The sequence below is a fragment of the Podarcis filfolensis genome, assembly GCF_964270895.1.
Source record: "Podarcis filfolensis genome assembly, chromosome: Z".
In the NCBI taxonomy this organism is placed as follows: Eukaryota; Metazoa; Chordata; class Lepidosauria; order Squamata; family Lacertidae; genus Podarcis; species Podarcis filfolensis.
The window spans coordinates 21,123,116-21,267,294 of NC_139617.1; the positions used below are offsets into that span (position 1 = coordinate 21,123,116).

At 41.8% G+C, this 144,179-nt stretch overlaps 3 protein-coding genes and 1 long non-coding RNA gene across 11 annotated transcripts; 1 reads left to right on the forward strand and 3 right to left on the reverse strand.

Moving 5' to 3' along the window:
- Positions 1 to 3,134: 3,134 nt before the first annotated feature.
- LOC310754385 lies at positions 3,135 to 14,338 on the reverse strand. Of its 2 annotated transcripts, none has more exons than XR_014543786.1 (4): positions 13,552 to 14,338; positions 10,698 to 10,778; positions 5,454 to 5,659; positions 3,135 to 4,545 (listed from the first exon to the last, which is right to left on the reverse strand). It is a non-coding gene; the product is annotated as an uncharacterized lncRNA (long non-coding RNA). The 2 variants fall into 2 exon arrangements; XR_014543787.1 differs by lacking the exon at positions 13,552 to 14,338 and adding an exon at positions 13,269 to 13,446.
- RPS6KA6 (ribosomal protein S6 kinase A6) lies at positions 12,368 to 72,232 on the forward strand. Of its 5 annotated transcripts, none has more exons than XM_083595915.1 (22): positions 12,368 to 13,109; positions 24,724 to 24,783; positions 31,894 to 32,010; positions 36,169 to 36,250; positions 37,403 to 37,483; positions 38,175 to 38,254; positions 40,059 to 40,165; positions 41,135 to 41,172; positions 46,213 to 46,355; positions 46,905 to 46,975; positions 48,078 to 48,166; positions 49,667 to 49,731; positions 51,819 to 51,921; positions 52,318 to 52,442; positions 53,976 to 54,101; positions 56,838 to 56,927; positions 59,418 to 59,576; positions 60,157 to 60,318; positions 60,749 to 60,825; positions 61,841 to 61,958; positions 63,118 to 63,258; positions 63,367 to 72,232. In XM_083595915.1, the coding sequence occupies exons 1-22, from the start codon at positions 12,936 to 12,938 to the stop codon at positions 63,490 to 63,492; spliced, it is 2,334 nt and encodes a 777-aa protein (XP_083452041.1). In that variant the 5' UTR covers positions 12,368 to 12,935; the 3' UTR covers positions 63,493 to 72,232. The 5 variants fall into 5 exon arrangements, with proteins under 5 accessions (XP_083452041.1, XP_083452045.1, XP_083452044.1 ...); XM_083595919.1 differs by having other exon boundaries at positions 12,373 to 13,149; positions 31,894 to 35,114; positions 36,028 to 36,250; XM_083595918.1 differs by having other exon boundaries at positions 12,373 to 13,109; positions 31,894 to 35,114; positions 36,028 to 36,250.
- Positions 72,233 to 86,785: 14,553 nt separating this feature from the next.
- LOC310754248 (uncharacterized protein) lies at positions 86,786 to 101,390 on the reverse strand. Of its 3 annotated transcripts, none has more exons than XM_083595982.1 (7): positions 101,263 to 101,390; positions 100,598 to 100,765; positions 97,835 to 97,939; positions 93,403 to 93,443; positions 91,577 to 91,692; positions 88,344 to 89,681; positions 86,786 to 86,952 (listed from the first exon to the last, which is right to left on the reverse strand). In XM_083595982.1, the coding sequence occupies exons 1-7, from the start codon at positions 101,301 to 101,303 to the stop codon at positions 86,920 to 86,922; spliced, it is 1,842 nt and encodes a 613-aa protein (XP_083452108.1). In that variant the 5' UTR covers positions 101,304 to 101,390; the 3' UTR covers positions 86,786 to 86,919. The 3 variants fall into 3 exon arrangements, with proteins under 3 accessions (XP_083452108.1, XP_083452107.1, XP_083452109.1); XM_083595981.1 differs by having other exon boundaries at positions 86,879 to 87,337; XM_083595983.1 differs by lacking the exon at positions 97,835 to 97,939 and having other exon boundaries at positions 86,879 to 87,337.
- Positions 101,391 to 103,902: 2,512 nt separating this feature from the next.
- Positions 103,903 to 111,399, reverse strand: LOC310754318 (uncharacterized protein). Its single transcript, XM_083596164.1, has 4 exons — positions 111,298 to 111,399; positions 106,571 to 106,794; positions 105,139 to 105,257; positions 103,903 to 104,143 (listed from the first exon to the last, which is right to left on the reverse strand). The coding sequence occupies exons 1-4, from the start codon at positions 111,312 to 111,314 to the stop codon at positions 103,982 to 103,984; spliced, it is 522 nt and encodes a 173-aa protein (XP_083452290.1). The 5' UTR covers positions 111,315 to 111,399; the 3' UTR covers positions 103,903 to 103,981.
- Between the last annotated feature and the right edge of the window lie 32,780 nt (positions 111,400 to 144,179).

Genomic DNA, 144,179 nt, shown 5'->3' on the forward strand with positions numbered 1-144,179 from the left:
GAACAGAGCTGAGTATCATCAGCATAATGATGGCACCTTACCCCAGACCTTCTAATGACCCCTCCCAACAGCTTCATTTAAATGTTTAATTCCCATAGAGATAAAAAAGCAACCTGTGGCATGGCTTTCCCCTGCTGATCTTCTCTCTGGTCCCTAATTAGCCAGCTGCCTAATCTTTTCACTTCCTACTAGGACCCTGTCTTCTCTAGGTCTCAGTCTATTCAGAAAATCTTAAGGTTGGCCCTTGCTCTTAAAAGTGGCACCAGAGGCAGAGTGCAGTGACAAATTATTAACTCTGTGGTGCCTATTATCAGTAAGGACTGTTGAATTTTGTTTCTCGTCCCAGTCTCCTCTCATTTAGCTTTCCATGCCCTCCTGTCAACCACCAGTAATAGCATGCAATCAGAACTCATTGTTAAGTTACACAAAGAAAGTCAGTAACAAGTCTAACAATTCATAGCAATATCATGACATTGCAAAGAGAACATTTTCTACCATGTTGTTTTGAGAGAGAGTGGTTCTCATTTAAAACTCAACAAGTACACTGCTAATAAACCAAGGTTGTTGAGAAACAAAGCAATCAATCTAAAATGAGTGGTCTCTCTAAAATGATTTTTCTCTCCACTTTCTCTGATAGGAAACCAGTTAACAGAACAATAACATCTGAGCTGGGGAGTAGTATGGATTAGCTGTTATAATGAAGGTGATATAGCAAAAGTGCACTTACAATTATTTCGCCTCATAATGTAGCATCAAGTGCGAGGGCAAATAGCACTGAAGGCTTGTCTCATAATGGATAATTTAAAAATGGAACGAAAAACGGCACATCTCAAAGCAAATTGGCTGCTGTTCATGCACTCCAGTCCCTGTCTACGTACAGCCCGGATTTGGAACAAGCAAAGGAAAACCAGGATGCATAACTGCATAGCAAAGTCCCTTCCATACGCTATCCTACTTCTCTTCCCTTTGTAGTTTACTGCTGATTTTAATTATTTTAAAAATATTTTTAATTACTTGATTTTACTGTTTTTATTTATAGTCTCAATATATCCTTAATATAACCACTTAGTGGTTTTGTTGCAGTCAAGCAGTATATAAATTTTGTTAAATGGATAAATAAATCTAAGGTAGGGGCTGATCCCTATATTATTTGTAGATGCTTCATCATACCCTCCAACATTTATCCAATGAAAATAGGGGTGTCCTATTCCATAATGGAATAATACTTATTTATTTATATATATATACCCTGCCCACCTGACTGGATTGCCCCAGCCACTCTGGGCAGCTTCAAACATATAGTAATCTATTTATCTACTTGCACTTTGATGTGCTTTCGAACTCCGTGTCCGCTTCTCTGGATCAGCAGAAAACAACCTTTCTCCCTCCTCTATGTGACATCCTTTTATATATTTGAACATGGCTATCATATCACCCCTTAACCTCCTCTTCTCCAGGCTAAACATGCCCAGCTCCCTTAGCCGTTCCTCATAAGGCATCGTTTCCAGGCCTTTGACCATTTTGGTTGCCCTCCTCTGGACACGTTCCAGTTTGTCAGTGTCCTTCTTGAACTGTGGTGCCCAGAACTGGACACAGTACTCCAGGTGAGGTCTGACCAGAGCAGAATACAGTGGCACTATTACTTCCCTTGATCTAGATGCTATACTCCTATTGATGCAGCCCAGAATTGCATTGGCTTTTTTAGCTGCCACGTCACACTGTTGGCTCATGTCAAGTTTGTGGTCCACCAAGACTCCTAGATCCTTTTCACATGTACTGCTCTCAAGCCAGGTGTCACCCATCTTGTATTTGTGCCTCTCATTTTTTTTTGCCCAAGTGCAGTACTTTACATTTCTCCCTGTTAAAATTCATCTTGTTTGTTTTGGCCCAGTTCTCTAATCTGTCAAGGTCGTTTTGAAGTGTGATCCTGTCCTCTGGGGTGTTAGCCACCCCTCCCAGTTTGGTGTCATCTGCAAATTTGATCAGGATGCCCTTGAGTCCATCATCCAAGTCGTTGATAAAGATGTTGAATAAGACCGGGCCCAAGACAGAACCCTGTGGCACCCCACTAGTCACTCTTCTCCAGGATGAAGAGGAACCATTGATGAGCACCCTTTGGGTTCGGTCAGTCAGCCAGTTACAAATCCACTGAGTGGTAGCATAGTCAAGACCGCATTTTACCAGCTTCTTTACAAGAATATCATGGGGCACCTTGTCAAATGCCTTGCTGAAATCAAGGTAGGCTACATCCACTGTGTTCCCTTCATCTACCAGGCTTGTAATTCTGTCAAAAAATGAGATCAGGTTAGTCTGACATGACTTATTTTTCAGAAATCCATGCTGACTATTGGTGATCACAGCAATCCTTTCTAGGTGCTCACAGACTGTTTGCTTAATGATCTGCTCCAGAATCTTCCCTGGTATTGATGTCAGACTGACTGGGCGGTAATTATTTGGGTCCTCTCTTTTCCCCTTTTTGAAAATAGGGACAACATTTGCCCTCTTCCAGTCTGTCGGGACTTCGCCTGTTCTCCAGGAATTCTCAAAGATGACTGCCAGTGGTTCTGAGATCACATCTGCCAGTTCTTTTAATACTCTTGGATGCAGTTCATCTGGCCCTGGAGACTTGAATATATCTAGACTAGCCAAGTATTCTTGTACTATCTCCTTAGTTATTCTGGGCTGTGTTTCCTCTGCTGAATCATTTGCTCCAAATTCTTCAGGTCGGGCATTGTTTTCTTTATTGGAGAAGACTGAGGCAAAGAAGGCATTGAGGAGTTCAGCCCTTTCTGTGTCCCCTGTTTGCATTTCACCATCTTCTCCTCTGAGTGCCCCCACTGTTTCTTTGTTCTTCCTTTTGCTACGAACATACCCATAAAAGCCTTTTTTGTTGCTTTTAACCTCTCTAGCAAGCCTGAGTTCATTCTGTGCTTTAGCTTTTCTGACTTTGTGTCTACACATGCTGGCTATTTGTTTGAATTCCTCTTTGGTGGTTTCCCCCCTTTTCCATTTTTTGTACACATCCTTTTTTAATCTTAACTCAGTTAAAAGTTCTTTAGATAGCCACCCTGGCTTTTTTAGGTTGTATAGTTACTTATTTCCTTTGCTCGGGGTGTGTGTGTGTGTGTCACATGACTCCATACCCTCCAACATTTCTCCAATGAAAATAGGGACATCCTTAAAAAAGCAGGACATTCCGAGATCAAATCAGAAACCAAGACGGCTTTTGTAAATCTAGGACTGTCCCTGGAAAATAGGGACACTTGGAGGATATGTTTCATTGTTTGCTTTTATTTTTTTCATACAACAGCTGTTCTGTGACTGGGTTGGGCCGGGAAGAAGTGGAAAGGGAATTACTGGCAGACAGTCTGAATGGATTGACCCTCTTGATCATATCTCTGGAGACCTTTGATTAGCAATTTGTATGATAGAAGGAGTTAGCTCCTTCCAGTCTATGCCAGGAGTGGGAAGCAGAGGAAGAAAGGACCTTTTGCAGAACTGCCAGTAGATTTAAGGATACCCATGATCTGGACATATTGAAATTTGCCAGCAGGACAAGGCAGGAGAGTCTGATAAAGGACAACATCCAGATGGACAACAATTTAACCTTTAATGTGATTGTAGATGAATTAACAGTGGTGAAAAAATTAGTGGGAAAGTGCTTTGTTTGGCCACAAGAGAGATTAGTTACTTGAATACAGGCCAATATATGTGCCAATGGACAGTAATTCATCATGGAAAATATGGGAAATGTTGTTGCTTTAGGATTAACTGCTTTTGAGGTCTTCCCTGTAGCATAAAGCTGGGAAATATTTAGAGAATGAGTAGTGGGGGGGTGTGCACCGCTTATGACTAGTGCCAGGTTCACTTCCTCTCAGGGGTGCCAACTTGAATAAAATATTGTGGGGGCCCAGATAAGCCCCGCCCTGCATAATTGATCACATGGCACAGTGCACACACACCATTTGAATGGGAATGCCCATCAACTGTGTGGGGGCCCAGCCTCAGATATTTTATTGTGGGGGCCAAAGTCCCCACGGCCTCTAGGAGCTGACTCCTATGCTCCCCAGATTCTGACACAATGAAAGCTAGTGTGGTGTAGTGGTTAGAATGCTAGACTATGGCTTGGGAGACCAGGGTTAAAATCCCTACTCAGCCATAAAGCTCATTGGGTGACCTTGTGCCAGTCACTGCCTCTCAGCCTAATAGGGCTGTTGTGAAGCTTAAATGAGGAGAAGGAGAACCATGTATGCCCCCTTGAGCTCCTTGGAGGAAAAGGTAGGACATAAATGTGGTAAACAAACAAGCAAGCAACTCATAGGCTTGCTTACAATTATATCTGAACCAGTGCTTATGGTTTGTTTCTCACCAAACAATGAGCAGAAACCAAGGTTTATTTTTGGCTTGCTGCTCATGGTTTACTTTGCTTGCTGGTTATATCCACCTGTGATACTTGTGTCCCAAAGTCCCATGACCTACACCCATGATTGTTTTGAGTTCTAGGTTGAGTTTTCTTGCAACCTGCCAAACGCTGCTGCAAATGGCCTTCAAAAACAAACAGACAATATTCAGTCCAAATTTCTAAACTTCAGAATAAGTCACAATATATATTTTGCTAAAACAACTCATATTGCCATTTGTGATATGACTACATGAAGGCAGATATATCAGCACCCATGAACTGCAATTCTCTTTTAGAATCACGTAGCTGTGTTACAGTGTATTATTATGGTTAGTTGAATAAAACATGTAGTTCTTCCCAACATTTTCAGATAAACAACGCTACAACAGCCTGGAGCCTGTACCCAGATTTACAAATGTGAACACTGCCTTTGAACAAGAGAGAGAGAATCTTCTCCTGAACCATGTGGTGGACCAGATTGTTCCATCATTCTTGCCAATGTTACAAAAAAGTAGGGAGGGGGGAATGACAGACCCAAGTGCCTTGTTTTCTCTTCACTTGCTAGCTTCTTCTGTGATGCTCTAAAGTCGCAAGTGATGCCATATGAAAGCAAAACTATCAAGACACCCTCGAATGTGCGTTGGTAGAGCCAATCTTAAAGGGCAACATTTCCATGAAATTTTGACGTCTGTTTGTAAGCAGGTGTTGCCAGGTATTGCCCTGCTACCTTGGCTCACACAGTTTTGTTTTGCTTGTTTTGCTATTTTGTTTTGCTTGTAAACAAGCATAGCAGTTATGCAGCAACTTGACTTCAGAGGACAAAATCCAATGGGAGAACATTACCCACCACAATCTCTTCATTGTCATGAACAAGGGAGTGGCTCACCACACCTGCTGTTCAGAAACCTGGGACCTCTGGAATGTGCAAATGTTTTGCCTTCACCTATTTCTATTATATATATATTTATATATATATATAGAGAGAGAGAGAGTCTTACAGAAGATCTTTTGATTGGCTTCCCAAAAACCACACACAAGGAAAGCTACTCACCTTCAAACCCCTCCTCTCTTGTTGAAATCAACTAAGTTTCTTGTTTTTTGCTTGGAAAACCTCCCAGGATCATCTGTGTGTCGCCGCCCCTTTTGTCCTCCAGCACTCATTTGCACCTCCAGTTCCCTTTCCAACTCAGCAGCAGTGACCCTCCTGGCAGCAGCTAGGTAGAATGAGATCCCCCAGAAGCTGGTGATGCCTCTCCACTGAAAGTAGAGTACACAGGTAAGGACAGCACAATGGCAGCAAAATATACGGTAAATACAACAGGTAGAGAACATTAAAGACATTTAATCATTTGATTGTATGAGCTGTAGTCAATTCAACTTGCATAAGGAAACAAAAGCGAAAGGCTAGGCTGGATGAATCCCAAGCCAGAATTAAGATTGCTGGAAGAAATATCAACAACCTCAGATATGCAGATGACACAACCTTGGTGGCAGAAAGTGAGGAGGAATTAAAGAACCTTTTAATGAGGGTGAAAGAGGAGAGCACAAAATATGGTCTGAAGCTCAACATCAAAAAAACGAAGATCATGGCCACTGGTCCCATCACCTCCTGGCAAATAGAAGGTGAAGAAATGGAGGCAGCGAGAGATTTTACTTTCTTGGGCTCCATGATCACTGCAGATGGTGACAGCAGCCACGAAATTAAAGGATGCCTGCTTCTTGGGAGAAAAGCAATGACAAACCTAGACAGCATCTTAAAAAGCAGAGACATCACCTTACCAACAAAGGTCCGTATAGTTAAAGCTATGGTTTTCCCAGTAGTGATGTATGGAAATGAAAGCTGGACCATAAAGAAAGCTGATCACCGAAGAATTGATGCTTTTGAATTATGGTGCTGGAGGAGACTCTTGAGAGTCCCATGGACTGCAAGAAGATCAAACGTATCCATTCTTAAGGAAATCAGCCCTGAGTGCTCACTGGAAGGACAGATCGTGAAGCTGAGGCTCCAATACTTTGGCCACCTCATGAGAAGAGAAGACTCCCTGGAAAAGACCCTGATGTTGGGAAAGATGGAGGGCACAAGGAGAAGGGGACGACATAAGACGAGATGGTTGGACAGTGTTTTTGAAGCTACGAGCATGAGTTTGACCAAACTGCGGGAGGCAGTGGAAGACAGGAGTGCCTGGCGTGCTCTGGTCCATGGGGGTCACGAAGAGTTGGACACGACTAAACGACCAAGCAACAACAACAAGAAACAAATATATGTATGATGCCAAAAACATGCATTCTTTGTTTTAAAATGATGCATGTGTGAGTTATAGCAGGCATAATCTCAGAAGGCACATTCCTTCCTATATAAGACAAAAGAGAAAGATGATGCTTATTATCTTCAGTTTTCCTAGTTAGCTAGCTTATATCCAATGTTAGTCCTCCTCAGAATTTACCCATTGAAATTAATGAACACGAGTAATTTAGTTCCACTAATTTCAGTGGATCTAGTTTGAGTAACATTTAGTTGGCTAAAACTCTCTCTCTCTCTCTCTCTCTCTCTCTCTCTCTCTCTCTCTGTGTGTGTGTGTGTGTGTGTGTGTGTGTGTGATGATTTGAAAACCTTGATTCATAATATATTTAATTCTGGATTGTTGGTAATCCTCTGGAATTTCTGTGGTAGTTTATTAGGTTTTCATAACACACACACACACACACACACACACACATACGCGCGCGCGCTGAATCAGGGCAATTTTTACTTGATTAATTGAGGAAAGATGCTTTTAGTCTAACAAATTACAGTAATATACTAAGCGCTGTAGCCCTAAAAATAAAGTGCCTTGATGGGGCTGAAGGGGGATAGGGGAAAATATTATGTGTTAGGTAAAGCACAGAAGTGTGTCCCTGTTTGTAGCTGGGAAACAGTGGAGAGCAGAAATAAATGTTTTACATATGACTCTCATTATTATTATTAGATTCAAGTGCATACTGGAAATTTAAGCTTGTACAATTAAACTGGATTCAATGCTCTGCATTCCTAATGCAACAAATCCATTTCTTAATATTCTTATTATTTTTATTAAATTTCTATGCTGCCTTTCATCCAAAGATTTGTTACAATAAAAAACACACAAAATACATACCATAATAACAAACAAAAATAACGTCCCCTCATAGTGTAAAAGGTCATAGATTGTTTAATTAGCCAAAGACCTGGGAGGAGAGGAATGTTTTTGCATGGTGCCTAAAGGTGAACCTCTCTGGGGAGAGCATTCCACAAACAGGGTGCCACTGCAGAAAATGCCCATTCTCTTATTGCCGTCCTCTAGATCTCTCTCAGAGGAGGCACATGAAGGAGGGCCTCAGATGATGACTTTTAATGACTTTTGCTATTAGGAAAATAATGTGCAAATACTGAAAAGTGTGGGGAAAACATAATCAATGGGAACACGTGTAAACACCTGCAAGCAATCGAGGATGAATATTCATTGTCATGTAACTACCACCTACAAAATTAGAATGAATGCTCAATAAAGACTGGACATAGTCTAATCACTGTGCAAGCGAATCAGAATGAATGGTCATCTGGACTGGAGGAGCCCTGTTTGTGTAGTGTGTACCATCACAAATGTGGTACAAACATAGTATTTGTGCAAATCTGCCCAAAACAGTCCCTGCCTTGCATTAGGTATTTCTAGTTAGTCACCCAAGCATGAGTTTTTAAGGTCACTGGGCACAGATTGTTTCAAGGAAATGGCATGGGCAGGAGGAATAAATATTGCTTCTCCTACACCTTTTAGCTCCTACAAAGAAGCCAAGCCAGATGCCCAAACAAGTGGCTGCAGTGACTGTTTCCTCTGCTATGTCACAGGAAATGGTGGGAGAGAGAAGTAATCATAGGAATGGTGCTAAAATTTTTGCTGAAGCCTAGCCATGCCTCAATTGAAAACTGGGGATTTGCATCTTTGGGCCCTTATCATATTACTTTGTGAGGCCATGGTTGGCTGCACACATCTACAGATACAAATGCAAATGTGGGAAGCCTAACAAGAGACCACAATATTCAGAGAAAGGGAATGCACAGTCAGAAGTGTGAAAATCTGCAGAATGCACATCTCTGGAAAACATACACCTCTCTACATTGCTTGCATTTTCACACATCCAAAGGCAAACTTAGCCTTGATTGCAGGGCATCTCAGCTCAGGAAGAGTCATTACAAAGGATTGAGAACAGGCTTTATAAGGTTTATTATAAAGCATCCAGAGTAGTAAACACCAACCTTTTAAAGATTTCATCTTAATGTTGATAAGAACATAAGAAGAGCCTGCTGGATCAGGCCAATGGCCCATCTGTTTTCACAGTGGCTGATCAGATGCCTGTGGAAAACCCACAAGCAGGATTCAAGCACAAGAGCACTCTCCCTTCCTGCTACTCTTAAAAAAACAAACAGAAATCTAGCACAACAGATGAGACCCACCATAAATCAGACCATGTGTGGGTCCTAATCTACTTGTTGGACCAATACTCTAGAGCCAAATAACGTGGGAAATGATGTAGGCATTGAGTAATTATTTATTAATTATTTAAAATATTTATAATAGCCCCTGCATATAAATTATCAATGTGGTGCAAAACATAAAGTCAGCAGAACATGAGACTCTTAATCTCAAGGTCGTAGGTTTGAGCCCCATGTTGAGTAAAAGATTCCTGCATTGCAGAGGGTTGGACTAGATGATCCGTGTGGGCCCTTCGAACTCCACAATTCTATGATTCTCATTTTAGTTTATTGGCTCTCGTCCAGTCCTTCACTGCATTCAGGCATTGGTCCAGGGCTTGCACAGCCTGTCCTGATTAAGATGTTATGGAGAAATAGAGCTGTGTGTCATCAGAGTAGTGATGACACTGTGCTCCAAAACTCTGAATGACTGCTCCTGACTCAATTATTTAGATGCTAAATAGCATTGGGGACAAAATAGTGCGCAGCAGAACCTATAGCACAATGACACCCACCAAGGAGCATTCTGCCAATGCTCTTTGGAATCAGCAGCACAGGCAGGAATTGAAGTAATACAGTGATTCTGATAGCCATCCTGAACAACTGGTCCAGGATACAATGGTTAATGGTATCAAACACAACTTAAAGATTGAGTAACACAGGGTTGCTTTTCATAAAGGAAATCTATCAGGGAGATCAAGGCTGGTTCAGTCCCAAAACGTGGGCTAAACCCAGATAATTAGTACTGCCCAAGAACATTTGCAGTTGCTCTGCCGCAACCACTGCCTTTCACCCAAAAGCAAATATATTATAAGCAAGGGGTGGAGACGAGCAGGATGAACGCGATGGCAAAAGGTTGGAAGGCTGAAGAAAAGAAAAGGGAAAAATGCCAGGGAGAGGTGTGTGGGAAGTTGACAGCCTACAAACATCTCAAAGGATTTCAGAACTGTTGTCTGGATTAGGTAAAGGGCTGGATAAGGGCCAAGAAACTGATGCTGAATCCTGACAAGATTAAGGTGCTATGGGTAGGTGGTTCTCGGGTCTGGGAGCTTGCTGTTTTTCCTGTTCTGAATGTTTTGGCACTCCCTCTGAAAGAGCAGGTGCACAGTCTGGGAATACTCCTTGATCCAGCTCTGTTAATGAAACCTTGAGTGATACTAAGTCCCTTTTACCAGCTTAGGTTAATTTGCCCAGTTGTAGCCATTCCTGGTTAGGGATAGCCTAGCTATGGTGAGTCTTCCAGCCCTGTTAGTCTTCCAGTTGTACTGTTGTGGTAAATTATATGTGGGGCTGCCCTTGAAGATGACTTAGAAACTTCAGAATTCTTTAAGCTGAATTCTGCCTGGTGTGGATAGCAGGATGCATATTACTAGATCAATTCATAAAGAATTACATTGTACGCTTATTCAGTTTCAGGCACAATTCAAGGTACTGGTTCTTAACTTTTAAGTTCTAAATAGCTTTGAATCTACTTTACGAAAGAAGAATGAGTTAGTTGTATGCCTGCTGTCACTAAACCTTTCCCACCCCCAATATGGCAAAGATAATAATAGTAACTCACATTGCAGGGATGTTCTAACAATAACTATCAGAATTCATGTGACACTCTTTGAGCATTTGGGGGTAATTATTATATAAATATTATTCCGCCAACTTTCAGCCAACCAGTGCATATCTTCAACCAGTGCATACAAAATTTGTCTTGTGATACATTTCCCTTCAAGAGCTTATGGAGATAGGGATAATATGGTGTGGCAAAAACTGAACTTTGCATGTGGTGCTAAGCCCAATGTCTTACTGGTTACCCACCTTGCAATCAGCAGTAAAGTACACAGGCCTTAGTGTTGGAGAAAGGCACTCTGAACATTCTTAGAAGCAGGTCCTTGAAACCTGGTGTGGAAGAAAGGTCCCAGTTTGCATATATCTTTTCACCCATCACTTTTTACTTCAGAGAGGTAGTTGTCTTAAGACTACAAAATCGTCAAAGACTCTTGTTGCAACTTAATTTTACAGGATCTGCTTCCTGTGTTCATTGGGACTTGGTAAGCACATTCTCTAGTAAGTGCATTCATTCAATATAATTTAGGCCACTTTTTGGAGCATAGTGAGCATCTGAACAGGGAGAAGCCATGCAGTACCTAGACCAGTGCTTGGAGACAGTGATGAGATGGATGAGGAAAAACAAGCTGAACTTGAATCCTGGCAAGACAGAGGCACTGTGGGTGAGTGGTTCCCATGTCTGAGAAATTGGTCAATTGCCTTTTCTGGATAGGATTGCACTTCCCTTGAAGGAGCAGGTTGACAGTCTGGGGGTTTGCCTGGATCGAGTTTTGTCACTGGAGACCAAGGCAGCCTCAGAGGCTAGAAGCACCTTGGACTGGGAAAGCTTGGCCACAGCAGTTCATGCATTGCTTACATCCAATATTGGATTACAACAATGTGCTCCATATGGGGCTTCCTTTGCACTTGATCCAGAAGGCTGTGGCACAACTGCTGGCAGGAGTGAGACCTTGTCAGCATATAATGCCTGTGCTCAGAGACCTGTACTGGTTGTTGACTTGCTACTGGGCCAAGTTCAAGTATGTAAAACCTTTAACAACTTGGGAGCAGTTTACGTGTGAGATTGCCTTACGCCATATACCGGACTTGCTTTGATCTGTGGAACTGGCACTGCTACAGGTGCCACATAATACCCATTCTGCACTTGTAAGAAATCCACCTTACGTGTGGCACTTATTGACGTCAGACAGGTGCCTTCACTGTACTCTTTTTGAAGCCTGCGTTTTTTAAAAAAACAACAACACAAAACCCAACATTCTTGTTTAGGCAAGCCTGCCCAAATATGTAGCACGTTGGTGTGTTTTAACTTGGTTGGTCCTTAGCTTATAGCTATTTTTTAATCACTCTTTTAATATGTCGCAGCTGTTTTATTGATGTTATTGTTTTATTCTTTTTGTAAACCGCTTTGAGGTTTCTTCTTCTTAGTCAAGAGGTATGCAAATTCCACGAAATAACTAAATGGAACATTGAAGGGGGTGGTAGTGGGAAGCAAACGTTTGGAGCTGCAGCCCTAACCGGTTTACTGTGCGGCACCAGACTTTCAGGGTGCTTCAGTTGCAACAGCAGCACGACTGTCTCAATAGCATCTGGATTTATTTATTTAACTTTTTTTAAAAGGAAATTAGTTCTTCCACTGCTTGCCTGTCGCCCCCCCCCCCCGCTACCCCTTTCACCCAACCCAAAACTCATTTCGAGTATAAAATAGCCTTTATTATTTAAAACAGCCAAATCTCCCTCCTCCTCTGATCCGAGCAGCGTTGCACATTTCGGTGGTGGTGCGGTGGGGGGGTGGGGTGGGGAGAGAGGAAGACGAGATGGGTGGCGGTGGAAAAGCGGCGGGTGCCGACGTCATCGCCACCGACGTCACCTTTCCCCGAGCCCACGCAATCGCTGACGCCACACCTCCCCCTCCCTCCCCAACTCTACCTTCTCACCCCCTCCCACCACCCTACGCGTGATGCTTGCAACTCCCCCCTCCCGCAGGGGGAATTCTCCTCTATCCGGGCCTGACATCACTCCTCCCTCACCCAACAGCCCACCAAAGCAGAGACGCCGGTTTAGCGACGGCCTTCTCCTCCCGCCATGTTAGGAGGAGGAGGAGGAGGGGAGGTCGGCGTAACACGGAGCCGCCCCCGCCTGCCCGGGTAGCAGCAGCAGCAGCTCCTCCTCCTCGACGGGCCACTGCATGGAAAGGCTGGGAGCGATGAGCGAAACCGCAGCAGCCTTGGAGGCTTCGGCTGACTAGGGGAAAGGCGAGCGAGCGAGGGAGGGCGAAGCTCCCTCCTTTCTCCCTCCCCCTCCTCCTCCTTCCCGTCCCCTCAGCACGAGGGGAGGGGAAGAGCATGAACGGCTGCCCCGTCCCTGCCCGCCGCGGCGCCGCTTGGGCGAGAGCGAGGAGGAGAGGCGGAGGAGGCGGAGGTGGAGGAGGAGCGCGGCGGCCGCCACCAGGACGACGACGACGACAGCCGCCGCCGCCGCCACACAGTCATGGTGCCCTTCGCGCCGCCGGAGGGCGCGGAGGAGCCTCAGCCTGAGCCCGAAGCGGAGCCCTCCTCCTGCCCTCCTCCGCCCCCGCCTCCTGCCGCCGCCGCCGCCGGCCTCATGGAGATCTCCGGCGGAGGAGGAGGAGGCGGCGGCAGCAGCAGCAGCCCAGGCGGAGAGGTGAGGGAGTCCCGGGCTGGGTTTTCTGAGGGAACTTGAGGTAAAAGGTTCTGAGGGGGGATCGGGCGGGCGGCAGGCAGAGGCAGCGCCGGCTTAAGAGGAGGGGGCGTGCGTGGCGCTGCCGGTGGTGGGCAGTGAGGGAGGCGGAGGGGAAAGTACCGGCTTGCCGCTGTTCTCCCATCCCTCGGTGCTTCGTCTCCTCCTCTCCCCGCAGGGATGCGGGAACCGGTTCCGGAGGGGTCTGAGGGAGAAGGGGCTGGCGGGGGGCGGCCGGGGTCGTGAGAGGAGTTTCGTGACACCAAGTCGACACCCCCACCCCGTTTTCATGCGTTCCCTACGGTATCTTTCATGCCACCCCCCCATCTCCCTTGACTCCACCTGATCCTTCAACTTGTCTTTTGCTTGCTTACCTGCCGCCTCCTTATTTATTTATTTTCAATACCCTCGTTATTCTGACCTGTCCCTCTCCGTCATGCCTCCCTGTCAATCCTCTATAGATTCCTCCATCCATCAACAGCTGAACTTGCGCTGTCATTCTCTTATCTCTTCTTTGCGCGCATCCTCCGCTCGCCCGTTTTCCTGCCGTCTTGGCTGGCACCTTCTCTTTCTCTTTCACTAACTCCGGCCTTGCTAATTGCCCTTGCCCCCCTGAGAGGACTGAGAACCCCGACTTATTCAAAAGTCGATTTAGCAGCCCCATCAGAGAACGGGAATTTTAGAGCTAACTCACTTTTTGTAGTGGAATGCAAGGGAATCCTGAAACGGAAAGCTGTTCCCTTTTGTTTCTCTTTTCGATCTTCTCTAGCTCCGAATTCCAGGTCTCTGTTCTTTTACTGCACAGGATCCAGTGACACCCAAAAGTCTCTGAAAACTGTCCCCCCCTTTCTACAACCACTTGGTTTTTAAAAAAGTATTGCCTTATCATTTTCTTCTTGTCCATCTACCTATTGCTGCCTCAGGTTTCACTTTTTTTTCACTGAAGTACTTTTACCAGATAGATTCCTCTCCAAGGCAGATCCTGTCCACATCTGTTTGTCTTTCATCCTTACCTTGACAAATTAACCTCTGCGTCCTAAAGATGCTCGGTTCTAAACAGTTGCCAGATGCCTCCATTCTACACTTCTATATCCATCTCCATCTATTTTTATTGACAACCACTTCCTACTTTGTTCACCCTAGTTCTCCTGGTAGTTAATACCAGACATCAAGGTCTGATGCATCCTTCCTCTACCCTGCTAGCTGTCTCCCCTTCACAACAAGGCACTGACTCTTGAGTTCGTTCTTACTTAACTAATACTTTACTCTCACAAAAATTACCTCTTTTACTTCAGCATTAAAACATATTTGGCACCATGGTGCAGTAGTGAGTTACTCCTCTTTGCTTCAGTGTTTGTTGACTTAAGAAGATGAACTATTTTGAATTTGTTGCTGAAATATCTTGCTATGGTTTGCATCTAATATCCTAATTCTGAAAGGCTCCAAATTGTCCTTTCCATTCCACAAATTTTGTTTGAACTTCTCAAAAGAGCCTGCTGCTCTTTGCCCTTGAGGTGTCTCCTCTAAGTAGCCCTAATGACCTATAGATTCCTGCCATATTTCCTGTATCAGTCCTACTGGAGTGATGCTAACATTCCAGTTTAAAAACAAGAGGTGTGGTGACATCTGTCAACTACATAAATTGGGAACAGACATAAGGAATGTTCTGCAAAACTTAGCAATAAAAATAAGGAATTACTAATGACCCTTTCTGGATGCATCTGCTTTGGAAGATGTCATGCTGTTTTTGGCTTAGCTGATTTTGCTTTACTACTTTCAAGCACCTCAAATAAAATTCACTATATTTATTACTGTGTTAATAGAGCTCTGGGGGTCCCAGATGGCCTCGCAATGAGGCAGTGCATTAGACTTAGACCTGCATAGCTTCAGCAAGGGTGCTGCATCATGTGTTCTTAAACATAGTCTTGACCCCCCACCCCAAGCTTCACTCAAAACAAGCCCCCACTCCTTAAACATCTCTTTAAGACTGGTTCAGCTTAAAAGTCATTCAATTGTCCCATCTTTCAGATTCTTCTTTATCCTTATAAACCACCTGCACGTTGAGCCTTATTTGTCCTTAGAGGATCTAAGAACCTATGTAGTAACTGTTTCTAAGCCAAGGAGAAGCTGGTAAACCTTTTATTCTCTCAAGAGCTCATTTATTATGGAAAACAGCTTGTACAGTGGTACCTTGGGTTACAGACGCTTCAGGTTACAGAAGCTTCAGGTTACAGACTCCGCTAACCCAGAAATAGTACCTCGAGTTAAGAACTTTGCTTCAGGATGAGAACAGAAATTGTGGTGTGGTGGCAGTGGGAGGCCCCATTAGCTAAAGTGCTTCAGGTTTCAAGAACAGTTTCAGGTTAAGAACGGACCTCCAGAATGAATTAAGTTCTTAACCCGTGGTACCACTGTACAAGGTTAGAGTCTTCAAAGTATTGTTCAGATGAATAAAATCTTCTCTGTAAAGTGGTATGCAAAACTATCATATACTACCATTGCCAGGGTGTTATCAAATACTGTTTGATGTCAGGATCTTTTACATTCTACCAGTTGTAACAGCTTTTGTCAGAATGGCTTTTGTTTGGCTTTCAGTGGCTTAATTTTAGCAGTCTCACTGACTTTTCCCTTTGTCCCAGGCACCATCAGAAATGTCATTAAACAAACATTCTAGATGCATTAAAATTGATAGTTTCAACAATGTCAGAACACTTTTTTTGAAGAAAAAAAAAAGATACTCAGCAGTTTCATGGTAAAAAAATAAGCAGCAACTTTTGGAATCTCCTTAGTCCTAATGTAGCTATTGCTGGAAATTGATTCCATAGTGTGAGTTTAAAAAAATTCACATTGTGCAAGTAATAATATTCTAGTACAGAATACCACTGAATATAGAAACTTTGTGCTAGACCCCATGTTCCTGAGATTGGTAGAAGAGAGTTGAATATATGTGTTTGTAGGGGGGGGGGGTTAATGTTTTGTTTTTGTTTTAACTATTTATTTTGTTCTTTTATCCTGTATTTTTATCTTGTGAACAGCCCTGAGATCGGATGCAGAGCAATATATAAATTTAATAAATAAAAAATAGGCCTTAAATGCAAATTTATATGCTATGTTAATGAACATTCTTATCTAAATACTGTTTCAAAAACTGGTGGGACTAGTCTCTGGTTGTTCTTCAAGTGTTTTTATTGGTCCACTTCTATTAGAAGAACTCATTCATTGCTCAAGATGATATTTTTTTATGTTGTAAATGTATGAGACTATAAATTGAAAGTTTATTTCTCTGTGAGGTAGGAAGTTTTAAATAACACCAGATTCTATACATGGAAGTAAGTCATACAGATTATGGGGCTGAACTCTAGAGTAAGTGTGCATAGGATTGAAATCAGTGGGATTTAAGCAGCATGACAGTGCAGGATTGTATCCTTAGTGTTTTATACCTTCGCTGTTTATGTGTTCATAGTGCTGTTCCTGAGAACTGAATTACTGTGCAATTCTCTATTATAGCAGTATACACTTTGAAATATTTTTGTGATTGAATCCTTAATCATGGTCTGTAAAAAAAGGTAAAGATCAAGGACCCCAGGATGGTCAAGTCCAGCCAAAGGCAACTATGGGGTTGTGCCACTCATCTCACTTTTTAGGCCGAGGGAGCTGGCATTTGTCCACAGACAGCTTTCCGAGTCATGTGGCCACCATAACTAAACCACTTCTCGCACAACAAGACACCATGACGAGTGCCAGAGCATGTGGAAACACCGTTTACCTTCCAGCCTCAGCGATACCTATTTATCTGCTTGCACTGGTGTGCTTTCGAGCTGCTAGGTTAGCAGAAGCTAGGACAAAGCAACAGGAGATCACCCCATCATGCGGATTCAAACCACAGACCTTCCGATCAGCAGTCCCAAGAGGCTCAGTGGTTTAGATCACTGCGCCACCCACTCCCCTCATGGTGTATGTTCCTTAGTAATTTAGGAAAATACTATAATAAAATTCATTATTGAGTATCTAAATAAAAACAAGATTAGTGTTTACACTCAAAATTATTAAAATACAACATAGCAGCATTTGTTTAAAAACAACTTTAGCCTTCTTTTAAAGAACCTGTGTGCAAAGTAGCATATTGTTAGGTGCCAGTGTGGTGTAGTGGTTAAGAGCAGTAGACTCGTAATCTAGTGAACTGGGTTTGCGTCCCTGCTCCTCCACATGCAGCTGCTGGGTGACCTTGGGCTAGTCACACTTCTCTGAAGTCTCTCAGCCTCACTCACCTCGCAGAGTGTTTGTTGTGGGGGTGGAAGGGAAAGGAGATTGTTAGCCACTTTGAGACTCCTTAGGGTAGTGGGATATCAAATCCAAACTCTTCTTCTAAAGTAACTCATTAAGTTACTTATTTGAACAAAAAACTAATATGCATGTCACACCTCCGGTAGTCATTACTGTCTTCTAACACTACAATCCTATGCATATGTGGAAGTAAATGCCACTGAACTTTGTCAGGTGTAGGGCCAAATTACACATTACACTAATGTGCAAAGGATCCAGTTGCCAAGCAGGGCTGTTTGCCAGTCCCACTGCTTCTAAGCAGTGGCAACAACGCCTAGAAGCAAAAGCATGAAACTTCTGTGGGCAAGTGTTGTGCCCTTCTAGCTCTTGCTCCCCCTCCCCCATAATTTTTTCTGGTACACTATGATCTACTCTGAAAGCTGTAACAGTGGGGGGTATAGCTGATGACAAAACTTTGCAGTAGGAAAAGCAGGTCAAGCTTGCCTCTATCCTAAGCATGCCTTAAATACTGTGTCTTACTGGTGAAATCTGTCTTTGGAAAACCATGGTTTTAATTTACAGTGGTACCTCGGTTTAAGAACAGTCCGGTTTAAGAATGATTCAGTTTACAAACTCCACAAAACGAGAAATAGTGTCCCATTTTGAGAACTTTACCTCGGTCTAAGAACGGAATCCAAACAGTGGAAGGGTACCGGTAGCGGGAGGCCTCATTAGGGAAAGTGTGCCTCGGTTTAAGAATGGTTTCGGTTTAAGAACGGACTTCCGGAATGGATCAAGTTTGTAAACCGAGGTACCACTGTATTCCCCTACCCAGAAATCTAGTAGAATGTTCATGCATAAGCAGGTGCTGTTTCCGCAGTACCTCCTGTTCCCCCCCACTCCAACTTCACTATCCTTCTTACTATTTGAAAGGTACCAACTGGTACCTGCTAGAAGATCGCTTATAATGGATCATTTTTCAGTGAAGTACTAGGAGTATGGGGCTACTACTATGTACAAATCTGGGAGTTTTAGATTAAATGTTAAAAAATACTTGTAAATATTCCACAAATTGTTAGTTGCTTTAAAATCAAGGATTTAAATGTAAATCAAATTAATCTTATGGATCTTTAGCTATTGTTGTACAGGTTCTGCATACTATCAAAACAACCAGAAATGTTTTGAAATTAACATTGGTTTAAAGTCGTAACTCTAGAAATAATTTATTAGTCTGATTCCTAATTTTATGTTGAGCAGATACATGTATGATACAGAAAGAAACAGATGACATCTCTGTTGAATCTGTGCTAAAATTGTGAAATGTCTGAAATCAGTTACAGTATATTTGTTAACAGAGCACAGATTAAGATTCACTTGGAACATTTTCAGTATCCATTCTCAGATGCTATCACACAAGTAATGGAGTTTTGCAGGTAGCATCACTGTAGATAGTTATGGAAAATTTGTAAACTTGGTACACATGCAACATTTTCAGTGTCCATTCTCAGACATCATTGTTGGACAATTAATGGAGCTTTACAAGTAGTTGCACATTTGGTATGTGGGTGCTGTTACAGGAACTGCTCCTCCTGTAATATTCTGGAGGTGTATGTGTGTGTGTGGGGGGGGGGTTTAGACAGGATTATGCATTTAAAATGTAAAATTGATGTGTGTGTGCATGAGAGAGAGGGAGCGCTTTTTGGTTTAGTTTGGTTTAGTAGATTATTAAGGCAAAACTTAAATTTCAGTTTATTTTATTTTATTCTTTCTAAAAATTAGAATTGTACGTGGGAAATGTTTTCTTCACTCTTTGAAGTTTATGAGGAAGTCAAATGCCAGATTAACATTGTAGCCTGAAATGAAATTATTCGGCCATAACAAAAAGGATGTTTACTTAGGACAATGCTGTTGGGTTTGGAGACAGCAAATATTGTCATGAATATGAATTGAACCTTGCATTTTCTGTTGCTTTGCCAGCTCAATGCCTCTTTTGTGTGTGTTCTTATTGTTGAATTGGTGAGAAAGAAGAGTGCATCTTTGGATTATCAACTTTGTCCCTATATTCATTATGTGATAGAAATAAATTCTTCTAGTAGCCTTTTTACAATGGTCTTTGCTTAGATTAATTTTATGAAACTGTTCTCATTTATCTTGGTTCACAGTTCACCAAAACAGAACACAGTTATGGTGAACATCCCTGGCAAAGTTGTACGTTCCAAAAAGTACTATGTGTGTGCAAGAGAACTTTTAGGAATTTATATCTCTTACAATCATAGGTAGTGTCAAATGGTGTCAAATGTCTAATAGTAATACTATATTTGGAAATTTACTTAGGTGCTGTAATTTTAGAGTTCATTTGCCCTCTTTTGAAATTAAGGACTGAATTAAAAATAAGGGCTGAATTAAAGAATTCTGGATAAATGAAGAAATATTTTTAAAGGGAAATAAATCTTTTTTCATATTTATTTACCTTCTGCTTTTAAACAGTGACAGTAAGGACACTGGTAAGGTACTGTGCATCTTTTACACTTCTATTATGGTTATAGGCTGATGTCTCACATGTGCATGAACATTTACTTGATAGCTCAAGATGAGGACTTGCACCTGAATGTGTGAAATAAATCCACTGAAAAGCATAGTGTTTAAAGGGATTTGAAAGGTGGTATTTGATCTTTGAAACCTATCATTTCACGGTTCAGACTTCTATATATCTTATTTACTAGATTTGTAATTTGTTATTTACAGATCGTTTTCCAAAATATTATGACATTTATATTTACAATAAGTTCCAGAGGAAGAAGGGGGGAAAGGGCAGCCACTTCTTCTATTGCCAACTTTTAAATTCATTAAATGCTGAAAAAATTAATTTGACTAAAGTTAGACTAGATTGGAAAATAGTTGCAGCAGCATTATAGGTGAATATTAGAGCAAGCATTAGTTGCCCCTATACAAGCAGCAAGAGGCAAACTACCTCACTTATTCTCTCTGGCTGGGAGCCACAGTGCTATCCCAGGTATTGGTCTATTAAAGCTAGAGGATGCACCTTTAAAAACCTCAATGATCCAACCAGGGAAGGGGTACAATACTTGCATTACTTATTCTCTTCTCCCCCGGTCCAAAATATTGGTGGACAATATTTGGTGGTTATGCTTTGCCCCTTCCAATAAAATTCTAGAGTGGTGGGAATTTTGTGGAGCTAGGTTAAAAAGTGCAACAACCATAGTTTTCTAAAGCTTTTGAAGAAAGGTTTTCTCAAGCTTTTGAAAAAAACTTTGATGAAGCCATAGTGACACTCAAACTCACACTGAAGTCCATGTGTTATACCTATTTTCAGGCAGTGTAGTTCTGAGCTTTGGGTCTTGTCTAAATCTTACCTGTTGTTACTTACCCCATTGATTCCCACTTTGTGTTAGCAACAACACAATCCGGTCCAGTGCAGGATTTGTAAAAGAAAGTATACAGAGTGTCAGCAGGCATATAGATATAGGTCATCCTGTTGACATTGTGTACCTAGAACAGGTGTGGGGAAACTTAGTTGCTGAACTACAGCTCCCATCATCCTAGTCCATTGACCATGCTTGCTGGGGCTGTTGGGAGTTGTAGTTAAGCAACATCTGGAGAGTCAAACATTCTCCATACCTCACTTAAACTTTAAAAAATCTATTATCTTCTTCAGTGGGGTTGTTCTATGATAGATCACAACTCCTTCAAAACATCTGTGCTATTGACTCTCAAACCTTGAGATTGTTGAAATATATACATTAAAAAAATCAATCTGAGTCGTGCAGCAAAAATTGGGTCTACTAGGCCATTTTTTTAAAACAATGTGGACTAAAGTTGTTTCAGGGGCCCTTCTGAGATTAGGGGCCCTGAAGCTTAAGCTTGATTAGTTTCATAGTACGTCCCCCCGTACAGGATATGTATTTTAGAGGCCTAGAAGTGAGGGAGTACCCCCAGACTGTGCACCTGCTTCACCAGAGGGAGTTGAACCAATTCAATACAGGCAACTGACTATTTCTCAGATCGAGGAGCCACTCACCATGCCTCCGTCTTTCCAGAATTCAAACTCAGTTTATGGACCCACATATGAGGAGGGGGGATGTTCAATTAATGTTGCAGAACTATCTCTTCCATATGAGTATTTGTTTTCACTAGCCCCTTGTTTGCCTCTGCATTGAAAAACAATTGCCCTAACTTTTCCGTTTGCTGGAAATGTGTCTTTATTGGGGAGCTAATGTATCAATGGATTTAGGGTTTCAAAACAAGAAATGATTTTTTGTTGTGCCAGAAGAAATTTAATGTATATAAAATAGATTATTTAAAACATATTTAGTAAGAATAATCAAAATTTATATAAGCTGCTACTACTTACAGGGTAGATTGGGCTGGCATCTGCAGAAAGGTATTTTATTTTAGGTAAATGCTTAATTGCTTTATGTGTGAACGTAAACACAAGAGGCTTTTGAGACTTGCTGTTTTATTGATAGCAAGCATTTAATTTGTTCTTTGCGGTGATTGAATGGTGCTTTGAATATTAAGCTTTTGTTGAAAATAGTAATCAAATAGTGGACTTGGTTTACATGATAACTTTGTTATGTCTGTGTTGATAATTAGTTAGTTGTTTGAGATTGAAAAGTCATATTCGAGCAACCAAATCCAGATATTAGAATGCAGTGAATGTATTTAACTTCTTTCAGTAGAAATTAACTGCTGATGATTTTGAAGCCATTCAGATCAGTTGGTGGTGGTGGCAAGACAAATCACACTTGCTGGGCAGACCTCCTAAGGCAGGGGTGAGGAACCTCTGGTCTCTGAACCAATCTTGACCTGAAAGACCATTTCCCTTAACCATGCCCATCCACTGATGTGACTGATGATGTTAGCTGATGGGTGGGAGGTCAGGGTTTAATTTTGCCTTGGCTGCATGCCCTGCTCCCAGCAGGGAACAAGATTGCATGGGCAAGGCAGAAGGATTTACTCTCCACTGATCTGCTGAAGGGTGGGGATTAAAATGCTTTTCAAAAGCACTGTTTGAAGCAGTTCCTACACTTCTCCAGCAGTTGGCTGAGCAGCAGTGGTAACTGTGCTGCTGTCCATGTATGGTCTTGCCGGAGAGGTGCACAAACTGCACTTTTGAGAAGTGTTTTAAGGCAGTCTCTATACTCCTGTTTCATCTGAAGTGGGACTGCAGGAGTTGCCTTAATGTATTTCTCAAAAGCACTGTTTGAAGTATTCTCCCCTTCTTTAAATGAAGTCAAAGTTTAGGGCCAACTAGATGTTACAAGAAAAACGTTTGGTTCTCAACACAGTCTTTCTGTTTTAATGCTGGAATGCATTTGCAAGGAAGACTTTGCAGGTGCAGGAGAAACTAAGTGCCCTTCTTACTCACCAGTATACTTTGGGAAGTCTATATGATTCCTGTATTTGCTTTTACCTTATTGAAAGTGTGGCATGGCCATGTATTTTCCAAGTTTGCCTTTGGGCACTTTTAAAACTAGATCTAAGATTAACAGTGCTACCTGGGAGACAGTGCTCAGTGTGTGAACTGAACAAAGTTATCTTTGCTATAGCATAACACATTCTACACTTTACTAAACTGAAAGTGTGAGAAGGATTCAATGAAGTAAACTTAGAGTCTAAATAGACTTACACCGTTTTTTGAGAAGGAGGCAGGCAAGATCCTTACAAATCCCGCCGAGGATTTGTGCAACAGATTGCAATCTCCTGTTCCCAGCAACACTCAAACTCAATATCTTAGTACAGGAAGCCACACAGAGCTTCAGATATGGTCTGAGCACAGGCGCCAGGAATGCCTTGTAGTGGGAAATTGTCTGTGTATTATTGCTGCTCAACTGGGAATTCAGCCTGGCCACAGCTTCCACAGAGAGCAGTAGCTGACTGACTCAGCAGTGGGCTTCAGCAGGTGCCCTCTGTGTTGACTGCTGATGCTGGGACTGAATCCAGATTGGCTGAATGAGAAGAGTCTCCCCTTTTTTCTTGCAGTGGAAATAATTTTCCAAGTAATATATATCTTCTCTTTTGTAGGTGTATTAAATTCTATAATTTTTCATTGGAAAAACATTTGACTAAAGAGTTCAAATAGCCATTCAGTCCCATAGGCAAATTGCTATCTGTTATCCTATCCTGCCTCTCAGGGTTGTTATGAGGATAAAATGGGGAAGAACTTCTCAGGAAGTTTTGTAGTTTTGTTGTAATGATATATATGCATGCACACCACAGGAGGGTGACTTGTTTGGTAATTAATATAGCAAAATGAATAATTGTCTTTAGCAGGTTTTTCCAGTTTTTAATTATTACTATTCTACATGTCGGAGCAAGTGCATATCCTTGTTTGTATGATTCAACTGTTTAATCAAATTTAGCAACTCGTAACTTAGCACAGTTACGGCTCTTATTAAATGGAGGCAATTGTAATAAAATTAGATTTAGTAGAGAACTGCTGTAGATCTGCTTTGCGTGCAGAAGATCCCTGGTTCAGCTCCTTGTGTCTCCAGGTGAGGCTAGGAGAAGCTCAATCAAAAGCTTTGGAAATCCTCTGCCAGTCAGTGTGGACAATACTGAACTAGATAAACCAATGATCTAACTCTGTATCGGGCAGTTTCCTTCGTAGAGGCAGACCCTCTGAGCCATCTTGCTAATTATCTTGCTTTCAAACAGGCAATTCTGTTACAAAACATGCATACATGATTACTCATTGAAAGCCATATTCTTTCTTAGCTGTTGAACTTTTAAGAATTTTTCTAATGCTTCTTAATAAATTTCCTTCTTCTAGTTTGAACCATAGAAGCCATATGGACAGACAGTTATTTCCCCTTTTTATGACCTTTACCTATTTGAAAACTGTCAATTGGGTGATTTGACTTTTAAATCAAGGCAATTTAAGTAATTGATTAAAAAGAAAAACAAAGCAAAAAACAAATCAGGTTCCAACTATAATTCCAGAACAGGAATCCGTACTAATTGGTGTTTTAATTTTAAAAATACCCATTTGACATTATCTAAAGTATTTATACTACCCAGAGGTATAAATAATCTGAAACTTCTGGTCGTTCAGCTTTATGTCTTTTTCTCTGCAGAAAACATGCATTTTTTAAGAGGAGCGTTAGGCAATTGTACATTATTGAAATTAATGGGGGAAGTTAAGATTTCTGCCCTTCTGAGCAGTGTTCTGGAAAGGTTATTAAATAAGATATTTAATTAGGGATTATGTGATGACCAGTACACTTGTATTGGATATATTCTGCAATTCTATTCAAGTTTTCTGTTTAACCTCATTTTTCATTTATTTCTGCAGCTGAATGGCATTAGAGTGGTGGATGAACCTATGGAGGAAGGAGAACCATATTCCTATGAAGTAAGTTCATGCATAAGTCCTTAAGGGTGGGAACTGCCATCAAAATATTTTGAGTTTCGTATTTTCTTTTGGATGCTTTATTTAGGAACCAAACTAGGAGAAAACTTGGAGGACAAAATGAGAGGCAAAAGAGAAGTAATATAAATTTACCCTGCTTCTTCAGTGGAAAAGTTCAGGATTTTTTTCCTATGTGCCCGAGTGTATGACATAGGTGATGTGTAACCTTGCTTGAAATAGTTTGACTTTCAAGATTTGCAGTATTGATGCAAATCAAGTAGTACTTTTAATGAATTTTTGTTCCATATGTGTTGGATACATATCTGATGCTTGTTTGGGTGAGGAAAGCCGTATACTGGCAGCAGGCAGCCTGAATGACATTTTGTTTCAGAAGGAAGAAGTAACTACAAATTATTATAATTTTTAGAATCTATTTTTATTGTTACTGAAAGCAGTCTTGGAAATAAATGCTTAATACTTAATAGTTCACAGAACTATTTTTTGCCTGCCTGCTTACATGTGCTGGTTAGTCATTTATAGCCTTAACAAATGGAGAGGGCCTGTTATGCAAAGCTCTTCCTGATCACTTGGAATGGAACCATGCTTATTTGCCATAGGCAATTTAGATGGTGCTAGTTACAAGCCTGGTTGAAAGAAAAAAATAGTTCTTAAAATGTTTTATCATAAGACACTATGTTTTTAGTGGCGTTTGTTTTTATCTGTAAGCTGCCTTGAGTCCCGCCAGGGAAAAAGGTGAGGTATAAATAAATGAATCACCACCATCATCATCACCACCACCACTTTGGAATGCTACAACATTTTCTGATGTTTAAATTACTTTTGAGCAGTACCAGCCAGCCTGAAATAGACTCAAGTGTATTTATGGCAAATATGTTAATTTTATAGGCATTCTGTCCAGTAAAGGTATACAGACAGTGTTCTAGATTGTATTTAATTTCCTTAGACTTTCTGTGTGGTGTTACTTTGCTCTGATTTTCATTTGACTGATAATCATATAGTAAAGTTCTGATGCCTTAAATAATTTCCAAATTCTTTCTCAGGGGATCCAGTGAAAGTATTTTATTTTAAATACTGTTTTTTGTTTTCTAATGCTTGACCTGTAAGCAAAACTTCTAGGTCTCTAACATCAGTACTGGCATCTGAGTGATGTGCTATTGGGTGTAATTCTTTTTTATTAGTTGGCTTCTTCTTTGGTTTATATATTAGTGCTATATATAGTGACTACATAAGCAATCTATGGAATGCATAGCCTGGGTGTTATCTTGGATATTAGGCAATGAGTGCTATCTTGGATATTAGGCACACATGATTCTGAGTACTGCATACATTAAGAGCAGGATTCCTCAACCTGGTGTCTTTCCACCAGCTTGGCTAGCTTTTTCAATGGTCAGGGATGATGGTAGTTATAGTCCAGCAACATCTGAAGGGGACCAGGTTAGGGAAGACTGTTGTAGGGGATGTTTCATATTCCCCATTCCTCTAATGTCTGGCAGTATACCTTATTTGCACTTGGTGGCAATACACAGATTGGCTCAGATGATGTGATGGCATGAAATATCATTTACAAACATTATGATTGCTGAGGCAACACAGAATCCTTACAGTGCATATTTTGTGAAGGGAAGGGAAGTTGTTAGTTTGGAAGGCATTGAAACATGGACAAAGGCAGAAAAAGATTTCTGTGTCTGACTGGAGATAGAGAATATTTGAGACATGTCCCCAGTCCAGTTTTCAATATTAATAAAATGTAATTAATACGTTAAAAGCCACACAAGCTTAAAATAAGAGCAGCCCAGCCCTGGAGCTGGTCTTTGCCTGCCTTCCCCTATCTCTGGAATCGTTCCAACAGGGTATTTGGTGGGTGAGGGGCCATTCCAGTAGGTGCCTAGTGTTGTGAAGTGCTTTATAAATAACTGTCAGTACTTCGTTGCTTCTGGAAGCACTCCCCTTATCCTGGCATATGTTATCCATTAGGTTGGCTAGGGCAGTTTCTGTGCCAAGAACAAGCCTAGAACTAGACTGAAATGAAACGAGACAATCAGTTTCATCCTCTTGCTCAAGTAGCTTGCCTAAGAAGGTGATTTGTGGTTATTTTTGAGCAGCTGATGATTGGTTAAAATCTTCAAGGTTTGAAGAGAGTTTCTTCATTAGTGGTTTTACAACAGTCTTAAATATGCTGATGACATCCAGCTCTAAATTTAAGTTACTAAGTTTCCAAATGCTGTTATCTTTGTCCTAAATCAGTGTCCAGAAGCTATGGTCAAGTGGAAGAGGGGTAACAGATTGAAGTTGAATTCAGACAAGTAAGAAGTGATGATAGATCTTCCTATAATTTATGGGGCTGTAATCTCCCCACTGGAACAGCTTTGGAACCTGGGAGTTATTTTTGATTCAGTCCTGCTTTTTGATAAGCAGCTTGCTGTTGTAGCCATGAGTGCTTTGTTACAAAGTGCAAAAGAGACAGCTAAATTTAGGTGAAAGGCAACTTTGAAGAAGTCTAGAATTGAGGAATAGTTCTATGCTGGGGATGGAGAGGAACTGGAGTCAAGAATAGAGTAACTAAAGGAAGTGGAGTCGACTTGGCAGCGGGCTGTATAGGAGCTGATGTAAAGCCTGGGTAATATAAAAGGCTGTATGAACAGGAAAGAAGTGGGAAAATAAGAGCTTTGGAGGACAGGGCCAGGTGCCAAGTAGTCCTAGGATTGTGGACTCTGGATCTGACGGAACTATTGTCTCACCTTTGTTGGAAGGTGGCTTCTGCTAGTTGTGGCTTCTTTTGTTACTGAAGCAGTGTGATAGAGGCAGCAACCATTTTAGGTGTGTCCAATTGATGCGCGACTGCCAATGCACAGGTCCTTTTGGACCTGGAAGAAGGCAAAATGAGGGCTAAATTGGGGCAGGAGGTGCTTATCCATGTTCTGCTGATACGTGTGGGGGCCAGGAATGGAACCTCCATGCAAAATTGTTGCCGCCTTTATTAAGCTGCGGACTCCTGCTTATTAGTAGTGTGCTTCATTTTAAAACGGAAGAAGTCTTAGTTTAGGCAAGGAGAGTATCTGCATTAAAAACACATGCACCATAATATTCATACCTGATACTTTATTTTACAAGCAATAAAATACCACATGCAGTTCTAAATTACATAACAATGAGTATTCAAGGAAACAGTGAGTGAGGTTGGTGTTTATAGATCATAGGGCAGACAGAGCAAGTTCTTCAAATCAGGACCTGAAAAGGATGGATGACTTGTTCATAGCTTGGTTGCTCAACTTTGGCTGTGATGGTGGTTGTGTGATCTGATTTTTTTGGCTTTAAAGTCAGGGTGGGGGAAGAAGAGGAACTAAGAGTACTGTGGGACCAGCTTGAGAACTTGCAGCAGAATTGGTACAATATTCTGGACTACCCCCCTGGACCTTCATTTATGTTGCAGATGTTCTGGATTGTGACATCTTAATTAAGGGGCTGGAGTAGAGAAACTAAAGGAAGTTGGCTTTAGCAGATCAAACTTGTAGGTAGATGAAGATAGGACTACAATAGCAGGAAGAAAGTAGAAGACAACAGAGGTTTAAAGAGCTGTAGTCCAAGGAACAAAATGTGCAGAAGGCTAAATCTGAAACAAAAGTAAAGTGATTGAGAGCACTATACTGTTGATAAAACCTGATTTCTCTCCCTGATACTTATGCTCTGCTTCTTTTGCTGCTGCCCACACTGAACAGCTGTTGAGTGACCAAGTTCTTTTCTTTTGTTACATTACGTGGTTGCTACTCAATTCTTAGGATACACTGAATGTAGTTTTTTCAAATTAATGAATATAACTGAATAGCACATGGGATCTAAAATTACTCAGCCAGGACCTTGGATTTATATTACAGGAGACTATTCCATGGACAATTGTATGATTGCTTTTTCCTGTTGAATTCTTATTTAATGACTGTTGCCAAGTTCCACAGAAACAAATTGTGATGTCATAGGATAGTAACTTAAGGTGGAAGAAGAAAATAGAAACAGATGAATAACTAAAATGGTTTTTCATGCAAATGTTCCAGTTTATTGAAATATGAAAACAGCATTGTTGAATGTCTTGTGTGTGGCATCAGTAGCTGTTAAAGATTTTATTAGAGCTTATTGATATGACTTCTGTTTTTTCTGTCACTAGGCAACATGAATACTAGCATTTTAACTGTTTTTTCCTTAAGAAAAGGAGGGATGAATTTTTAATATGTGTCAGGACAGTACTTAGATGCCTTCTAATCTTATGTGAGGGAAAGATGGAGGCTCTGATGTCAGCATTTATATACATTTGAAGTTCTTAGTGGTGTTTATATCTTCAGTGCATTGTTGGAAGAAACTGAGTTCTTTAAAAACAAAGCAGATTTGTTGTTACACATCTTAAATATTCAGTTTTGAAAATGTAAGCCTTTTATTTTCTATATTTCTCATCACTGTGAGGAACTGGAACAGTTATTCAGATACTGAGGTGTCTAAGGTGTTTTATGCATATTGAGGTACGGTAATAACTTGCTTTGCTGATTAATACCATCTTTTGAAATTCAAGCAGTAAATGTCTGAGAACATTGTATATATTCATTATCTACTATATATTTTGGAAAGTGGTTTGTTTATTCTCCATGCAGATGCCTCTTGAGCTATTATTGCTAAAGCATGAAGGCTTCTGAGGTGAGGGTGGTGGTTTTTGTTGATGTTGGAACACTGGATGCCATTTTGAATCAAGATGGCAGCTTGAAACATGACTTTGGTGTAACTTCACTGGATTTTCAGTGCAGTGGGTGCAAACTGCACCAATTTCATTCTTGGCACAATTGTTCCTGACGTGGGAGCAGCTATTTTTTTTATCAACCTTGGAACACTGGATGCACTTTCAAATTAGGATGATAGTCCAAAACGTGACTTGGGCACGACTTTGTCTGATTTTTTGCATGACTGGTACAAACTGCACTGATTCAAACTTGGCATGAAGGTTCCTGATGTTGGGACAGCAATTTTTGTTAACGTGCAGCTTCTGGCTGTCATTCTGAATCAAGATGCTGGACAGAAACATGACTGGTGTGATTTTGCCCAATTTGGCGTTATGCATCCATTTGTATGCCTCTGAATATATTGTTACCCAGTTTACCATGACTTTGCCAAATTTGAACCAATAGTTCCAACCAGTACTAATTTGGATGGCTCTGAAGATAGCATTGCCAAATTTGGCAGGACAGTTGCAACCTATTCAGTTTTGGATGCCTCTGAAAATATTTTCACTGAACTTGGCATGAGGATTCCCAAGGTGGAAGAGGCAGACTTCCTATGTTTAGACACCAAGTGCCATGTTGAATCAAGATGGCAGACCAAATAAACCATAACTAAATACTAGCATTCTGCACCAGCTGGAGCTGCTGAATCAGACCCAAGGGCAGCCCCATATAGGAACTATTAAAGTAATCTAGCCTTGAAGTTGCCAATGTGTGGACGACAGTGGTTAAGCTATTCTTAACCAGGAACAGCTGTAGTTGGCAAACCAGAGGAAAGTGGTGAAAGGCATTCCTAGCCTTCTCCTTCCCCCATGACTACGAGACTGTCATCTCTGTTTTATTCACCTCGTTTCACACCTAACTTCTAACCACTTAGCCTACTTAAACTGTAAACACTTTGTCAAACATTTTACCCATTTAAGCAACATTTTACCCATAGTCCCAAACTTACACTACCTTGCACAGTGATTTGTAATTTTATGTTGATAAAACAGCAGCATGCTTCATATCCTAAGCATTTATTTTCTGTTTGTAGACAATGAATTAATCTCAAGGTCTGATAATCTCGTTGCTTCCTCACAACCAATATAAGGATCTGCTAGAGACTATGTCTCTGAGAGGACTTGGACAATGTTGTAACTATTGCCTGCAGTATCCTCCCCACTCAGTGGTTCCCTAAAAACAGGAGCTTTTCAATAGAAAATGGAACAGTCTACTATGAAAGGATCATAGAGGCCAGAATTGTCCTTCTCATTATTATTATTCTTTAAATATTATTTATCACTGCTCTTCACCAGCAGGTCTCAGGGTGTGTTACAACACTTTGAAATTCGGAATTAAAAACAATTAAAACATTCTACATTCACCAGAATAGGTGGGTTTCTGTAAACATGAATCTCAGGTGCCAAAGGCCAGGGTAAAGAGGTGTGTCATCAGTATTCCTGAACAGTTGTATAGTGAAGAGGCCAGACATACCTCCATGGGGAGGGAATTCAACCACTAAGTGGATGCCACAGGGAATGAATGCCCTCTCCTAGGCCATTGGCAACCAAACTTTTGCAGGAAGTGTAACTACCAAGGGCCCCCCCTCTGCTGATCTTAACAACCAAGCGGGTTTGTAAGGAAGGAAGCGGTCTTTCAGATATTTGGAGCCCATGTTTTTTTGGGCTTAAATACTAAAATGAGCACCTTGAGCCTGGTAATGAACTGGTGGCCCAGGCAGCTATTTTAAAACAAGCAACCCCAGCCAATAATTTGGGCACTGCATTTTGGACTAGTTGAAGTTTACTTCAGCAGCCTCATGTAGAGCACATTGGAATTTCCCAGAGCATGGAGTACAGTGACCAAATAATCTCTGTCCAAAAGAGGCTGTAGCTGGCAAATCAGCTGTAGCTGAAAATAGGCAAATCCAGCCACCAAGGGCCTCAAGTGACAATGCTGGATCTAGGAATAGTCCTAGGCTACGAACATGCTCCTTCCAGGGGAGTGCAACCTCATCCAGAACAGGCTGTTTTCTCTCCTTCTTGACTTCAGAAATTTGAACATATAACACTTCTGTCTTTTCAGGATTCAGCTTCAGTTTGTTGGCTAACATCCAGCCCATCACCCATCCTCACTTTTTGGATAATTTGTAGTAGCGCTTCTGATAGGTGGTAGTGGTATATTGTTTATGATTATACATCTATGGGCAGAGCAGCTTATTTTTATAGCACTAGCTGTAGATTGTATGAATAATAAATTATAAATAATTTCCCCTTCACAAACAGTAAAGTAGACAGATGGGGGCAGTAAAGATTATTATTTCAGTGGTCGTTATTATTCATTTTTATTTGAATAGGATGAAGGAGTTGTGAAAGAGATACCTATTACTCACCATGTGAAAGAAGGATGTGAAAAAGCAGATCCTGCACAATTTGAATTACTTAAAGTTCTTGGTCAAGGATCATTTGGAAAGGTAAGACAAAACTAGAACTGTTTATTCTAAATAATGCAATTTCATGTCATACTTGATTTCTAGTCCTGTTCATTCATCTAAAGACATACTTGATTTGTATTTAATGACTGTATAGTGAGCTATCTATGTTGGAGAGTTATTATAGTAAATTTACAAAGGATATACACTAATACCTTCTCCACTGCTTTCACAAGACGTTTTACTTTTCGAAAGTATTTTAGTCATTTTTATGATGAAACAGTACATATTGCTTTTGGTGGAAGATGGAAAAGGCATATTTGATTTACTGAGCGTAAATGATTAGCCAACACAATTGATGTTTACTGTGGTTTTATAATTTGTTGGAAGATGCCCAGAGTGGCTGGGCCAGCCCAGTCAGATGGGTGGCATATAACTAATAATTGGAAAGCTATGAAAGTGACCCTTAAATGGATGTGTATTCATCTCCACTACTATTAAAACACTAAAATGTGCGTGTTTGTGGAATGAGTTGCTAGATTCAACACAACTTAAATAATGCATTTTTATTTTTCATTAGCAGTTTCACTTATAGATAAGTTTTACACTGAAAATTCAAAATTGGGTGGTGTGGAAATATTTTTATATGATATGAACATTTTATAACAATTTTAAAATTGATTATATTATTTATAGGCCTAATGCAGAAGTTAACCAATCAATGGTTAGAAGATCAGGAGTGTTCCCTTCCCGCTTTTATCATTTTCTTTTATATCAGGCATAGGGACTCAGCAGATTTTGCTGAACTACAATTCCTATCATCCCTTGAGATTGGCCATGCCTGTTAGGGCTGATGGGACTTGGAAGTTCATCAGTGCCTTATGGGTCAAAGGTTATCCACTGCTATTTTATACTTTCCTTCCCGCTATGTTTCATTGTTAACTATGGTTAAGTGTTACATCTGAATCAGCAGGTTTGTTACCAGCTGTTAGATCCAAATGACAGTTTACAGCTATTATTGAAAGCTGGTTTGCTAACTAGTTTCAGCTAAAACACTTGGACTGAAATAATGTTATAGCATGGCTAGGTTATAAAAATGAAAGTAAAATTGGGGGAAGGGGGCTAAGGGTGGTTCATAATCCTTTTTAAGCATGGTATGACTTGACATAGTTAGCCTCTGCACCAGTATCAGAGTAAATGAATTAAGAGTGGGAGCTTTCATATATCTAGAGTACCTGGAAAGAAGTCAAACTGGCAAATTTTACAGGTTTGCAAATAATTTAAAGTCTAAGTAATATTTCAAAGCAAGTATTTTTATGTGGTTCTCTGTCAGTTCCCTTCCTCTTCCCCCAGAAACACAATAGTTCACCTTTGTACTTAATATTTATAGGTCACATGGAAGAGTAGGTACAAGTTAGCCTCTATTTTACATGAGTACACAGCCTCTTAATTAGTTCATGCTGTGGATATAAAAGCAACCCCCCCATTTGTGCGGTTCAGTATGTGCACGATTGTGCCCATGTGCATTGTGCTGAATCCGGAAGTGACCTGAAAATGTCACAAATGGGCAGAATGGGGTGGGGACAAAACAAAGTTTTCAGGCTTTTTCAATGTTGCTTCAAATATATGCGGTTTCACTTAAATGCGTGGTGCCTTGGAATGTAACCTGTGCATAAATTGGGGTTGCCTGTATTAAGTTTTTATTTCTGTAGTATTCAGTTTGTATAATTGGGACTAGAAAAAACCAGGTCAGCTAGGTAAGGGAAGAATTATTCTAATCTGACATATTATCATATTGGCCACTCAGTGGTCCTGGGATTCTCCTTATCTGCAGACTTACTGCTTGCCTGAAAGCAAGTTTGTATTTTGACTTCAACACTGGAGCATGTACCATGTGCGTACTTCAGTAATCACTCCCCTAAAAATATTTTATCATTTTTACTTCTTAAACACCTCCTGAAGTACCAAATGTATATGCAATAACATTTAAGTTTTTAAACAGGTATCATTCTGCAAGTTGTCATTTGTCCTAGGAGGTCTATAACCATGTTCTATCAATGTTGCATGTGTAATAAAACTGTGCCAGGCTGATTGAAAAGCAGTGGTTTTCTTGTCTATTCAACTCTCTTAGACATGGTTTGTCACTTTGTCCATTAATGTTAAGTCCCGGGGGTGTGAGGTCTCAAAATAGGTCTGCATTTACATCTGCATTTAGTCTTCTAATACCTTGCAATTGTAAGCCATGCTGCATTGATCAGGTGAGTAATAAGATCCTTCTGGGAAAGCTGTTGATCAGTTTGTGAGTAGTATGATAGAAGTGCTCTTTTAGGATCAAAGTGGGTATCTTGTTTTGTGGTAAGGCCTACTTTTTTCCAAAACAAAAAGACTTTGGGGTATTGCCACCGCAGGTGGATAAATGACCGTGTGACATTACAATTTCTCCAATACATAGCTAATGCTTTTTTAGTCATTTTACTCAATAATAAAATTATACAAGTAGTGTATACCTTTAAGTGCATTTTCCTGGTTCTTAGTGGAGCAGATTTAAAAGGGGCTTTTACCTGGATTCTGTTCCATAAGGTATAATCTAATGGATCACCCAAATCTTTTTCCTATCATGCCTTTATAATTGTGAGAGGTGGCAACATTTCAGTTTAGTACTTTATAGATTTGGAAAACAAGACCTTTCCCTAAAGCAGTGGTTTTCAACCAATGTGCTGTGGCACCCCGAGGTGCCTTGAATGATGGTCAGGGGTGCCGCGGGCAACACTGGCCTCTGTCCCACTTTCCTTCCCTCCCTCCTCTGATGCCCTCTTGCATCTCTGCCTCCCAAAGGCTTGCACAGCTGTTTGTTGCAGCAGTCCTGATTACAAGCTCTCCAGGTGAATGGTGCCTCTGGGGCTGGCCAGGGGGTGCTTCCTAGGCCCCTCTGGTGCAGTGTGAGGAGGCACCTCACTTTGGGGCAGGGGGGCAACTCAGAGACCGGGGGGGGGGCAGCTGTAGCTGCCCAGAGGACTGCCAAGGAGAGGAGAAGGAGGCTGAGAGAACCCTCCACAATGGAGGGATGAGGGGCTGCTGGCTCTGTAGGCAAGGGGTGACATAACTGGGCTTTTGAGCCCCACAGCGGTGCTGCAGAAATAATGTAGGTATGAAATTTACGGCATGTAATGCCCTAAGAGAGAATATTATGAAAATGATATACAGGTGGTACATGACACCAGTCAAGCTTGCAGAAATCTATCATTTGCCCGATAATAAATGTTGGAAATGTAAAGAAAATGAAGGTACATTTTTTCACCTCTGGTGGACGTGCCCAAAGATTAAGGCTTTCTGGGAAATGATCTATAATGAAATGAAAAAGGTATTTAAATATACCTTCCTGAAGAAACCAGAGGCCTTTCTCCTGGGCATAGTCGGCCAATTGGTGCCAAAGAAGGATAGAACTTTCTTTATGTATGCTACAACAGCAGCAAGAATACTTATTGCAAAGTACTGGAAGACACAAGATTTACCCACCCTGGAAGAGTGGCAGATGAAGGTGATGGACTATATGGAAGTGGCGGAAATGACTGGCAGAATCCGAGATCAGGGAGAAGAGTTGGTGGAAGAAGATTGGAAGAAATTTAAAGACTATTTGCAGAAACATTGTAAAATTAATGAATGTTAAAATGATGTTGGATTGAAATTAAGCGGCCTTAGTAACAAGGTTAATAAGAATATGTAAAAATGGATTGATAACGGATGAAAATATATAGTTACAATATGTTGAGATATGGAGTTAAGATAAATGAAAGAGGGTAAGGATTTGCTGAACTAACCATGTGAATGGGAACACAAAAAAGGGAGGTGTGAGGAGGTCAGGGAAATAAGCAAACGAAATTTAAGACATGAAAAAATTGATTTGTTTTTAATTTCTTCTATATATCTTTTCTGTATTTTGTATCTTTTTTTCCCCTATGTATTTTTCTCTTTTTTCTCTTTTTTTCTTTTTATTCTGTAATTTTCCTTTGTTTGTAAAACCTCAATAAATATCTTAAAAAAAGAAAAGAAATAATGTAGTTTGACAAGAGAGCCATGGACCCAAAAAGTTTGAAAACATTTGCACTAAAGGATTACAAGTTCACATTAGCTTTTCAAAAGCAATCATTGTGCATAATTCGTAAGCATTTGTAAAATATTTAATCTCTGTTCTCTGGTTAGGTTTTCCTCGTGAGGAAAATTTTTGGTCCTGATGCTGGACAGCTGTATGCAATGAAAGTTCTGAAGAAAGCTTCTTTAAAAGGTTTGCTTGCATTTTTTTAAAAAAATAATAGAGTACATTGGCTAAAGCCCCTTCTTCATGTGCCCCTTACACCAGAGGCCCAGAGGGTGGCAACAGGAGAACGGGCCTTCTCTGCTGTGGCTCCCGTTTGTGGAATGCTCTCTGTAGGGAAGCTTTCCTGACTCCTTCATTACTTATCTTTAGGGGCCAGGTGAATACATTTTTCTATAACCATGCCTTGTTTTATAGTTTAATAATCATTCCTATACTAAAGTTAATTACAAGTTCAATTGAAGGTACTTATATCCTAATTAAATATGTTGTAGGACTGAAGTGTTTGGCTGCAGTCCTCAAGGGCATACATCTGAAATAGTTCAATGGGTTTTGCTTATTGATTATTTCAAAGTGTGTGGCTTAATGATGGCAGACTTCTGTTTAAACCAGTTGTTTCCTTCATCTTAAATCAGTGCTTGATTTCCTGACTAAAAAGTGCCTGGGCTTATCCTGCCTGGCAGTTGCTCATTTTGATGTAAAATATAGTGACAGAATATCCCTGTTAAGTGAAAAGGACTCTGCACATGTTGAGGGGCATTTGTTCCAGTATTTATCCTGAACACTGAAAACAAGGTTGAAGACTATACTCTCTTCAAAAGCATGTCTTTATTCCCTAGCTTTAAATGACATATTTTTAGGGCTTGTCTTAATAAAGGTTTAAACAGATATGGCAGTGATTTATGGATTTTAAAATATGGCCTCTCCATATATATCGTGTTATACCTGTAAATCATACTACTGCAGTGAATTTCTCTTGACTTTTTTGTTGCAGTGTGTGTGAATCTGGTTGGTGACCCAGTGCAATCATAAATTGTAGAGTTGGAACAGACCCCAAGGGTTATCTAGTCCAATTCTCTGAAATGCAGGAATCACAGTTAAAGAATCCCTGACAGATGGCCATCCAACCTTCTCCAGTGAAGGAGAGTCATTTTGTAGAATAAACATTAGTGGTTTGTGTACAGAAACTCCTTGGTGAATTCTGCCTGTTGTATATATTTCCCCTCAAATTCTTAGTCAAAATAGCCATTTAACTAAACTGTGGTTGTTTATAAAGTTTTCTGCATCTGATTTAATTCAGGTAGCTTGCTTAATATAGATAACAGCCATTTCTGTTTGCAGTTCGAGATAGAGTTCGTACAAAGATGGAGAGAGATATATTAGTAGAAGTAAATCATCCGTTTATTGTCAAACTGCACTATGGTGAGTATTTTTGTGTCCATTGAAATGCATATTTAAATGAAAATTCTAATAAGCATTTTCTTACAGATTTTTTGGGGAAATTTGCTGACTGATGGGAAAGCAAAATAGAACTTAATTATGAATGAACGCATGATAAACTGATAGTGAAAATGCATGAAACTAACAATGATCAATCCCTGAACTGAATGAGCTCTTCAATGCACTATTTGTTCTGTCCTAAAATTGTTCTTGGCCAATCTGGAAATAGCCGTAGTTTTATAAGAAGCTATTTTTAAAAGGACCCTTCACACCGCTGATAATGTATGACATCTTGGTAACCTGTGACCACATTGCTAAATATGGAATTTTTGCCTCAACACGACCAAATTGTAGTGCTAATTCTACTCCCTCATGAAGCCTATTTGTTACATGTTTGCTTTCCTGTCTCAATAAAGTTCACTTGAATTTAGATTGATGTTTCTACGTATGCAAATAAGAATGCAAGCATGTGATGAATTTAACTTTCATGGCTTTTGTCTGCTTTCTTTAAAGGTTTAATTGTAAAATTGGATACAAAATTAGATCTTTGCTGTAGAAAAAGTCTTGAGTACTTCTAATGTGTAAATAGTATTAAAATATTTTGAGTTCTAGATAAGCATGCGGGTATTAATTTAGTATTTTGATGAAGTATTCTTATGATTATTCAAATCAGCTTTTCAGACTGAAGGGAAGCTATATTTAATATTGGATTTTCTCAGGGGAGGAGATGTGTTCACAAGATTATCCAAAGAGGTACGTATTTCTATAATTTTGAAAACAAAATTAATATTTACATTAGGCAAAATGGACTATCTTGTAATTTTACATTTTTACCCTGTCCTTCCACATTTGTGCATTGCATGATATATATTGAATATACATTAGTACATATATCATAAAGACATACCAACTTAGAAAACTGTAAGTAGCTGGGCCTATTTAATTAAATGAGCAGAGTTTCCAGTAATGGGTGTGTTTTGGGTAAGGCTCCTGTACCCGCGATTGGGAAGAACATTCACCAGGACCAAACAAAATGTCACAGAAGTGTGGCAAGCTTTTGAGTTATCCAGGACTGTTCACCAAGCAAGATGTTGCACAAAGTAGGGAGTGACAAGAGTGAAGAAAAACAAAAGAGTACAAAAATAAGGCTGATGTAGTAACCGTGAGGTCAGCTTCTGGATTCTGTTCCATGATCTTGAATTCTGGAGAACTCAGAACCGTGCCACCTCTCTGTGACATCTTGATTTGTGCCAATAAAAGTTTTTTTTCCTTCTAAACCTAAATAACTTTCTTTGGTTTTTATGAGCTGAAGGCTATAATCCTATGCACACTCAATCTGTGGGATGTTTCTGAGCAGTACAGGCACCCCACCACTTACATGCATCCTATTAATGCACGACCATGTTTATGTGGATAGCCAATAAACAAACAAACAAACAAACAAATAGATAGACAGACAGACAGACAGACCTTCCCTTGCTCGAGGCTTCTGCCCTGAAGTTGCTCTGGGCTTCTACTGAATAAGGGAAGGCAGCCTTCAATTGACATGGGGTCGGGAGATACCTTCTCCCTGCCACTCGGCTGCGTGTCCGCGTCCCTATTCTTGTGATAGTTCTGCTGGGTGCTCTTATTGGCCGTTGCTCTCTGTGGCCAGCTGCCAGCACTGTTCACACTGGTTCCCCTCGGGCACAAAGACAGACTTGAGAGAGGCTTGGCAGCAGCCTTGGGCAAATTCTGGGGTTAGTCTCTCTCTCTCTCTCCTCCCCACACACTGTCCCTAATAAAGTGGGGCGCTCCTCATTTTACGCAATTTCACTTACGTGTGCGGGGCCCCCAGAACGTAACCCCCGCGTAAGTGGGGGGACGCCTGTATACATAGGATTGTCCTGTAATTCGTTCAGTATACAGTATGGACTGAGAAATATGCCTCCCATTTACAACTGCTCATTCCTAAAACGGGAATGTGTGTTTAAGTATTTACTTTTCCTTGGAACAAGAGAAAATGAAAATCTTGACTCTGCTTTGAATCTCTTCCACCTGTTATAAATATTCTTCTATAAATATTTTTATACTTCATATATACTACTTTGGCATTTACATTTCTACCTACTTCATTCCAAGTTGCAGAATATTTTTATAAAATGGCTGTTTTCTGAAATCAGTTATCAGCATTTTTATACCAAGGAGTATCTGGACTGCATTCAGATCTTTATTTCATGTGGAGGGAGTGGGTGTGCAAGTAGAGCACATGATGATCTGTTAGGGAGTTTAGCATCATTCTACTTCCCTTCTGTCCATCCCAGTCATCTTTTAGCAGGGGTGAGGGGAAGAAGGAGGAATGATCTGAATATCTGTTCCGTTGGGAGCTAGCAGGATTTATGCTAGCCCTCTCTAGCTTGTCTTTTCTGATGGCCTATATACAGCCTGAGCTCCCATCATCCTGGATTATGGGGGATACATGCATCACAGCTTTTTAGATCTTACGGGAGTTTATAGTCATCTTAGATATGCAGAAATTTAACAAGATCAGAATGTAAATCTATATAGTTCTTATTAGGTTATGTTTACAGAGGAAGATGTGAAATTCTACCTCGCAGAACTGGCCCTTGCTTTGGATCATCTGCACAGCTTGGGAATTGTGTACAGGGACCTGAAGCCAGAAAAGTAAAGTAAAATGTATTTTATCCGTTACTACAGTACTCTTGTTCGAAGATTTATTTGCCTTTTTTGTAATCAGAATATAGAATCACATGGAAGTTTAGATATTTTATTCTTCTAATATATATTGAAAATAGAGTATTGCATATTGTTAATATAATACAGGCACCCCCCCACTTACGCGCATTCCACTCACGTGTGACCATGTTTAGACGCATCACCGTGAAATAAATAAATGATTTAAACCAGGAAATGGTGCCAAAACACTGCAAAAAGAGCAAGAGAGACCTGGAGAGTGGGGGAAAGCAGCTTGCACGGCCGCTCCGATTGTCTTGCCGCCTCCACTAACGCACCCTCCTTGTCTTTCTTCTTCCTTGGCAGCAGAGCCATTGTGGGGTGGGGGTGCTCCATGCCTCTGTCCACTACCCATCCCTCGCTCACTCGCTTGTGTCAGTTTTGTTTCTTGGACAGGATCCGAGAGTCCCTCTGCCCTCTGATCGCCCTCTCCCTTGCCACCCAACAAATAGGCAGCAACATTATTTCGTGAGGGGTGGGGGAGAAATTAGATAAAAAATAAACGGTCTACAGCAACTTCTAAGACTACTAGAGAGAGTGCTGAGAAGCCCAGCAGCAGTGTTGGGCACCTGCAACCAAACAGCTACCAACCCACAGCTCAACTTTCTGGTCACTGGAGGCAGGCAGGGCATGCATGTCCAAGGGTACATAGCTGCCCGGGGAAAACTGATGGGATGGATGGGATCTGCTGAGAGAGAGCTGTTTTCCAGCGTCTCTCAATAGCGCCCCCCATTTTTCACATATATGTGCAGAGTCTGGGAACATAACCTCCACATAAGGTTGGGGGGGGAATGCCTGTATATAAATAATATTGGTTTAATTATTATTTCATTTGCTAAATTAAATGTATTATAAATTCTCCTGTTATGTGTATTGGTGAATGTGGATTTTAATTTTCAGCATTTTGCTTGATGAAGCAGGACATATCAAGTTAACAGGTAGGTGAACTTACCAACATAACTTTAAAAAAAATATATAAGTATCTTGAAAAGTTATAGCAGGAGATACTGCATTGAATTTTTCATAGCTGTTGTTATGTGCATTTTTTCTTGTGCATTTTCAAACATTTTAGACTTAGAGGTTATTGTATGCCAGGATCTTGTGCATATAGCCAGAAATGACTTTCTTCTAGCCAGGTTGTAAGCTGTTGTGACTTCCTCCAGTGTCCTAGCCAGCAAGCTCACATATTCTCATGCACCATCCTGTTGACTGTTAAGCACTTCTTGGAGATTTTTAATTAAATCAGGGAAAAAGAAGAAGATGAAGAAGAATTCCATTCATTCATTCGTTCGTTCGTTTGTTCATTCTTGTACCCTGTGCAAGAATATAAAAGAACACAACAAAACATTGAACATTACAAGCTTCCCAATACAGGGCTGCCTTCAGATGTCTACGGAAAGTTATATAATTGTTTATCTCTGGACTCAGCTACACAGTTGCAAATAAAACGTTTTAAATGTGTTGTAAAGTGCAATATACAAATGTGACACTAGATAGTAATACGTAGTGAGCTATGCAAAATTCAATGCCTTTTTCAAAACTTTTTTTAAAAAACATTTTCACAGTGTTTTTATGTGTGTAGATTCCCCCTCTTTAACACCTGATGGGAGGGCTTTCTACAGGGCAGGTGCAACTACTGAGAAGGTAATCTACCTGGTTCCCTTCTCGCAATGTGGGAACTGCTAGAAGGCCCTCTGAGTGATACCTCATTGTTCGGGCTGGATGATGGGGCTGGAGATGGTCATTCAGGTATATAGGGCCAAAGCACTTATTCTGCAACAATATGTTTTAATATATTGGCTTAGCTTCTGAATTGAATATAATTTTTCACCACCAATGCCTTGCTTCTGCGAAATCATCTGATTATTGTAAGGAGTCACTGAAACAGAACGGCATTTGAGCTCGGAGGCTGCATCAAGAAGAGGGGTCTCTGAAATTGAGACCTCAGCTGCCCAAAGGAAATGCCTTCTATTTTTGCAATAGTACCCTTGGATCCTCGTTGAAAGGATTTTCAACAGTGAAGTGGAAGCAGTTCTTGTCTGCATTTTTTGAGTGGGTTAGAACCCCAAAGTATAATTTAATATCCTCATGATTCTTTTAATCTACTTCTGCTTTTCTGCAGAGGATGTCAGCTGTTAGATCCATTTCTTGGTCCAAAATTATGATGGAAGCAGATATTATGTTCCAGTTTGATGGCCCAGTTTGTCAGGCATGGTTTCTATTTGTTGTAGCCCATTTGCTATTGAGATTGCCCTCATATATATTTATTCAGCTTATAAATGTATTAGACACTTTTCTTCACAGTGGTTTAAAAAAAGACACATAAAGTAAAAATAACAAAAAACCCAAGCAGTTAAACATAGTAACTGTAAAGTTTAGGTGAAATTTATAAATCAGGTGGAAATATTTCAAATAGAAGCTCAGCAGTTTGACCATTTAGTTATTTAAGAACTCATTGGTGGATACCTTCTGACATCTTGGTGAAATTTACAGAATAATCCACTGCATGTGTACTCAGAAGTAAGACTCTGTTTAGTGGTGTTTTTCCCCAAGTAAGCACACAAAGGATTGTAGCCTCAAAAGTATTAATGTCTTAGTTTTGTATCAGGATCTGTGTGTCACAGTTGTTTGATGAGAGAGATGAAGGATTATGTCAGAATGATAGCAGACACAGAATATTTGCTTTTAGTATCTCCAAAGTATATAAAGGTTCACCAAAGATAAGCAGGAAGAAGACCTAGTACACTTCTCTCATGTAGATGGAATGTTGTATAAGTGCAGAAATGCACCTTGGATTTAAATGTTGTATACGTCTATAGAAGTACTATTTACGCAGATTCAGCTTTACACACTTGTGGGAGGGACTAAAAAAATTGAAAAGGGACCATAAGTAGGGAGCATAAGTAGAGGTAGAGGTATTATCATTGTAGATTGCCTTAAGTATCTTCATACTAAACAATCTGAGTTTAGTCTTTCAGTCATTCCAAAAGAGAGAAAATTCATCTGAGTCCTTCAAAATTTTCAATTTTTACTCTTGATAAAACAGAAAAAATAGTATGCAGGGAGGAGCTGGTTCGCCCCAAATTTAGGATGAGTGAGGATTGGTAAAATCCCTATTTGGGTTCTATGTGAATGGTTTGCATTTACCTTATTTTAGTCACGTTTTGTAGAAAATGGTTTTCTCCCAAAGTGTCTCACCTCAGTTAAAAAGAAAATAAGAAAAGAGAATGGCTTTAGGAGAAAAGGGACAAGGGGAGGTGACAGATCAGTACTTCTGGTCAGTTGAACAAAGTACCGGTCTCTAAGCATGTCTTTACATCCAGTTTGGGCCTGGTTGATCTTCACTTGCTGGCATTCTTTCTTGAATAGCAGTTAGTGGGTCTTGTTCTTTGGATAGATCTGGAATGTCCCTTTGCCTTGCTTCTGCAGTTGTAGGGGAACTGGAATTTAGAACAGAATGTTCTTTCTGTCATGGAGGGGAATATTGCATTATTTTGCAGGCTGCAATTTTAATAGAAAGAAAAATGCTAAAATATAGTTGAAAATTGCTTGTTAGCAAGCACACTCTAAATTCTCTTCAGCTTTATTATAAGGGACAAAAAAGCAAAGTAGGCATTTATGAGTGAATTTTGGCAGTATTTCACATAGCCACAGCAAAAGAAATGAGAAAACGTTATTTGGGCAAGCTTACTCAGCTTTTGGTGTGGCATTGTTAGCAGTCAATGAATCTTTGTAGAAGACAACATTAAGTTGTGAAATGTATTGTTCTAAAGGGGCACAAGGAGCTAAAACAAATTATTCAATCATAATATAATATCCTGCAATCATAATATCAAACAACCACATCATATAATAGTATATAATCATGATATCGTACTATCATAATAGCAAAATCATACAGGCATAATATTATATGGTCATACAACTATACAATCAATATAACAATATCATACCATCACAATATCACACTATCATATTGTACAATCATCAAATCATATCAAATGATCATTAATGAAGGAAATTAACCTGTATCCAGCTCCGCCAACACATGTTGCTGATGACCAGTGTAAAATGGGAGAGGCTTAATTTCCCTCTCCTTGAAATTCGTTTTGCATTGGCCAGCCGGGGTGGGGTATGTGGGCTGGGGAGGTGAGGGCTATGATATTTGGTGATGGCATTGTTATGATATTGTGATTGGGAAATATTATGATTATATGATATTGATCTGATTGTGTGGTTGTATGGTGTTGTGTGTTTATGATTATGTAATTGTGATATTATAATTGTATTGCATTGTATTGTATTGCAATATTATAATTATGAATGATTCTATGATTGAATGAGATGGCTGATTGATTTAATAATATGATTGTATGATATTATGTTTGAATGCTATTATGATGTGAACTTGTAAATGGGCATTTGCTGCACCTCATAGCAGTTGGCAAGAATATGTTTGCTAAGAGTCTCGTGAACCTGATCAGGAGAGCTTTAAACTAAATCCTGAGGGGGAGGGAGATAGTATTACAGATGACAGTTAAACATGCATGCACATACACATGCACAAATACACACACTCCCCTTACTTTTTCTTGGCTGGATTTGCCTTTGTACCATTGGATTAACTTGCAGACTGCGCTTCTGGACACTGGTGGAAGCCATGTAAAGATTAAAAAAATGGTCTGAAAAAGCTTTACAAAAAATTGGACATGATCGATTCTTGTAACCTGTTCTTTCCTTGAAACTTCAATCACAGCAGCTGGAGGCAAACTGATTTTAAACCAAGCAGCAACTTTGTTAATATGAGCTGCTACTGGCATGTTTCTACATGGCTTTAAAAATACATCCATAATTCCTTATGTTAGATAAAAATGAGACTTTTCAGTAATAGTTTTGCCATTGATGAACATTTTCATGTTATATTGTACGGCAAGAATTTGGCAAGAGGTTTGTACATGCAGATCCCACTTACAGTTCCCAGGGAATCATTTGTTGGGTGAGCATTCACACAATGAGCTAATGATTTCCATTTTTTTCCTATGAGAACATTTATAATCCATGATCTTTTTCTGCCCTGTCCCACCGTGGTTTCTTCCTAAAATGGCTGCAACCAACCAGCAAAAGAATTACAAAGGAAAAACTGATTTGTCCAACTTCTCCTGCTCTCTGAGTTGTCTTATCTCACTCTCCCCTCCCTCTGTCCATGATTTCTGCCCCAAAATGGCTGCCGCTGATGAGCAAAGCACAAACAAATAAGTAAATGAGCAAACTCTGGCTGTTGGGATTTCTGAGTCAGCTGTGCATATAACAAGATTTGGGCATAACTCCTTGTGTTCAGATAAGTGAATTTGCGGGTAACAAGTGGGCAGATAGTGGGACCTGCGTGTATATAGAATGGCTTGTTAGGAGGCCAACTTATTTAATAAACTGTGCTGTCCTTGTATTCACTGTTGAGCAGCACTGAAAGCATACCTGAAAATAAATGTTATATTGTATGTACAGATTATGTTCAGTCTTCCAGCATAGTGCTTTTTTTTTTAGATCCACTTTAAAAAAACTATTTAATTTTGTTTGAAGTATAATAAGCCAAGGGTGACTTATTAATATTCACATGAGTCATTGAAGCTCATATATTGGTGGAACAGTATGGCAACCACTTTGTTTGTATCTTCCATCATTTTGCCTTTAGGCTAATAATATCATATTAATTAACCCTGAGCACATGAAGCCATTATAGTACAAGAAATAACACAGTAAAAGAATACCGTGTTATCATGCAGTTTGCAAATGTTTCAGTCATATTTCTGTTTAATTTGAGAGTTCCTTGATCAGCTGTTTTGCATCCCATTTTTTTCTGTCCTTTGGGCTATAGGATAGTATATGCACTCCTAAAAAATACATAGTTCAAGCTTGTAATGTTTTGCAACCCCTATGGGACAAAGTTTCTTTATGTGAACTATTTTATAATACTATTTTAGACTTCGGCCTTAGCAAAGAATCTGTGGATCAAGAAAAGAAAGCCTATTCTTTCTGTGGTACTGTAGAGTACATGGCTCCTGAAGTTGTAAACAGACGAGGCCACAACCAGAGTGCTGACTGGTGGTCATTTGGTGTTCTTATGGTACTGTATATTTCATTACCTAATTTTACATGACAATCAGATGTGCTGCATGTTGTTGCCATTTTCCACATGTTTAAAATCTGAGAAAGTTTTTGTTTTAAAATATACTTAACTTCTGTGTGAAATTTGTAGTTATTTTCTGTGTTGAATAACTGAAGTATGGCAACTGAAAACATTTCACCACACAATATTTTGACAATGAAAACCTTAATACATTTTAGCATAACCATTTGATTGAAGAATCTTATATTCCTTTGTGCTTTTTTATTGTGGCAATGAACTACTACAACAAACTCATGGACTGAATTTTAGCCAAGGGCATTTTGTTTGTTGTTGTCTGTATGTGCTATGGCTGAACAAACTATCAATTGCCAATAGTATTGCTGCATTTTAACTAATGGCCCTCCAAACTTCATGGGGCAATATATCATAAATTCCACGTCTAGTTATTTTATTATTTTCTTGCTGCTTTCCTACCCCCAGTTCAAAATTCCTCCAAATTAAAATTAGATTTTCTAAAAGTTTGATCTGGGCTTGTTTCTTTCCCAGTTTGAAATGCTTACTGGTACACTACCATTTCAAGGTAAAGATCGAAATGAAACTATGAATATGATACTCAAGTAAGTATTCTTCTGTTCTCTATCTCAAAATATTTCTATTTCTAAGTATTTCCAACTTAGAAAGTATAATACAAATTATATTTGACTAATACCCTATAACAATCTTTAACTTGAATGAAAGAAAATATAGAGTAAAAATACAGTTTTCTTTATGACCTAAATGATTAGAAAATGTATTCTACAAATGAACAAATTACATTTTGGAGATGGCATTTTCTTTAAATTTTAATGTCTTCTATGCTTTAGAGCAGGGGTTGTCAACCTGGTCCCTACGGCCCACTAGTTGGTGTTTCAGGATTCTAGGTGGGCGGTAGGGGTTCTATGGCACAAGCTGAATCCACTTCCATCGAGCACAGGTGGGTGGGAAGAAAATTTTACCAGCAAGAAAGATGCATTAGTGGGCAGTAGGTATAAAAAGGTTGACTACCCCTGCTTTAGAAGGTCTTTGCTTATTAAACTTACAGTCAAACGGTTTAATCTTTAGAATTGGGTTAGTTTGGGGCTTGCCAGCAGCAGAGACACAATGTTGCAAACCCTAGCTTTTAATCTGGCGATGCTGGCAGGTTTTTGTGCAAAGGTTAAGATCACTGTGTTCATTCCCACCCCCTTTTTTAAAAAAAGCTTCCGTATAGTATCAGATATATTTCTTGGAAAAGTGATGAACACTTTTACTTGCCAGATTGTATACTAGATTCTTGCCCCTCTCCAGCCACAGTGAGTGCTTTGGGGACTTCATTCTACATAGGGAATGAGCATCTGTTCTGGTGACTTGCTCAGTGATTTTGGACTATGGAATGGGGAGAAAAGCTTTGCAAAGAACTCTGATTAAATAGTCAGCTCATGAAAGCATAATGGAGTATTGTATTCCCAGAAAATTGTTTGTTTATCTGGAATAGATGAACAAGAATATGCAATTCTGTGTAAGATGCAATATAGAAAGTGGATGACATGAATAGTTAAACCCTTTAAAAATGTGCTCTTTTAGGGTAATTGAATTGAACTGCAAACTTCCTTGTTGCATTGAAGTGTATTGCACAGATCATACTCTATGTTTTATTTAATTAGTGAGTATATTTTGAATATGAATTCTCTCTTTTTCTAGAGCAAAACTAGGCATGCCACAGTTTCTTAGTACTGAAGCTCAAAGTCTTCTCCGGATGTTGTTTAAAAGGAATCCTTCAAATAGGTTAGGTAAGTTTGTATCGCCTAGATTAGTGTTGGTGAACCTATGGCATGCATGCCAGAGGGGTCACTCAGAGCCCTCTCTGTGGGCACGCGCACTGTCGCCCCAGCACAGAGGTTGCAGAAGGAAAGGGCAGCGTGTTGAATCCTCAGCTCAACTTGTGCCCGAGTAGAAGCGCCTCAGATGGGGCATCGGGGTGTGTATATGTGCGCGCAAAACGTAGCCACAACCTCCGGGGGGCACATTTTCCCTTGGGGAACCTCCGCTGTGGGTGGGGAGGGCACAGCGCAATGCACATGCTCAAACGTGTGCTGCTGCGTTGGTGGGCCACCAAGAGTTCCAAGCAGCCACCTTCCTCCTGATGCTGCGAGGTTGAGGCTTCGCATACCCTCTGGCCAGGGCCAATGGGAACGGAGTCAGAAGTGGAGTGGAGGCTTCACGCTCCCCACCTGAGCTGCCCGATCCCACCCCTACTTTCGAGCAAGCAGGAGCAGGATTGGGCAGCTCAGCTGGGGAGCATGAAGCCTCCAACCCACTCCACTCCACTTCTGAGAGATCCCTGCCTCCATTCCTGCTTCATCAAAATGAGCCGTCATTCAAAATAATGTAGTTTGGGTGGCGAACCTGTGGCCCTGGAGATGTTGCTGAACTAAAACGCCTCATCTTTGACCATTGAACTTGCAGGCTCTGGCTGAAGGGAGTTGGTCTGCAATAACTTACAGAGGGATAGAGGTTCCTCACCTTGATGTAGTTTATGCAGCTCCTTTGGGGTGTATTCTGTTGTGAACTTGTTGTATAATGCACTAATAAAATACTGTGTTCCCAAAGATAATCATAGAATCATAGAGTCATAGAATCATAGAATCATAGAGTTGGAAGAGACCACAAGGGCCATCGAGTCCAACCCCCTGCCAAGCAGGAAACACCATCAGAGCACTCCTGACATATGGTTGTCAAGCCTCTGCTTAAAGACCTCCAAAGAAGGAGACTCCACCACACTCCTTGGCAGCAAATTCCACTGTCGAACAGCTCTTACAGATAAAATTATAGTAGTCGGCTAATAACTGTGACAGGGGCTTGTTTGTTTTGGGTAGTGATGTATGTGTGGGTACAGTACCTGATATAAACAATCTTGTTTCTTTTTTCATTTTCATGGTACACCTGAAGGTGAAAAAACTGCATGTGGTCAATCCTGGAATTTTTATTTCACTTCAAATGCTATAAGTTGATGTGTTCCATATCCTCAGACTTTCTCTTAAATCTGGTTACTAAATATAGGCTGGGATTCAAAGAGTGCCCAAGGTTTGAGGCATGTCAACTAAGAGAAAACAGTCTGCTATACAAAACTATCACTCAAAACCCTTAGTTTTGAAACGATATTCCAATATATTTTAGGTAAGGTAGAGAGGTGCTATTTGAGAAACTAAAAGTCAAAGCCTCTTTGGATGCCAAACAATATTTTTCTTTACGCTGTTTGATTTAGTACCTTTCATTTCCTGCAATGACAGGAGCTGGTCCTGATGGGGTTGAAGAAATCAAGAGACATCCTTTCTTTTCAACCATTGATTGGAATGTGAGTACATAAAAGAAGGCTGAAATTTAACACTCCATTTTTGTAATGTTGCCTTTCAAAAAATAAGTAAATGTGGGATATATCAAATTGTTCAAGCAGCCAAACATTGTGTACTTCTAGCATCTATTTAGAAAACCTATTTTCTAAAAAGAAAAGAAGAAAAAAACCATTAAGGGAGACTGAGATGAAATCACATATGAATCAACCCAGACCCTACAGTCATCATCTGAGGCCCTTCTTCATGTATCTCCTCCAGGAAAGTGAGTGTTTTCTGTGGGAACTCCCCAGTTGTGGAATGCTTGAGGAGCCTTTCTTCTGTATCTTTAGGCACCAGGCAAAAACACTCCTCTTCTCACAGGCCTTTGGCTAATTAAACAATCTATGGCCTTTTAAACTGGACAGAGACCCATTTAGTCCCTGTTAATGGGATATCCTTAGATCACACCTGATTGAGGTAGAGGTGATTCACCACTTCATCTCAACTCAATGCCTTTTTGCTATGAGGAAGCCAAAACCTCCAATAGGGCCCAATCTGTTTGGAGGAAAATTCCTTCCTGGCTCCAGATACAGCAATTATTAAACCATAGTGGTCCTGAACTCAGGCACAACCAGTCTAAATATTCAGGTGTCAGACCAGAGTGAAGACATCCACTCTGGTCACTGCCCAATCCCAGCCTCCAGCATGCCCTTGATTTGGCAGTTTGGAGGATGACGTGCTCTCCTGTGGATCCCCAAACAATCAGCCACTATGAGGTGGCGTCTTGTCCCATGGGGAGTAGAGGGGCAGCTGCGACACACCACAACTGCCACTCACCCTGGCACCAGGTAAGCGGCCATTTCCAACCTTCAGTCCTAAATGTCTAAAATTTGTTCATTTTCCCGTTTCATACTCTAATTTTTATCTAATTGTTATTATTAATAAAAGACAGCAATGGCTTTTCTTTGATCAAACATATCAACTTTGCCCCCAATAAGTTCAACAATCATGCCTCCATATTTAACAATAACAATAAAAATTCTGTCATTGTCCACATAAGTCTCCCTGCTGTTATATTGAGATATTATCCATAGTTCTTTTTTTGTTATGTAATTTTTTGTTAATTCATACCCAGTTCAGTGTCTTCAGTTCCAATTTCCTGTTGGGTTTGATGTGGTTTTGCATCCTTATCTAAAAAACATTTCCAAGAAAAGGGCCAGAGGTTTGATATCTTTTTCTTCTGAGTTCACTCAAAATTGTACACTGAGAGAGCATTTCTTTCTCAGCTCTGTTGATTACAGATCCTATCTCTCTCCATCCATGACTTCATTCCATTCCTGCAGAATCGAACTCCACCATTTGGCTGTTTCTTTCCTCCAAACACCCTTGTGAAGGGCTTTTCTATTTCACTATCTGTTCCCTCCAACTCTACCATTTCACCCTCTGGTTCTGCCAATCCTTTACCCATATTCTTCTCCAAAGTCTCTGTATCATCTTTGATTCCACTTTTCATTTCATTTGTCTCTGGCTTGCTTTCATTTACCATTAGATCAACCTTTGATCTAATCAATTTTATTTGCTTACCAAACATTTGCTGATGGATGCCAACAGTCAGTGGAATGTCCAAAATATACTTGCCATACTGAATATTTTTGATCTTATTAACAATTCAGTATCATTACATTTCCTGTCTCTATCTTAAGATCTTCATAGTCTTATATCTTATTAGAATAAAACCATTCTATGTGGAAGTCCTTTTTCCAAATTTGCAGGAAGAGAAGAGGAAGTGAGAGTAGAAAACCAGTGTTTCACTGGGGCTCACTACAACTCATGCATGTACTGTTAAGCCATGGCTTAGCGTTAATGTGCAAATTCAGCCATTATGTGCAAGAAGTGAGTCGGGAGAAAGATATTTTTCTTGTCTTTTCCCCCCACTCAAGCATGCAGAGAATTGTTTTTTGTAGCCTTTTGGAAGTTCTTCAGATTCACACTAGAGAATCAGGTGAACCCAACTTAAAGAGAAGTACCTACTTTACATTTTGATGCTTTAATTTTGCACGTGATGTGTTTGCGTTCATGAGGAAATAATATATTGCAATTCCATTTTCAGAAACTATACAGGAGAGAGATTCTGCCTCCATTTAAACCTGCTTCCGGGAGGCCAGAAGACACATTTTGTTTTGATCCAGAATTTACAGCAAAAACTCCAAAAGGTAATACGGTAAAACAAACAAGCAAAAAACAATATAAACTCTTTTCTCTACCATGCCCATTTACAGTGTAAATTTCAGTTAAAATCCAAGCAGTGTTGGAATGGATCTAATCTGCTTAAAAACAATAAAATGAAATATGCTTTTTGATCTCTTTGGAAATTAAATCGTCAAGTTAATTGTTTGAAAAACAAATCTCAGAAAGAAGACGAAGTAGCTCTTTATTCCTTCTGCCTTTGTCAGTTTCTTCCTCTTATAGATCCGTTAAATTCTTATAAATGTAAATGAGCTTACTATTTATACTTGTCTTTATTTTTCAAAAAGTGAAATAAAAATCCATAACTGCAGTGGAAAAAATGTATTATGGGCTGTCTAACGTATTGTAAATTTAATCATTAGATTCTCCAGGAGTTCCACCTAGTGCTAATGCACACCAGCTCTTCAAAGGCTTTAGCTTTGTCGCAACTACGGCCATAGAAGACCACAAAATCTCCCCTCTCAACAACATATTGCCAATAGTACAGGTAAAAGGTTTCGTTTTCTCACCCTGGGTCCTGTATACACATAACTATTGAAATAGCTTCTTCCAGTGGTGTAGTGATAAGATTTGCAGTAATTGCTTATTAAGCAAATATTGCTTATACAAGATGCATATTTTCTATTTTCTGAATATTAATCCTACAGCATAGCCATGGAAGACCCCTGTCTCACAGATCTAATTGGCCCGCGAGGCAGTTTTATCCAAGCCACACCCATCTGTATTGCACCGAACATCATATGTAGCATCGTATGAGATGTCATATGCATAGCTGTCGTTTCCCCTTTTTTAAGGGAAATTCCCTTATTCCGAATAGGATTCCTCACAAGAAAAGGAAAAAGTTGACAGCTATGGATATGTAACATCAGAAGTGGGGCAGGCAAATACAGGGCTGGAATACATGACTGGAATCAGCTGCACTGGGAACTTGCTAGTAAGCTGGTAGGGCTTTTCTCTGAGCCAATCAGCTAACGTGTGCTGAAATCTAGTGCCTTTTGAAGTTGTGCTGAGTGCAAGCTTTTAAAAGAACTTCTTCTCAATTTTATCCACCGATGGGTGCTGAAAGGGAACTCCTCTGAGGTCCATTTACAAGCATAGTAGGAATTCAAATTCTGCCTGAAAACAGTGTTTTTTCCTCTGCCAATCTGCAGAGCAAAAACGTCTTTTTTTTTTATGTGAAGAGCGGCAGAGGAAAAATGTCCACCTGCTGGCATGGTTTGAATCCATACCATACTTGCAAACAGACTTTAAAGGTGTTTCCTAATTTAGCACTGAGAGAGAACTCACTTGAAGTCATCATCTGATGTCAGGTGATTGACAAGTGGGCAGCTCCACCCGTCTTCCAAAGTTGGCCCACAGGGAAGGTGGAGGGATTTTAGAATCCAGCCTGCCAACTGGATCTGGTTGCCCACCCTTGTTGTAGCAGGTTCACAAATAAACATAGAGGATGAAACTTGTCAGTGTCAAAATTCTAGCTAGTACACACATTTTCCCAGCTGAGGATTGTTTTTTCTGGAGGTTCAGGGGGCGGGGAGCATGTCTTATGTAGAATATCTTATTCACATCTTACATAAGGCAATTAACATATAGGTGCAGATCATCAGGCTTCCAATGCCCAATCCAATCCAAATATCTTTATTGTACTAGCTACTGGCCATGACAAATCTGAATCAAAAATAAATATAAACAAAAGGGATGTCACACCACAAATAATGGTCTCTATTTAGATCTCTGCATCTCCCTTACAGTTCATGGCTACATTTTCTTGTCCTTAGGGTCCTACTTGAGGCAGACAAAACTATCAGTAGTTAAGTTAGGCCAATAAATTGTGATCTTGTTTTGCAGCTCTGTGCCCTTATGGTTCTCATTGATGCCCTATTGTACCACTCTGGGCACACTGCAGAAGCATCTAATAAAAGTATATTTGCCATATGTTTGGGAACTGAATCGTTTACTGAAGTTTATGAAATGATTGTTAAGAATTGTGTATAGCTTTAAACAACAGTTTGTTTGCTTTTAGCAACTTCATGGGAACAGTGCAGTATTCACAGATGCTTATGAACTTAAGGAGGACATTGGTGTTGGCTCATATTCAGTGTGTAAGCGCTGCATCCACATGGCTTCAAGCATGGAGTTTGCTGTGAAGGTATATATGGAGTTCCTTTCTCCATAGTTGGTACTGGCAAATCTATTAATAGATCTTAGATCTCTTTCCTCTAACCATACTTAACTATTTCTGCTGAATACAAAAATGTACGTTTTTAAAACAAAGACCTTTCACTCTAATGTTTATAAAGCAGCCTGGTATTAAAACATTATTCAACTGTAAGCTTTACAATAAATACTCAGTATTCTTGCTTACATATAGTTACCTTCATGTACCCAAGGGAGTATCCTGCAACTTAGGAATATCTTTGTAATGTCCTGTTGCAGTTGCTTAGGACACTTAAATAGATTTAGTCTCTTTGATGCCACAGTACTCTTTATCTTCTATAAATAAATGGTTATACAGCCCTTAACGGCTTGTGACCAGTTTCCTTGGAGGATTGCCTTCCTCCATATGTACTTTCTGGACAGCTTCTGTTTGCAGAACTTGCGCTATTTACAAGTGCTATATAATGTTCCACAGTAGCTATGTGTCAATCTTCTAGTGCGGTCACATCTGTGTTTCGAAACACCTTGCCTATTGATGCTAGGCAAGTGGCCTTACTGTATTGTTTTAGACACCTGCTGAAAATCTTTTTCTTTCAGCATGCCAACCCAGACATATAATTTAGTGTTGTACATTCTGTTTTTATGCTTTGCTGATCTCATCTGTGCTTATTAATACTAAAATAACAATGTACACTGCTTAGATTTTTATGATTAAGCATTCTATACATATTTCAAAATAAAGCAGAAGTCAAATTAAAATATTTTTGAAACTGATAATCAACAGAGCAACTGGGGATAAAGCTGATAATAAACTGAAACAAGTAAATATTTCAGTCATTAGTGGTCCTCCAGTCAGAAGACCTACATTGGCGAAATGGTGATCAGATCCTTACTTCTATTGCTGTCCTTGTTTCTCAGAGCATCATAACATGTAGGCTAAAGAGAAACCTTGAGTGCATGAGTTGTGAACACCAACTGATGCGCAGTGGTACCTCGGCTTACATAAGCTTCAGGTTACAGACGCTTCAGGTTACAGACTCCGCTAACCCAGAAATAGTGCTTCAGGTTAAGAACTTTGCTTCAGGATGAGAACAGAAATCGTGCTCTGGCGGCGCGGCGGCAGCGGGAGGCCCCATTAGCTAAAGTGGTGCTTCAGGTTAAGTACAGTTTCAGGTTAAGAACTGACCTCCGGAATGAATTAAGTACTTAACCCGAGGTACCACTGTATTCAGTTGATGGTCAATAGTAGATAAGGTGGTAGTGTGCAGTGCTACACGCCTCCCCATGCTTATAATTCCTAAGAGGCTAGAAAGTGAACATATCCTCTTCTTTTAAGAAATGACAACACATGAATAATCTCTTCCCATCCTCTTTGATTGAATTTTGGTATACAGTGGTACCTCAGGTTAAAAACTTAATTCGTTCTGGAGGTCCGTTCTTATCCTGAAACTGTTCTTAACCTGAGGTACCACTTTAGCAAATGGGGCCTCCCACTGCTGCCGCACCGCCACCGCACGATTTCTTTTCTCATCCTGAAGTAAAATTCTTAACCCGAGGTACTATTTCTGGGTTAGCGGAGTTTGTAACCTGAAGCGTCTATAACCCGAGGTACCACTGTAAATGGCAGAAGTTGTCATTGTGTCCTTCCCATTTAACACAATTGCTCTGTCAAGAAAAAATAACTTCCTTCAAGGCATTTCAAAGAAAAGGCCTTTATAGATTCATATGTTCTTATATTAATGGTAGCCCATTGTCAGAAAAGCAACTAAAAAACCAACTGCAAGTGCCCTGATGGGCTTGTTAATTCTCCAGCAAGTTCATTACTTTATCTCCAGTTCCTTTATTTTAAAACAGGTGATTCATCCTCTCACATTTTTTTAACATCTTTGAAAGACCTGCTGTCAAAGATTTATGCAATTTTTAAAAATACTACTTACCGTATCTTTCCTTCTTGGGATTGAAAGTTGTGTGGAGAAAAGACCTTGCAGAGTATTTAAAAACAAACCAATTGAATAAAATATGGGCATCCAAGCTTTTAATATATGTTTCAGTTGGCATGGTGCGGGGGGGGGGGGACTCTCAAGCTAGCTCACAGGTCACCTGTGCAATTGGTTCACAATAAAAATGGGGTGGGGAGATACAGTGTGTGCTGGAGGAATTGTCATGGAAGATTCCCATATTGGCACCTCATATGTAACCGCCCAGCAGTGAAAACATTATGCAACATAGTCTTTAAATAAATAATATTATCACTGAACAAAAAATTGAGAGGAATACTTTCCTCTGTGTTTATGTGGTATTATTCTGAAACCCTCTAAAATTGGGATTATTTTATGCTGGTTGCAGAACTCTAAAAACTGGAAAGATGTTACTGATCTTAGTAGCTGTTACATGAGCAGAGAGTAGTACAGAGAACATCCAACCTGGATTCCTTCTCTTTTAGTGTAGCAAGAACTCATTTTGTCATATAAACAAGCCAGTCATTTGTATTCCAACTCAATATCATTTTATTTGAAAAAGCATACTATTTACATGGGCTTAACTGGACTGCACTCCTTGAAATGACCTCTCTTAGAGGTAAAGCACTTGCTCAGATGTATGCCTACAAACACTATGTTTATTGTGGTTTACAGGTTTTTAAAGTTGTTTACATTTTATTGTTACTATAAAACTGTTTTCATTTTAAAAAACTAATGTGTAACTTTTGCATGCCATTTAATATTTCCAGATAATTGACAAAAGTAAAAGAGATCCCTCTGAAGAAATCGAGATTCTGATGCGCTATGGACAGCATCCTAACATTATTACTTTAAAAGATGTATGTATTCTTCTTGGTTTCTGAAAAAGCATACTGTCTGTAAACATGGATTTAGTAAAACATGTTCTTGCTATTCTTCACTAGAATATAGAAAGTTCAACCTCTTTAATAATTTTCAGGAAAATATTTCACTGTGCCTCATTAAAAGCCCATTACCATAATTGAATGTACAGTGGAACCTAGACTTACATATGCCTTGTCTCACGGACGTTCCAAGTTGCATCTGCGGCAAACCCGGAAGTAAACACTGGGTTTGCCGCAATTCACGCATATGTGGAAGCGGCTTCTGCCGTCTGTGTGTGTGCAAAAGCGACTGCCGCCATCTGAGCATGCGTAGAAGCGCACTGCTACCAAATGCGCACACGCACAAGACGCCTCTTCTAGCATCCCATTTTGACCAGCGGGCGGACCTCCGGGATGGATTATGTCTGTAAGTAGAGGTTCCACTGTAATGCTATGCCATGTGTTCAGTTGTCCATGTGACCATTGCTGTAGGGGAGACTGTGCCTTTTTGCTAAACCCCACAGACATACATAGAGGTCCACACATATATCTGTGCACCTTCCTGCATAAGAAATGATGTAATCTCTGCAGGAATTGGTAGTATGCTAGCATTGCCTGGAATTCATTTGCACGTGGTTTCATTTGGTTTATGGACTCACACAGATAATGAAATGAAACACCAATGTGGCCTTAGTAGATGTGCATTTGAATCTGCTAGAACTAGGGATGGATAATATTTTTGGTTCTAGAAGACAGATTCTTACCAGGCCGCTCAGGGCCTTATTTGACAGGTGAGCACCTGCCAATCACCTGGTGTCTTAGAAAATCTGATTTTCTGGATCCATTTCAGTCGGAATTGTGGCACAGAAATTGCTTGGGTCGCCTTGCATGATGACATCTTTCAGGAGAGAGGCAGGGGATATTTGTCCTTGTTAATTCTTCTCAGCCTCTTAGTGGCTTTAGATATCATCGACCATGATACCCTTTTGGAGCTGCTGTCGAAATTACAGCTGGGTAGCACCACTTTGCAGTGGTTTTCATCCTACTTGGATGGTCATTTCCAGAGGAGATGCTTGGGGAGTGCTCTTCACTCCTCTGGAGCCTGGAATGTGGGGTTCCTCCGGGTTCAATCCCCCTCAATGCTTTTTAACATCGACATGAAACTGCTGAGTAGGGTCATTCAGAATTTTGGAGTACATTGTCAGCAATATGCTCACTGGGCAAGGCAGTTTGAGCATATAACATCCATCTTGGACCAACTAAACTGGCTACCAATTAGTTTCCAGGCCCAACTCTAAGTGCTGGTTTTGACCTATAAAGCCTCAGGACTGCAATAACTCAAAGACCATCTCTCTACATAGGAACCAACCCAGACCCTGCAATCATCATATCAGGCCCTACTTCCTGTGCTGCCTCTGAAAGAGGTCCGGGGGGCAGCAACATGAGAAGGGGGCCTTTTGTGCAGTGGCTTCCTGCTTCTGGAGTGCTCTCCCCCGGGAGGCTTGCCTGGTGCCTTCGTTGCATATCTTTAGGTGCCAGGCAAAAATATTTCTCTGTTCCTATGCCTTTGCCTAATTAAACCACCTATGGCCTTTTAAACAGGGTATGAGGAGTTCATTTGTTATTATGTTATGATTTTTAGTGGTTTTTGTAAACCACCTTCTGATCTTCAGATGATATATAAATTGGATAAATAATAATAATGAAAGGTGGACAGAAATACCCACCTGTCAAAATCCCTTGTGCAGCTTTGCACGTTGTCTTTCACTTCTCCTTCAAGCCACTGTTGAAGTTTTAAAAGAGAAATGCACAAAGACTTGCAAAGGTATACACTCTAGCATTCTATCTTAAAGCTGCAAAGCACCCTTTGAAGTAGTGACCACCTCCTTTAAAGGATGGGGTGGGTGCTCCAAAGTGTGCTTTAAGACAGGTACTTTAAGACAGGATCCACTGTCTATGTGCCTTCCCTTTTCTCTTTCACATCAATAAACTGGGAGAGGAGAAAGAAAGGTGCATTTTGCATGCAAATGCAATGGAGAGGAGTTCTCTTGCACCCTGCCTTTGCTTGCAAAATGCTACCTGAAAGTTTGGCACACGATTTGGTATTTGGAAGCAGAGGAGCCTTGCAAAAGTCTCCTCTTTCCCTTTTAAATCCTCTAGTCTTGGGCTGATCTTCTATCTCTGCTCATCTGGTGCTGAGTGGAGATTAAATCCTGCTGCCTGGGCTGCATGATCCTGTTTCCTGCCAGGGAAGGGATGCCCTTCCTATACTGGAATTTGACTTTGTAACTGAGATTTTTTGGGGTCATTTTACTCAGAGTAGATACATTGAAATTAATAAGCATGACTCTGTTAGGGATATGAACTTTAGTAGGTCTATGCTGAGTTAAACTTAGTTGAATATATTATATGACTCTGATTCACTCTTCTCAAGTAATCAGGTGCCTGGGAATATTTACATTACTCATATGCATTTAATTTCCGCAGGTGTATGATGATGGTAAATATATCTACCTTGTCACAGAATTAATGAAGGGAGGTGAACTACTGGATCGTATACTCAGACAAAAGTATTTCTCAGAACGGGAAGCAAGTGCTGTATTGTTTACGATCACTAAAACAGTTGACTACCTTCATTGTCAAGGAGTAAGTTATGTCCATTTTTATTATTGTATAGTAATTACATTCGTATACATTCTAATATGTTGTTAATATTGTGGAGTAACTTTAAACTAGGCAGTACTCTACATAGTAAACAGGACTGTAGGATATTGTGTTCAAGAGTTTGATTAGGTAAGCAATAACGTAAAAGTAAATTTACAATAGTAATTTATTCTGAAATCTGTAGGCAAAAGAAAAATGTCTAGTTTTTCTTTTTTTCACTAGTGACTAAAATCTGGATCTGCTTTCATGATGGAAAAGCAAGCATCAGTTCTTAAAAAAATTAATGAAAGCATGCTTACTCAAAAATAAATTTCATCAATCTCAATAGGGTTTATTCCTTATCCTGTGTTCTTAAGATTGCAGTCTAAATCAGCAGCCTGGTTAAGTTGCATTTATGCTATGAATAGTATCTAATTAGATCACCCATATTGGGCCCACATGCGTGTTGTATTGATTCTGCATCTGAAGTATTTGTCTCTTTCTTTAAAAAAAATTGAAAAATCTCCAAATGATCATTTCCTGCTTTTTTCAGTTTTCAGTTTAACATTTGTGTATTTTTAAGGTGGTGCATCGAGACCTTAAACCCAGTAACATTTTATATATGGATGACTCAAATAATGCTGACTCCATCAGGATCTGTGATTTTGGTTTTGCAAAACAACTTCGGGGGGAGAATGGGCTTCTTTTAACCCCCTGCTACACTGCCAACTTTGTAGCGCCAGAGGTATGCTGAATTGCTTGTATATTATTTGCACATGCTCTTGTGACATCTCAAGAAAGTAGTTACATTATATTATCTATTTGCCTTGTATCTTCTAATTGCAAAAGGTTAATTGTTTTGTTACTTTTTTATCAAATTGTTTACTTATTACATTTATAGAGAGCTGTTCTCATAGCTCAAGGCAGTTAACAAAGCTTTGCAAAATAAATATGTTAAGAATACGTTTTGTTCTTTTAACAGTGTTAAAGCAGATGCATAGAAACCAATTTTCAATATTAACTGTTGTCATCTTTAACCAGAACATTTCTGAAATCATAGCTACTGTAACTAGCATATTTTTGAGATTTTCTTTTAAGCTGTTACTTGGGACTTTCAAATTATAGTCTTTTCATGACAGAAAAATTGAACTGTTTATTCTTCTCTATTTCATTAGGTTCTCATGAGACAGGGATATGATGCTGCTTGTGATATCTGGAGCTTGGGTGTCCTTCTTTATACAATGTTGGCTGGGTAAGAAGTGTTTTTCATTTAATCATTGCACTGAATGTTTTATTATTATTATTTTATTACATTTATATCTCACCTTTTCTCCTAGGAGCTCAAGGTGTTGTACTATCATGGACTGGCTGGATGCAGGAAGAGTGGTGGGAGGCACAAGCTGGGGGTCCCCCAGGGGAAGAAGGCTCAGAGCCATGGGATGGGTGGCGGGACAATGATAAGTAGTAGAAGAGGGAGGAGACTTAGAAGTTGAGGTTTCAGAAGCTGAAGAGCTAATAGGGTTTAGTGAGCAGGAAGAGGCTGTGGCAGAGAGCAGTCCAGAAGCAAAAGCGTAGGCTGGTGAGCAGGGGGTCCATGAGGCAGAGTGGAAACAGGCTGCTGAAGAAGCCAATATGTCTCCTCCTGCTGCGGTGACCAGCTCCCCTCCTCCCTGGTCTCTCAGAACATGAAGAGGGATGAATAGGGCAGAGCAAAGAGAGACAAAATGAAGGAGCTTCAGGTTCCTGGGGAAGAATCCAAGGGAGGAGGAACCTTTAGAGAGCAATGGAAGGTGGGGACCTTCAGTCCTCGTAACGGCCTAATTGGGGCAAGACCTACTGGGAAGAATTGCTGTGATTGCTAGGCCTGCACTGTTTTGTTTCTTTGAATAAAGAATTAACTTCAGAGACACCTTGTAAGTTTTTGTGGACTTGCTTCCAACTCCCGCCTTGAAACCTACACACTTCTCCCTCTCTCTGTTTTACCATCACAACAAGCCTGTGAGGTAGGTTAGGTTGAGAGATAGTGACTGGCCAAGATCATGCAGTGAGCTTTATCTCTGAGTGGTCTCCCTGGTCCTAGTCCAGCACACTAACCACTAAACCACACTGGTTTGTTTATGTGACTGTAGCTAATTCTCTATAGTCTAGCACAGGTGAAGTAAGTGCCATCCTACATGAAATTTGACTCCTCATAGTCAATAGGCTTCAGTGATGTCTGTTAAAATTATTGTATTATTCTAATCTTGTTCTTTTGTATTGGAACCCAGGTATACTCCTTTTGCCAATGGTCCCAATGATACCCCTGAGGAAATCCTGTTACGAATAGGCAGTGGGAATTTTTCTTTAAGTGGAGGCAACTGGGACACTGTTTCAGATGCAGCAAAGGTGTAAATGTATTTTATCTTATAATTTATAAAATACAGGTAACTGTGTGAAACATCAGAATAACATTTTTGGCTAGGGTCAATAATTCAAACTATGACATCAACAGCAAATTTACCTTTAAGGCCTTTCTCTGTAAACATCTGAAAGGTAATTTTGTATTGAAGCAGAACTGAAAGCATCGCTTTGGTCTCTGTCACTTTTGGCTCCTAAGGTATTTATCGGAGGTAGAAAAAGCAACCTGTTTTGTTATTTACGAAACTCAGACCCAAGCTGCTGTTGTAGAATTTGTGTTGCGTGAGCTTTAATTATTTAAAAACTCATTAAATTTCTATATATATGAATAGATGGTATGTAAATTATGAGCCCATTTATTTTGACATTCAATTATCCTGTTTTCCTATGGCATTTGATGTCTGAGACTTTTACTGTACCTCATCTCTGAAATCAGAAGTTCTTGTTTAGCTTAGATTTATAGGTAAGCAGTGGAAATTTAAAACTGTATGAAAGGTCACATTTAAAAGCATAGGGTGACATTAAACTAAATCAAACTTTGAATAGACCTATTAAAATAAATGGACGTAAGTCAATTGACGTCAGTGGTTCCACTCAGTGTATGACTAACATTTGATGTCACCCATAGGATAGAATAAATGCAAACAGTATATATATTCATCACATATAGCACCTTTGATCAATAATTATTTAAAAGTCGATAACATGTATAATTTACTACTTCAGAAACTATTCTACTGAATTTACAAAATGCAGTTGAGACTTTTAATAGTTCACATAGAATGTTCTCTGTAAGAGATGGAAATATTACATCTGCAGCATGCCTAAGTGGGTTATGAGTGTTGGCCAAAAGCAACATAAAGCAACATGAGACTGTTTTATACAAAATTAAAATTTAGAACATGCTCTATTGCTTTTTTGGAATTTACTGTATGTTTAAATCTCTGAGGAAAATTCAGAGACTCATGTGGGCTCTGATGCACACATGGTGCTCTTTTTCATTTGGGCTTCTCTCTTTGTATGAGTGTTAACTGCTTCAAAAGAAAGATCACGTGAATGTCATTATATGATTGATAAGACCAAAAGGGTCCAATCTCTCACTGCTTAGATTTGGTTGTAACAGTTGTATCTGTCCAATTTGCTTTAGGATTTGCTATCTCATATGCTGCATGTAGATCCACATCAGCGATATACTGCAGAGCAAGTTCTTAAGCATTCGTGGATAGCATGTAGGGACCAGTTGCCACATTACCAGCTAAACAGGCAAGATGCACCTCATCTAGTAAAGGTAAAACTGGAACTAGTTAATCTGTTATTACCTGTGGGAGATTGGGGTTTTGGTTTTGTTATTCTTCATGAGGGTATCATGATCTATTTTAATTTCATTATCTTTTAGGGTGCCATGGCTGCCACCTATTCTGCACTGAATAACAAGACATTTCAGCCTGTGTTGGAGCCTGTTGCAGCTTCAAGCTTAGCTCAACGACGGAGCATGAAAAAGCTAACATCAACCGACTTATAGTTCCACCGGGGCACTTAACCAAAGTGGAGCAAGAGAAAAAATTCAATAAGTGGCTCTGTATCTGCCTGGCCTGTGATTTAAAAGGCATATACAAGTTCCTCCTACACTACTTGAATTCTGTTGAAGAAAGAGAAGATATCCACAGGTTCAGTGGGATTCATCACACATTTTGCAGGAAGTGTCAGTGATTCATTGAAACAAAGCATCAGGGTACATCATAATGATCATGAAGAGTTTTCTGTACACGGTCCTTTTCAAAGATCTGTTGCATTATGTTAATACTTTTAAATACTGTATAGTTTTTCCCAGTTTATAAATAAATGGTTTAGGGGACCATCAACACTGCTCAAGTTGTAAATTTAAAATTGAAAGAAAATAGTCAGTGTTTTAGTATTTTTGCTATCTGGCCCTATTGTAAAATAACGAAACAAAATCAAACTTATGTGCTCTAGTTTTGTAAATTGGTCACTTTACCAATGGACTCCATTCACTTAACTCATTGGTACAGCAAGATAAGGATAACTGAAAAGGATGTGCCGGTGCAAAACTCATGTACGCTAAAATGGAAGCCCCAAGTATGCCTGGTAACAGGCAACTGAAGAAAATGTACAAAGGGAATCAGCCATGAACCTGCACTTCATCCTAGTGTGAAAGCCATCACTAGAACTGTAGGATTGGTCAGCCTGGGAGTGCTTTTGTGTAAGACTGCTGTGAGGTGTTGGTGGTTAGAATGATAAAGCCTACTATATTTTTAACATACATGTGACATCTCCATCCTCGGAGGCTTTGAAGAAAAGGGTGAGTAGGCATTTTGGGTATGCTTTAGGTATAGAATAAGACAATTAGGTATAGAATATCTAGGACTGTGAGGTGATCTAGATGAGCCCCCCTCCAACAATATTATCATTCTGTGATAAGGGATTAGGTGTGTTCCATTGTCAGTACTGTATACATTTGCAAAACATGGGCTGTACCCTTTCATTTACTGTAGAAGGGCTGATAATTGTTTCTGCACTGAGGTTTTAAATACAAGCCCTCTAGAGCAAGAACCTATAGAATTATCATTATTACTCTTGACAGGCAATTGAAGCTACCTTGATAGTCCACTGTGTTCTCTTCTTGTTTCCTTCCCTTTCCACCGTTAGATGTTATTTCACCATGAATTATAAGATACTGATTTTTTTTATTAAAAAAAACACATATTCACATTTCATAATGTTTTTAAATTTATTCATACTTTCTGTAGGAAATTAGTACATCGTTTTTTTTCAGACCCTTTATAAACATTTCAAAGATGAATATCCATTTTAAGCCCTTCGAAGTCCTGGATCATATCTAAACTTTGAAATGTGTTCTAATTTTTTTTTTTAATCTGTTCTGGAGAATTTGTCTCAGTGGAAAAAGTAGAGAAAAGTCTGCAGTTTCTTGCTGTTGTGGCCATAACCAATCTTAAGCATAAGGTCAGCAGCTGAACATCTTAGCCCACATTGGATTTACAAACTGGTGTATGTTACCCCAAAGATGTGAATTTTAAAAGAAGCACATTTCAGTAAGCCTTAGCCTAGACTTTATAATGATCTCACAATATTTGGCCACAGAATATGCTTCTGAGATGTTGCAAGATGAGATCAGATGGAACCTTCCCCCAATAAAAACCCTCATATTGATAATATATGATCACCTTTTTTATTGTGAGTTCTTGAAATAACCACTAATGCAGTCAGGGAAAAGAAACTCCATTCCATGTGACTAAATATGAAGAACTTAACTAGTTTTAACTATTTACATATTGTTAAATATGCTGGGAGATCATATCATTTTTGTTGATGCTTCTGTTGGGAATAACAGAGCAGCTGGAGCTGAACACCTGAAATAGAATGCAGTTTCTAAATTCAATAAATCATTACAATAATCTACCCTAGTTTATGAGCATAAAATTATATGAGTAAAGAAGATTATAGATCCCTCATTTATTTCATCAGTGAAAGTGTGACTTAACATTTTACAGTTTAAAGTCCCACTCTTCCAAAGAATTTTGGATAGTGTGTTTGGTGTGTCCTTCCCTTTCCCCAAATCTATATAACTGCCTTACACCTTGTCAGCAAACATAGCCCAGTGTTGTCTATTCTGACTGGATGATTCTCTCCTGGGTCCTGGGCAGGGACCTTTCACAACAGATCCTTTGAACTAGAGTTGAAACATAAAAACCATGTGAGATTAACCAGCTGAGAAATAGTGACTCGCTCATGGTCCATGGTTGAATGGGGATTTGAGCTCCGAACTTCCTTGTTCTGTGCTAGCTGCTATGAACAAATGCTGGTTTGTTGGTAATACCAAATTAGCTAAATCTGTGGGAGACTGTAAGGTAATAGAAGCATCCAGCTATGTTGAAAGAAGAGGGTGGCAGATGGAATTGTTTGTTAGGACAAAATTATTCACGTTTGTAATTATGCTTACGTGGCATAAAGCACAGAATATAATAGAGTAGGAGAAGACAAGAGTGCCTTCTGTGCAATGGAAAACTAGACATTGACAGTGCTGTTTTTCTAGAAAAAGAGATGCTAGAATTCACCATGAATGCCTCCCTTGTTCACTTCTAATGGCAATGGAGCGCACCTGAGAGGTGCCAGAACTGAGTTGCAGTGAGTTCCGGCTAAAAAAAAGCCCTGGTTACTGGCATTCTCCCTCTTAAACCTCCCCGCCCCCTCAAAAGTAATGTGGAGCAGATTTGAAAAGTGATGTTACATCTTATTTTATGGACTGTGATCCATGCAAGTTGCCACAATGCGTTTCTTTTTATGGTGCCACCAGACTTTTGTTTGTTTTCCTGCAAGATGGCTAGAACATGGATAATTCTCTCTAGGGAAAGCAGTAATGGAAGTTAGAAACATCGCTGTCAATTAGGATTGGGGATCAGGGCATCCAGCCAAATGTATTGTTGCCCTTCATCCTCACCACCAAAAGGCAGAAGAGTGGATACCAGGGAATGGAGTATAGGATTTAGTGTGCACTTCCTTATAAAACCAGAATAGGGTTCCATGCTAAATGGACCACTTCTTTGATTCAAGCAAAGCTGTTCTGTTTTCATTTTTTGTTTTTATGCCGAAAGAGTGAAGTGCCTTATTCAGAGACTCATGACAGGCAATTTGAAAGATACTAAATTATTTCTGTGTGTGTGCCATCAGCACATACAGAACATCCACAGTGATAGCCCTACACTGAGTGATCATACCATAGGTTGCCATATGCTAAAGTGGATTAGCATCCTGACTTTTACCTCTCAGAATGAATTTTACTGCACTAAGAGCTGGTTTGCACTAGGTAGTGGCACCTTTACAAGGACCTCTATGCGGAGATGAAATTTGAATGAACTGCCACCTTTGTGTGGCAAACAAAGTGTGGATGTTTCGACATCCACACTTGCAGCACCCCCATTTCTAGAGCTGCTGTCATTGTAGAAATTGCAACACAGCCCCCTGTGTGGAGCTGTCTGTTCATATAAATGACATCTCCTAACCAAAATCCCGAAAGTGGCCCAGTATATTTGCAAGCATTCATGAGGACCACTGGCTAGTGTGAATTGGCTGTTGTGAGGGTAAATATAACCATTCTATGAGTCAACTAATCCCAGTTGGATGGTCTTGATTATGTGCTCTGAGACTCCATTGTGCCTGTGTGATTAGATTCCCACCCACCCCATAGAGTTTTCTATCACCAACTGTGTCCTGGTTGTCATCTAAAGTGTTGCTTTAGAAATATTTCTTCTTAAAAAATCTACCTGTGCTTAATTGGAGCTCCCAATGCGAGGACTACTGCATTCAGAGCACCACTGCTGAGTGATTAACATACTGTCTCCTCCAATTTGATTATATAGGTGGAATCTTGAAATATTATTGCACATTGCTAAAATGCAATACAAATTCAAAAAATTACCTTTGGGGTGCATGCACATAGGCTGCTTTAATTCAATCACCTGAAGAAATCATAGACATGTGACAAAACTATCATGATATCACAGCCCATCGTTTGGGTTCTGTGAGGCTCTCCATGCCCAAATACCTGTTGGAAAATCAGTGTATTGTTTAATCACATTTGCCTTTCTCCAAGCTGTGGCCCACTTTTCTTGCCTCTTGCTTTGGTAAACTGCATGAAAAAAACAGTGACTGACATCTTTATGGCAAAGCTGCTTGCTTAGGACGATCTTCTTTTAGGGCAGTGGTACCCTGAAAGATTGGGTAATGCTGGTGCAACTTGCAGCACATGGCCTCTTTGATTTTCTACCTTGCCTTTGGGGCAGGGAGGAAGCCCTGAAAAAGTAGGAAGCCAGAAACAGTTTCCTGGCAAGTACACAGTAGCGTAGCATGAAAAGTCTACAGGCACAGCTGTGTCAATTGATGGGGCAGCAAAGGATCCACACACTTGTATTCAGATGCTTTATATAAAGAGAAATAACCTGTGTGACTTCAAGACGGCTTCAGTAAACCAAATTATGTGTGTTTCAAAGCCCAGATTTTATATTACAGCACTTGTTGAATCTGCCCTATTAAAAATGGGCACTCTGTCATTTTTTAAAAGCCACTAGTTAATTTTGTTGTAAATACGTCATTTAAATACATCAGCATTAAATACAAGGATTACTTTTAGTATGTGATCCAATAGGAGCTATATTTTTTGGCAAACCAATTTTACCCATATTTTGAATAGTTCTGTTGGTGGAAAGTGGTGGTTGTGCCTGTACAGATATGTATTCATTCTGCACTTGGCAGTATGATCCCAATCTGTGTTAGACAACAAGGGAAGGGTCTTCCAATTACACAGTGGCTAAGTTTATCAACCCGCTAGAAAACTCTACTATGCACACCCTTTGAACTTAATAGCAGTTGTTGTGCAGATGCATTAGAGTCCTTGCAGAGTTGCCTTCATTTTAGCACAACTTAAACAGGGAAAGGTCTCAGTGGTTTTTAGCTCCTTGTCTCCTATGAGGATTGAGGGATGGTTGCTCCCACTCTGCAGTATTGCTAGAGGATAATTATAAAATTAGTTATCTGTGTTAATATAGACTTGCAGTGGAAGTAGAGATACTGAGTAGCTGAAACTAATAGGTGAATTTTTAAAAACAAATTTAGGTAAGTCAAAAGCCATCTTTTTGTGTGGGGGAGGGGTTCATGTAAGTAAATGCAGTTTTAAATTACAAATGGGCAGTTCTTCCAGATATAGTTCCTGAATACCCTCTTCAGAAAAGTTTTATTAAACTGAAAATTTGTGTTGAGTTAAGTTGCTGAAGAAATGAGCAGAAGCGGTATCCCTTTTCTAGGATGGAAATGTTCATATTAAAAGGGGTGTGGGAAAACTGTGGTTGCAATTGACTTTTACTTATGCTGCATTCTTCCACCGTCCCAAGCACTTTGGCATTCTTGCACTGAATGGTTTGATTCAGACATAACACAACTCTGTGTATAAAGCCAAGATATGCATGGGCCTTGTCCTCACTGCCCTTTCTTTGCTTCCTTCCTCTTCATACTTGAGTTAGTCATAGTTTCCTCTTACATCTAAAGTGGTAAACTATAGGTCCTAAAATTGGAACAAGGTTTGAAGCTCTTGGTTTGTCCTGAACTTTGTAACTATAGCTTCCCCCTTTCAGACATAATGGGAACCTATGGTTAATTAACCTAGGTAGTCTTCAATGTTATGTCGGAACCAGACCATTGCCTAGTTTACATTTTTGAACCTGTTTGGGCATGTGCCTGGCTGTGAATTTCAAAACCTGGAAAAAGCATCATGTGACAGCAAATTACGCAGTGTTTAAATACATGCTATTTGAGGGTACAGCATTTTCTTACAGATTTAAAGTCACAAAAAAGTCCTTCCCACTTCAACCCTGTTGTTAACGTTATAACATTCATTTCTCAAAACATTGTGGATTTGTATCATATTGTATTTATTTTGTTCAGGTTGTCTTCCTTTTTTTAAAAAAAGTTTTCTTTTAAGGCTCTGTATATATTGACATTAAAGTTTGTGTTGTATTACATTCTACTTAAGGATGTAGCCGGTATTGTATTACATAGTATGTTGTTCTTTGCATCCATGCTGCTAAAGACAGTGTATGCTTTCTCTCTCTGAATCATGACATATGCCAAAGACAGCATAGAAATCTGTGTTTTTGTTATTGCTTCCGTTGAAATTTTGTGAGGAGCATCTTTAAATTTAAGGGTCCATGGGTACAAGATATATTTTATAATGCACACACTCACTCAGAAGGTTTGCCAAGTGAAACAATTTTGATCATTTTTAGTTTTGAATCTTCTTAGTTTTTCATCAAAGCTCCTACAGTTACTTGAACTTAAATTCCTCTCAATTGTAAGAGGCCCCACTAAGATTGTGCACATGCTGTGAAATAGTGTGTGTGTGTGTGTGTGTGTGTGTTCAGAGGTAAAAGTAAGGTAAAGATTGTGCCAAAGCCTGCATTGCTGACATTTACGTCTTCTCTTTAGCCCTCTTAAATTTTTGTCACACAGGAATAGGTGCCGTATTCTGGGAGCATGTTGCCAGCACCAGTTCTTCCTAACAAAGTTGAATCCAATTCTACACAATCAGAGTTCCACTCACACAATACTTCCCTTTCCTCCTCTTCCCATGCCCCCCCCTCTAATGTGCTCCATAAAGTCCCACAACCCTGGAGCAGATTTCAAAGGTCTATTTCCCCCTCTTTTAGATGTGGTAGATGTTTTGTGTTAGGACATGCCTCTACACCAGCCATTTTGCCTTATGCCACACCCCTGTGGCACCATTGTGCAACTGGTGTCACTGCTGTCCAGAGCATGTTCTCAAAATTTCACATGTGCTCAGTGACGCAAAAATTGTTGGCAACCCCTGCCCTAACTTATAGGGCTTAATCATAGCATATACCTGTACTGGTCCTCTTGGGACCGCAAGCCTTTTCATAAGAAGAGTGTCATTCACACTATTGGCTTCATACGTGCTTCTGAGAGGAGAAGGGAGAGAGAGAGAGATGTCATTTAATCCCCGCCCCCCTAGTTAGCTGGATGCACCAGTGTTGGAATTATACAGTTTCAAAGGACTTATAAGTTTTAAAAAAGCAAACCCTTTAAGCTCATCAGGTAATGGTGGTTCCTCACTAAGGTACAGCAGTATTTGAAAAGTTTCCTGTGACAACACATATTTATAATAAAACTTATACCCTGTCTTTCAAGACACATTCCAACTCAAGATGGTGCCAAAGTATAAAATCAGCAATATAAAATACAAGTAAAAACAGCAGATGTGTATAGTATAGAGATATGGGTACAAACCCTATTAGGACACATTTTTGGAAGCCACACTGACAGCCTTTTTGGCTAAAGATCAGGGTATAAATGCTGTAAACAAAATACACACTGGAAAAAGTCCATCCTCTCGTTCCCCACTATCCAATATCACTCTGGCAACATTGGGAAGGGCCTCAGAGGCTGAGAAATGTCATGAAGCAGGCTCCTACTTTACGCACCTCAAATCACAGTGAATGTCTGTCTATGTAAAGTGTTTCCTTTTCCCCCAGGCACAGAACGCTGGGTTTGAGTGCTACAAAAACAGGGTGACTGCAGGAAGTGTAACTTCATGTTAACAGGTGTGGATGCTTGACATAAAGAGGAACAACTCCATGTTTGACCCTCTTCAGAAGAATTCCACATGCATGCTCCCAACACATGAGAGGGGAACTGGGCCAGAATAAGTAGCTCTTCCCCTACATGCCCACTAAATAGTCCCCCCCCCAACTGTTTTCTATACATACGGTACAAACATCTGCAAGGACAGGGCCTTCATGTATTGTGCAAAGATTTATCCTCTTGATCTGGAGCACGTGGAAGCATTTTTGCGTACAAGAACAGGTGTGAAGACCTGCTGCATGTACATGTTCACACCTGCATGTGTCAGTAGCAGTAGGATGGGCTACTTGACCCTGATCCAATTTTTGGAGAACACCTGTGACAAACGCAGCAAATGCTGAGTGAGTGATAGATGTGAATCTGGAACATGCCTGTGAGATCTGAGTACTCTGACATCTGCATATGTGCATTGGCTTACTGCTCACTTTCACATAGGGATGTACAATGGTATTTTTTTTGCGGGGGGGGGGTTACTCAGTTTATTTTCAGTATTGAATGTTTTATTTGTTTCCTTTTTGTTCTTTTTCATAACTTTGGAACTATTTCATTTTGTTTCCATTAGTGCCGTTTGTATTTGCTATTATTTTCGGGGGGGGGGGGGAGCTAGCCAGTATTCTGCTGCCTGTACCTTTGGTACTGAAGATACATCCAGAGTTCCCCCTATTCCTTGAAAGCATCAAAAAGTCAATACTGCAGATATATTAGAGAAAGATTTCCTGCTTTAGAAGGAGTTTTAAAAGAGGCGTATCCTTTATGTTTCTTATTGCTTTCCATAGGAGATCCAGTTCTTCTTCTGCTTGTAAGTTCTATGTTTTCCATCCTATTGGATGGCATGAAATGGTTATGCATTTTAATACTATCTCCCAAGTCATCCGATTTCAATAATAATAATAATAATAATAATAATAATAATAATAATAATAAGGCATAGCAAGGGGTCACCATTTTATAAGTAATCTAAAAATGACACTGTGTTCTTGCTCTCTTCAATCCTCTTGTAACCCTTCTGTGACTTGTACGGGCTGTTCTAGGAGGGCTTCAATTGAAATGAAATAAAACTTTCCATTTAGAACTCATTTGTTTGAATTCCCACTTCTTTCTATAACAATTAAATGGGGCTCCTTTATTTTTTTCATTTATTTTTTAAGGAATGCACTCAGCCTTCTGGCCCTTCCTCCACAGATGTTGGGGATCATGTGAAGGTCAATGAAATCTTCTGCAGGGTCAGCCCTACTGTAAGGAAGAGTGAAGTAGCTGCCTGAGATGGTGGGTGCTGGGAAGCAGGGAGCAGCTGCAAGGTGTTGGACACAAGTGTGCATAGGAATTTTTCCCCTGGGGAAGGAGTGGGGACACACAAAGTAAAATACTGAAAGTAGGGAGCAGGCTAACCTCACAAAAAATGAGAAGAATACTGTCTACATTTTGTCTCGTATCTTGGGTTTTACAAATGCTAGAAACCTGCTTGAAAAAGAAGGAAGGAAGGAAGGAAGGAAGGAAGGAAGGAAGGAAGGAAGGAAGGAAGGAAGGAAGCTAGTGGTTGCATCTAGTGCAGCTCTAGGTAACTAGTTATGTTAGCATAGTGACATCCCCTTGCACAATGGAACTCCTCCCTCTCCTCTCTCACCCATGTTCCTCTAAATTTGTCATGGGGTTCCCCCTTCCCTGTAGAACAGATCTTGGGGGAGTGCAGGGCACACATGGGGGGGGGAGTTCCATTGCACTAGCATAAGTCCTCTTGGAAATGGAATGCGTGTCTTGGATGCCATGCACAGAATCACTTGTCCTCAGGTCCTGCTTGAGGGTTTCCCATGGACACCTGGTTGACCACTGTGAGATCAGGATGCTGGATTAGACGGGCAACTGGCCTGATCCAGCAGGGCTCTTCTTATGTTCTTAAGTTCCATGGTTCATGGGATGGGTGTGGGGGTTCCTGCAGATGTGCATGGTTGGAAGATAAGAATTTATTTGTCACACAACGTGTTCTGCACACCTTAGTCTGCTGCTCTTGGATATGGCAGAGGAAAGCATATTATTGGCAGTTTTGAAGTAATATTCAATTATTGGCCTTGTGAATTCCTGTATAGAAGTGGGGGTGGGTTGTCTTGTCCTTTCAGATAGAAAAATGTCTTGGACCAGCCTTGACTTGCAGAATTACGTGCACATTGGTTTATACCTAGAACACTGCTCTCTTTCTGTGTGTGTGTTTAAAGTCACTTTTGCAACACTTTGCAAAAACCCAATGTGTGGCATTGGAATAAACCTCACCATCTGCATCAAGCTGGAGCAGTTATTTCCTCTCCCATGAGAATCAAATTTGGATGTCCTTGTTCTGGCAGTTCTGAAGCCTATTAATAGTCCCTTTGACATACATAGAAGGGGATGGAGGGAAGGGGGAGAGCAACACCTGAATAAGCAGAAAGGGGGAAGTAAAGATACATTGGCAGCAATTGGTATTTTTAAACTAAAATGTGAATCATTGCCCCAAGTGAATGCTCTAGAATGCCCTTGATTCGTTTATTGTTCAAGAGCAGTGCCAGTAACAGTTATGCTTCATGGCAAATAATAAGTCAAAATAATATTTCAAAACCATGAAGATTTTCAAAAAAGTAACATCACAACCTCCAGATGTCATTCTGCCACCAACTCACAACATACATTGGTTCTGTTTATAAAAATGTGTACTAAGCAGCTTTTCACTTTGCACAGGTATTGCCATGCTTTTTTCTTTAAAAAGCAATTTTTAAAATTACATTTAGATGCCCCCCTTCCTGCAAGGAACGGTGGCATACATGGTTCTAAAGGTAATAGGACTCCTGACCATTAGGTCCAGTCGTGGCCAACTCTGGGGTTGCGGCGCTCATCTCGCTTTATTGGCCGAGGGAGCTGGCGTACAGCTTCCGGGTCATGTGGCCAGCATGACTAAGCCGCTTCTGGCGAACCAGAGTAGCGCACGGAAATGCTGTTTGCCTTCCCGCCGGAGCGGTACCTATTTATCTACTTGCACTTTGACGTGCTTTTGAACTGCTAGGTTGGCAGGAGCAGGGACGAGCAATGGGAGCTCACCCTGTCGTGGGGATTCGAACCGCCAGCCTTCTGATTGGCAAGCCCTAGGCTCTGTTGTTTAACCCACAGCGCCACCCGCTGTGGTTCTACTCACCATTTTATCCTCAAAACACAGTGTCTGGCCCTAGGTTACCCAGTGAGCTTCATGGCCGAATGGGGATTTGAACCCTGGTTTCTCGGGTCCTAGTACAACACTCTAACCATGCCATATCTCGATATTAAAGGATTGGAGGTAAAAGAGATTCCAAGTCAATTTTCACAGCTATGTTAATGAAAAGAAATGAAAGCTATTGTGTACGGTCCACCTATAGCTCATGGGCCCTATCTTGCTTGCCATGCCAAATTAATTCCTTCCATTGGCACTTCTTCCTGGTCTTCCAAATGGTGCATCTTCTTCATCATCTTAATCATAACTGCAAGCAGATCAGAGCACACCAGAACCAGGAAAATGTGCCACTCCTTGTGCCACCTCCAACCTGCTTGCAATGACAGTATGCAAGATGAAAAACAGACCCTTTTGCAAGGGCTCTTCTTTCTTTGTAAAGTTACTTGTATATGGCAATTTCATTTTTTTAAAATCAGATAAGTGCAGAACCATTATAAATATGCAATAAGACTCACACAATGTTTTTAAAAAGAGAAAGATGACTAGTTTTCATGTCTGGGGTCATCTAATGAAGCTGATTGTTGGAAGGTTCAGGACAGACAAAAATAAATAGTTCCTCACACAGCATGTAGTTAAACTATGGAATGTTCTACTAATGGGGAAATACTGGGTTTCAGTAGCCAGTACCTTGCAGGTTCGGGCCGGAATGGCCAATAAAATCCAGACTCCAGAGGTTAGCAAAGCAAGGTGTTTATTTAGCATTGCAATGGACACCATTTAACCGCCTAGAGCAGAAAGTGCCACCTCATGTAAAAAGCATAGCAATAGTTAAACTTTAAGCATTCCTACACAACAACTGTTCTGGCCAGCTAAGTCACACAGCATAGCTCAACCGCCTTCTGAAATAGCAATGGCCTTCATCCTTATCTCCTTCCTCTTGCTTACGTGCTGCTTTGTTCTTCTCTCATGGTTCTCTTGCAAAAACAACCTTCACATTCCAACCTTCGCTTGCTAAACCCTTCCAACACACGTTTCAATTTTCATGCTATAATTTCAATAAGTTCTCTGACAATACCATGAGATGTAGCAATGACCCCCAACTTGGATTGCTTTAAGAGGGGGGTTGGGCAAATGGTGGATTAGGCTGTCAATGGCTGTGCTCTGCCTCCACTGTTGGAGGAAATATGCCTCTGAATGCCAGTTGCTGGGGAAAACAAGTGGGGAGAATGCTGTTGCTCACAGGTCTTGCTTGTGGGCTTCTCAAAGGCATCTAGTTGGCTACTGGACTTGGTGGGTCTTTGATCTGATCCAGAAGGGCTGTGTTTATGTTCTCGTGGTTTTAGCTGCCTTTACTTACTTTGTTTGCAGGAGGTGCTTCAGAAGGAGTCGTACTCCCCTTATGTTTAGAGCTGGGGGGCATTTTTCTTTTACCACGCTACTTCCTGGACAAGAAATACAATCCGCAGGGTATGAAACTGCTGGATAGGGTTTTTATTCATGATTTGAACATGCTTCATGGAGCCCTCAGAGGGTCAGTTTACATTCTTTCATATAGTTAAAGGTATAGGGACCCCTGACCATTAGGTCCAGTCGTGACCGACTCTGGGGTTGCGGCGCTCATCTCGCTTTATTAGCTGAGGGAGCCGGCGTACAGCTTCTGGGTCATGTGGCCAGCATGGCTAAGCCGCTTCTGGTGAACCAGAGCAGTGCACGGAAACGCAATTTACCTTCCCACCAGAGCGGTACCTATTTATCTACTTGCACTTTGGCGTGCTTTCGAACTGCTAGGTGGGCAGGAGCAGGGACCGAACAATGGGAGCTCACCCCGTCGCGGGGATTCGAACTGCCAACCTTCTGATCAGCAAGTCCTAGGCTCAGTGGTTTAACCCACAGTGCCACCCACGTCCCATTCTTCATATAGTTAGAATCATATAATTGTAGAGTTAAAAGGGACCCCAAGGGCCATCTAGTCCAACTCCCTGCAATGCAGGAATATTTTGTTAAAGGTGAAGCTGGAACCCATAATCCTGAGATTAAGAGACTCATGCTCTACCAACTGATCTATTTTAGCTATCTAAACAGTGGAAGTGTTGTTGATTATATTTAGAGTACCACCCTCATTATTTTCTTATGTGAAAATATTTGAAATGCAAGAAAAAACAGAAAGTGATCACTTGCCTTTATTAGGTCCCCTAATAAAATGTCTTCCTCAGGCAGGAGGTGATTCTGGAGAGCTTTTGGGTGTGAAAAGATTGAAATGGTCACTCAATCTAAGCAATAACGCTTGAAAGTTGTTATCTAGTGATCGTATGATGATTCTGTGCAAGAGCTTTGAAAGTGAATTGTCAGTTCTGGTGGACACCTTCCCACAAATTGCAGCAGACCCAGGTTATTAAATTCAAAAGCTTCAAACAATATACTCAGATGGTTCAATACAGCTGGCTTGATGCACAATGTAAAGATGTTATGAAAGTTCTGGCAAAGTTTAACAGGGCTTTCTAGAAGAAATCTGTAGCGAAATCCATGGAAAAACGGAGTAATGCTAGAGCAGATTATAAGAAACTGCTCAAGAACAAGAAAGCAGATTATGGAAGGAGGCTAAATTAATGAAATGATTTCATTAATTTAAACATACATTGGGGGAAACTACCGTATTTTTCGCCCTATAGGACGCACCGGCCCATAGGACGCACCTAGTTTTCGGGGGGGGGGGGGAATCAAGGAAAAAAATATGATTCTCCCCCCCTGCAGCTCTGGGAGCAGCGGACAGGCTGCACGCAGCCTGTGCGCTACTCCAAGACCTTCTCCCTGCTTTTGCAGGAGGTGGCGGAATTCCCCCACCTTCCACAAAAGCCCACAGGAGCCGGCGTGACTCCTGCGGGCTTTTCGACCAGGAGGGAGAAGGGACTGAAACGGCCAGTCAGTCCCTTCTCCCTCCTTGGGGAAATGCCCCCAAGAGCGGTGCGCTCTTTAAAGAGCGCGCGGCTCCTGCGGGCTTTTCGACCCAGATTGTGCCCCCCCGATCCTCTGGGGCTGGTGATGGGGGAAGCGCTACTTTCCTCCACCGCCAGCCTCAAAGCCGGGTTGGAGAGTAGCAGGAAGGCGTCGCGCGCCTTCCCGCTGCCCCCCATCCTCTGGGGCTGGCGATGGGGGAAGCGCTGCTTTCCCCCACTGCCAGCCTCAAAAAGCAGACTCTCCTGGCTTCAGCGGAAGCAACGCGAAGCCTCCAGAGCGCGGAGGGAGGGTTCCCTCTGCGCTTCGGAGGCTTCGCGTTGCTATCGCTGAAGCCAAGGAGCCTGAATTTGCCCTATAGGACGCACACACATTTCTCCTTCATTTTTGGAGGGGGAAAAGTGCATCTTATGGGGCGAAAAATACGGTAAACATTCAAAGCAGTCTTGGTTACTGTTGCCTGCAAGACCTGAAGGAGGTTCTGAAGATGGATAAGCACTAACCAGGGATTGGCGTCACTGGTTAAACTCCTTAATAATAATAATAATAATAATAATAATAATAATAATAATAATAATTTATTATTTATACTCCGCCCATCTGGCCGAGTTTCCCCAGCCACTCTGGGCAGCTCCCAATCGAGTGTTAAAAACAATACAGCATTAAATATTAAAAACTTCCCTAAACAGGGCGGCCTTTAGATGTCTTTTAAAGATAAAATAGCTGCTTATTTCCTTCACATCTGATGGGAGGGTGTTCCACAGGGTGGGCGCCACTACCGAGAAGGCCCTCTGTCTGGTTCCCTGTAACCTCACTTCTCACAATGAGGGAACCACCAGAAGGCCCTTGGCGCTGGATCTCAGTGCCGGTCTGAACGATGGGGGTGGAGACGCTCCTTCAGGTATACAGAACCGAGGCCGTTTAGGGCTTTAAAGGTCATCACTAACACTTTGAATTGTGCTCAGAAACGTACTGGGAACCAATGCAGATCTCTCAGGACAGGTGTTACATGGTCCCGGCAGCCAATCCCAGTCACCAGTCTAGCTGCTGCTTTCTGGATTAATTGAAGTTTCTGGGTCACCTTCAAGGGTAGCCCCACGTAGAGTGCATTGCAGTAGTCCAAGCGGGAGATAACTAAAGCATGCACCACTCTGGCGAGACAGTCCGCGGGCGGGTAGGGTCTCAGCCTGCGTACCAGGGAACTTAGAAGCAATTAAATCATCTCAATGTTCCCCATGTTCCTCTATACTGAAAATGGAGCATTTTAGAGCCAGTTACTTGTCAAAAGCCCTGCCTGTATCATTAATATCTGCCTTTATTGAGTTGCGCTTTCAAGCAATGCCCTCGGCAGTGCTGGTTGGTTGTTACAAAAAGATTCCATACGCAGATAGATGTTGTATATGCAGGTAATTGGAGGTGGAAGATATTATTCATTATTTGTTATACTGCCCCTTATACACACCCCCAAGCTTTTTTAAACCTTTGTTTGTTCAAGGAAGCAATCATCCCACAATTGAGCGCGTTCTGTGGTTACTGAGTGATTCCAACACATTAGTGACACATAGAGTGACCCTTTTCGCGTTGGTGGCTAAGGAGATTAGGTAGAAGGATTTGGACAAAATAGCTGTGAACTGTAAGGGGTATTCAGAGGTCTAAATCTGAAATACATTTTGTATATAGCAGTGGAGACCCCCTGGTTATAGTCTCACCAGAAGCTGATGATTCTGTTTGTTTCAGCCAATGCCTTGATTTATATTTTGAGTCTAAAACTGTTTGTGCTTTTGCTTGTGTCATGGCCTTTGACTAGCACAATAAACATTGATTGATTGATACGTCATTTATATGTTGCCCCATAACACAGATTCCCCCCCCCCCAATGCAATAGTTAGGCTTTTAAAAAGCCTTTGTGAAAAGCTCAACTGCTGTGTGCAGTGAGGATGGGAGGCAGCTAGGGATGGAAGAGGGGAGGTGTGAGAAAGATGGGGAAGAGTATGAAATGGATGGAAGGAAATATGAATGGATGTTTGTGTCTGCACAAAGAAGAGAGTATGTGCCTATGTGTGTGTGTGTAATTGGTCAAGCCCTGCCTACTTTTGTCTCCAGCTCCACCCACCACTGGTATACTGTCCTTAAAGGGAAATGTGATCCTTGGACGTACAAAGCTCCCCCCCCCGCACTGTATTGTGTTTTTACTGTCTTTTAATTTTTATTCTAAATGTTTGCTGTATAATCTGCCTTCCATTGAGTTCCATTGGCCAGAAGAAGGTGGAAGGTTAAAACATTTATTAAAATAGGCACAGCAGTGATGCAAGCATTTTCTCTCTCTTAAACTTAAGCTGTGTCAGCAATCTTCACTGCTTGTCCTAATTTGCAGATGGGGGGTGCAGAGGTTCAGAGGGACAAGATGCCAGTCAATCAGGGAAATCAGAAACTCTTGATGATTGACTGCAAATCAACCAGATGTCTACCAGGAGATCTGGATCTGTTTTCTTTCTTGCTCTTGATTACCCAGTTCTGAACAGTTACCAGTTTCCCAACACAATGCAGCTTCCCAAAAAGTGGGGCCCTGTTTCCCAACCCCCCACCCCTTAGGCAGCAATCCTTACTTACAAGAGACTGATAACCAGAGAAGGGAAATGATGTAAAACAGCATTACAAGCAGTGTTACACTGATTTTTTAATACTGTAATGGTGATTTTTGTTTTATCTTTAGTTGTTGGTTTTTTAATAGTGTTTTATAGATTGTAATTGTTTAACTCTTGATTTGTTAATTATATTATATTATTTATGATGTATTTGTGATGCTCTGTTCTGGTACTGTTATTTATTCTTTGTAAGTAGCTTTAGCATTCATTTAAATGGAAAGCATCATAGAAATACAATTCTTCAATCAACTAAGCCCCATTGAACTACTGAGATTTACTTTCAAGTAAGCACACGTAGGCTCATTTTGTCAATAGTATGAAGTAATAGAGGCTAACCCTCCCCAGTCAAGGTGGATCTCCAAATCAGATTAACCGTTCCAGAGAGATAATATGAAAACTGTTCCACTATATTTTTGCTCATGCTGAAATTTCCCTCTATTTTCCCTCTTCATACTCTTTTCTTTGGTCAGAAGATGGAGCCATTCTCCATTCTATACAATTCTTGCTCTATTTTAACTAGAGCAGGATTAGTCCCTAGGGCATTATAAAGTAGCATTTGATTATTCACTCTTATTTTCAGTCTGAAACTGGGCCAGCCAACATCTTTCCAAAACCAAACAGATACTTAAAATAATAATAAAAACAATAAATGAATGTTTTAAGTAAAGATTCCATGAAAATAAAAAATAGAACAGTTTACAGTGGCAAATTGCAGCATCACCATCATCATCATCATCATTATTATTATTAATAATAATAAACCAATCCCCCAGAGTGTGTGTGTGTGTATGTGTTATATCCTTTTCACTTTCCTTTTCGAACATACATGGTTATACAAATGAAATAACTGCTTTGAAATAAGTTTACATAAGAGAAAACACTGCTGTTACTGGGTATTAACCATCTTTCTTTTCTTTGTTTTCAAAAATGTAATAAAATTCCATCTTTTTCAATTAAAAATGTAACTTCTTTCCATCAGTTTGAAAGAGTTGGCACACAATGCAATCCTAGGAATGTTTGCTAAAAAGTAAGTCCCACTGTGTTCAGTGTGTTTACACCCAAGTAAGTATGCTTAGGATCACACTTTAGCCATATGAGCTACATTTTCTGGTCAGCCCACTATGGACTGTGTCATAACCTAGTACCTAAAGGTGGTTGGGAGGCTGCACCCACTTCCTCCAAGGGGGGGGGAAGCAGCTTTATTGCAAAGGGGAGACTCTCCTGCCCCCATCCATTGGGCAGAGGACCAGCAGCTTCTCTTAAAGGGGTGTCATAGCTCAGTGGAATAACACACAAAAGGTCCGAGGTTCATTCTCAGGCAGGCAGTGCTTGGAATCTCCCCTGATTGAAACTCTGGTGAAACACTGCTTGTCAGTGTAGATAATAAAGAGTTAGTAAAGGTAAAGGGACCATTAGGTCCAGTCATGACCGACTCTGGGATTGCGGCGCTCATCTCGCTTTATTGGCCAAGGGATCCGGCATACAGCTTCCGGGTCATGTGGCCAGCATGACTTAGCCGCTTCTGGTGAACCAGAGCAGTGCACAGAAACGCCGTTTACCTTCCCGCCGGAGTTGTACCTATTTATCTACTTGCACTTTTATGTGCTTTTGAACTGCTAGGTTGGCAGGAGCAGGGACCGAGCAATGGGAGCTCACCCCATCGCGGGGATTTGAACCACCGACCTTCTGATCAGCAAGTCCTAGGCTCTGTGGTTTAACCCACAGCACCACCCGTGTCCTAATACAGAGTTAGACAAACTGATAAAGTTAGACGAACTGATAAAGCAGATTCCTGTATACAGACAGTTTAGTTTCCCCTCCCCTCCCCTAGCAGACTAGCAGAGTCCAATGGACAGTTGTCCTAGGACTGCAGAGCTGAAGGACAGCATGCTCTGGTCTCAGCCAGGGGACCAAGGGCCACTGGAAAGCTGTTCCCCTGTCTCCCAGACAGGTCATCATGGCATGGGGGTAAATAATCCATTGGCCCATGAAGGAGCGCCAGCAATGGCCTTGTTTCCACCAAATCCTATTGGAAAGAACACTTACAATAACTTAGCTAGTGAGAAGCAGTGTCCAAGTTTGCACTGTTCTTCCTGCCTTCGAAACCCTTTTTCTTTTGTGCCTTGGCTTTTTGGACTGTATGCTTGAGGGCAGGAACTTTTCTGTTACTGATTGCTGCAAGTCACTCCGGTAACCTTATTTTAAGTCCCACTCCTGAGTTTCTATATCCTTTTAATCAGCAGTTCTCAAACAATGGGAAAACACCACTGAGGGAGGGGTGAAAGACACTTACCCCGACCCCACCCCTCCAAAATGAAGGATGAGGAAAGATTCAGATACTTTTTCCTGTTAGAAAATGAGGCTTAGCATTGCAGCTGCTGAAGCTGCTTTGCTGCTAACTGCAGAAGCTGCAAAGAGGCAGTGAACATGGATGATCCGGCCACAGCCCTGCTCCTGCCTCCTTCTCTGGCTAGCTATTTGAGGAGGGAGATTATTCCCTTTCATGTGTTACACAAGTAAAGGTGATTCATGCTTTGCCAGTGGTGGATCTTACTATAAGGCAGAAAGAGGCAACCACCTCAAGAAAAGAAAATTTGCTGTTCCTTACTACAATACAGTCTAAGGCCATATCCCTATCATTTCTTTAAAGTACTATTACAGTCATACCTCATGTTACGTTTGCTTCATGATACGTTTTTTCAGGTTGTGTCCTGCGGCGACCCGGAAGTAATGGAAAGGGTTACTTCCGGGTTTCGCCACTCGCGCATGTGCAGAAGTGCTAAATTGTGCTTCACGCATGCGCACAAGCACACCTGTGCAGGTACAGTCTTCAGGTTGCGGGCTTTTCATGTTGTGAACGCGCCTCCGGAACGGATCCTGTTCTCAACAAGAGGTACCACTGTATACCACTTTGACAGTGATGACTTCCCCGAAATAATCCTGGGAATTATGAAGGTGCTGAGAGTTGTTAGGAGACCCCTGTTGCTCTCCAGAGCTACAACCCCAAGAGGTCCCTTGGAAGAGGGATTAGGAGTCTCCTAACAGCAACTCTCAGTGCCCTTAAAGTTAAAAGGATTCTTTGGAGGAGCCAAAACTGATGGTTTAAATGCATAGTACAGATGTGACATAACTTTTAAAAGTGCTTCTGTGTGAAAAAACCAGAGGTTCAACTGCAGCCTTATATCCATCATTTATTCTCTAAATTACCATATACAAAAATTAGGAATAAGCTCTGTAGTAATTTGTTAAATTTTCATGATTTCCCAGGAAATTACCAAATTTCTCTTTGGAAGTATTTTTTTGTTTTTAATGTGTCAAGTGGGAGGTCATGACTGAACTGAAGTATGCTGTTATAGAACTTCAAACTAGCATCTTTTGAAAGATTCGTAGTGGCTGGAAGTTCCTAGCAAATCCCTTACCGAAACTGATGCAAGCTTTGTCTCAGATTAATTCATGCAAATCGTTCTGTTAAGTGCTGGAGGCCAAATTAATATTTAAGAATTTGTTGTCATTTATTACTTTGCATCACTTCCACAAACACATTCTGAGCCTTGGGCAGTTGGGTATTTAATTCTTTTAAGGTAGCTCAATGAATTATGGAGCAGGGTTTCAGTGGAGGGGGGGATATCATAAAAGCCCCAAAAAGGGGCTTTTCGTAGATTTCATAGTATTGTAGAACTGTAGAATTGGAAGGGACCCTGAGGGTCATCTTGTCCAACCGCCTGCAATGTAGGAATCTTTCCCACAGCTGTCCCTGGGTGGCTCGAAACCCAAGCGTTCTGGTTAACAACCAGATACACAGACCCACTGCACCATGAGGCTTAAATAACAGTAAATCTTCTTCATCATCATCATCGATGTGTAAATGGCCTTTGTTGCACTTACTTCAAAAATACACATTTTTTTTAAAAAATGCTCATGGATTTTCATTTAAATTAACCAAGAGTCAATTCAAGCATTATTTATACAAGCCCTGCTGTATCATTCTAATGGCCCTTCTGGTCCATTATCCTGTTCAACTAGTCCAGCCTCCTAAACAAATGGATGCCTCTGGGAAACCTGCAAAGAGGACATGAGTGCAACAGCACTCTTCCTGCTTGTGATCCCCTGAAATCAGTATTCAGAGACATGCTGGCCCCAACACTGGAAGGTGATCACACCCACTACGGCTAGTAGCCATTTAGGGGATGTGGGTGGCACTGTGGTCTAAACCACTGAGCCTCTTGGACTTGCTGATCAGAAGGTCAGCGGTTTGAATCCCCGGGACAGGGTGAGCTCCTGTTGCTCTGTCCCAGCTCCTGCCAACCTAGCAGTTCAAAAGCATACCAGTGCAAGTAGATAAATAGGTACTGGTAAATGGCGTTTCCATGCACTCTGGTCTCTGTCATGGTGTTCTGTTGCTCCAGAAGCAGTTTAGTCATGCTGGTCACATGACCTAGAAAGCTGTCTGTGGACAATCGCCAGCTCCCTCAGCCTGAAAGTGAGATGAGCGCCGCAACCCAGAGTCGCCTTTGACTGGACTTAAGCATCCATGGGTCCTTAACTTTTTTCCCTTTAGTCATTTATAGCCTAGTTCTCCATGAATGTGTCTAGTTGTATCTTGCAGGAGGGAATTTCATACTTTAACTATGTACTGCATGAAGTATTTCCTTTGGTCTGCCCTGAATCTTCTGAAACTCGTTAAAAAGGATTTGGAAATATGGGGGAAGGTGAAACTATCATTTTTAGGGAGGATTTCAGCCTTAAAGATGAATATCTTACCTTTGTTCTTATTCCAAACAATACCAGTAACAAATAGCACTAGCTGCTTTAGGGAATGGCAAAGAGATATTTCAAGATTTGTCTGGTGGGGGGGGGGAGTGAAGAATAAAGTATAAAATTTTGATAGATACTAAAGACAGAGGTGGCTTTGCACTGCCAGACTTTCGATCGTATTATGAGGCAGCCTGCTGAATCTTCTGAAAGTCTGCTTCATTCGATGCCACAGAGATCTAGTGTTGTTTTTTGGGGGGGAAACCCCTCTATACACTTTCTCCCATCATGGTTACTTTTTTTATTCCTCTATTATGTCTCTCCCCCGCCACACTACTACGCTCACATTTTCTAAATGAAAGAGCTCCAGATGTTATAACTGTTGTTATATAACTGTTGCTCCAACTCCTTGATCAATATGGCTGCCTCCCTTTTAAAAATCTTTTCAGTACAATAATGGTAGAAGGGCCTTGCCATCATGGCTAGTAGCAACCCACAGCCTTTCCCTCCACGAAAATGTCTACCTCTCCCCACTAAAGCTACCCCGGCTGCTGACCATTATGGGAGCCAATTCCATTGATTCACTGTGTGGAAGGTGAGTAGAAAAAACTTTGTCCTATCCACTTATTTCACAACATACATAACTTTACACATGTACTTTGCCTCCCCCCCCCACCCCCAGCCAGTGTGGACAGGTCCATTAGTGTAAATGAGGCTCTGGCCCAGCAAGCTCAGTCTGCCCTCAGCCAGCCAGCCTCCCTCCTTAAACCAACCAGGGGGGTGACTCTGACTATCACTGTTAGTCCCCTTGCCTTATGCCCTACTAGTCCCAAGGGGCACCATCCAGCTCTGTTCCAAATAGTGTGCATTTCAAGAATGTTTGCACTATCTCCTGGTCCGCTGCATTTTGCTCTCTTGCAGGGCTCATTACAAAGTGATTCTATGCCACAGCCACATTGATAAAGAAAAAACCCAAAAACACTTTATATGTGTTATAACACTGTGATACCAGATGGCGCTGTGGATTCCCATCTTTCGCCAACAGGATTTCCCTTTAAGAAGTCTACAACGTGTTTAACTGAATCGCTTTTTTGATGTGTCTGGATCTAGCCTCTGTTTCTTAAGGTGATGGTATCTTTTCCAAACATCATGGAGGGAAATCCTGAGTTTGATTTATAAAGAGGTTTCTGCATTGCTGGAGTTGTTGAAACCAACCACCACCACCTCCCAAGACTAAAAATGTGTTCAATCACATTAACTGCTGAAGCTATATTGTCACATTTGTCCCAAAGCCAGGATGGACACACTGCATTTATTTCCTATATACCTATCTTGACACCACATTTCTGTCAGTCTGTTCTGTTGGTGTACTTGGCCAAATTGGAGTACTGCTCTAGTACACGTTGTAATGACTGGTCTTTGCTAAAAAGCCAGAACTTGCAGAGAAATGTGTTGTTAAGTTGGCAGACTGTATCAGAGTGAGAAAAATATGCCCATGATGTGACACCAGCATTCCGGGGGAAAGGCAGTTCACACAACCATTTCTCCATCTGACACATTGATTCAAAGGATCAACTTCGGGAGCATGAAGTGATTTGCACCATAGTTCCTACAAAGACATGCTGTACACAGGGAATGGTGCAGAAGTGGCTGATTTGGGCAGAAACCTCAAAAGCTACATTCCAATATCTGAAGTTGCAGCTGGCTGCCTTTACCACCACCCTGCCCTGCCCTGGCAAGCTGCAGTGGCAACACCCAACCTCATATGCTATGTCTGCTGGGAAAAGGCAAGGAACCAAACACGTTGTTGTTTTTTTAAAGACTCAGTCTGCTCTCAACCTTTGTGAGAGCAAGCTGTTTACTTGGAGCTGTCCATGGTCCTGCAACTTCTGGGCTGCCTTCCTCTGAGGATTCTGGTATCAGATGCAGAATCTTAGAGTAGGAAGTGATCCCAAGGGTCATCTAGGCCAATGCTTTGCAATGCATATTGCAATCTTTTGCCCAATGTAGGGCTTGAATCCACGACCCTGAAATTAAGAGTCTCATGCTCTACAGACTGAGCATGAACAAGGCAATTACCAAGTTATGCCAATAAACTCACTACTCACAGGTTGTTGGCGGATATGTTTTATTTGTTAGCTTTTAATAAAAGGAAGAGCTATTCATTGATACCAGCTGCTGCATAAAGAATCCCCAGAGAAGTGTTGTGGTAGAACTGAAAAAAATCATTCCTCCTTTCTTTTTATTAAAGGAATTTTTGAACCCATTTTGCTCCAGGCTGGAATGAGGAAGATAGAAGGCATGAGAATGGAATTAATAACAACAAGAAGAATTACAAATTATTCTGCAGAAAGAAACATGCAAGTTTTGCCACCTTATACACATACAAGAATGCATTTCTGCACACAGTTATCTGAGAGTAGTGCCTTCGGAGGGCCACTTTCAGGTAGCAGATGGGGCCAGAAACAAAAGTGGGCAGAGAAAAAAATATATGTAAATGTTACCTTTGTCTACTAATATACACGTACTCACACACCCATCTCTGTTCTCCACCCAGATAAGCAAGAAGCATGCCAGGTGCAGGCAGGAGTCTGAAGGGTGGGCAGAGGAGCCAGGGGAGCAGGAGGATGATCAAAGGGAAGAGGCCGGTGATTTGTGGAGTTCTGTACCACCCATTTGGCAGAGGGAAGAAGAAGAGTCAGAAATGGGAGAAAAGGAGGCAGGGAAGAGTTACAGGAAGGCACAGAGGTGGAAGAGACAGAGGCAGAGACAGCTAGGCCATTAGAATCTCCTCTGCTTCTTCCCTTGCTGTCTCCAAGGACAAGGAGGGGTTTAAAGGGACAGGAGCAGCTGGAGCTGTAGTACAGGAGGTCACCAGCTGCTGGCATCACAAGTGTGGGTATGTGTGCTGAAAGGGGCATGTTTGCATTGTTGCTCCAGATATCTGGGTCAGAGCACAAGCCTGATGAAGGAGATGCCTAGCTAGCTATTTAGCAGGAGCAGTGCACATATTTTTTGCACCTTAGAAGCTGATGTAGTTGAGTGCTTTGACACTAAAGAACCAAACGTCCAATCACATGTCCTCATTGTGAGTTGTGTATGCTTGGGACAAGGCATCATCTGAGTTCAAGGATGTACTCTAGCCAGGCAAAATGACTTAAGGAGGGTACACAGCAGCACAGTTTCGGAGTGTGGCTTAGGGAAAATCCTGAGGGCCAGATAGAGAGGCTGAGGGGGTGTGCACACATTGCCATTTCAGGCTTGAGGTGCTCAATCCCTTCATTGCATCCATAGAAACAAACTCTTGTTTCAGCCATTTCATGCTGGAGTGTCTCTCTGAGGAAACTTTTATATAACTAAGCTATTTCACAAGAATGTCAGATGTAAGAATGAGCAAGATAGGTAGGATTCTACTAGTTTGCTTAGTACAAATACATTTGCTCTTGTTCTCTAATGCTTCGGCCAATGAGCACTTGTATTTTACAAGCAATGTTGCAGCTTTTTAAACTTTAGACTACCTGTATTGAAGTTCTGATTGCGGTGCACCCAATATTACCTCTTCCCTATGGTATAATATTTGACTGCCTTACACCAACTATTTGACCTTATTACACCAACATTTCTGATTTGCGTTTTCATGAGATTTGAAGAAAAAGAGAAACAACTTACTAGGCGTGCAGCTTTCACCTCCTCCAGAGATCCTGTTGGAATTGTGGTGAAGAAAGATTTGTGCACCGCTGTGTGTTTCTCAGTATCTTTGGGAGAAGTGGTGGGTGATTTGAGTGGTGTTTTCCCAGGCGTTGGGCGAGGCAAGCTGCTGTCAGCTGTAGGTGACATTTCCTCACTTCTGAAATGAGTAGTGGCAACATTTGGGGATGGTGTACTTGCTCTGGCAAACATACGTGCCCGCTTCTGAGATCTGAGAGAGGTAGTGAGAGCAGAAGCTGCCTCTGTGTTCAATTGATCTTCTGGTGGTGGCGGCAAATTTCTGGGTGGTGATCTGGGCGCTGAATCAGGAGGCACCATGCCAGGTGGTGATGTGGGCACTGTTTTCTCCAATGGCGGCTGAGATGTCAGAGGTGAAATTTCTTGATCTCCAGAATTAGTAGACTCAGGCAAAGGTGTTTCTGAAGCTGCAACAGTGGAAACTTTGCCTTCTTCTTTTCCCTTTCCAAAACGTTTCCTGGAAACATTTAGTGGTGGCTTAAAAGCTCTGGCAAACAGAGGTGTGCGCCTCTGAGATTTGAGCGATGTGGTAGGTGCAGAACTCAGCTCTGTTTCATCAGTGGCTGATGTTCTCTCAGAGGTTGGACTGTCATTAGTCACAGGTGAAATTTCCTTACTTCTAAAATGAGTCATTGAATGCTTTGGAGGAGGCTTGGTGCTGTTTATCTCTTGTGGTGTATGGATGGAAACAGATTTTCCAGGCTGCATTTTTTCCACTGATGATTTCAAAATCCCTTTGGGTGATTTTGACTGTTCCCCATCATCACTTGGTGATGGTGCAGCAGATGTTTGAGGGGTTATGTCTGATGGAGATACCATCAGTGTGGTATCTTTCTTATCTTTGATTCTTTTCCTAGGTTTAGTTGCTGAAGGGGAAATGGGTGGTGGTGATTTTGGTGGTGGTGGTGGTGGTGATGGCGATTCCACAGTGGTCTGGGGTGATACACTGCTATTGTGTGATTTTTCTTCATTTTCAGGTGTAACTGTTATATTACCAGCTGCATCTACCTTGGTATGATCACCTGCATGTTCCTTAGTGTCTGATACAGGGGCCTTCTTTTTCTTCCAACAAGGCAACTTGTGCCAGAATTTCTTTTTCTCCTCTGACTTGCTTGGATGTGCTTTCTCGGAGTTCTCTAAGGCTTGGTTCTGGCTTGGTTCTAGAGATGGTTCTAGAGATGGTTCATCAGATTCACCTGGAGCAATTGGCTTGGGTGGTTCAGTGGTGGGGATTTTAAAGTCTACTTGCACATGTGCCGGTGCTAGCGGTACGTTGACTCGCTGAAAGGCAACAATCAAATTGCATGTTAGTAATTGTGACATAGAGAGAGTGGGATTGAGATAAGGAGAGAATCCATGGACAGCTGCAGACCCTCCAACTCTCTCATACCAAATATCCGCGGCCACGTTCACACCTCCTTCATTTCTCAGGGTAGAAAACTCTACTCTAGCTGCACAAAGCTATACTGCATTCATTAATTTGCAGTGGCACATCTGGGGCTTCAAGAAAACCAAGATGTTCATTCTTTTGTTCTTTTGGCTAAAGATATGCTTCAAAAAACCTCTCATAACTGCTGTACAATCTGTTATAAAAATGAGCTTCATCAGCATGAGAAGTGGCAGACAATGCAGAACATGGCACCTTACTGCCTATGGGTGTGCATTAGTAAGGATGTACATTAAGGGCAAGATGCACCCATCTCCATAACTTAGAGATTTAACTTCCATAGATCAGGGGTACGGGGATTTAACCACTGTTTTTATCTAGCAAATCACACAAACAATATTTTAACAAAGCATCCCTAAAAGCCAGTGTTATATCAGTGGAAGGGGAGAACGAGAGCTGACCTTAGAGAATTGGCACAGTAGACATGTGTGTGTTCAGTATAAATCTGGCAGCAAAGTTGGTGATCTCATGTGACTTGGACCCATAAACTTATGTAAGGCCATTGTAGATAGGACAAGAGCCAACAAGAGTGAGAGGGCAAATGGGTAGAGTGGTGCAGGTGGTGACATTATGCCACCCTTCACCCTAAGGTTCCAGTATCAAAATATCAAAAACAAAAACAAAATATCAAAAACAATTTAAAATAACTTGGAATCACAAAAATAAAGTTGGTCTTAAAATTATACACCTCATGTGTCAAAAGCCAGGGTTAAAGAGGTGTTTCTTCAGCATTTGCCAGAAGCTGTACAATAAAGGTGCCAGATGCACTTTTGTAGGGAGGGTCTTCCACAGCTTTGCGGCTGCCACAAGAAAAGCCTTCTCTTAGGGTCCCCCACAAACCTCTGAAGGTGATTGAACTACCAAGAGGTTACCCTCTAGCATACAAGAGGAACTATACCAAGAGGTTACCCTCTAGCATACAAGAGGAACTATAGGGAAGCAGGGAGACTTTCATATATTGGAGGCCCAAGGAAGAATCTTTGGCTCTGGACTTTTTGATTGTAATACAGTATGTGTTGCTTCACTTAGTTCAAAATGTGGCAAGTTACCCTTCTGGTGTCCTCTTCACCAGCTTGGATCTTTGTTGAGTTTCTCCAACATGGAAGGCCATTGCTAAGGGTTGAAAGGATGCACACAACCCATCTGGGCTTCTATAATGTGAGTGTAGTTCTAATTGTAATCATTTTTTATACAGCTACTGTGGACTACAATGCCCACGATGCAGTGCATTCTCACAAAAAAGCACATGTCAAAACATCCAGTCAGCAGAATATAAAATATATACATTGAAATGTCACAGGCCAGGTGGATTTTCCATTGAACTTCCTGGCTCTGTAAGCAGATTTCACCATGCTATTCTGTTGGCAGTTTTGTACCTTTCAGGGTTTTTTTGTAGATCACTCCCTTAATGGCTGGGGACGTTTGGCCCTTCAGGTCTTGCTCCTATCAGACTTAGCCAGCATGGTCAGTGGTCATGGATGACAGGAGTTGTAGTCCAACAACATCCATAAGAGCAAAGGTTCCTCAACTATGTTGTAGCAGATATGACACATCTTTTATATTGAAACCAATATACCCATATGGCTTTGACAACTTCTAAAATACTTGAATACTAAACTAAAATAAAATAGAGTTTTGTCTTTATCAATTTCAATGCATTGTCCCCTCCTAATATTGCACTTTATTAAAAATTCTTGTCTTATTAATTGCCTGGAGGAATTCTGCTTACCTTTAAAGCAGAAGGCCTTGATCTTGTTTTGGTACCAGGTCGTACTGGCTTCGGAAAGTCCAGAGGAAAGCTTAGGCTGACTCGTGGCTTTAGTATGGCATTATAGCACTCGATATCTGAAATATAGATAGAAATAAGAAAGACCTTTGAGGGAGGGGGGAACCCAACAACACAATGGTAAAGAGTGGTTTCAATGAATTCACCTATGAGTTCAGTTCTTAACAGCTGCTTAAAAGGACAGCATAAGAATAGCCCTACTGAATCAGGTCAATTGTGATCTAGACCGCCATCTTAATCTCACAGTGGCCAACTTATGTGGAGCCCAAAGGCAGGACCTGAGCGCAGCAGCCCTCTCCTCACTTGTGAGGAACTAGCACTGTGAGCAACTGGCATTCAGAGGCATATTGCCTCCAACCGTGCAGGCGCAACATAGTCATAATGGCTGGTAGTGCCATTGGTAGCTTTCTCACCCTGAATTGTCTAATCCTCTGTTGCAGTGTTTCTCAAACTTTCTTCTCTGGGCCACACTTTCTGAATAAGAGTTTGCTCATCCCGCACTGAATTTTTTATTGCTAAGAAATGCATTGGAGAACAGAAGGTAACAATTCCTAGCAGTGTTTTGATTTATAATGCAGAATACAGCTACTTTGTAATATGATCATGGGACACCCTGAAAGCATAAAACAATGCAGCTAACATAAGAACAGGAACCATTCCCCAAATATTATTTTTTTATTATTTATTTATCAGACTTACATATTCCGCCCTTCATTGCAAGATCTAAGGGCGGCTCACAAGATAAAAATGCAAGGTAAAGGCAAAAATAAATCATTAATAATCAAAACAACAAAACAACCATAACAACCCCCTCTGGCCACCATGCTCTCATGGAGAAAAATGGGACACTTGCGGGTTATACACCTATGCAGGTCTGTCTAGCACAGCGGTTCTCAACCTGTGGGTCTCCAGAAGTTGTTGGACTACAACTCCCATCATCCCTGAGCTCTGGCCTTGCTAGCTAGGGGTGATGGGAGTTGTAGTTCAACAACATCTGGCGACCTACAGGTTGAGAAAGGCTGGTCGAGCAAGATTGGATCTTTCAGGTTAAATGTGTGTTTGGATGCATTGATCTGAGAGTCTGGCTCCACCTACTGCTGGGTTGAAACAGTTTCCGACCTTTGCTTTAAATCCCATATTCATTGAATGCTGTGAGGAAATGCCAGATTCATTTCCCTAAACTACAAGTGGGAAATAATAAACGGCTCATTTCCATAAATCTTCACTGGGCTCTTGAGAATAAATACAAGTGCTGACAGTCAGCTGGAGATATTGGTAGGGTGGGCTGTGTGTCTTAATGAGTCTGGTCTCAATGCTGTTGGACTACAACTTGCAGCAGCCCAAATCAGTGGGCTAATTTCGAGGGAAGATGAGAGATGTAGTCCAAAAGATCTGGAGGGCACTGGATTGGGGAATACAGTGGTACCTTGGGTTACATACGCTTCAGGTTACAGCCTCTGCTAACCCAGAAATATTACCTCGGGTTAAGAACTTTGCTTCAGGATGAGAACAGAAATCATGCAGTAGCGGCACAGCGGCAGCAGGAGGCCCCATTAGCTAAAGTGGTGCTTCAGGTTAAGAACAGTTTCAGGTTAAGAACAGACCTCCAGAACGAATTAAGTTCTTAACCCGAGGTACCACTGTACTCATCTAAATAGTCAGAATTTCTTTACCACTCCGTCTCTATCCTACAACACAATAAGAACATTTCTTAAGTGTGTGCTCTGCCCTGCAAAGCAAACTCTCTGATCGGATGTTCACCTTCATACCTGGAATGTATTTTTCATAAAATGGAGATCCTCTATATTTACTACAAGAGAAAAACAACAACAGAGAGAGGCATTGTCATATAGACTGTTTTACCAATTCTAAAGACATTATCCTTTTTTCAGTTTTAAAATATTATTATTATTAAAAGGTACAAGGTAAAAAGGTTAAGGTAAAGGAGCCCTGGACAGTTAAGTCCAGTGGAATTCAACTGTGGGATGTGGTGCTCATCTTGCTTTCAGGCCAAGGGAGCCGGAGTTTGTCCACAGACAGCTTTCTGGGTAATGTGGCCAGCATGACTAAACCGCTTCTGGTACACCATGACAGAAGCCAGAGTGCATGGAAACGCCGTTTACCTTTCCGCTGCAGCGGTACCTATTTATCTACTTGCACTGGCATGCTTTTAAACTGCCATAAGTGTATGCCTTAGAACTGGCTTCCTCAACCTCGGCCCTCCAGATGTTCTGAGACTACAATTCACAGCATCCCTGACCACTGGTCCTGCTAGCTAGGGATCATGGGAGTTGTAGGCCAAAAACATCTGGAGGGCCGAGGTGGAGGAAGCTTACCTTAGAACAACCTTCATTTGGGAACTGAATAGATATAGAATGATTGAGTTACGTTCCTAAACAATAATATTGTTATAATTTATTTCTTATATCCCACTCATCTGACTGGGTTACCTCAGCCAATCTGAGTGACTTCCAACAAAATATAAAAGAACACAAGAAAACGTCAAACACTAAAAGCTTCCTGAAACAGGGCTGCCTTCAGATGTCTATGAAAAGTCAAATAAATGAGTGCTTATCTCTACAAAGGTTCAGTGAGATCTTCTCTTTTCTGTAGTAGCAGTTTATGAATTCTGTCTGCCACCTCAACCCCCCACCCCCGTCATCCTAATTATCTACCATTTCAACACTCATCCTGGTAACCAAAACAGAAGTCAGGTGGGATTTATTCTAAAGACCTGGTTGTATGCAAAATCCCTTTGGATACCTTGGAGCCTGCGGCAAGTTGAATAGAGAAGAAATTACTTATTTGGTGTACATATTCCAGAACATCAGTGTGTCTGGGCATGAGTCATTTAGATAAGTGAAAACAAAATAAGCACCTATTGGCCATTTGAAATGAAAATACAATTAAAGGCTGCAAGGTCTCGTTCATATTTACTACTGCGATACTATTAGCTGGAGAAATATTTAATAATGTTATGGTCATGCAATGAGGACGGAATTTTTTTCCCCTCTAGGCATTTGTTCAGCTGATAGCTAAAGCTGTTTTTTTTTGTTTTTTTTTAAGGAGCACTCATGGCTAGGAGATGCTTTCTAAAATGGCCATTGATGATTGGTTACTGCTAGCTATCAAGCATGCCTCAATTGGTTGGGACCTGGAACCCTGAGATTTATTTATTTATTTGCAGCTGGCTGAAAGGAGGAGTTTCAACGTGGTTTGCTTTTGAGGAACTGACACTATGATGCAGATAGGTAAAGGTAAAGGGACCCCTGACCATTAGGTCCAGTCGCGAACCACTCTGGGGTTGCGGCGCTCATCTCGCTTTATTGGCCGAGGGAGCCGGTGTACAGCTTCCGGGTCATGTGGCCAGCATGACTAAGCTGCTTCTGGCAAACTAGAGCAGTGCACGGAAACGCCATTTACCTTCCCACCGGAGCGGTACCTATTTATCTACTTGCACTTGGCCGTGCTTTCGAACTGCTAGGTTGGCAGGAGATGGGACCGAGCAACGGGAGCTCACCCCATCGCAGGGATTTGAACCGCCAACCTTCTGATTTTGGCAAGCCCTAGGCTATGTGGTTTAACCCACAGCGCCACCCGCGTCCCTCTGTGATACAGATAAGTACCGTCTATTCTGATAGTCAACACACACACCCCGCCGCTCAACCTTATATTTGTAAATGGATATTACAAAGCAGCATAAGTCTCTTGCTCTCTCCTCAGGAGGAAATTAATCTGGTGCTTGAAACTTTGCTCCCATCTTCCCCCCTGCTAGTGGCAGCACTGAGACTGAGAAGCTGACCCCCCCCACCCCCGGCTGTGCTGACAGCTGTTAGGAAACCCATATTCCTCTCACAGAGCTACATACAATCCCCAGAGTTTCCTGGGAAGAGGGACTGGCTGTTAAACCACTTGGCAAACCGTAGCCCTATGAGGGGAACAGCGGTCTCCTAACAACCCTCAGACCCCTAACAAACTACAGTTCCCAGGATTCATTGGGGCAAGTCCATGATGACTTCAAGTGGTTACAGGGTGATGGGGCCTAATACATACCCTCCAACATTTCTCCAATGAAAATATAGACGTCCCATTCCGTAATGATAATTTTACTATTTATACCCCACACATCTTGTTGGGTTGCCCAGCACTCCAACATATATAAAAACATAATTTTTTTTTAAAAAAAACCCTTCACTATACAGAATTGCCTTCAGGCAGCTCAGGGCTTGGATACTGTATCTCCAAACCCTCCAACATTTCTCCAATGAAAATCCTATGGGACATCCTAAGGAAAAGCGGGACATTCCGGGATCAAATCAGAAACCAAGATGGCTTCTCTAAATCAGGGACATCCCTGGAAAATAGGGACACTTGGAGGGTCTGCTAATATATAATGTATGCTGGCAAGGTTGCATTGTTAGATAGTTATAGAACAGCTGCAGGGAACTTCTTTCAATGCAAAGGAAACATTTCGTCGTCATCAACCCTGCAGGTGACACATGTTAGTGGTGGGAATGACCAAAGGGAGTAACAAATGTGAATCTTGCCACTGTACAATGGGCTGCTTTCTTCACACTCACCGGCCTCTCTCTCTGTACCATCCAGGCAAGGAAGAGACAATATCAGAGTTCCAGGATGCATTCTAGCCAGGCAAAAATGCTCAAGGAGGGTATGAAGAAGAGGTGGTGAGGGATGTGGCCTGAGGAGAGTCTCAAGGGCCAAATAGAAATGCTTGTAGGGCCACATTTGATCCCCCAGGCCTGAGGTTTCCCACCCCTGTAATAAAATACTATATTTCCCATTTTCATCTTCTCTTATTTCCACTGCATTCATCAGCATATTTTGTTTGGGCGGGGGAGCAAAGTTAGGATGGAGGATTACAACTCTGGTGGGACCAGCAGAATTGATAGAAAGAGATGAAGAATGATTTTTGTTACTTTCATAATTCTTCCCGCCCCCCCTAAAACTTTGAAATGATTTTTCTCAACAGCTTTTAAAACATTTGAAAAGGCATCTGTTTTTTTTCTTTCTCTTTTTGTGGCCTTGTTTCATTTCTTCCCTTGTTAATTAAACCATTCATCCAAAACAGGCATGGAAGAGAAAGATCTAATTTATGGACCTAGCCCAGTGAAAAGAAACAAAATTGAAGAATAAGCTGGACTGTTTAGAGGATTTATTACAACTGTGGTTGAAAGCCTTTTGAATAAGCGTGAGTGGGAGACCTGCAAAATGTGGCAACTTAATATTGCATCAAGGAGATGAGGGTAATGAGCTGGATCCTTGAAACAGAGGTAGGAGCAATTATTTGAGTTGCAAAGCTTCCTCTGGCATACAGATGGTCCTATTCTGCATTACTAAGACCACAATAAGAGTATGCAGGATCAGGCCAGTGGCACATCTAGTCCAGCATGCTGTTCTCAATGGTGGCCATTGATTATGATTAATCACATGGCCCTGGAGGGGGGGGAGAGAAGTTTTGTGCAGGATTCACTTTTACTAACCCGCTGAAAATGTCACGGGAAAATGTAGGGGCCTTGTTTTAAATGTGTGCCTGTTTATGAAGCTCATCTCCAACATCTAGCCCATGGGGTGATGCAGGTAATTCACTCCACCCTATGAGTCATCATTTTGTACCTGGCTCTGGTTCTGGTTCTGGTTCTGGTTCTGGTCTGCTCAAAAATAAAATAAAAATAAAAATCCCTGAAGTAGTTCCTGCAAAATCAGTTTTTCTGCCCGACCCTGAATGGATTGCAGGTGGGGGCAGGTTGCACATGAGTGCACATGCATTGCCTTTTAAATAAATAAATCTGGAAACTCCACTTGTCTCAATCCAGCATCACTTCTTTCTTCGGACAAATATTTCTATATCCAGTGCATAGATCAAAATGTGCAACACAATGGCTTTCCCAGTTCAAGGCAAGCAAGTTGAGGAAGCTGAGTTCATATCCTTTGGGGCAGTGGTCATTGCTGCCTATTGGGACTGGCAGGACAGAAGGCACGGAGGCCAACAGTAGGTGGCGCCAGAGTCAATGACGGCCAGAACCACCCTATGATTTTCTGTAAGTAAAGGTGCAGATTAGGGGGGTGGGGGTGGGCAGCAAACTGAATGTGATGGGGGAGAAGGAAATGATCCTGGAATTGCTTTGTGAATTTGTGCCCTGTTAACAGCTGTAATTGGGGCTAGAGCATAATTTAGATTACCTGACATGCTGGTCTACCTCGGATGTCTGCTCTAAGTTCTTGGCTGGAAGGTGGCGAGTATTAGTTCCCTCTGAATGAACTTTCTGGTTGTTTGCAGGTGTTTGACTGAAAAGACATTGAGAGAGGATTAGGGATGGGCATGTTAGCCCTAACCCCCTCAACATTCCCAGCAGCCTCAAGCACTGGGCAGAAGGTCCAGAGGAGGAGGATTTGCATGTGCATCTGAAAGAGAATCCATCCCACAATTGATAAATCGCAATTGTGTGGGCTTTCCAGTGATGGGGAGGAGTCCTTGCTTGTTGCACTCCTTACATACTTCTACACATTCAAACGGGGGGGGGGGGGGGCTCCAAATGCTGTTGGATTCCAACTCTCTCAGAAAGCATGGATGATAATCATGGATGATGGGGGTTGTTACACAAAAGCATTGGGAACGGGGCATTGCTCCCCCATCCTTGCACCAAAAAAGCAACAACAACCCAAAAACTTTGGTGCCCTTTGAAAAAATGTCATGTGTGAAGCACCTTATACTAGATCTATTACAGGGGTCAGCAAACTTTTTCATCAGGGGGCTGGTCCACTGTCCCTCAGACCTTGTGGGGGGCCAGACTATATTTTGAAAAAATAAATGTCTGAATGAATTCCTATGCCCCACAAATAACCCAGAGATTCATTTTAAATAAAAGCACAAATTCTACTCATGTAAAAATACCAAGCAGGCCCCACAAATAACCCAGAGATGCATTTTAAATAAAAGGACACATTCTACTCATGTAAAAACACGCTGGTTCCCAGACCGCCTGTAGACCAGATTTAGAAGGCAATTGGGCTGGATCTGGCCCCTGGGCCTTAGTTTGCCTACCCATGATCTATAAAAAAACTCTTCATTTCTTGGGCAGATTATACTTTGACAACAATTCAGGACCAGCTTTGCTCAAGAAAGGGTGGTTGGTTTTGTGTTTTTTTAAATTATCTCCATTAAAGCCATTTTTCCTGACTACAGTGGTAACTCGGGTTACAGATCCTTCAGGTTACAGATGCTTCAGGTTACAGACTCCGCTAACTCAGAAATATTGCCTTGGGCTAAGAACTTTGCTTCTGGATGAGAACAGAAATCGGGCGGCGGCGCAGCAGCAGCAGCAGCAGCAGCGGGAGGCCCCATTAGCTAAAGTGGTACCTCAGGTTAAGCACAGTTTCAGGTTAAGAGCAGACCTCCAGAATGAATTAAGTTCTTAACCCGAGGTACCACTGTACTTCAGAGTGAGACAGCAAAGTTTCTTTCATTGGCCTGGCTGAGATCAAATACTATCTGGTTCTTCCCTCCCATAAGTGCCTGCTGCAACAACCGCACTTGTAACAGTATGAAAGAGCTAGTACCCGACCTTTCTGATTTGCATCTTCCTTACCTCATTCTATTTTTACTGTATCCTGACTCTTAGATGATAATCCACTCTGGACCCATTAGCACTCTTCATTTAACACAGTAGCATATCACTTTAAACAGCTTAGATTCCCCTGAAGACTCTTGGGGACTCTAGTTCTCCGAGTGGTTCACCAGTCAATTCCTCATCCCAGAGAACTCAGAGAACTTTAGCCGTGTGAAGGGAATAGGGGCCTCCAACACCCTCTTAGCATCCTTAGCAAATTACAGTTCCTAGGATTCTTTGGGGGAATGCATGATTGCTGAAAGCGGTATGATAATGCTTTAAATATATAGTACAGAAGAGACATATTATAAAGCATCAAGCTCCTGAATGTGTTAGCAGACAGGCAAACAATATCTCTTTCTTTCTATCTGTCTGTCTAGACAGGTGCATAGCGTGATAATATTTAGTCAACTACTGAAGAAATTTTTGCTTAGGAAGGCTTTATCTGCAGTGCACACAGTCACTTATGGAATATCAATTTTACATCTGATTATTTTTTTCCCCCTGGAGTTTGCTGGTATGCTTTTGTTGTTTTGAGAGCTTGTTGAATTGATTTTATTGCATTTTTGTGTTTTGTTCTGTTCGATCATATATACTGCTTCAATGGCTTTATACAGTGGAAAAGTCTATAAATTTGCATAATTACCTACCCAAGGATTGGAAACATGGTGCCCTCCAGATGTTAGACTACAATTCCCATCAGCCTTAGTGGTAATTGCTGCCCATCGAGACTGACAGGGAGAAGGCACAAAGCCTAACAGTAGGTAGAACCAGAGTCTGTGACAGTCAAAGTCACCCCTTGAACAAAGAGGAAGCAGGTGGAGGCAGAGCCCCATTCACCCAAAATCTATTTAACATGATTATTTTTTAAAAGCATGTGCAAAACAATAGCCATGAGAAGAGGCATGTGATCAGATTCAGGTCCAAGATCTGCAGACAGGAAGGGTCTTCACCCACTGCTGTGGTACTGTTGAAGTTTTACCTCCGGTAATTGCTACTTAATCCAGAAGGGAAGCTGCCAACGGCATTGAAGGCAGCATTCTCTTAGAGTGATTAGAGCTTTGGAGTGGAGAGGATTTTCACTGAGATTGCAACATGGGTGAAAGGGTTAACTCTCCTTCCTAGGCACTGTAGACCTGTTGCTGTAATTGCCATAGTTGTTCTTCTTGTTGTTGTTGTTAATCCAACCCTTCAAATGCATTCACATATTCGCTCCTTTCATTTACTCCTGCAGGCAGAAATGTGGAGATGGTAATGATCTTGGAGTTGTTTTGCGAGACTGTGCAAAACACCCTGTTAACAGCTGTGCCTGGGGCTGTAACATAACTTGGCTTACCTGACCTGCTGGTCTGCCTTGGGTGTCTGCTCTAAACTCTTGGCTGGAACATTCCGGGCATTGGCTGGAATGTTCTGGGCATTGGCTGGAAGATGGTGAGTTTTGGCTGGAAGGTGGTGGGTACTGGCTCTCTCTGAACGGACTTTCCAGTTCTTTTCATGTTTTTGCCTGAGAAGACATTGAGAGAAATTTAGTGATGTGCATGCTAGTCCCACCCATAACATTCTCATTGGCTACAGCTTCAGGTTTTCATGCATTGGGCAGAAGGTTCAGAGGGGGATGGTTTGCATGTTCATCTGAATGAGCTTAGAATCTTCCCCACAATTGGGAATCCCAATTGCATGGGCTTTCCAGTTGTGGGGAGGAGTCCCTGCATGTTCAATTGAACACCCAAAGAATACTTTTTCAAACTTTCATGTTGAAAGTTCGGAGTGAAGCTGGAACCTCCAAGGACATAGTGACCAGGCCGATGCACACCTCTCCGTGCTCCTTACATCAACCTGTGCTCTTTGAACACCTGTCTTACTTGTATACTGAACTGGGCACTATACACGGGAATAATAAACTCCATGTGGACTGACACCTTTTCTAGATTTTATTGGTGTTTCCATGTAGAGGATTATCCACATTTCAGAACGATGCCCCGAAGTGCAAGATTATTTCACCTCACCAGCTTGTTCCTTCTAGCCAGACCGGGGGAATTCATTTTTCTGTTTCAGGCATTTCCTTCCCTTTTTGCTGAGGATTCATATTGTGAAGTCATCCTGAAGAAGCCTGAGCAGGAGATGCTGCTGCTGATGTCATAAAGAGACAGAGAAAATGAATGAAGGGGAAGGTTGAGATTCCATTTGGTACAATCCAGATACCATGCTAAGAGGTAGTTCAAGTTAAATCTTACTTACACTCCTTTTTCCTTGTGACTCTTGGTCTTAATATTGTGTGGTGGTTTACTAGAACATCTGTTGCAGCTCTCCAAAGGACAACAGCACATTGCCTTCATTAAATTGCAAGTCATGGGATCCTGCAGATGGGTTTTGGACCTGGGTGATTTGCTGCAAGTCTTAACTTGAATGACTGGAATAGGAAGTTGGTTGGGTTACTGCCAAAAGGTTATGATGTGCTACATAGGTGGATGGTCTCTGGCTGTTGTAGGAAAGTAATTGGCCTGATGGATCAGACAAAGTTCCTTCAGGTTCAATATCCTGTTTCCCATGGTGGCCATACAGATGCCTTAATGAAGGCAACTGCTGCCTCTCAATGTCTGCTCACTCTACTGCAGAATACCCAGGAAGACCTAACATTATCCCATCACACTAGGAGATTACAGGAGAAGGCTGGGACCCTTTCAGTCAAGCAGCAGCTTGAATCACAGGTGCAGGTTGTGTTTGCTCCTACTGTTATAAAAGGGCTCAGCTTGTTCCTTGCTGGAGCAGCTCAACAGTTCTGTGTTCCTAGGATCCTGCCTGAACTTTGCTTTGACTTGTTTCCAGCCTGAACTCCACCCAGCCTCACACTCAGTTTGATCCTTTCCTTGTGCTGTGCTGTAGAGCAGGACACCCAGTCCCACCTGTGAGTTTCATGTGCATTCCCTCAAGTTGCCAGCATGCTCTCATCCATATAAAATGTCCCTTGAAGAGAAGTGAGGGATTATGCTTAGCTCTGGTGCTGGAGTGCCTTTCTGGGGATTTGATTTGAGGTAGTAGCTTCATTTGTGGGAGCACTATTGTCCTGCTTTTTTACTGCAGAGGAGCCCACAAAACCAAGCCAAAAGATAGATTGGTGGTCACAGCACCATGGAGAGCTCCTAGTGAGCTATTTGTTCTGAAGGGGGTTAGAAGAGAATTGAATTGGTTAGGACCTGAGTCAGAGATTACAGTCTGTGGAGGCTGGCTTACCAACCTTGATTCTTCTTCATCCAGTTCCTGCCCCCCTGACTTAAAGGTAAAGGTAAAGCGACCCCTGACCACTAGGTCCAGTCGTGGCTGACTCTGGGGTTGCGGCACTCATCTTGCTTTACTGGCCGAGAGAGCTGGCGTACAGATTCCAGGTCATGTGGCCAGCATGACTAAGCCGCTTCTGGCAAAACCAGAGCAGTGCATGGAAACACCGTTTACCTTCCCAACACAACTGCTAGGTGGGCAGGAGCTGGGACTTAGCAAAGGGAGCTCACCCTGTTGCAGGGATTTGAACTGCCGACCTTTTGATCAGCAAGCCTTAGGCTCTGTGGTTTAACCCACAGCATCACCTGTGTCCCCCTGACATACTTCTAGTCAAAAGAGTGGGCCTGACTTTCATTTTTGCCTCCTTAGTCTCAGTGTTGTCCTTGTATATCTTTGTAGGAAGCAGAATGAGGGCAAAATGAGAATTAGCTGGCTCAGTCCGCCATTGCCTCCACCTTCCATTGGCTCTCTGCCTTCTGCCCTACCAGGCACCAGCAAACACTGGCTATAGTGTCACTGGCTACAGAGCCAGACCAGGTTTCTGGTTCTGATGTTGGTGATTAGAGGACCACTGAACCTGAGGCTGGCTTTTGAGCTTTTAACTTCAGGTCACCTCTCATTATCTCCATCCCTCTTTGAACCCCTAGAGCTTCTTAAAAGGCCATCTCATGGGCCTAAAAATAGCCATATTTGATGACCTCCTGGAAAGGTTGTGTGTGGTACTCAATTCCCTGAGAGGTACCATTTAATGTCTTGGCTTTAGTTATTGGGGGTGTAGCATCTGATTCAGTGGGCTTCTCCTTGCTAATCTCAGGTTCATTGGGCCCCAGACCAGCTTGACTCCTTACTGGGTGACACTGTGGCCTCTAAGTGTACTGCCCCTTCTGGACTCCAGGGTCATGACACCTATGCTGTCTGCCTCCATCTATACATGTGTATTTGTACACAAACCTAAATGTTACAAAACACCTTAAGTCTCCATTGACCTTTCCTTTCTAAGGAAGCCAAACATGGGCAAGCACTGCTGCTGGAAGTTCTAACTGCTCAAGGAAGGTGGGAGAGTATAGCACAATGGCTAGTGGCAATAAGCAATGTTCACACTGTGACTATAGATCCTGTCTTGTCCTTAAATCACTGCTTGAACAAATCACAGTTCCTTGAGGTTAGATATCATGTTTACCTTAAACCCAGAAGTGGAAGCTTTCAAACCCCTTTTCTGGCATGTGAAAGAAAAGGGGGGCATGTAGTGTATGAGCCCAAAGTTCACTATGGCTTGTTCCTATACAAGGAAACCATGATGTCCCAATACGTGTGAAGTTGACTGGACTATTTCTGATTTGCCATACTGCTTGCTGGAGGACAACATTTTGGGTCTTTTTTGACTTTATTATCTAAGATGTAGTTGTGCAGCTCTTGCTTTTCTAGGTGGTCTCTTGACTCCCAATCACTTTTCCTCATCAGTGAAGAGTGGACCATCTACAGGTACAGGCATAACCAGCATGCCCCCAATGCGAACATAGTGACTTTTCAGAATTTCTTGTTTCTCATCCTTCATAAGAGCATCCATGGTGGTATCCTGTCTCCTTTCATCAACAGCGATGGAAACCTTAAAATTAACAACAGAAGAAAAGAGGCTGCAATACATTCTTACACCAAGATTTACTTACAGAAAAGAAAAGCCAGATGACCAACCTACTCCTGCCCTCCCCATCTCCTTTTCCTTTTGTGACTATGTTATTTTTATTGATTTGTAAGCCACTCTGGGCCCAATCATTAGCTCTTGAGTGGTAGGGTTAAATCCTGCTGTGTTGGCTGCATGCAGCACATGGAACTATTGTTGTCAGCCAACAAAGAATTGAACCACACCTTCCTGCTCATTAGCTGTCATTACCGATCAGGAGTCAGTTGTGGTTTGCAAAAACTGGAACCCCTGGCAGGCCAAAATTGGCCCTGGGTGCCCCACTGTTGCAATAAATTATAACACATACATAACATAATTCTTTAAACTTGTTTAAAACAAGTACGTAATCCAATGCAAAATTTCATCTCACATCTGAAAATAGAACAGCTTTCTTCCTTGCTCCTGGTTTCTCATTTATCTGTGTCCCCTGAAGATCTCATACAAGGAGGCTAAAACTCTGAAACAGGGGCAACTCCAAGGGTTTGAAAACTGTACTTATGTATCCTTTGCGGGTGGCACTGTGGGTTAAACCACAGAGCCTAGGGCTTGCCGAAAAGAAGGTTGGTGGTTTGAATCCCTGCAACGGGGTGAGCTCCCATTGCTCAGTCCCAGCACCTGCCAACCTAGCAGTTTGAAAGCATGAAGTGCAAGTAGATAAATAGGTACCGCTCCAGTGGGAAGGTAAACGGTGTTTCCATGTGCTGCTCTGGTTTCGCCAGAAGCCGCTTAGTCATGCTGGCCACATGACCTGGAAGCTGTACACCGGCTCCCTCGGCCAGTAAAGCGAGATGAGCGCCGTAACCCCAGAGTCGTCTGCGACTGGACTTAACGGTCGGGGTCCCTTTACCTTGATCCTTTGCAAATCTCTGATCCCACAAATTCACCACACAAATTTTGAACATATATCATTGTTCACTTACTTCAGTGAAAAACAATGGCTTTGTTTGTGGTCTTTGTAGAGGATGTGGAGGCTTTGGAAACAGAAGTTTGATATTGATCAAGGACTTTGGAGGCAGCTCACCAAAAATGGAATCTAGGACTAAGAAATCATAGGAACATGACTTGGGAAATAAGTCTTTACAGATAGGTGAGCTCTATGAGGCTATGCCTTGATGGAGAAACTCCCCTCCCACTTCAAAGAAGCTTGAACGTCATCAGAAGGCTGTTGGTTCAGGCTTGCAGAAGCTCTGAACAGGAACACACTTCTTTTGGAAAACACTACAACATTTAGTTGCAGCTTACGCCTGTTTTGTATAACGGCCGTCTTGGTGGTCCCTCCTATCAGCAGAGCAAAGAGATGTGGTCAGTCAATGCAGTGATTAATGAATACCTGGAGAGGAGTTTCCAAGCTGGCAGAAACATATTTATTTGAAATGATGCAACCAGGATTGAACATAAATTTCCCTACATGATGTATGGAATGTTGAAAGCAGTGGTTCCCAATTGGTGGTCCATAGACCCTGGGGGTCCATGCAACCCACACACAATTTTGGGTGCTGTGCTGTCACACAGATCGTGTGATTTGCATGGCAGCGTGGCCTGGAAGACCAACACATAGATTTCAACATTTTCAAAAGTAGAGGTCCATGGCTTGGCTTTTGAAAAACAGGGGCTCCACAGTACTTAGCTAATTGGGGACCACTGGTTTAGAGCATGTTGAAGATTGGGGGTGGGAGGAAAATGAGGTTGAATGAAAATGGCTTGCTTGAGCATCTAAAACAAAGGTGGAGAAACTCAGGCCCCTCCAAGCCTCTCTCTCAGGCCCTTGAGATCCCCTAGGGCAAACACTTCGTTGATCCACCCTCATTGATCCACACTGAGTGCCTTTGCCTGGCTGAACTGTTATAATGCCTCTTGCTTGCCATGGATGGAGAATAGAGGGAGATCTGTGGGTGGTAGTGTAGAAACCTCTGACTCTGGGATGGCTGAAATGTGCCCTGCTATGAATGTAGCAGACTGAGGATCTTTTGGCACAGGGTGGGCCCAAGCCAGCCCACCCCTGAGACGAGGTGAAGCAGCTGCCTCAGGTGGCAGAAATGAAAGCAGCAGCACTCCTGCCAGCATCCTGCACCACCACTGCTACAGAAGCAACCCATGTAAGGGAGGCTTCTGTGGTGGCAGAGCGGCACAGCGTTCTGCTGCCCAGCTTTACTACAAGTTTCCCCTGTCCCTATGAGCTGAGAGGAACCGGTGGCACAGCTCTGTGGAATGCTTCCCCTCTCACGAACTTGGTGAGAGGGGAGGTGTTGTGCTACCCAGCTTCACCACCAAGTGAGAAGGGAACTATGCAAAGTGCTTCTTGCAGGCCCCCAAGTCTGTCTATTGATGAACAGGTGGGATTATGGAACATACATGCTTTCTGGGTCATGTGTTGTGGACTATCAGCTTCCTTGGATGTGTATTCTTCGGTGGCAGACTGTTCCTCATCATTTCCATTGGGATGTTCTGAGCCAGAGTCCATTTCATCATCAACATACTCCTCCTTTTCACCACCTTCCGGGTCTTCATTCTTTTGTGTCTCCACTACATCACCCACAAACTCTTCTGGTTTGGTTTCATAGAATTCATCATCATTGCTGGGGACAGAAGAAAGGGTGGGGGGGGGATCCCAAAATGTGGAAACATGACAATACCTTTCTGTCTATGAATAGCCAACATCTTTTCTAGTCAAGAAAATATTGCTGAATATATTTTTTCAATGTAAATATGATAATTATTGGTAGAAAAATGGGATCCAGAAAAAGGAAATCTAGATCTAGAAATGCGACATATGCACTATTTAGAAATTCTTGCGTGTGGCCAGCACTAATGCTGTGTTTCATTTTCTCTGCTTTTGCCTTGGGAGGAGGTATGACCAAATCTGTCAGTTTTGGTTTCTCTCAGTTTCTTATTTTCCCAGTCTTAAGGTCAGTTCTTCATAAGTTTGCAATGTTGTTTTTTTAAAGTCCGCATGAAAATTGATCATTTTAGTGTGGATTTCTCCTAATATACACATTCTTTTCTATCTTGCTTTGCCTAACATATACACTTTTACAAAACAATGTTCCTCAGCACAACACTGTGTCATTATCACTGATATATACATCTCTGTGCACCCTTCACCATAGTATATGCTTTTCTTTCTTTTACACATTACAGTCATACCTCGGGATAAATACGCTTCAGGATAAGTATTTTCTTTTTTTAAAAAGTATTTTCGGGTTGCGCTCCATGGAGACCCGAAAGTAACGGAGCATGTTACTTCTGGGTTTCGCCGCTCGTGCATGCACAGACGCTCAAAATGATGTCACGCGCATGCGCTGAAGCGGCAAAATGCGACATGCACAGTCGCTTCTTATGTTCTGTTCAGGATACGAACGGGGCTCCGGAACGGATCCCGAGGTACCACTGTAGTCAACTGGAGAACCGTATTGTAAAATTTGGAGTAGTGCAGATTTTGAAGGATGGATGAGTTTTGGTTGGTTATTATTTCAAAAAGGATGAATTAGGGAAAATGTAGTCTTAATCAAATTTCTCTCCTGTCCTTTCTTGGGGGTAACCTATTAGATGGCACATGCCAGGGGTGGGTGCCACACTTTTTTCTTTTGCCCCCTCTCCCCATTTCCCCTCCTTGAACCATCATGAAATTAGAACAAAGGCCTCATGAGCTCATCTCCACGATAACGTTTATTCTACTTTCACAAATCAGTTTAATGCACCGTTTATCTGTAATATCTAAATGAAGCAAGACTGGCAATGAATATATTACCTGAATTTCCAAACACACACCTAGCTTTATGGATATATATAAAAGGAAACAGAAGCACCACAGTAATTTGGAACTTCTCTTTTCCTTGCTTGCTTATCTCCAGAGTTGTAAGCACTTCCCTTAAAGCATAAGGACTGGAGGATGGTAAATTAAATTTAACATCTTTATGCACCCTCTTGCCCAGCTTGTTCAGAGTTTTGGGTTGGGCTGTCATCAGTACTCTGATGACACTCAACTTTATCTGTTGATGGGTGGCCATCCTGACTCAGCCCCAGACACATTGACCAGATGTCTGGAAGCTGTGGCTAGATGGCTGTGTGGGAGCCGGTTGAAGTTAAATCCTTCGAAGACAGAGGTCCTCTGGTTGGGCTGGGGTGACATGGGGTTGGGGGCCAACTCCCATCTCTTGCAGGGGTGCAATTAATGCCAGCGCCTTCTGTCAAGAGTCTGGGAGTAACCTTCGATGCCTCTCTTTCTATGGAGGTGCAGGTTGCAGCCACAGCAAAGGTGGCATTTTTCCACCTTTGTCGTGCTAAGCAGCTGGTCCTTTACCTCTCCCACCCTGATCTTGCCACTGTGATCCATGTGACAGTCACCTCCAGGCTCGATTATTGTATTTCGCTCAACGTGGGGCTGCCCGTGAAGCTGACCCAGAAACTCCAACGGGTGCAGAATGTCTTCTTACGGGGTCCTTGCCATGGAATCACATTCATCCAGTGCTACACCATCTGCACTGGCTCCCAGTGGAGTACAGGGTCAGGTTTAAGGTGCTGGTTTTAACCTTTAAAGCCCTATACAGCCTAAGGACATACATATGGGACTGCCTCTCCTTGTATGCCCCAGTGGAGGACCTTACGGTCCGCAAATAATAACACCTTGGAGGTCCCAGGCCCCAAGGAGGTTAGACTGGCCTCAACCAGGGCCAGGGCCTTTTCAGTCCTGGCAAAAGGCCCTGGCCCCAGCCTGGTGGAACACTCTCTTGCAAGATACTAGGGCCCTGTGGGACTTGACATCTTTCCACAGTTTTTCAGAAGCCAAACATCTGATTCAGCTGTCAGCTATTATTTCTGGGGCTCCTGCACCAATCAAAAGCTGCACCTTGGTTTTCAAACATTTCGGAAGTCAAACAGACTTCCGGAATGGATTAAATTTTGCGCTTTTTTTTTTTTTTTTGCTGTTTATTTTGCGCTTTTGTTTTTGAGGCTTTTTCAGTTAATTTGTTTTTGTGACTGCGTGGAACCCAGTTCAGCTACTGATTGATTGATTGTGTGACTGCGGAAATGGATAAAAGCCGCCTATCCAAACAATGACTATCATCAGTGCAGGTGAGGGGGGAAAATAATATTAATTTTTATCATCTACAATACTGTCTTATTTATTTTATAGTACAATACATTGATTATTGCTTTCATTTTATGGATCAATGGCCTCATTATATAGTAAAAGTCATATTAAATTGCTGTTTTATGGGGTTGTTTATAAAAGTCTGGAATGGATTGATCCATTTTCAATTACTTTCTATGGCAAACTGCACCTTGGTTTTGGAATGCTTTGGTTTTGGAACGGACTTCCGGAATGGATTAAGTTTAAGAACCAAGGTACCACTGTAGTGCTGGTTCTGTTCACTGAAGCAGTTGAGTAGGCACATGTGGGGTAGTTGCTTGTTTACTTCAGACAAACAATTCTGTCCTCAAAAGGACAGACATACTCTTAGAATGTACCTTTAACCAAGCTATTTTGTCTTTTTTGGTTCAGTATTGTCCACTCTGACTGGCAGCGGTTGTCCAGTATCTCAGGCAGATGATCTTCCCATCACTTACTACCAGATCATTTGGCCTGGACATGCATCGAAACTGGGACTTTTGAGATGCAAAAGAGACTGAGCTACAATCTCGCATCTCCAGGAGGAAGCTTGTAATGGATGGGGAAGCAAAATTATTTCTCTGCCTTTAAAGTTAAGCACTTTTTAAAAAGCATGGGTTTGAATGGAAGAGTTAATCATGTGCTTAAATATTTTCATTAGAATCAATGAGACTGAAAAGTGCTGGATTGGGTCCCATATGCACAGCTATCTCTATGTTCAGTAGTCTTTAAAAATGCTTTGGTGAAACTTGCTTCCTAGCATGAGCTGAAGCCAAAATTTTATGTGAAACTATGGAAGCAGGTGGCAAGCCATAGGCAGTGCCAGATTAACAAATAGGCAGAGTAGGCACTGACCTATAGGCCCCCACACCTTTTAGGGTTCTTGTGACAACGGATCCAAATAATATTGACTTGATCTTGAAAGAATTTGGAAGAGAAACCCCTATTGACTCAGAAACCTACATCACTGTGAGGGGGTCCCTGAGATTTTGACTGCCTGGGGGCCTCCAGAAGGTTTAATCCTACACTGGCCATCAGTTGTGAGGTGATGATTAGCTGAATTGTTCTGAGAATCGATACTTAACAATAAGTGAAAGTCAAGAGAGAGGATATGAACTGACTCAGACTCTGCATTCATAATCTGAGGTCCTTCTTCGTGTGCCTGCTCCACAAGCGGTCTGGAGGGTGGCAGTACAGGAATGGGCCTTTTCTCCAGTGGCTCCCAATTTGTGGAATGTTCTCCCCAGGGAGGTTCATCTGGCACCTTCGATATATATGGCTCCCAGTACGTTTCCGAGCACAATTCAAAGTGTTGGTGCTGACCTTTAAAGCCTAAATGGCCTTGGCCCAGTATACCTGAAGAAGCGTCTCCACCTCCATCGTTCTGCCCGGACACTGAGGTCCAGCACCGAGGGCCTTCTGGCGGTTCCCTCGCTAGAGAAGCCAAGTTACAGGGAACCAGGCAGAGGGCCTTCTCAGTAGTGGCACCCACCCTGTGGAACGCCCTCCCATCAGATGTCAAAGAGAAAAATAACTACCAAACTTTTAGAAGACATCTAAAGACAGCCCTGTTTAGGGAAGCTTTTAATGTTTAATAGATTATTGTATTTTAGTGTTTTGTAGGAAGCCGCCCAGAGTGGCTGGGGAAACCCAGCCAGATGGGCGGGGTATAAATAAATAAATAAATAAATAATAATATCTTTAGGCATCATGCAAAAACATTCCTTTTCATCCAGGCCATTGTCTGAATAATATTCTACTGTCTTTTAAATGTGTTTGTGGGAGGGGTATGTTATTGCTTTGTTGTTTTAACTATTTATTTTGCTTTTACCATGTATTATCTTGTGAACTGCCACGAGATCTTATGGTGAAGGGCGGTAAATAAATCAAATAAATAAATCTAATAGTCACTTGTTAGGAATGCTTATGGGAGCTACTTGGGTATGAAGAGTTCTTGGTGAGTACTTGCCAATCTAGATGCTCCATTGATTTTTTTCCCCCTTCAGCTGGATATTTTGGTCAGGAAGTTGCAAAGTACAAGTCATCAGTTTATCTGGTACATTATATTGTCACATCAGCTGATAGGACATTATGATGCAATGATTTCAGTGTTTCTTTTCAGCCTATCACTTGAATCTCTCTCAAACTGGATAGACAAGTGTTTGGAGACCCCTTTGGGACAGAGATGACTTGGCCATGGTACTCCATGCTCAGGTAATTTCCCGGCTGGATTGTTGCACTGTGGTCTGTGTGGGGCTGCCCTTGAAGACTCATAAACTTGTGACAGTCAGATTATGCACTAGTTAATTATATGTATGATATTAGTCAGGATAATCTATATGAATTCTCCACAATTCACTTGATGTAGGAACCCTCATTGTGGGTAAAGGTAAAGGACCCCTGGACGGTTAAGTCTAGTCAAAGGCGACTATGGGGTGTGGCGCTCATCTCTACTTTCAAGCCAAGGGAGCCGGAGTTTGTCCGCAGACAGTTTTCCGGGTCATGTGGCCAACATGACTAAACCGTTTCTGGCACACAGAGGACAGTGATGGAAACCAAAGCGCACAGAAATGCCATTTAGCTTCCTGCCGCAGCCATTTAGCTTCCTGCTGCAGCGGTATTTATGTACTCGCGCTGGTGTGCTTTCTAACTGCTAGGTTGGCAGGAGCTGGGAAAGAGCAACAGGAGCTCATCCCGTCATGCGGATTTGTTGACCTTGTGATTGGCAAGCCCAAAAGGCTCAGTCATTTAGATCACAGCGTTGCCCACATCCTTCGTTGTGGAACACTGTGTCAAATAGACTGGTGCGAGGAGGGGGAACTGGTGAAGTAAAGCACTTTGCTGAGTGGACCCATTCAAACCTGGAGCCAACCCTGAACATAGCTCCTCAGTTAATTTATACCATCCCTTAAATGCATTGTGGCTTAATCATCCCCACCCCACCTGCCACAAAATCCACAGAGTAGAAACATTAGAAAGGAAAGGAAAAAGAAGAGGAAGCAAGGATGCAAAAATTAAGAGAAATGTTAACATATGTGATAAATTCACAAAGTAATTTACACTGTGTGCAAAGTACCTCTTCCTGGACACAGTTGTTAGAATATGATACCTAGTTTGAATTCCAAAGTCTTGCAAGGTGAGCCCCAAAAGTGTGATCATCACTTAGCAACAGAGCTGTGGCAAAGAATGCCTTGATCTCACTTGATTAGCACCTTGGAAAAGAAACAGCCTCATTGAAGAGGCAGTGTCATTGTCACTGCAAGGAACAACAGCTTTCCCCAAAGCTAGGAGAGCTCTTTCCATACAGTAGCAACAGTATGCATGAGGACCTGCATGAGGTCTGCCAGCCATTGTTATTAAACTCCTCCAAGCACCACACACATCTCCTCAAAAGAAGGAGGTTTGGCAGAGCTTTGGCCTGGTGTGTGTGTGGCCAATCCCACCTGGAGTGCTGCAGGAGTGGATATGTACATGAGAATCTGCCTCATGTCAGATCAGATGCAGGCAGCAGACTACACCTATGTTTGGATGCTGGGCACCATTTTGAATCAAGGTGGCAGACTAAAATATGACATTGGTGTGACTTTGCCTATTTTTTGGTGCGACAGATTGAAAATGGGGTGGTGATAGATGCTTGTGCCTGATATCCCCCATCAAGCTTTCTCCTTGTGTTTATTTTGTTTTTTTTTTTTTTTATAATATATTTATTGAAGTTTTCAAATAAAGCATATATTAGATAAGCACCACTTATCATTGTCCATTTAACATCTCTCAATTGTTACATGGGACTCCCCCACACCTCCCGCATACACTTACATCATTATTAAATTAATTTCAAACAAATTATCATTTAACTCATCTTAATTAATAATCTTAATTTGGTTTGACATATAATTCAGCCTTAAATCTAATTTAATGGTAGACAATTATCTGCACTGGCATCCAATTCAGCACTCAGCCAAATTACAATATTTTTGTAAATAAATCTTAAATTTCCTCCAGTCTTCTTCCATCCTTTCTTCTCCCTGGTCTCGAATTCTGCCGGTCATCTCGGCTAATTGCATATAGTCCATCAGTTGCATCTGCCATTCTTCCACAGTGGGTAGCTCCTGAGTTTTCCAATTCTTGGCAATTAATATTCTTGCTGCTGTTGTTGCGTACAAAAAGAATGTTCTGTCCTTTTTTAACACACTCTGGCCGACAATACCCAGGAGAAAGGCCTCTGATTTCTTAGTAAAGGTGTATTTAAACACCTTTTTTAATTCATTATATATCTTCTCCCAAAAGGCCTTCACTCTAGGGCAGGTCCACCAGAGGTGAAAAAATGTTCCTTCATTTTCCTTACATTTCCAACATTTGCTATCAGACGAATGGTATATTTTAGCCAGTTTAACAGGGGTCATGTACCATCTATACATCATTTTCATCACATTTTCCTTCAACGCATTACATGCAGTGAAGTTCAGCCCAGAGGTCCACAACCTTTCCCAATCTTCAAACATAATATTATACCCAATATCCTGCGCCCATTTTATCATTGTTGATTTTACCATTTCGTCATGTGTGTTCCATTTCAGCAGCAAGTTATACATTCTTGAAAGTACCTTAGTCTTAGGTTCTAACAGTTCAGTTTCTAACTTTGACTTTTCCACTTGGAATCCTAGCTTTTTGTCATTTTTAAACACTTCTTTAATCTGAGCATAGTGTAACCAGTCTCGCACTTTGTCTCTCATCTTTTCTAAACTCTGCAATTTCCAATTGTCACCATCCTTTTCTATTATCTCCCAATATTTTGGCCAGTTGGCCTCCATATTGGCTCTTTTCCGAGCCTTAGCCTCCAGGGGTGACAGCCACCTCGGAGTTTTATTCTCCAGTAAGTCTTTGTATTTTGTCCAGACATTAAAAACTGATTTTCTGACAATATGGTTCTTGAAGGCCTACCCCTAGGTATTTAACTTTTTTAACCACATTTAGTTCTGTCTCTTTCTGAAGCTGTTCCAACTCAATATCTGTCACGTTTTTCCCCAAAACTTTAGTTTTTTGCTTATTTAACTTAAATCCTGCCACTCGACCAAAGTTTTGAATCAGTTGTAGTACTCTTTTCAAACTAGACTCCGGCTCCTGTAATGTCAGAACTAGGTCATCTGCAAAAGCTTTAAGTTTATATTGTTTCGCTCCGACCTGAATCCCTTCCACCAACCGGTCCCCCCTAATCATATTCAGGAGCACTTCCAGAACCGAAATAAACAGTAATGGGGAAATCGGGCAGCCTTGTCGTGTACCTTTTTCAATTTTAAACTCTTCTGTAACCACATTGTTAACTATCAGTTTAGCCTTTTGTTCTGAATATATTGCCTCAATCCCGTTCTCAAACCCCCGTCCCACTCCCATTTCTTTTAAATTCCCCTTCATAAATTTCCAAGATATGTTGTCAAAGGCTTTCTCCGCGTCTATAAAAATTAAAACTGCTTTAGTGTTTATGTTTGTTTGTAAAAGTTCCAATATGTCTATGATGTTCCTTGTGTTAGTAAACATATGTCTGCCCGGGAGAAAGCCTGCCTGGTCTTTATGGATTATCTCACTTAAAACTTTCTTAAATCTTCGTGCCAGAACATCTGCAAATATTTTGTAATCCACATTTAAAAGGGAGATGGGACGGTAATTCTTGAGTTGTGTCTTTTCAGTTTCTGACTTTGGAATCAATGTGATAAATGCTTCTTTCCACGATTCAGGCGCCTTCTTCCCCTCCATTATTTCATTACTGACCTCCAACAAAGGTTGTATCAAATAATCCTTCAATGTCTTATAGTAGTTAGAGGTCAGTCCATCTGGCCCTGGTGATTTGCCCTGTTTCAGACTCAGGATGGCCTGTTCAATCTCTTGTCGTGTTATTTTGCCATTTAAAATTGTTCTATTTTCTTCTGACAGCTTTGCTAATCCATTTCTCTCCAAAAATTGTGTAATCTCTATTTCATCTTGTGGCCCTTGAGTATATAACTTTTTAAAATACCTCTGGAAGCACTTTCTAATCTCTCCCGGGTTCTGAATGTTCCTTCCTTCAACCTCTAAGTTTGTTACTGTATTTAATCTTTGTCTCCTTTTCAACTGCCAAGCTAGCAGTTTCCCACATTTATTTGCCGATTCAAAAGTTTTTTGTTTCATTGTTTTAATCTTCCATTCTATTTCCTGATTTATCAGCTTGGAATATTGCGCCTGATAAAGTTTAATTTCTCTCAGAATCGGTTGGGACTTCGGGTTAGATCTTAACTTCTTCTCCAACTCTTTGATACTTTCCAGAATTTTATCTTTCTTTTCATTTTGCAGTCTTTTCTTTAAGGAGTTCTGTTGAATCAAGAACCCTCTCATCACAGCTTTACTTGCATCCCAGATAGTTCTTTTTTCCACCGTAGTGTTCAAATTAATCTCAAAATAGTCCTTTAAGGTTTTTTGGGCCTTCTTTACAATTCTTTGGTCTCTAAACAGGCCATCATTCATCTTCCATCTAAAGGAGCCGATTGGGATCAATGTCATATCCATTCTCAAGGCGTTATGGTCGGAGCATGTTTTGGGGCAGATTTCCACCTTCCTCACCTTAGGTGCCAGACTTCTAGTTATCCATATTTGGTCGATTCGTGTCCAAGTCAGTTGAGCTTCAGAAAAGAATGTTCCTTCTCTTCCCAGGGGGTTTCTAACTCTCCAGATGTCAACCCAGTCCATATTGTCAGTCATTTCAAAAAAGGTCTTAGGTAGTCTTCCCTCTTTAGTAATGTTCTGGTTCTGTGACTTATCCATATTTGTTGATACGACCCCGTTCATGTCCCCCATCATGATGACGTTGTTGTAATCCAGATAATCCAGCATGGTCTCGTGCAACTTCTTATAAAAATCCGATTTTCCTTCATTTGGAGCATAAATTCCTAATATCAAAATTTTTTCTCCTTGATACTGTACTTCTATTGCGAGGATTCTTCCACTTTCATCTTTAAAGAGAAATTTTGGTGAAAGGCTCTCTTTTGCATAGATCACTACACCTCTCTTTTTAACTGTATCCGATGATATAAATTCTTGACCAAGCCTTTTATTTATTAACACCTTTCTATGGAGCCTAATCACATGTGTTTCTTGTAAGCATATAATGTCCAATTGTTCCTTTTTTAAAATATGAAAAATTTTAGACCTTTTTTCGGGACTGTTACAGCCATTTATGTTCCAGCTCAAAAGCTGCAGAGACATCCTGGATAGGTCTGGTTATTCTTTCTGGGGTGGTACCTTGTTCTCCGGTCCTTGAGGATCCGAGGGGGCGGGCTCCCCTGGAAGTTCTGGCGCTGGCAATCCAAGTCCTTTGTGGAGGTCTTCTCCGTGTGCTCCCAAAAACTTGTCTCTATGTTCCACTGTTTTGATTTTGATCTTTCTCCCTCTGTAGGTAAAGGATAATCCTTGTGGAAACTCCCACCTGAAGATAATTGCGTTGCTTCTCAACAGTCTTGCCAATTCCGTGTAGTTAGATCTAAGGTCCAGCAACTGCTTAGGAATGTCCTTGTAGATTTCAATTCTCTTGCCCAAAATGTCTAGTGACTTTTCGTAGTGCAGGCCCAAAATCTTGTCCCTTTCCTCCTTTGATCTCAGTGTTATCAAACAATCTCTGGGCTTCTCTGTCCTTCTGACTCTGCCAAGCCTGAAAGCAGATACAATTTTAAAGTCTTTTTCCTCTAACTTCCAAAACTTGGCAAATTCCTTAGTTAGAAATTCAATAAAATTATCTTCTTCCACCTCTGGTATTGACCGTATCCTCAAGTTGGTCTCCCTGTTTCGCAGTTCTGTCATCAAAAAGTAAATCTGATGTTCTCCAACTTGTTTGCTGAGTGGTCTTACTTCTTTCTCAAGTTCTTCCAATCTTTGACTAGTATCTTCAGCCAGTTTACAATTTTCACCTACAGCCTCCTTTAATTCTCCAATAGACTGGGCATTCTGTGCAACTTGTCCAGTCAGCTTATTCAAGCTTTCTGTGTTCTGTTCAATTTTAGCTGTATGCAAATCAGCCTTCTTGTCCAGAGCCTCCAGTTTCTCCAAAATTTTCTCCAAGACAGAGCTACTTGTCCCTGAAGCCATATCTCCCAGGTGCAGCTCCTCTGTCTCACCCTCCCCTGCCTGTATTAGGGAGGCCGCCTCTATGTCTGGAGGCAAAGTGGAAGGCAAGGCCGGCACAGAAGATCTACGCTGTGAGGCTGCAGATAAAGTTAGAGTTGTTTGTTTAGTCCTTCCTCTTCTCCTTGCGCCACTCATTCCAAAGTTATCTGTAATCCAAGGTCAATCCAAGTTGTTCCCATGAGAAAGCAGAGTCCCAGATACAATAGTCAAACAGAGGCCGGGAAAGGGAAAGTAAAACAAAGTCACTGCTGTAAGTCCAAAATCCTCTAGAGGGAGCTTAATACGTCTTCAGGGAAAAGATCAAATCCAAGTTAAACTTATAAATTTAAATCCATGTCTATCGCCTCCACAATATATAATTTTTAGCAGAGTAAAACTTAAAGCAAAACAGTGTTTCTTACAGTGCCTTGACTGCAACAGTTTCAAAGTTTCCAGTTCCAACTCAGAATGTTTCAAAACCTGAATTCAATGTATCCAAAGTTGCAAACTGGTGCTCATCCAGGCAGCTCCAGCACCAGAGATTCTTATTTATTTTATAATCCACTGGTGCCACAGAAGAAGGATATCAATGCACCGCGAATATGACCAGCAAAAGTCAATAGCTCAAAGTCTTTCACTCAGAAAACTGCTTTAACAGGGTGCCAGCATTTAGTTAACACATAACTTTTTGTCTCCACTCCTCCTGCTCTTTGCTTAAAGTTCAGTATAGCGGGAGATGGGCTTCCTGCTTATCCTCACTCCGTTTTCAGCCAGATTTCAACTTTTTAAAAAAGTTTTAAAAGTTTCATAAAGTTCTCAAAAAGTTTCAGAAAGTTGACAAAAGTTTCAGAAAGTTTTCAATGTCCAAATTTACTCACGGGTTGTAGTTTCCAAAGTTCAGAAAAGTTGCAGGAAGAAAGGACAGCGCTGACCGGCAACAGCAACGCGGCTTCACTTCGCTGTTTGCGCAACGACCCACAGCGCCGCTACCCCCTCCGCGATCCGGAGCCCCTTACGGGGTCCCTTCAGCGTTTTGGGGGCTGCTTCTGGCGCCCGCCGGGTCCCGAGACCACAGGCTTCTGCCACCTGTGGTTTTCCTGAATGGGTCTCCGCTTCGCCGTAGCGGACGACCCGTTTACAGCGGAGCTCCCTTCTCCTTACTCGGAGAAGGCAGCCATTACCGGTCGCGCCGCCTCCGGAAGTCCTCCTTGTGTTTATTTTGAAGCCCTGGAGAACATGGGCCCAGGGTACCCCAAGGATTGCCTGAACCCTTATTTTTCCAGCTCATTCACTGAGATCATTTGCAGGAATGTTTTTGGTCATTCCCTGAGTAGCTGGGGCTTGCTTGACAACAAGAACTCGAGGCTGCAGTGCCATTGGCCCAGTCCTGTGGAACACCCTACCAATGGAGATTCAGTGGCCACGTTCTGTGCCAACTTTTAAAAGCATGTGGAAAACTTTTCTATTTTTTTTACTTTTTATGATTTTATTGTTTGGATACACCCACACCCACACAACAAACAAACAAACAAACAAACAAACAAACAAACAATAAACTGCACTGGTGTGACACACCCTTCAACATTTCACTAATGAAAATAGGAATGTCCCATTCCATAATGATAATTTTACTATTTATACCCCACACATCTTATTGGGTTGCGCCAGCACTCTGGGCAGCTTCCAACATACATAGAAACACAATAAAACATTAAACATAAAAAAAACCCCTTCATTATTCAGGATTGCCTTCAGACAGCTCGGGGGTGGGATAACTCCATCCCCTCCAACATTTCTCCAATGAGAATAGGGACATCCTAAGGAAAAGTGGGACATTCTGGGATCAAGTCAGAAACGGGCGGCTTCTCTAAATCAGGGATGTCCCTGGAATATAGGGACGCCTGGAGGGTCTGATGTGAATACATCTGTATAGACACCATCTTCCAGTTTCATGTGATTTCGCTTTATTTGGTGTCACAGATCCAAACTGCACTCACTGATTTGGGTGACTGTTAAGGTATTGCTCCCCAGCTCAGCACTTCCGAAGATGGTCTTCATCTATATTTTGGACACCAGACGCCATTTTGAATTAAGATGTTGAATCAAAATATAACTTTGGTAAGACTTTGCCCAATTTGGTGTGATGGTTACAAACAGGCTTTCCCAAATTGGAGGATAGAGTTTTTGCATATGGTTTGCCACTGGATGAACTGAGGTCGCATCAGCGTGTGTGCATGTGCACAGCCCCCAAACCTCATAAATTGCACACTCCATTTAAAATTGTAACAAAGTGCCATTTTGATAGATTAGATTAACAGCTGTTATTAGCAGCAATAATTTGCCATAATAACAAAAATAATGATAATTGTGGGTCTTGGAAGTGAAGAAAAAAAGCATTTTTTAAATATAAGCCATAAATATGTAAGAAAAATGTGCAAGCAAAGCACCCTCTCCCTCTTAGATCAGTTGGGAGGCAATATTAAACCTTTCTTGGAAGATTTTCTTGCCACATGTTAATTACCTGTCCTGTTTGTTTATATTCAGTTACATTTTTCTGAAGATGCAAAGTTTTCTTTAAAAAAAAACCCAAACACATTGGTATTTAGGAAAATCCAAAGCTGGGGTGATGCATGCTCAGGTGCTAATTTATTTGCATCAATTAATTCCAGGCCCCTGATGTAAACCAATTAGTATTCAACCCTTAATGGAGTCATTATCTGTCAGATTAGCTTTTCGAAATGCTTGTCACCGTTTACAGGACTAGGCGGCAGAACTTTGCTAATAAAACTAGCAGAATTAATGGAGTGAACAGCAGAGATAATGACTTAATGTGGAACATACAGTATAGACGAGGGGACTGATCAATGGCATTCTCAAAATAAAGATGTCAGAGAAGTAGCTACAGTATTCTTAAAAAAAAACAAAAGCAAAACTCAACAACCCCAAAAACCAAGGGAGTGGGAGGGAATTGAACAATGCTACTCACACACATTCAAGAGGATATTATTGTCTTTGCAATGGTACAAAGCATAGTAAGTATATTTCCTCCTTTTGACCCTTATATCATGATTGCAGGGAGTCTTTTCCCAGACCTTCATGGAGATGCTGGGGTTTGAACCTGCAGCCTTCTGCGTACAAAACAAATGCTCTGCCACTGAGCCACATTTCCTTCCCTGATCTCCCTTGTGTAGATTTGACTCTCAGTGCCATTGGCTGCAGGGACCTATGAGTATGTGCAATCAGCCCAAGACATGGTGTACATGGTGCTAGTCGTGAACTGGGCCTCCTGAGAGCTGATGTGAAGGGAATTGTTGGCATCCGTCTGCCTTGAGAGATAAGGGAGTGTACCTCTGGGGATGAAGTCAAACTGCTGGAGAATCACAGCATCCACTGCGGCTAGTGTGGCGTTCGTACGGAGCCCCCGGTCGTCTCGCGGACTATTGACCCGTACACCACTAATCCTCTGCCACCAACCAGGTCCTCCCTGGTAAAATCACTTCAGTCTCAGTCAGCTTTTCAATTCATAAAGAAGAGTGTATTTTATTTCAGACTTAAAACAAAACTATTACAGCATTCCAAACAGTGTTCCTCTTTACTTTCTTAGTCTTATATTCCTCTCTGTATCTCTGCTACCACCCCACACTCAAGGACCAACTGCCCTAACTGTCTCTCTTTTACCAACTGCCTTTCCCAACCAGCCAACCCACTCAAACCAACCAACTACCCACCCACAACTCCCAACGGACTAACTCCCAGAACTCTTCTCAGAACTCCTTTATAGACCCACTGACTCCACCCCCTGGGTCCTGTCGGTGCAACCTATTTAACTATTTCCCCTCCAGCACTCTCTCATATATGGTAACGTCACAGCTAGTAACTAGTAACTTGCAGCTGCTGCCTTCTGTGTTGTTTTTGCTGCAATGACAGCACCAAAGTGACCTCTCTGGGGCACAAGCCTGGGCAGTGTGTATGGAGATCCTGGGCTGCCCAGAAGACAATACCTCCCTCTCAGCCTCACTGTTGTGATCCAAAGGGAAGCAGAGTCTGGCACCAGCTTGGCTGCAGGAGTTGCTGGAAGGAGGCATACAAGATACCATCCAACCATCTTAAGGACTCCACTCCAGATCTGTGTAGGGTTTAGTCCGTAGCCTTTTTCTCCTGAAGATATCCTGCTTTCACTTAGGTTTCTGGGGCTCTCTGCTATGAAAATAATGGGCATTCCAACATAATGAAGCTTTGTCTCCTTCCAAAGTCATAGATTCACAAGAGGAATATATTTTTTTAAAAGGATTTTTAAAAGAAAAAAAAGGAAAAAAAAGAAATCCTGTTTTCACATTTTCCAAAATCAACGAGTGTCATTACATCTCATAAATTAAAGAATTAAAACAATGCAGTCATCATCACACCAATCTGGTGTTGAATTAGAGAGCAAAAAAGTGTAAGAGTCGTGATTCCAGGGAGAAGATTTTCAGTGCTGGGATCTCTTTTATTTTACCCGTGGACTCCCATCTGTCCAGATATTAATTTGCTCTGAACTAATTTTAAGATGTATTTTAATTAATTGATTGCCTGTTTTTATGTTCTTGTATACTGTGTTAGTTTTATGATGTTAGCCGCCCTGAGCCTGGCTCTGGCCGGGGAGGGCAGGGTACAAATAAAAACTTATTATTTATTATTATTATTTCATCCTCATCTTTGAGAAAACGCGCTTTCTACTGAATTCAAATCTAAAAAAGAAATTCCTGTTCTCACCTATGGAACAGTAATGATCCCCTCTTCTCCCTCAACAACTCTTCTCAAGATTCAGAATTTTCCCATAAATAATATGGGAAAATTCTTTGTTATGCTTCTTTGTTATCCCTCACTTCCTTTTCCATTCATTGGATTGCCAGCTGTAAGTCAAAAGTTGGCTATGAGATAAATTATCTGTACTGAGAATGTGCAAAGGATTTCAGTGGTGAAGACATTAGAAGCAACTGGATGAGTTTCTCTACTCTTACAGAGGGATGGAGCAGGCAGAGGTGTCTCTGGTTTCCTCTAGTGATATGAGCGAAATTTAGTCCAGTTCACTTTTTTTATGCATGCTGACCTAAATATGCAGTTCCCAAAACAATACATGGATGGAAGTACAGGTAATACTTGAAATTTACACTTCAAATTCTGCACTGTAGTTTTCCAACAAAATTAAGTGTGCAAAAATTTCTATAAGTGAAAAATGTGCACTGAGATAACTATTGATTTTCTTGTAAGTCCCTGCCATTTTAAATGACAATTGTTGTAAGTTTTTTTAAAAAATTGTTTATTATAGATTTTCTTGGGTTACAAAAGTACATAGGTAAAGGGACCCCTGACTGTTAGGTCCAGTCATGGACGACTCTGGGGTTGCGCGCTCATATCGTTTTACTGGCCAAGGGAGCCGGCGTACAGCTTCTGGGTCATGTGGCCAGCATGACTAAGCCGCTTCTGGCAAACCAGAGCAGCACACGGAAACGCCGTTTACCTTCCTGCCGGAGTGGCACCTATTTATCTACTTGCACTTTGATGTGCTTTCGAACTGCTAGGTGGGCAGGAGCAGAGACCAAGCAACGGGAGCTCACCCTGCCGCGGGGATTTGAACTGCCGACCTTCTGATCAGCAAGCCTTGGCTCTGTGGTTTAGACCACACCGCCACCTGCGTCCCAGACAAAAGTACATACATCCTCTCTATTTTCAGATCATAAAGTCATTTCTACATATCAGTTGAAGTCAAGATTGGAAAAATGAGAAGCTGAATAAATCTGAAACTCAGTGGCGTGCAGTGAAAATTTTCATAGGTTTTTGAGGGCGACTGGGGTCGTACATGAGCTTTGCACCTCTCTCCCTAAGCTTCCTGGGCTTTGGAAAGGAGGTGTCAGGGGAACATTTAGGGAACCAGCCACTAACTAAAGGACTAGCTCTAGTCCACTATCCACAAGGTACTGCTGAAACTGAGGTTCACCCATTGCTTGCTGTTACTGGTTCATTTTTGGTTTTTAAGGGAAGGAAAAACTGGCTTCTGAATTTGGGTGATTTGGAGCACAGATGCACAAAGGAAGAAAATGCTCAACCGTTCCTCACCTGCTATTTTCTTGCTCCAAATCACACCTTCCCTATAAGGTTCAAAATACATGTTTCTGAGGGCAAATGCGAAAGAAAGAGAAAAGGCCACTGGGATGATTCAAAACAGGAAGACAGAGGATGGCAGAATGGCTTGAGCATCTCTTCCCTGCCCACCACTTTTTGCTCCTCATAACCCCCCTCAGAATGTGCTTTCTTCCTCTTTCAAAAGGGCCATTGGGTTACAGTTACATGCATTTCATGTAACACGTATTTTGCAGCTTTCTTTTTGTTGTTTTCCAGTTATCTCCAGATTCACTTCAGAGGCCAGGAGGGGGTGCTATTGGAATGCCAAGTGTCTGGATTTTCTGCTAAGTCAGTTCCTTTTCTTTTTAAGTTACCTTGTAATTTTTATATTCACAATTAAATTTTGTGACTTGAGAAGGGGATGGCGACAGCTGCATTGCAAATGTGAATTTATGGTGTGTTTTTTTTAATAAGCAGCAATAAACGATTCAAAGTTTTGAGTTTATGAAAGATAATTTATGTTCTATTAGTATTAGTTGTTGGCATCCGTCTGTCTTGAGAGACAATGGAATGTGTCTTGGGGGGAGAAGTCAAACTGCAGGAGAATCACAGCACCCACTATGGCTGCAGAGACTGGTAACTCATAATTGCTGCCTCTCATGTTGCTTGTGCTCCATTAGCAGCAGCAAAGTGACCTCTCTGGCTTGCAAGCCTAGGGAGTATGTATGGAAGTCCTGGGCTGCCCAGACAGCAAGGCACACACACACCAGCCTGGCCTCACTAATATGGTCCAAAGAAAAGCAGAGCTATATGTTTGGCACCAACTTGGCTGCAGGAGTTGCCAGAAGGAGACGTACAAGGTGCCACCCAACAGTCTTAGGGTGGCGTTGTCTGGATAGAGCCTAGGACTCAGCAGGTCAGCTGAGCTCCCGTTGCTCGGTCCCTGCTCCTGCCAACCTAGCAGCCCGAAAGCATGTCAAAGTACAAGTAGATAAATAGGTACCGCTCTGGCGGGAAGGTAAACGGCGTTTCTGTGCGCTGCTCTGGTTCACCAGAACGGCTTAGTCATGCTGGCCACATGACCCAGAAGCTGTACGCCGGCTCCCTCGGCCAGTAAAGCGAGATGAGCGCCGCAACCCCAGAGTCGGTCACGACTGGACCTAATGGTCAGGGGTCCCTTTACCTTTACCTTTACTCCTTAGCCTTTTCTTCTCCCGATGATGTCCCATGAGGCAGCAGATACAGATTCTTTCCTTGGGGTTTACTCCCAAAGCTTTTTTCATGATGTGTATAGCTGCAAGGCAGAGGAGGTTTAGGATCAGAGTTCTCCTAGATGGGCTTCCTTCCCAGGTTGACAAGCCCTATCTGCCCCTCCATAGTATGTGCAGAAACCACCTTCTTGACCATTGGACCCACTATCGGTTTTGTCCACTCAATCCACCAGAGCCTGTCTTTGCATGCAGGGGAAGTTGCTAACTCACAGAGGATTTGAGACCCATTGACTACCCACACCTGGTTTAGCTAGCCACTCAAAGCCGCTCCTAGGGTATGTGGCCACTGTCACATGTTGACAGCTTCTAGCGTTATTAATTTTATTCTGGAACATGCTTGTAGGCCAGTAGGTTCAGGAAGGATATTTTGCTTCTCTCTTAAGTTCTTTGATTCCCCCTCTTACTCTTAAGAGGTGGTCAGCTATTGTATTCTTGGAGTCTAGTGATCTAGTAGCTAATGCTGCAGGAACTCGTTGTGTATTTTGCTGCAGAACCACATCTCTTCCAGAGTGGTCAGGCTCTAAAATAAAGCCACTTCTCTGTGTGTGGATGTAGGGATCTGCCTTACATTGACTTAGTCTATTTGTTCAGTGGGTTAAGTGGGTAGATAGATTTTAGTCCAATATTCTCTACTACTATGAGTGGTTGTGACTCCACAGGGTTTCAGCCAGAGAGAGGTGTTTTCAATTACCTGCCACCTGGGAAACTCAATTGAAGATGCCAGGATCTGATCCTGGGACTTCCTGAATGCAAAGCATGAGTTATAGCTTTGTCCCAATTTCATCTATGGTCCATCAAGCTCACCATTGACCAACAGATGTTGCTGGATGCCAACTTCCAGCAGCCTCAGCCAGCATGTATGAGGGGAGTTATAATCCAACCATATCCAGAAGGCCATAAGGTCCTTATGTCTGGTCTGCACTGGTGGACAGTGGTACTATAGGGCTTTAGAAAGCAGTCTTTTCCAGCCCTACTTGGATATGCCAGAGATTGAACCTCGGATCTTCTGCATGCAAAGCAGATGCTCTACCAAAGAGCTATATCCCCTTTCTAATGGAATTGTGATGAACACATGAAGCTGCCTTATTCTGAGTCAGACTAAGGGCCCATGCAGCTCAGCAATGTCTATGCTGACTGGCATTGGTTCTCCAGGCTTAGAAACAGCAGTTTTTTCCAGCCGTACTTGGAGATCCTTTTGCATGCAAAGAAGGAGCTATGCTCATTCCTCTGAACATAGAAAGAAGCCTTGTTTTTAGGCAGACCAATGGCCCATCATCAGTATTGTCTACATTGACTGGCACCGTCTCTCTGGGGTTTCAGGCAGGTCCTACTTGAAGATGCCCAGGAATCTAGAACCCTTTGCATGCAAAGAAAGTGTTCTGTCCTTCCTCATGAAGGAATGCCCACCCAGCTCAGCATTCTCTACTCTGCTTGGCATTATTTCTCTATGGTCTCAGACACAAAGATCTATATATGCAAGAACAACTGTGGTGTGTGTGTGTGTGTATTTGCAGAGTAGTATTCTTGCACTTCAGTGTGAAGGAACCAATTAATTATGTAGCATGTTGCTTTTGAAAATTGAGCAACTGGAACTGAATGTGTTGGGAAATGGAGTTGCCCTTTTTGAGTATGAGACCAGTTGGGTCTTGGGGAGGGGTCATGGCATGCAATGCACTCGAGGCGTGCCTCCCATAAATCACAACACTGGAGTGCCGAGTTTTGCGTTAATCCTTCCTTACGTGTAGAAGTGCTGTCTCTGCAGCTTGTGATAAGGCAGAGGAAATTAAATTGTTTTCCTGTGTGCATGGCACAGCAAGGTGCTTACGCAACTTTTTAATAAAACACCAGCGCTGCTATGGCGATGGTGGCGGCTAATTTAATGCCAGTTAGAATTTCTCCCCTTAAACTTGATTGCTTTCCAAACTATGCAGAGGCCTGAAAAGTCCAGCTTTTTTGATGCACTGATACTTGTATGGCCAGTCAGTGAAGGAAGATTATGGAGAGGCAAGAAGCTATAAGGCTCGCTCACTATACATGGAATGAGTGCAATTTAGAATGGGCCACAGCTTGTGTACTTTTAAAATTCCTGGAGGAGGGTGGGGGAAATAACCTGACTGTTGGTAAGAAACAATCAGGCACAATTAATCCTCAATTCTGATTCAAATCTTCGTGCCTATTTCAGTGCATTTGTGGAGCTCCTATGTATGCAGGCTTTTCCCATTCACTTCAATGGCAGGTAATTAAAAAATGGTCATCCATCCTCTGCTTAAAAACCTCCAGTGAAGGAGAGTCCATAGCCTCCTGAGGGAGTCCATTCTACTGTCTAACAGCTCTTACTTTTATGAAGTTCTTCCTGATGTTTAGTTGGAATCTCCATTTTTGAAATCATTGGTTTAGGTGAAAACCAGCTTGCTCCATTTTCCATGTGACAGCCCTTCAGGTACGTGAAGCTGGCAATCACACCTCCTCTCACTCTCCTCTGTACCAGGCTAAACATAACCAAATCCTTCAACTATTCCTCATAAGGCTTGGTTTCCAGAGCCTTGATCATCCTGGTCATCCTCTGAACATTTCCCAACTTGACAAAATCTGTCTTAAATTGTGGTGCCCAGAACTGGACGCAATACTCCAGGTGAAAGAAGGAGCTAATCTGAGGCTGCACCCTAAACATACTTTCAAGGTAATAAGCTCCACTGAGAACATTCAGTCTGTCTTTGAATAAACATAGGGATGGGGGAGAATTTCATTTCACTTCATATTTCATGGCAGACCTAACTGATTTTATGTTTCCAAAACAATTTGTGAATCAAAACACAGCCATCCTTCAAAATTTGCACATTCATGAATTGTGCAATGCACTTCTCCAGTCAAGTGATCAGTATACATTGGTTAAAGCGTCCTTCAAAATGAACATATTGGTGAAAACAATATACCATTATTTTAGGGTTAATGACACTGCAGACATGATTATGTTAGGGGAAATCACATACAAACAAATGTATATTAGGAAAAATTTGCACTAAGATTCCCGCCCCCATATTGTACAGAAGGGCTAGATGGTCCCTTCCAACTCTAAGATTCTATGAAATCCTTGCTGAATAGGAGACATCATAAAGTGGTTCCTTGGTTCTCAAACTTAATCCGTTCCAGAAGTCTGTTCCAAAACCAAAGTGTTCCAAAACCAAGGCACACTTTCTCATAGAAAGTAATGCAAAATGAATTAATCCATTCCAGACTTTTAAAAACAATCCCTAAAGCAGAAATTTAACATGAATTTTACTATCTAATGAGGCAATTGATCCATAAAATGAAAGCAATAAACAATGTACTGTAAAATCAATAAAACAGTATTGTAGATGATAAAAATGAAAATGTAATTTTTTCTTACCTGCACCGATGATAGTCATTGTTTAGATGGGGGGGGGGGTCAGGGTTCCGTTCCAGAATCACAACTGGTGAGTCCTCTCCTGCCATTCCTTCCCTTGCTTTTTTTACACCACTGATACCTGGTTCAGACCCGCTGATTCTTTTCCTCACCCAAAAACTTTCAGTTGAGACTTGCTTTTGCCGATGTTTTAAAATTTACCTAATGTGAGACATAGCATTATCATTGAAAGTGTTAGTGGCATGACTTACAGCAGCTTTATCAGGGTGATATTTTTCAACAAAAGTTTGCACTTCAGTCCATTTTGCAAACATTTCTTTGATCATTGCAGTAGATACACGTTCTCTGCTCTGCTCCTCCAAAGATATTTCCTCATTTGCCACCTGTTGCTGCTCCTTCAGATTGTTTCGAAGTTCTTCTGTGGTGAGCTCAGTTTTGTGGTCCTCCACTAACTCCGCATCATTGCTACTCACTTCCAAGCCCATGGACATTTACATAGGCACAATATCATCAACAATAGGTGAATCATCTTCAACAACCTCACATAAACATTCTGGGACAGCTTCTGGCCACAATGTCTTCCATGCTGACTTCAGTGTTCTCTGAGTCACATGTCTCCATGCTTTGTCTATGATGTGTAAGCAATGTAGGATATTGAAATGATTCTTCCAGAACTCTCTGAGGGTTAGCTCTATGTCCGAGGTCACCTCAAAGCACCTTTGGAACAATGCTTTAGTGTAAAGCTTCTTAAAATTAGATATGACCTGCTGGTCCATGGGCTGGATGAGAGAAGGCGTGTTGGGGGGCAAGAACTTTACACTGCTGAAGCCAAACTCTTCCAACAACTCGTCCTCCCATCCTGGAGGGTGACCTGGAGTATTAACCATAAGAAGCAGAGCTTCATTGGGAGATTTTTGTCTTGGAGGTATTTTTTCATACTTGGCCCAAACACTTCATGAACCCACTGAATAAAAAATTGCCTTGTTACCCAAGCTCTGCTGTTTGTTCTCCACATCACATGCAATTTGCTTTTTATGACATTGTTTTTCTTAAATACCCTGGGGTTCTCAGAATGGTAGACTAGCAAAAGCTTCAACTTAAAATCTCCACTTGCATTCGCACAAAATAAAAGTGTCAGCCTTTCTTTCATGGCAATGCTTTCTCCTCCTTTGTTATGTAGATCCTCCATGGCATTTTTCTTCCAAAAGAGGCCTGTCTTACCACAGTTGAAAACTTGTTGGGGAACGAAGCCCTGCGACTCAACATAATCTTTAAATTCCAAAACGAATCGGTCAGCGTCTAATTTGTTGGCACTGGCAGCTTCACCATTTCTCACCACACTGTGTATGCCACTTTTCCTCTTAAAATTATCAAACCACCCTCTGATTACCTTGAAACTCTCAACCTCAGCACTTGCTCCAGGGGTGTTTCTGATGAGGTCGGCATGCAAATGTAAAGCTTTTTCACAAATTATGCTCTCAGAAATGCTGTCACCTGACAACTGTTGTTCAGTTATCCATATTAAAAGCAATTTTTCCACTTCTTCAATTGTCTGTGTTTGCTGATTTGTGAGTGCTTTAACACCTTTTGCAGCACTGGCCCCTTTAATGGCATCCTTATTTCTTAAGATGGTACAAATTGTAGATTTGGCCATACCAAACTGCATTGCCAGATCACTTACACGGACCCCACTTTCATGCTTGGAAATACCGTATTTTTTGCTCTATAAGACTCACTTTTCCCCTCCTAAAAAGTAAGGGGAAATGTGTGCGCGTCTTATGGAGCGAATGCAGGCTGCACAGCTATCCCAGAAGCCAGAACAGCAAGAGGGATTGCTGCTTTCACTGTGCAGTGATCCCTCTTGCTGTTCTGGCTTCTGAGATTCAGAATATTTTTTTTCTTGTTTTCCTCCTCCAAAAACTAGGTGCGTCTTGTGGTCTGGTGCGTCTTATAGAGCGAAAAATACGGTGATTTGCTTCTTTACCTCTATTGTAGTTCTGTTAATGGTTCTCTTGGCTTTGCAGCTTTTATCCATTTCCGCAGTCACACAATCAATCAATCAGTAGCTGAACTGGGTTCCACACAGTCACAAAAATAAATAAACCAAAAAGCTGCAAAAAGAAAAACGCAAACAATAGCAAAAACAAAAGCACCAAATATAAGTTCCAAATATTACCTCCATGTTGCATGTGTGCTCAGGACTCAACAGCCGACAGACCTCAGTGTAGCACTCAGAATGGAAGCGTGGCACTCAAATCCAAAGTGGAACACTCAAAATAGAAGTGTGGCACTCAGAACGGAAGTACAACACTCAAATCCAAAGCGGAACACTGTAATCTGAAGTAAAACATTCAAAAAGAGCATGTTCGGCTTCCAAAAAAAAAGTTTGTATACCGGAACACTTACTTCTGGGTTTGCAGCATTTGGGTTCCAAGTTGTTTGAGAATTAAGCTGTTCAAAAACCAAGGTACCACTGTGTGTGTGTGTATGTGTGTGTGTGTGTATGAGATTTGGAAATGTAGAAAACTGAACTTAAGATTGGAAAAATGAGAAGCTGAGAGAAACTGAAACTTACAGCTTTGCCCAGGCCTAGGTGTTTGCCACATACAGTCACACCTCGGGATGAATACGCTTCAGGTTAGGCAAATTTGGGTTGCGTTCTGCGGTGACCCAGAAGTAACGGAGTGCGTTACTTCCTGGTTTCCCCACTGCGTGCATGTGCAGACCGTCAAAATGAGGTCACACGCATGCACAGAAGCGCCAAAATGCGACCCGTGCACGCGCAGATGCACCGTCACATCTTGCATTCCATTTGGAATGTGAATGGGGCTCCGGAACAGATCCTGTTTGCCTCCCGAGGTACCACTGTATTGTGCTCGTGGCAGAGATGATATCTGAGCCTTATACTTCCTGGCTTGTGTCTTATCCACTCTCTTACAGAATAAACATTGGCTACAGCTCATAGTTAGCTTAACCTGGAGCCCAGGTCTAGATGTCCTGCAAAGCAGCATGTTGCAGAAATAATTTTTTAAAAAAGACTGCAGAGGAGCAAAGTACTGGAGGCAGTATACCTTTGAATACCAGTTGCTGTGAATCACAAGTGGGAAAAGTCCTGCTGTGCTCATGTCCTGTTTTGAGGCTTCCCAAAGGCATCGGGCTAAGCACTGTGAGAACAGGATGCTAGACTAGGGCTCTTCCTTTGTTCTTGAGAACATAAGAATATAAGAAGAGCCTGTTGGATCAGGCCAATGACCCATCTAGTCCAGCATCCTGTTCTCACAGTGGTCAACCCAGTAGCCTTTGGGAAGCCCACAAGCAGGACCTGAGTGCAACAGTATTATGTGAATATAATTTAAGTGTTATCTTAGATGCTATGCAAAATTAATTTAGGGCTACTGGGACAAACAAACAAGAATGTTTGTTTCCCCATTTTTGGAAAGTACAAAAGCCTGCTCTAACAGTCTTGGATGTCTGAGCATGTAGTGCACAAATGCCTGTGACCTGTAAGAAGAAATCAGAAATAGTTATTGGAAACTGCACACCATTTTTCTTTTCGCTGCTCTAGGAAAATGAGCTACATGTACTATAAAATGCAGGCTATGTCTTTTCTGATATTTCTACGTTCATTACTGAACCCACAAACAATTCGTTATTGGTAATTAATATTAATTCCATCCATTTAATAGCTGGTATTATCAAGGGTAGGGAGATCGGTTTCCCAGTGTTAAATAATTTTTGCCAATTTGTCTTGCTCGGCTTGCTGCTTCCCTGATTTCCCAGTTGCTTCATATCTTCTCTATCTGCAGTCAATGAGCTGAGGGAATCAGAGCTTCTCCAAATCAATAGATCAGCAGCCAGCACTAGTAGAGAGATGCAGATTTGCTGGATGGTAATGTGAGAGGGAGATACAGAAATATGCAAAGCGGAAATCAGCTTGACTGGGATTGCTAAGACCATACTGCAGGCTTCTTGTGATTCTTTTCTTTCACTTACCTGTTCAACTCATAGTAAGCCAAGGGTTTCGGCTCATAAGGACCATAGGTCAATGATAGACCACATGCAAATAGTTCCAGGCTCAGTCCCTGGCATTTCCAGGCAGAATAGTAAATGCCGCTCTCTGAGATGCTGGAGAACCACTGGCAGAGGAAGGGCTGCAGTTCAGTGGTGCAGCATCCACTTGGCATGTGGAAAATCCCAGGTTCAATTCCTGAGATCTCCAAGTGGGGCTGGGAATGCCCCTTGCCTGACACCTGTCACTTTCAAAAGTGCCACGTGATGATTCTTTCTCTCTTCTGAGAAACCAGGCTTTTTACAATGGCAGCAGCTACTCTCCAGAACCTCACAGCCTATTTTATTAGGCAGGTGCCTTCACTGTCCTGTTTTAGATCCCTGCTAAATGTGTTTCTGTTTAGGTAAGCCTTCTCAGACACATAACCCTGCTGTGTACTTTTTTTTTTAGAAGTGTGGATTTCAATATCTATCTTTTGATAATTTCCCCATGTCCACCATTTTAAAAAATCTGTCTTTATTGATCTTTTGAATTCACATATTGTTCCGTTTTATGTAAGCAGCTTTATAAAAAAAAAAAGTGGTAGATACATTTTGCAAAATAAAAAAAATCCATCACTCAGAACTTAATAAAAGAGCCAACTCTACTACAAGTCCAACTACAGCAGGCATTGATAAATGAGGATATGTTCTGTATCTTTTGAGACATCTCCAGTTTCTTACTGTCACAAAACTGATAGTGCGAGAGACAGTCTACTGTACTGCCATGTTTAACACAGCAGTTCCTTGGCAATTTGTACATCTGTGAGTGGTTCAGTTCTACACCATCATCTCCTTTTTTTAGTATCATCAAAGACATGAATTAATATTGTCTATTTGGGGCACTCTTAATTTCAAATGCAGCTTTCAGGGGGGAGGGGATTAATATCTTGTCATCTTCTGCTTTGGTTACTGTGTTTTCTGTGAGAAGAAGGGACTGTAATTTTAATGCCCAGCATAGACCATAAAGGACTATAAACATTTAATGGACCCATAAACATAGATTTTAACCTTTTAAGTATTCTACATTTTGATTGGCTATGTGGCTGTCTTCTTCCCTACAGGTTATCAAGACTAATAAACAGGAAAGTTGAAAGTGCTGAACAAATCAAAAGGCGAAAAGAAAGAGAGAGAGAGGATATATATATATAAAAAATCCTGAAAAGGTCAAAGTAGTACAGTTCACTATAATCTTCCTCAGAATATATGAAGCATTGCAATTTTGAGGCCCTTACTCCTCAGCTTGTAATAATGGCAGAAAAAAAGACCCGGCCTTAGTGCGATCCATTTTTCAAGAAGCTGCTGTAAGGATGATGGCAATGATTTATTATTTTATTTCTCTATAGCCCACCTTTCCGCAGTTTGTGATCAAGGCAATTTATGAAGCAAAATCTAAAAACAGATAATCACCATTTCAGAAAGTACATTCCAAGAAGCAAGATGCCAAAAATCAGTGGTGTAGCGTGGGGGGTGCAGGGGGGGCGGGCCGCACCGGGCGCAACATCTGGGGTTAGGGCAAATCCAAGGGTTAGGGGGCGCAAATCCATGGGTTAGTGGGCGCAAATTACTTGCCTTGCCCCGGGTGCTGACAACCCACGCTACGCCACTGCCAAAAATCATTTAAGCAAAGGTCCCAGGAAAATAAAATGGTCTTTGCCTGGTACCTAACTGATGACGGCATTAATAGCCAAGAAGATATTTCTGCAGTGGGTGTTCCAGGGATGTAGGGGGGCACCACAAAAATGGCCCTATCCACCTATAGCTGCCTGCGTACCCCCTGAGGGTGAGAATCCTTCCAAGAGAACTTCTGATGAAGACATAAGTCAGGGGTGGGGATCCTGTGGACTCTCCAGATGTTGCTGGACTCCAACTCCCATCAGCCCCAGCCAGCATGCTCAGTTGTCAAGGTTGATAGATGTCCTGCAACATTGGGCAGGGTGGGGGGCAGGCTAGCTGGCTTTGATCTTGAACACACAGCAGTGCCAGCATCCTTGGGCACATGCTGAGACCTATTTGGAGCTCCTCTTCCTTACGGCCATTACCTCTTTGCATGATCTAAGTATGCAAGCAAGCAAGCATCAGCAGAAGAAGAAGCAAGGAGAAGTGGCAGCAGCCTTGGTTTGTCTGCTGGGGAAACTCAGCCAGATGGGCGGGATATAAATAAATTATTATATATGCCTAACTCTTCCTTGGCAGAAATACACATTGAACCCAGAGGAAAGGTCAGGTCAGGTCAGTGAGCAATGTGGCAACAGTGACGAGCAGGAAGTAGACACAATCATCTTGCTCTTGTGTCCTCTTAAACCTAGAGCTTGCATGGACAGGCAGGTTCATGGGGAGAAAGGCACCCTGGTAAAAGGTAAAGGTAAAGGGACCCCTGACCATTAGGTCCAGTCGTGGCCGACTCTGGGGTTGTGGCGCTCATCTTGCTTTATTGGCCGAGGGAGCCGGCGTACAGCTTCCGGGTCATGTGGACAGCATGACTAAGCCGCTTCTGGCAAACCAGAGCAGTGCATGGAAATGCCGTTTACCTTCCTGCCGGAGCGGTACCTATTTATCAACTTGCACTTTGACGTGCTTTCGAACTGCTAGGTTGGCAGGACCTGGGACTGGGCAACAGGAGCTCACCCCATCGCGGGGATTCGAACTGCCGACCTTCTGATCGGCAAGTCCTAGGCTCTGTGGTTTAACCCAGGAGTCTATTTAGGCCTTGAGCAAAACTAGCACTTTGAACTGTATCCTGAACCCAACCGAAGGGCAGTTCAGGTCATTCAGTGGAGCCCTCATGACCACAAGGCCCTGTTTCCTGGCAAACTGGCTCTGTCAGGGGGCAGAGGTTATTTTTGGATTTGGAATGTAACGTGCAGCTGAGCTGAAGGTTATTGATTTTATTTATAAAAACTACAAAGCATTACAATCATCTTACATCCCTCACTTTAGATGATGGGAACCCTCTCAGCAAACGACGTGACCTCTGGAACTTGGCTGTGATGCAGCCCTTTCCAGACCTAGCCCACTTCGAGGAGCTGACAAACAAGGGTGTTTAAATGGCTGGTAGACAACACAGCAGATACTTCCTATAACAGGTGCCACCATAGGACGCTGCTAAGGCATTTATAGAGATATAAATTCCCACATAGTACCACCCTGGCGTATAACTAACTGTGGGAGAATCATATTTTAAGGGGGAGGGGAAGATAGAAACAGAATTAACCACTTAAAGGCCCCAGAATCCAAATCTCCGGGCATGTCAAAAATATACTACCTAAAACTCCTCAAAATCACAATGGCATTAGTGGGGACCTCAGTGCTGGAAGCTGAATGTGGCATTCCAGCCCTCTAGATTTAGCTTAGAAACCAGCCTATCCACCGCCCCCAGGTCACACCACTGCTTTGCACCCTCCACAAGTTGGTCTGGCTAGGATGTGTCTGGCTAGGATGTGTCTGGCTAGGATGTCTGGCTAGGATGTGTCCACAAGTTTGTCTGGCTAGGATGTGTCTGGCTAGGATGTGTATAATGCCTCTTGCTTAACAGGATGGAGAAAGGAGAGGTGACTGTGTGTGTTGAATCCACTGACTGACTGGAATATAGCTTACTCTGCAAAGGCTAAGAGTTACATCCATTGTTCTTCCCCTGCCCTTCATTAGAATGTGGCCCCTGGATGGTTGTCTATAAAGTAATATGGACCTCTCCGACTGCAAAAGATTCCTCACCCCTGCTCCAGAGTAACCTAAACTACAAACAAGTCCTAATGACATTCTAGATAGACAGGTAGGTGGGAAGAAGCCGCAAGAGAAGCAATTAGGAGGCATTTAATTCATCATCGTGTCTATTTATTTATTTATTTATTTATACATTATAAACAGAACTAAGAAACGAAATCACTATTCCCCCACTTTATATATAGGAGAGAAGGGAGGGGGCAATAAATAAATAAACCTGCTAGATCTAAAATAGCAGAACTTGCAAAGTAGATAAATATTATTTGTACTCCTGAGTGCAGGAGTTCAACTCCTACATCATTAAGAAAACAAGCTGAAGACAGACTAATGCACTGACTTTGTGTCCTACGCGACTAATGATTATTTTGGAGAACAAGTATTTATTTCTTATACCTTTAAAGAACCCTAAAGCAATGGGGGTAATTATTGAGATTCAACATCCAGCAATTACGGGGGAGTGAAGATGGGAAGTAATAGAGATTGCACGTTACTCCCCCCCCCCCCCCACATGGCAATCAACTATTTCTGTGCAATTTTCAGCCTTCCATCTTTTATAACATTTGATGAGGGATCATACCAAGCCAGGAATGAGTTTAGAAATAAAGAATAGAGCCAAAAGGGTAATTAGAATTTACCAGCAACACCAGCTTATATTTCTGACAGGACCTAAATACTGAGAAATGTTCCTTCCTTGACTCATCAAGGCGATGGTGGCTGGTGCCCTTTGGAATTGGTGTGGCAGAAGACAGAATAAATCAAAGACAGGTGGAGCCAGAACCAATGACAAGCAGTCCCAACTATTGCTTGTTTTGTCCCCATCCTCCTCCCTGCCAAGAACTAAAAGGGGAAGGCTGAGACAAAGGATGAGGAAGCCAGCTGTGGCCATGTCCTAGGCTGGTTGCTAGTAAGAAGGCAAACAGGTTGGGGCTGGTTGAGAGCAGACTGAGGTTGGCAGCCTTCAGTTCATCAGGGATGTTTACCAATCGACCTGGATCTAGAGAGGGACACCTTCTCTCATACACCATAACTTGAGATCTGATGATGAGGCACAGGTTTCTTCAGGGCAAGTGTGTAGAAACTTTAACCCTTCAGAGGTTGCTGAGCTACAATTCCCATCATTCCTAGTCATTGGCTATGCTTCTTAGGATGGATGGGTGTTATAGCGCAGCAACATCTTCAGGGCCACAGGTTCCCCATACCTGATATAGGGGGTGAAGGGTACTTGATGGGTGCTTACTGTGGAATTGGTGCTCCCCGTGCATGCAAGCTTTTTGCAGCAACTATTCCACACAACATAGAAATGCCAACTCATATTCCCACCCCTGTCCCTTTATGGCTGGAACAGGTCAGTCTGCAGAGCCTGAGACTCTTAAGGTCAAGCCCCAGGTTGGGGCCATTGCAGCGGGTTACACTAAATGACCCTTGTGGTCCCTTCCAACTCTACAATTCTATGTGTCTATGATTCTGAAGATTATATAGGGGAAGTTTAATCTGGAGTACTATGATATCACTTTAAACAGTCATGGCTTCCCCCAAAAGAATTATGGGAGCTGTTGTTTTTAAGGGTTCTGGGAGTTGCTAGGAGACTCCCATTGCCCTCACAGAGCTACAGTTACAGAGTTCCCCCCTGAACAGGAAATGATTGTTAAACCACCCTGGGAATTGTAGCTCTGCAATTCACAAGGTGGTTTAACAATCAGTCTCTCATTCAGAAGACTAATAACTGCAGCTTTGTGAGAGGAATAGGGACTCTCAGCACCCTTAACTAATGACAGTTCCTAGGATTCTTTGGGGAAATCATACCTGTGTAAAATGCTTTAAATGTAGAGTGTGGATGTGCCCCACAACTGTTAAAGCAGTTTAAGTCAATAGCATGAAAATGCTATTTTTCTTTCCTCTTATTTTATCCTTCCTCCAAAGAGCACAGCATGGCATTACATCAGGGTTGGGGGACATGTGTTCCTCCAGATGTTGCTAGACATCAACTTCCATCAGTCCCAGCCATCATGGTCAATGACTAGGGATGATGGAAGCTGTAGTCCAGTTAATTTCCCCCTCTAGAGACATTGCTTAGCAAACAAATGCCAGAACGGTTGCTCTCATCCGGTTTAGGTCTATCCTAAAATCTAAGGAGGTTTTCAGTAGGGCCGTAACTAGGGGGTGATGAGGTGGGCCCAGCCACGGGTGCAGGTGAGGGGGGAGCGCAAAATGGGCTTTAAAATATGTCTATAAATAAAAATATCGATTATTGCCTCATAAGAAAAGGTTTTAAATAGAGGGTGAATTGAATGGGTGAGGGGGGTTGGAGGAGAGGTCGAAAGAAGAGCTAATTTGTCCATGGTTAGGGGGCACAATCTGGTGGTTCTGCCAGGGATGCAAGATCACCTAGCTACGGCTCAGGTTTTCAGCTAAGTGCTTCTACTGGCACAAAGATCTCTGCTTCTGCAATGGAATAACCCCCCTCCCCCATACTTTCCCTATGTGCCCCCACACCCTACCAAATCTGCTCTGGAGGGTTGGGGGAAAACCTGTTGGGTACAAACTACCTTGCCTTCCTTCACTCAGCAAAGGGTAGGGTTGAGAGTAACAGACAGTCAGAGGAAACTATACTTTGTGGTTTCTTGCTAAACTCATATGTTCCACTCCTTCCTCTTCCCTGCTCTCCCTTTCTTCCCTCTCCCTTGCATGAGGCAGCCATGAGAAGTAGCTCCCACCATCTAAGCTTAGAATCTGAAGCCATCCTTGGAAATAGGAAGAAACTGTAAGTAAATAACGTCCACCACCCCCCTTAACAATGGGACCTTTGCATTTACTTGTTTAAGCAATGCTAGTGATGTGGGGATCAGACAGAACGGGTGGTGGAACTTGGGTGGCTTCAGCTTCAAAGCATTTTAACTCTGATATATATTACTATTTTTAAAAAAAAACAGGGGTGGAGGGAGAGGAGAGAGAAAGGGGAAGTTTTGTTGGACAACCTGTCCTTTGGCTAGTAGAAGCACTTCTCTGGATACCACCCACAGTACTTTAAAGGAGAGATGGGAAAATCTGCAGCTCTCCAGATGGTCCTAGACAACAATTCCCACCATCCCTGAATATTGGCCATATTGGCAAGGACTGATGGGAATTGTAGTCCAGCAACATCTGGGGTGGGTTAGCCATCACTGCTTAAAAGAGAAGACTGAAGACTCAGAAGAATGTCAGCGAAGTGCAGCAGAAGGCCTCCTTCCATCCGCGCTATAAAGCATCCATCAAAATCCAACCCACTCGTCATTTTTGGACCAAGTCCTATTTTTAGGTTGAAATCTGTTCTGAGATGTTAACAATGTGCATTGATTCCCTTCTTTTCCTTTCAGAAGTAGAGGCATGCTGCTTAAGGCATGGCTTTAATACAGACATGATTTCGCAACTCGTTTTACATATAATTGCTTTTGATATTTAAAAATAAATAAAATTAAAAACAGCTGAGCGACTGTGGTTCTCTCTCTGTGTGTGGTTTTTTTAAAATTGGCTGCTGAACATTCACTATATTTTTTTATCCTACAATCACTCATAAGGATCTGCTGTGGCTATCGTATATCCTAAAAATGCAATTACTGTAGAGACTTTCTGGTCTATTGGCTGGAGAATGCTTGTGTAATGACTGTGGAATGGGTAGGTGGGTGAAGACCCCGATCCTGCAAAGATTCTAAAGATTCAATAACATTGTGACTGCTCTTGGGAGAATAAGTTTAGGCTGCAGCATCATACACTTCCACTCTCAGGTCCAATGCTCAGAAAGAAATGAGAGTATTTTATCGATTTATTGTTGTTGTAATCACAGACCCTTCAAGTGTCCCTATTTTTCAGGGACATCCTGAAATTACAGAAGCCATCCCAGTTTTTTTATTTGATCCCAGAAGAAATGTTGGAGAAATGTTGGAGCGTATGGAGTTATGTGACCCCTAAGCCAAGGAGATAAGTAACTCCACAACCTTTAGAAGACATCTGAAGGCAGCCCTGTATAGTTTTATTCTGTTTTTATATGTGTTGGAAGCCACCCAGAGTAGTATTATTATTATCATTATTATAGAATAGGATGTCCCTATTTTCTTTGGAGAAATGTTGGAGGATATGTAATTCTCATCCTCATCACATCAAGACTTTGTGCTTGGAGCAGATGAAAGGACTTGAGAGCTACCTTATGTCTGATGCATACCTTATGTCTTATGCATTTGAATGAGACTACTCTAAGCATAAGAAAGATTGCATTCTGCATTGCTTTCATTGTATTTTATCCTTGTCTCTGTAAATGAAGCTGTGCACCACCTTATTACTTTTTTTGAGGGGTTGTCTATAAATGTTTATATATATATATCCTAAGCCAACTTGCCTGAGAGTAAGCACCATTGAATTCAATAGGACTTTATTCTGGGAAAACATGGCTAGGATTACACTGTAAGCCTAACTCCAACCTGTTGTTGTTGTTGCTGCTGCTGCAGTTGCTGCCGTTGTCATTCCACCCCTTCTGCAAACATATCCAAGCAGTGGCGTAGCGTGGGTTGTCAGCACCCGGGGCAAGGCAAGTAATTTGCGCCCCCTAATCCGTGGATTTGCGCCCCCTAACCCATGGATTTGCCCTAACCCCAGATGTTGCGCCCGGTGCGGCCGGCCCCCCCTGCACCCCCCACGCTACGCCACTGTATCCAAGGCAACTTAATATATTCAAAATCATACAAATGCATTCAAAGAAGCAAGCCCTGCAACAAAATGTTGCATTGTGGGGTGCCTGCACTGACAATACATGCTCAGTCCTCATTAGACTTTTGCAGAGTTTGTTTCTTTTGCCACATTATGTCTCCCCACCCTGCAAAATGTTTTGTTCTTCTCTTATCTCGGGCTTCCTGCAACCTTCAAGCATGCTGCTACTTCCCTCTGAAGCAGGGGTGGAGAAGCTTTTTGATTCCATGAGCCAGGTCCCTAGCAAGGCCACCCACCTGTCAATCAAGTGACACTACAAATACATGAATATATGCAGGGGTACCAACTTGAATCAAATATTGGGGGGGGCAGATAAACCCCACCCTGCATAATCGATCACATGACACAGTGCATGTACACCATTTGAATGGTAATGCCCATCAACTTTAGAGGGGCAGCCTCCTCAAATATTTTATTGGAGGGTGCAAACACCCCCTCAACCCCTAGGAGCTGGGTCCTATGAATGTACTGTATGAGTTTGCTCAAATCCTAACACTTCACTGAATGTAGAGGTTGGGGTGCGGTCTGCCACCTCAACTCATAACATGGCACTTTGATGTCGTGAATCTACTACTTCAAGGTCTTCATTTTCCTTTTTGCAGTGTGTTGCTGCCTGAGAGGGGTACCAAAGCCCAAACAACCTAGCACATTCAGGTGCACAAGAAAGCTCCCTGCAGGGACCTCTCTTTCACACCCAAATCAAGCTGAAGTTGTCTCTCTTCACACCAGCTGGCACCAAAGAGTGTAGTGCGACATCAAAGAGAAAGGAGAAACTGTATCTCTTTGCAAACACTGTTCTTTGGATTGTGGGCAAATACAGTGGTACCTCGAGTTACATACGCTTCAGGTTACATACGCTTCAGGTTACATACGCTTCAGGTTACCGACTCCACTAACCCAGAAATAGTACCTCGGGTTAAGAACTTTGCTTCAGGATGAGAACAGAAATTGTGCTCCAGTGGCATGGCAGCAGCAGGAGGCCCCATTAGCTAAAGTGGTGCTTCAGGTTAAGAACAGTTTGAGGTTAAGTACAGACCTCCGGAATGAATTAAGTATTTAACTCAAGGTACTACTGTACAGTGAACGCTCGGGTTGCGAACATGATCTGTGTGGGATGCACGTTCGCAACCTGCAGCGTTCGCAACCCGCAGCGGCACACCTGCGCACCTGCGGGTTGCGATTCAGTGCTTCTGCACATGCACAAAGCACAATTTAGTGCTTCTGCACATGCACAACCACTGAAACCCGGAAGTAACCCATTTCAGTACTTCCAGCTTTTGGCGGGTCCGTAACCCAAAAAACACAACCTGAAGCTTCTGTAACCCAAGGTATGACTGTAATTAAATAGAGGAGCATCTACTTTGCATGCAGAAGGTCCCAGATTCCGAGACAACGCAGCAAAAGGACCCTTGTCTGAAACACTGGATAGTTGCTCCCAATCCGTGTGCACAATTCTGAGCTAGAGGGCTAGTTGGTCTGGGCGTCTTCCTGTGTCCCTAGTTTGAATTTCATATTCCTTGTGGGACATTTTTTTCTATGATCCGAACACTGTTTAGCAGTAGAGTGGCCACGTGTCCTACTTTACAGAGGGCAGCCCTCTATAGGAAAGGCTGTCGTAAGGCGATCCAGCTAAAGGATTTTGTGGCCCAAGTCTGGGTTTAAAGATAAAGAACCATGGGGGGAGGAGAGAAAAGGGATCCAGAGGTTGCCCATCAACACTTTGCACCTGACTATCCATTTGAGCAGGACCACCAATCACCTGCTCACAGTCCTTCCCATGATGGTGAGATGCATTGCTTTTCTATCACAGCAGTTGTGGCTAACTCTGCATCAGTACATATCATATGCAAATTTTATGCAAATCTGCTCTCCCTCCCTCCCGTTGACAATATGGAAATGGCTACCCTGTGTAAGAGGTTGCTTGAAACTAAAGCTACCTAAAGTTTTTGCACTGGTTTTTTGGGAGGAGCTATGTCCCAGCCTGGGATACTTTGCCACTGTAGGCAAGATGCCCTCCCCTGATGCTGATGCCCTCTGAAGATCCAGACCTCCTTCTTGTTCCTACCATCATATCCCTGCTGGCTCCAGCCCCACTACCACAACTGCACCCTTGCCCATGGCTGAACCATAACATAGTAGCAGCGGTGAGGGTCCAGAATTAGCAGTGAGGGCAAGAGTGCTGTGGTGGCAGTAGTAGTGGCAGTGGCATGGGCAAAGCGGTTGCAGGGCTGTCAGCAATGCAGCAGGCTGTTAGTGCTGCAATGGTAGGGGTGGGGCAGTGGTTAGATCTGCCACCTGAGGCAAATTGCTTCATCTCATCCTTTTGAAGCACCAGCCTTGAACTCGTTTTGTACATTTTAACCCTTTGCTTCCTTCCCATTTCTAGCCGCCATTCTTGCTGCCATTAATAAGTAACCAATTAAATGTTTATATAATAACCATTCCTTTTCTCCACTGAACATACCAAACTCTTTTCTGAATATACTCAACTTTGAGTGACAAGAGGGCAAAAACATCCATGAGTCCTTTATGGGGAATTAGTGACCATTCATGCAACACATGATCAAGAATCTACAGGACTGGCTGTACCTGCCACATTCCATAATATGTGTTTATGCTAACATTTTCCTTCATATTGAGACCAGAAACTTCTAGAATGTCCAGTGATTGTATGAATTTCGCTATTATTGTTTAGAACTGAGCTATGTCTTCAGGATGGGAGGGAGAGTGGAATGCTCAGTTTGTAACCTTTTTCTTTTCCATAATATAAGAAAGAAAGAAAGAAAGAAAGAAAGAAAGAAAGAAAGAAAGAAAGAAAGAGAGAGAAACTAAGGCCATCTGCAGACATTCCTTCAGAGAAAAGCAACTGTGAATTTTTCTGCTGCAAACTCACATGCATCTTTGCTCCTCAAAGGGAGCATTCTCTTCTTACCCTTGAGGCAAGTTGTCCAGTTTGTTGGTTTTCTTCTTCCAACACTTGCAGTTTATTTATTTTGCACTTCTTTAAAACTTTTGCATCTTCACAGTTTTAAAAACCTGGTCCCAGAAGAGCTGAATGTGACCCCCTTGTGACAAACACAAAGGTCAACCAATCAGTATGGCGCTTCAAAGAGTGGGATGGTTTGGTGACTGATGCAAGAGCTGGCCAATCAACGTTGAGCAAATCTAGCTTCTGCTGAAAGATCAGAGCAACATTCCTCTGAGCATGATCCAGGGACAAAAATGGTTTGTGTGCGCCAAAAATGCAGTGAGTGAGCTTTCACAGCAGCCTCACCACTAAAATTATGTACCTCAGTACTAGGGATGAGCAGTTCTATCAATTTGTTTCTCTTGGTTTCTCTTTGTCCTCCAGATTTCCACATCACTTTCTGAATCTTGTTTAAAGTCGTTACGAACGTTCATCAACATTTTAATACAGATTTCTTCTCATTTACACATATTTTTTTTTTGCAATTTGCC

What these genes read in the sequence shown, in the direction of transcription:
- RPS6KA6 (XM_083595915.1), top strand. Translation starts at nt 12,936, where the DNA reads ATGGTGCCCTTCGCGCCGCCGGAGGGCGCGGAGGAGCCTCAGCCTGAG. An exon ending in AGGACATATCAAGTTAACAG is followed by an intron (nt 41,173 to 46,212) that starts GTAGGTGAACTT and finishes ATACTATTTTAG; the next exon opens with ACTTCGGCCTTAGCAAAGAA. An exon ending in TTTCAACCATTGATTGGAAT is followed by an intron (nt 49,732 to 51,818) that starts GTGAGTACATAA and finishes TTCCATTTTCAG; the next exon opens with AAACTATACAGGAGAGAGAT.
- LOC310754248 (XM_083595981.1), bottom strand. Translation starts at nt 101,303, where the DNA reads ATGAATTCCCCCGGTCTGGCTAGAAGGAACAAGCTGGTGAG. An exon ending in GAGGTAGACCAGCATGTCAG is followed by an intron (nt 93,444 to 97,834) that starts GTAATCTAAATT and finishes TTTCTCTTGTAG; the next exon opens with TAAATATAGAGGATCTCCAT. An exon ending in AGGTGAAAGCTGCACGCCTA is followed by an intron (nt 87,338 to 88,343) that starts GTAAGTTGTTTC and finishes TGGGTGGTACAG; the next exon opens with AACTCCACAAATCACCGGCC.
- LOC310754318 (XM_083596164.1), bottom strand. An exon ending in ACACATGACCCAGAAAGCAT is followed by an intron (nt 105,258 to 106,570) that starts GTATGTTCCATA and finishes ATGATTTCTTAG; the next exon opens with TCCTAGATTCCATTTTTGGT. An exon ending in AGCCATTGTTTTTCACTGAA is followed by an intron (nt 104,144 to 105,138) that starts GTAAGTGAACAA and finishes GTTAATTTTAAG; the next exon opens with GTTTCCATCGCTGTTGATGA.